The 121,896-nt window shown below is 41.3% G+C and overlaps 6 protein-coding genes across 8 annotated transcripts in view; 3 read left to right on the top strand and 3 right to left on the bottom strand.

Moving 5' to 3' along the window:
• Positions 1-2,727: 2,727 nt before the first annotated feature.
• Positions 2,728-30,058, bottom strand: vps37d (VPS37D subunit of ESCRT-I). 2 transcript variants are annotated; one of them, XM_017460621.3, is made up of 4 exons: positions 29,786-30,058; positions 17,253-17,424; positions 8,554-8,636; positions 2,728-3,649 (listed from the first exon to the last, which is right to left on the bottom strand). In XM_017460621.3, the coding sequence occupies exons 1-4, from the start codon at positions 29,906-29,908 to the stop codon at positions 3,140-3,142; spliced, it is 888 nt and encodes a 295-aa protein (XP_017316110.1). In that variant the 5' UTR covers positions 29,909-30,058; the 3' UTR covers positions 2,728-3,139. The 2 variants fall into 2 exon arrangements, with proteins under 2 accessions (XP_017316110.1, XP_017316111.1); XM_017460622.3 differs by lacking the exon at positions 29,786-30,058 and adding an exon at positions 21,706-22,413.
• Positions 30,059-33,895: 3,837 nt separating this feature from the next.
• Positions 33,896-42,040, top strand: nup88 (nucleoporin 88). The gene is made up of 17 exons (XM_017460715.3): positions 33,896-34,171; positions 34,505-34,674; positions 34,859-34,984; positions 35,246-35,332; positions 35,502-35,678; positions 35,848-36,028; positions 36,288-36,438; positions 36,952-37,050; positions 37,150-37,240; positions 37,557-37,661; positions 37,781-37,939; positions 38,119-38,244; positions 38,375-38,440; positions 38,715-38,795; positions 38,934-39,060; positions 39,571-39,689; positions 41,772-42,040. Exons 1-17 carry the CDS (start codon positions 33,935-33,937, stop codon positions 41,833-41,835), a joined length of 2,166 nt encoding a protein of 721 aa, XP_017316204.1. The 5' UTR covers positions 33,896-33,934; the 3' UTR covers positions 41,836-42,040.
• A 1,446-nt stretch (positions 42,041-43,486) lies between these two features.
• Positions 43,487-63,072, bottom strand: rabep1 (rabaptin, RAB GTPase binding effector protein 1). Its single transcript, XM_017460414.3, has 18 exons — positions 62,900-63,072; positions 59,062-59,190; positions 57,278-57,481; positions 56,149-56,309; positions 55,882-56,001; positions 55,594-55,729; positions 55,122-55,300; positions 54,882-54,992; positions 53,873-54,295; positions 53,071-53,175; positions 52,574-52,690; positions 52,276-52,374; positions 50,788-50,928; positions 50,248-50,437; positions 47,245-47,300; positions 47,041-47,139; positions 46,216-46,332; positions 43,487-45,959 (listed from the first exon to the last, which is right to left on the bottom strand). The coding sequence occupies exons 1-18, from the start codon at positions 62,943-62,945 to the stop codon at positions 45,858-45,860; spliced, it is 2,535 nt and encodes an 844-aa protein (XP_017315903.1). The 5' UTR covers positions 62,946-63,072; the 3' UTR covers positions 43,487-45,857.
• Positions 63,073-79,836: 16,764 nt separating this feature from the next.
• derl2 (derlin 2) lies at positions 79,837-82,941 on the bottom strand. Its single transcript, XM_017460742.3, has 7 exons — positions 82,772-82,941; positions 81,832-81,897; positions 81,673-81,746; positions 81,463-81,556; positions 81,027-81,222; positions 80,769-80,859; positions 79,837-80,370 (listed from the first exon to the last, which is right to left on the bottom strand). The coding sequence occupies exons 1-7, from the start codon at positions 82,862-82,864 to the stop codon at positions 80,265-80,267; spliced, it is 720 nt and encodes a 239-aa protein (XP_017316231.1). The 5' UTR covers positions 82,865-82,941; the 3' UTR covers positions 79,837-80,264.
• A 256-nt stretch (positions 82,942-83,197) lies between these two features.
• Positions 83,198-86,233, top strand: mis12 (MIS12 kinetochore complex component). The gene is made up of 2 exons (XM_017459411.3): positions 83,198-83,501; positions 85,064-86,233. Exons 1-2 carry the CDS (start codon positions 83,477-83,479, stop codon positions 85,696-85,698), a joined length of 660 nt encoding a protein of 219 aa, XP_017314900.1. The 5' UTR covers positions 83,198-83,476; the 3' UTR covers positions 85,699-86,233.
• A 16,530-nt stretch (positions 86,234-102,763) lies between these two features.
• mcama (melanoma cell adhesion molecule a) overlaps positions 102,764-121,896 on the top strand; it is a 45,376-nt gene continuing 26,243 nt past the window's right edge. For both annotated transcript variants that reach the window (XM_017460005.3, XM_017460007.3), the window contains exon 1: positions 102,764-102,960. In XM_017460005.3, the coding sequence (XP_017315494.1) occupies positions 102,900-102,960 (61 nt within the window). In that variant the 5' untranslated portion in view covers positions 102,764-102,899. The remainder of the gene's footprint in view (positions 102,961-121,896) is intronic.

The raw sequence follows: 121,896 nt of genomic DNA, 5'->3' as shown, positions 1-121,896 counted from the left end.
TGTTGGAGAAACTTAATAAATACTTCCTGACCAATCAGAGTTGAGAATTCAACAGTATTGTGGTATAATATATGTTCATTTACGCCCAGGTTAGTCTAGTGGCTTTGGATAACACGCATCAGCCAAATGAGTAAATGTAAATGTCTTTTCTATACAGCGGAAAAAGTACCGTATTGGAATACGCCAATGGATGTATTCTCAATGGCTAACTCATTAGCTTCACAACCTATACCTTAGAGCTACACTCCTTGGCCATTTTATCAGATACACCTACATTATAGATGCACTTTGTAGGTATACAGTTCCTCGCTGAAGCCCATCTGTTTTTCTCGCTCACTTTCAGTAACCAGTTCATCTAGGATCCAGAGCCTATCCGGAGAACGCCGGGTGCGAGGCAGGAATACGCCCTGGATGGACATCAGTCCATTGCAAGCCCATCTGTTTCTGTGTAGAATTAATCAGCACCCCTCCATCCATCAGTGGAACACCACTGACCAGATGTTATCTGGGTGAAGCATATATATAACCTTCAAATTTTATAGGAACCACCAGTACTCTCCCATAAACGTCAAAGAATGTCACATTGTAACCATTCAAGATGGCATTGCATTAAGTTTTCCTCACCTTTCTGTCCTCTCGCATCACTACAGCAGAAGGAACTTTGTTTCCATGAGCAACCTTTGTACCAGCAGAATGAAAGTTTCCTCTCTTTCAGTGCTGAGACATTTAAACAACAATGGACAAAACATTAATTATATCTCCGTAGGTACTGCTGGCTGTTGCTATAGCAGCAATGAAATGGAGTAACGCATGAAGAAGGAACTCATTTGCGAGGTCAGATCTTTAAATCCATGCATGTATTTTAAAGGTCATACTTTTGAATATCAACTGGTTTTTTTTAATCTCCTAGAGCTTCTCCCAAAATATAATATTCATCTCATATCACAGCAATTAGCCAATGATTCCAATTGTTTATTATTTACAGAGTGATCCGTTGTACTTTTTAAATGATTTCTGGAACATGCATGAATCAAGGGAGTTCCTGGTATCAATTGAGAAACCGCAAAGCCGGCTGTCCTGAAGACTTTCCCATGGCGAAAGTTAGCTTACAAATATATTACCTCAGGGTTTGTTACAACGCACTGACACTGGAGACTCCTTACAGAAAAAAATCACTATATCAATGACTAAAAGGTTTCTCTCTGTTACATAACACCACATGTTTAATCTGCTTATTATTCGGCTTCGAATTACGTCACTGCTATGAGTGCTGCTGTTATAGAAAGTTAACCGACACCTTCTGGCCAATCAGAATTGAGAATTTCACAGCACTGTGGTATAAGGCAAAAATATTCAATCACTTGTAGACTTCTTGATAGAAGATCTTCAGTATATTTAGCTTTCCTGAGCAGCAAAACCCCGCAGTACAACATTTAAAAAATACCGTGGCTCGATTCTATACACTATATGACCAAAAGTATGTGGACACCTGACCGTCACACTCACAGTTGGTCTCCACCTTTGCTGTTATAGCAGCCTCTACTCTCTTGGGAAGGCTTTCCACTTTTTTTTTGCTTTGTGCACAGGGGCATTGTCATGATGAAGCAAGTTCGGACCCTTTAGTTCCAGTGAAAGGAAATTGTAACGCTACAACATATAAAGAATTCTGCACAATTGTGTGCTTACGACTTTGTGACGACAGTTTAGGGACGGCTCGCAAATGGGTGTGATGGTCAGGTGTCCACATGCGTTTGGCGATACGGTGTGCTAATTTAACGCTGTAGGAAAAGCGAGAAAAATGAAATAGCTGGCACAAATACAGATATAGAAGTATATAAGTATTGACGATAAGTTATACAGGTATTGACAATTCCTGCGATACTTACGATACGATTTCGTATTAGCGTCTCGCCGATCCCTACTGTCCACAAAGCAATCTCCATCTACATATCGCCATGAAAAGTCGTTTTTATTTTTACGCGGCTATGAAATATACCGCGCCTGGAATTAAAACCAGTCTTTTTAGTCACAGCACACAAGCTGCATTTCAAGATGACGCATGGCGCTCCATTTTAAACAGGATTTCCATAAATAAATAGATTCTGCCTTCTTTGATATGACTTCCAGTCTGAATAATGTGGGAACACACTCGCGTTCGTTTTTTGTGTCTTGCCCCAATTTATTTGGAAAGCTGCAATCAATTTTGGTTAATGAATCTGTCTGTATCTCGTGAAACAGACCCACACTTCTGACAGCAGGAGCAAAATCACAAACACATTCTGCGACACAAGTCTTATGCGAAGCCCGGGACCAACAGTCTCAACCGAAGGGATAAATAATACAATCTTTTTAGAACTGGATTTTCAGTGAAGAGCCATCGACTTTTAGGAATACAGCTTGTAAACTTCTAAACTGTACCATTCCTTAGTGTGTATCTTTTACATGGTTGTGTGAATGTAGTGTACCTTTAAAAAAAAAATAAAAAAAAACATTCAAAAGGTAGACAATGGAACCTTAAGGGTCAGTCTTGTACCATGAATTAGCATTTAGAGTAACACTTTAACGTTTACATTGACATTACCATGTAAAAGATACATAGCAACAGAAGGTCCACAGCTGTGACAAGGAAAGCTACAGTTTAGTGCCTTTTTTTTTTCTTTTCTGAGAGTGCTGTGCATTGGTCAACAAACTATAAAGGACATAAATGGGCTTTGGGAAGCACTGAAATACTGGTTTATAATAAACATTATAATAGGACTTTATTGATCATTATCATCACCATAACAAGGCAATATCATTAGCCTGGCATTTCTCAGAACATCATTGGCATCAAACAAGTCCTTCCAGTCAGAAATCAGTGTCTTAACGACTCTCATTCCTTCACAAAAGCAGCAGCCATATCCCGACAAAAGGGACAGGAAGAAAACAAAACGACACAAACAGGCAACAATGACAGAGACGCCCTGGAGTTGTGTAATCCACTGGCTTGTTCACAACATAGACAAGACATTTTATGGCTTTCCAATCATCTCCCTTTTTTTTTAGGCGGATGAAAGCGACCTTTGTGTTGACCGATGAAAATGTTTACATTAACCCAAAGGTCTCAAGTCAGACATTAATGCTGCACAGTGTTTGGACGTTATCGATATGGAGGTTCATGCTGATGTGGACTGGGCCTATAGAGCTGCTGTAACCGCACCGGTCTGATCGGCCAGCCTGGTAACTGTCCTATCACTCTGAGGCCCACAGGTTGCCCAGGGCACGGATGAGGGGCACCGTGCCCTAAAGCCTGGCGCTGTCCTGGGCACGAGTCCAGAGGAGACAAGCTAGTGGGTGGAGCCGAGGACGTAGACAGGGGTACCAGGATGGCCGGCGTGAGGCCATAACGCACCTGGAAGATGCGTGCCGACCCGTGGGAGGTAATGCCGTTGGGCCGGAGCTCCTTTGACCCCTGATCCTTTTTCTTCTGCTCTTCCGCCTCCTCCTCATCCTCCTCCGAGCGCTTGGTCTGCTTCCTCCCCGGCCGGTTGAGCTCCTGGATCTTCTCAACCTGTGCCCGGCGGACGTGATACGTCTTCCTGAAGCTCTGGAAAGAGTCCAGGAAGCCCTCCAGCGGGACTTGGCCCTCCATGAATCTCTTCAGAAGCTCCTATGGAGGTCAAACAACAGCTATCAGAGAGCAGGAAGTCAGAGCGGATTCACAAGCATGCAGCATTTTTGACTCATCTTGTTCCAGACCAAGTCTCTTTTTTTTTGGTTATTTTGAGCACAATAATTCCAGTGTAATAAATAAATAAATAATAAAAATAAAAAAAACCAACCTGGGGAATTCACTGTTAACTCAAATATTCACAGGAAACACATTTCTCACTCATGTACTTGTTTCCTGTTTGTCAAAGGAAGAGTTCCTGAATGGGACTCAATACATTAACATGTCTGTACACATAAGTCAGTCGCGTGATCACGGCGTGTGATTAATTTAACATGATATTAACGTGTCTACAGGAGATTCTGTTCTAGAGAGCAGGTGGTAGGCCCTTATCCAACCCAATACGGGGTAATTAAATTATTGATGATAGCTGTGTCTTCCAGCTGCCTCTCGCTGATTTCCACCCTGTTAAACACAATATAGTCCGTGTCGAGGCACTGTTTTCCAATAGAATCTAGACAACTAGACCACTGCCTTTAAGACTAAAAAAAAGTCCTGGATAGAAACTATGGACTGAAAATGGAAGGGGTTTTTATTTATTTATTTTTACAGCGCTGTAAAATGTAATACGATGTAACTTAAAAACAAGAGACAACTTAAAAATAAGAATACTAATATGATGATATATCACGAGCGCAGGAATAAACGGCAAGCAAATAAATATCAAGCACTGAAATAAACATCTAATCAGAGTCTTGTAATCATCACATTAATTCTTAGTTATGCAGCAGCTTATAAAATAACACTTGATCCAGCACCTCCTGTTATTGTGCATTTAAAATATATATATATATATATATATATATATATATATATATATCTCGGAGATCTGAAAATATCTGTGCGCAAAACTTAATGAAGACACAAGGATATGGATCTGCTATTGTGATTTGTCCATCCATCCATTTTCTATGGCGCTTATCCTACAGGGTCGCGGGGAACCTGGAGCCTATCCCAGGGAGCATGGGGCACAAGGCGGGGTACACCCTGGATGGGGTGCCAAACCATCGCAGGGCGCAATCACACACACACACTCACACACCCATTCATACACTACGGACACTTTAGACATGCCAATCAGCCTACCATGCATGTGTTTGGACTGGGGGAGGAAACCGGAGTACCCGGAGGAAACCCCCGCAGCACGGGGAGAACATGCAAACTCCGCACACACAGGGCCACGGTGGGAATCGAACCCCCAACCCTGGAGGTGTGAGGCGAACGTACTAACCGCTAAACAACTGTGCATCCCTAATACATGCCTCTTCACTCAAACTCCACCCCATTTGTGCAACGATTACATCTAACTTCTGAATAGTGCTCAAGTCTGTAGTTACACACGAGGTCTGAATACTGAGCAATTTCCGTATCAAATCCTTACTAAGAACCCTTTACCATCCTCACTAAGAAAAAGGCAATGGGAAATTGTTTTCTTTGTATCTTTTTTTTTATTTCCTTGGGTCAATAACAACAACAATGTTGTTGTTTTTTAACAGACCCACAGTTTTTCTTTTTAGTATAGGCCAAACGTCACTTTATGGTAAAAGTATAAATACATTCACCAAATACTTTTAGAAAAAGTCAAATAAAACCAAGAGGCGGATGTCTGGAGTGCCTTTATTGTTGCTAACTTCCTGTAAGCTGAAAGGCAAACTGAAAGGGCACACTATTTCAAGACACCGCAAAAGTTAGTGAATGTTTTTAACATAACATTACCTAAACCGAGTCGTAGAGATGGCGCAATCAGGCTGAGTTAAGTCCAACACAATTGTTCAATCAGATCTAGCGACTCAAAATGTGCTCTACCGAACAGCTGAGAAGAACGTTAAAGCTCTGGATGACACAACTCTGAATATTTTCCCTGCTGAGCACGGAGTAATACCTGCCTTCAGGATTAACGAACTAATTAGCTTCTAGAAACTTCTCAGAAAATAACCAAATGTTATATAGTCAATATAACTTCATTTATGCTTTTGCGTCACTCAAGTTGTATATACACACTGCACAGCTTAGCGTGTCTCTTTTATAATACGAGCATGCTGCATCTCAGTCTGTCTGCTCCAGCAGGAAATCGATGGCTCTAATCCAGCAGGTAAATGGATAGGCCACGGGGACGTTTGCCTCCAACGAAATGCTGGCCGCTCATACCTGGCTGACAGCAACACCAGGCACAAGGTGACTATCCATTTAGCCCGGCCATCGATCAGAGCAGAGCAGCTTAATGACTCGAAGTCTCAGGGCTGTCAGTCAGGACTTGAGAGTGGGCTGAAAAGCAGGATGTTTATTTATGGCCCGTCGATCGATCCGGGTGCACACCGGCTGAGAAGCTGGCGAGATCTGACTGTAAGAGTATCATCTCCATATACTGAAGCCATATTGCGTTCAACAGATTTGAGCTCCTGTTAATCGGTTTGTGTCGCTTTCACGGCTCATGACGAGCAATTTTAACCCTCCTGTTATGTTGGCGGGGAAAGAAAGTTACATCCATTACGTTATGCGTTAAAATATCTCTTCTACAGTTTAAATATACAGACAAAAAAAAAAAAAAAAACAAACCCAGCAAAGAGCAGCTTAAAACTGTAAACTTTTATTACGGCTTGCACGAGACGAGCCATACGATGAAGCATTTTTGCATGTAAGTTCATGACTCGAAATGAGGGAAAAATTCAAAGAGAAAAGGAGAGATTAAGCAGTTTTTCCAGACATCTCAAATGTGAAAATGGGCCAAATTGTCCCACGACATAATAGCAGGGTTAAGCTAAGCTATAATGTCTTGTTGACTTGATACGGTCCTTTTCATTCGGTTTGGTGCCACACCAGCAGGAGGAATACAAGGGTCATTTTCATGCTGCTCAGCAAATGTGTACATTTTTATCCTGTCCATGACTCTATTATGGTTAACGTAATAGCATCAGGTTTATGGTAATTGGATAGCCGATGTTATCACTGGATTGCTTTATGTGCTTCGATCTGGAGGATTCCTAATGCGAGGAGATTAAATATTGAATATGGTGTGGATCTTTGGAGAGACAAGCAAACAGAATGTAAAAAATTAAGCATTTCTTATCGAATGTGTGCGTGTGCGCGTGTGTGTGCGTGCTCGGTACATTGAGCGAATACCACAGTGAAGGAAGACTGGCTGTTAGATATGGATAAAAATAGCATGTTTGATTATATTGTTACACGTCGCATTTGTGGCAACACAAACCGCCGAACCTGGCTTACTCATTAGGGATCTGAATCTATATCTGGATTTCTTTAAAGCTGCTTCGTTGACGACGTCTATTGTTAAAAGTGGCAGACAAATCAAATCGGACCTGATCGAACGTCAAACGTATTCATTTGACCAAAAAGACAAAAAAAAAAACCCCCAACATTAATAACCTCTTAAATATAAACACATACAGTATAATCGTGGCTCGTCAGAGGCAACGTGAAAATAACTAGAAGGCCGTGTTCATCGATTCTGTAACCATCTCAATTGACTAAAATTTTAATGACTGGTTTTTAAATCTCTGAACGGCGCGCCACCTTCATACCATCCCTGAATAATAAACTATGATCCAAATCGTGTCTCGAGATCGTCTAGTGCCAGCCGTCTCCACATTCCATATACAGTATGAAACTTTAAATAAGTAGTTTTGAAGCAGTCTTTTGTTTTAAAAGCACTACAGATCTGGAAAACGTTACCAATAAACGTTCATCGGGCTCCATCGCCGATTTAAAAAAAAAAAAAAAAAAACCCCAGCTAAAAACATGTTTTTTCACTTTAGCTTTTATTATCTGCCTTACTTTTACTGCCACATTACTTTTACGTTATCTGCGGCGTATCCGCTGTAGAGGCGCTCTTGCTTTATATCAATAATTTATCTAAATAAAGTAGTAGTAAAACACCCAGGTATTAATAGTGTTCTACATCTGACTGGAGTTCCTATTAAAATTGTGCCACTTAGTGAGATATTTAGGGCCAGATGTCACGTACGTGATGAGGTGCAGCGCTAAGCACGACTTATAAAACGCGCTCGCGCATCCGCATGCTAAATGGATTCTACTCGAGTTTACACCGGAATTACAGGTTAAGAGCTGCAAAATGGTGGAAACGGTCGAGCATTGAGCTGACCGACACCTTACTGTAGGACTAAACAGGAAGTTCACATTCAATAACGAAAGAGATGAATGTGTTCACGATGAACAAATGAACAGTCTGGAAGGCATTAATATGGCTGATCTTATTGTATGTAGATAACGAACAGGATACGTGTGAAAAGACTTTGTAGGAAAAGTGTGTAATGAGACTGGATTCCGTTCATCCTGCAGTCGAGTCCGATTCGGAAATTTGGAGAGAGGCCTGGTTAATGGGTCAGATTTCTTTGCAAGATTTGAGGGAAATGTATGGAGATGTTCGGAATTTGCAGTACGTGCTACAAACATGGGGACAGAAGCGGCCCAATGGACGAGCAGTATTAAAAGACATACTTCTTTTCACCAAAGTGCATGAACTGGATGGTTATATTCGTATGCCAATCTCATCCAATGGTTTTAACACGGAATGCAGCCTGATTACCACCTGGAAATGGAAACGGCTTTGTACACGAGGTTCATAATGTTTCTCTGCATGCTTTTCTGGGTCACCCTGAAAGCAGTAAACAATTTCTAACCAAGTTGTTTTTTTGTTTTTTTTTTCTCTCCGTTTCTCCCCCCCTCCATTTCCTCTCTGGTGTGTTTAGCATTGCATAAGCGGTACTGCAAGCAATGCAGCGAGTTGTGCTGCGAGAACACGGGTAGCACTGACCGTCATTACATGAAGAAGCTTGCAAAGTGCGTCAATAAGTAGTCTAGTTTACCTCAGATTGATCCTCGGCACGTGCCACCTCATCTTGTAGGAGATTCTGAGCCGTCTGTGGACCGCGCTTCTGGATGTGGGTCTCTGAAAGAGCACAAAACATTTCAGCTACCGTTACCACCGCGAGTTAAATTGACACCGAGAGGGTCGGCTATGACGGATTTTCCACATCGTGTTTGTTGCTATGAAAGAAATACAAGGCGGGAGCGTGAACACCAAACATTTCTTTAAAACTAGTCCTGATGGTTAGCTTTGCACAAACACAGTAGTGGGTTGCTGTGGGCTTGTGCTGTTTGCTGTGTGAGAGTGTCTTTGTAGGGGACAGAGGAAGCAATCACTTTCTGTTAGCTCATCTCTGCTAATAAGTACAGGGGGGGGGGGTCTTGTCCCATAGAGAGTGCTCTTGTGGGGTTGCTATAGCGACCAGCCAGTTTAACATGTCCGAGTCCTTTCGGGGGGGTGGGACGGGGAGGATGAGCAAAGACAGTATGCGCTAGTAGCTAAGGAGGGCAAGCGCAGGTCAGCACCATGACACCAACTGGCCTCCATTATGTTCCTTAATTCAAGCCAACTTGTTAGAAATGGAGTTTGGTCAGCAGTAATTTTACGGGTAATTTCACCCTTTCAGGTGCTACTGTGATTTTATTTCTGTCCAGATCAGCAGTTCCACCCCTCCGCCACTGGGAAAATTCCAGCTCAAAATATCCAACAACTCAAGGGTGGGCTGATCATTTTACTCTTGTGTGGATATGCGTCTGTGATTTTACAAGCAGATGTTGCCTCTTTTGTTGGGAAACTTTCCTTTGTGTGTGTGTGTGTGTGTGTGTGTGTGTGTCTGCTTTGTAGACATGTACTTATAGCAATTAACAAAACGACGTCGCTCTGGGGGAATCTCAAAAAACGTTATTTCTGGGGGTTGTGTTTATTTCATTTCTATACCGTCAGAAGCCAAAAGAAAAAGGACATGATACTGGGATATAAATGAGATATTTATATTTAAAGCCTCGTTTTAGGTCGCCAAAGTAGCATTTACTACATTGTACTGTATGTAAATTATATGATCGCATTAGAAACATTCTTTAAAAAAATTTAAAAAAAAAAAAAAAATTTTTTTTTTTTTTTTTTTTTAGACCTGTTAGAACTTGTGTTGATTCATAGCCACCTGAATACAGGAATTTTCCCCCTCACAATAGAAAGCATGCAAGCTTTTCATCAACCACGCAACCCTGAGAAAACAATACCTTTCAAATGGACTGACGTGTCATATTCGGCTTGGGAACACGCCGTGAAGATGGAAATTGTTGATGTGATGCACACAAGCACGGCAGGCTGGGAGATCTTTAAACATCTTGCGACATTTAAAGGTCTGATTCGCACGCGGCAGAATTCAACAAAACTAATTTGCCTTGCCAGAGTCGCCTCTACTGATAACATCGCCATCTTTCTCCTGCCTGTGTGTGCTCTGTTCTTCTTAAGCCGGTTTTACACAGTATGATTTTTTTCACCCTGATTTCACTGCCACAGAGAAAAATCGCACACCGTAGCTGTCAGGAACGAGGCACGTGTCGGACGCAAACCGAGAGTTCAGTAAAACACGATCCGAGGGCAAGGGACTGATCGGGGCAAAAACCTGACTCAAAGTGCATGAACAATACATGGTCATGGAATCATCACAAGAGCTGCGCTAGGAGAGCGAACTTGGTACAGAACGAATGAAAGTCCAGTTTGTTTAAAGGAAGCGAGTGATTGCAAACAGGGGGGTTGAGTTTCTTATTCGGGTGACTGCGGTCTGGGGTATTAATCACGTGACTGGCCGTGTGGTGGAGTTTGTATTTAATTAGGATGCTGGGAAATGAAGTTTGACGTAGTGGTTGTCTGTGGCGTTGAAGTCTGGGAACTGGAGTTCGTACAGTCTAAAACAGGCTTGGATCACTTTTCCACCTTGTGAAGCCGTAAAGGGAGTATGAATGGCTTGGCACTTGCATGACCCCGCTAGCCAGATGTAGGAGTAGTAATCGAAGGTGACAGGCAAAGCGAAACATTCACTTAGGGAGCAGCTGTAGGTGACCTACATTCTAGGGAGAACTCGCCTAGTTGGCCCCTCGGGACTCCGGCACTCCACATGGACGGAGGGTGTGTTGGGGGTGGGTACTTTACAGCCAATAAAACCTAGAGGCTTGTGGGAACCAGGAAAGCGAGAACTATAGTGCAAGGCTGTCACAATGGTGTCAACACTGTCCCCCTGATATCCTCCAAAATAAATAAACCCCACAAAAACAAAGCAACCGAGACTTGAAAATGAATACGGTCCCAATTTAATTAAAATGCATAGATGATTGACACAAAACTGACAATTTTTATTTTTTATTTTTTTTACAATCAGGATATGACCAAGAACCTATAGCTGTAAAAAGATTGCCGAAATGCTATGGAACGATTGGGACTAATGAGATTATAAAGGGGTCTGGAGGCATAAGAGGCTTCTGGAGGACTAAATTATAGGTTCCGAGCTCTATTCGCAGCAAATAAATGGTTCTTATGGTGCGCAAACAAAACCTTCAATAGGAGGCTGAGAAGAAGGAAAAACCACTGGTGAAAACCACCGTGAAGGATTTTTTCCCCCTTCTGATTCTTCTCCAATAGTTATCTTCTCTCTGAAAGCATCTTTTCTCTGAGATTTCATATTTTGGGACTTGCTTTATTTCTCCATACTAACCACATCGTTTTCAGTATTTGCTTTTATATGCTCCCAATGGTTGGGTCTTGTTTGAAACTAGCAGTAGCTCCAGTAGACTTAAAAATTACAAGCATGGCTCAAAAGAATGATCAATCTGAATACTTCACGGCAGTGGAGTCTGATTTTATCTGACTGCAGGCTTTCGTTTCAACTAAACGCGGCCGCACCTGATGGCCGAGATTTAAACAAGTGAAATCAGCTGTAGCTCCTGCTTGGCTAGGACGGAAAGCTGAAAAATCAGAACAGTACCTTTGGCATTAATAACGGACAGTCTCGCGTTAGATGTTCCACAAAGCAATAGTTTTTATAGATTTAAATAGATTTTTTTGCTAAGCTTCTATAAACAGGAAAATGGGTCTCTCTCGCTCTTTTTTTTTTTTTTTGCTCACATGTGCATAGACACACTCAACCCCACCGAAACATACACACTTCCTGTCAAAACACCAGAGCAGTGGGTGTTCTCTTGTGGTTTTTGAAGATAAATACCGCCAACTGTTTTGCTCAACAAAAAAAAAGAGGGGGGGGGGGGGGGGGGGGGGGGGGGGGTGACTTCAGGCACCAGTTTGGATGCTAAAATGAGCTCGACTGGCACAGACTCCTTGCTCACGCTCTTGTTTTCACTCACTTCCTGACGAAGGCATTGAGCCGACATCTGTAGCCGGGCAATTTCTCCAGCTCAGCCTCGTGAGAGCGTTACAGGAGCAGATTGAGTAAAGGCGACGCACACGAGGGCTCTTATACAGCGGCTGTTTGGGGTCAATTTCGGAAACGTTTCCTCTCATGCAAACACATGAATACATGCGAGCTCAAAGATAGAGACAGAATGAGGGGGGAAAAAAAAAGCCTCAAGGGCTACTTAAGGAGACACGTCTACTGCTTAGGACAGTGCACGTGTTAAGAGACACTTTTACAAACGTTTATCACTTTCGCAAATTTATTATCATTATTAATAATTTATTAGATAAGTGGCATGTTCACATGTTATCGGGCTTTTTGCCCATGGACAAAAACAGAAATGTTTACTATTCCGTACAATTGTGTCCTAGCCGATCCCTACCATGCAAGTCTCACCAACACTGAGAGCCTGAAGGCTTACACTTGGTTAATGTTTTACATAACACAATTGCAAACCTGACTAGTGCTTTTAGCTACAGAGGAGTTAGCTAAATGTTAGCTAGCTTGGTATTGACCTTTGGAACTAGTTCACACAAAATAATAACTTAATTTTACCTAACTCGGTTTACACAATATAACATCTTAATCGTAGCTAGCGTGATTGTGCCTAGTATTACTAGCAATTACTTAGCCTAGCTACTAAAGTCAAATAGCTACTGCTAGAAGAGTAACAGCTAAGCTCATTAGCTAAGTAGCTTACATAATGTTGTTAAATAAGTACTGTAACTGTTTTACACACGTGATAATGTTATTTTTTACTTTGCATATTATCAGCCCGTGTCTTGTTTTCATCAAAACCTACCATAAGCAACAATAGCATGCTTACTGAACGTGCCATAACGGCATATTGATTTAAACTTCACTTTGTTCTTTTTTTAATAATGTCTCAAATTAAATTTTTTTACGCTCAGTGTGTTTGAACTCGTGTGAACCCTCACCCAAGGCTAGCAATGATGAAATAATGGAAAGTATATTATTCCAGGGACTTGTGCAGTTGGGTAGATTTTCAAGGGATGAATTTCAAACGTCTGCGAGAGGCCTCATTCTCCTACTGAGAGACTAAGCCAAGGTGTGGGGTAGCTCAATAGCCCTAATCCAACTTTGATATCCACCCCGTCCTATTTAAAATACTTAGAGGCAAAAAGCAGGGGACTCAAATCCTGTTAAACATAAACTCTCCCACCAGTGAGAACTATAACACTCTCTCACAAAAAAAAAAAACACCCAACACTCTTTGGTTTCTAGTAGGGCCCAACCCATATGAAAATTCTCTCACCAATACCGCCCGCTACTAACAGTATAAAGCAATATTGTCCGCTACAGTCCTGTAACCGATAATATAGGCTAATAAAATTAAGTTGAATTTTATATTTAATGTTGTGCAAATATTAACTGAATATTAACACCATTACACTTAACGATAATGATTATGGATTAAAAAACATTTAAAAAAACAAACAAACTAGGTGATGTGCAGTGACATGCAGTTGACATACTGCTATGGTATACTGATTATTACTCATTGACCTATAACAATACACACCATTGTGTTTTATTCCTTAATTACTGTAACATGAGCAAGGATGTGCATTAGCTTTGCACTACACTTGTGTGACATTTTAAGAGAGGTTTTCACTCTACTGGCTTTTCCTGCACTATTATAATGTATGGTAAGCCAGCTACACAGTAGACATTAATGGTAATATAATAGCTATGGTAATGTTCGTTTGAACCCAGAGGAACAATATAATCTGACAGATTTCGTTTTCTACCTTGAGCGGTGTTATAACCTCTCTTTGAGTTTCCATTCTTCTTGCTGTAATGAATCTCAGCACAGATCACTAGCTATCAGATGATATAAGTTAGTGTATATTACGGCACAGTGGTTTCAGGATTCACACCAAATTGGGTTAATTTTGAAACAAGGCTATGGGTAATACGAAGCAAGTCTTCAGGTGGAATTTTTTGGGGGCTAGTTTAAAAGTAGTCTGTGGCCGCCAAGATCTTGTTTTATAGCAAATAATCAGAGTTATCTCTAATCAATTTCCACAAACATAGGCAAACAAAGGGAAAGTGTAAGTGCCGACACTGTATACACCATGTACATAACCATTTCTTTTGTAAGATATATTGCAAGGATTGGGAGACGGAAAGGGGGATTATGGAGTGGATAATGTCCGTACCAGGGGACGCACACCACGGCGCCTTGTTTCCAATGCAACGCCTGAGAAGAAAATACATCTTCCTGTTCCAATGCCTGAACATTTGTGGCTTGTTTCAGCGATTTTGGTGCAGTTTTTGCGATTTAATTGGGTTTAAAATGTTTGCTGAGACCTGGCAACCCTGATTGGGATTCATGAAGCCTTATTTGAATGTGAAAGAAGTAGAATGGCCAAACATGTAGGAAGTTCAACTGGACAATAATGAACTTATGTGCATGGCTTCGATATTTTCATGTCCTGGTCAATCGAGAACATCTGTACACAGTTACTGACGCCACCATCATCCTGCTTTTGTTGTAAATAGCATCACATCTGCCAGTAAGGTTATTCTAAGGGTTTTTTCTTTATTCTAAAGAAATCTTATAATCTCACAGATACTAAACAGTTAGTGAAGCCTTCATCTAGGCTATAGATTGCTACATTTGATTTACTAGAGCTTTCAAATAGAACTGATCCCTTTTTGACACTAGATGATGATTTACGTCTCCGCCTTGTCCTAAGCCCCCCCAAATCCCTCCACCTGTTCCCACCTCATTTCTTTATTTTACATGCTCCAGATGGGTATGTAGACCAGTCTTTCTACAAGCGGTCTTGCTAAAATGGTCAAAAACAAGCTTCCCCGTGTCCGACAGCGGCAGGCCAAGCTGCTATGTCACATTACAAAACTATGACAACTACCGCTGCTTTACAAGCAGAACAAATAGTCTAACGCATACCAAAGATGTCACTCTCCAGAGAAAAATGTAGGCCAAGAATGTGCTATTGGAAACATGTGGCATAGCAGCAGAACAATGTTGTTGGAGATTTTTGAGGAAGCTTATCTGTATGCCAGTAAAGGCATCAGCAGCAGAGTGACGGTACTACACCGAGAGAGAGAAAAAAACAACCCTGCAAAACATTTCGAACAGACCGTTAAAGATTCTAAGCCTGAAACTGAACTACTCTTCATAGGCGTTATTCCCTCTTGACACCTCTGATGTCTGAGCCTGGTTATGCAAAGCTCGGAGACATAAGACAAGGCTTTTCCCTTAGTCGTGCAGGGGAATGTAGTCCTTTTCAACGTGTATCTCTCGTTCGGTCACACTTTTCCTGTAGCCGTGGTGGAATGAGAATCAGATGTTCAGAGTTGGAGGAAGGATCTCTCTCCCACCCATCCTGCCCCAGGCTGCAGCTGGAGAAGCGGCTTCGCGTGTGCAACATGGTGACAGGAAGGTGAACATTCCACCCTTCTTCCATCACTGGCCAGCTGCTCCGAGGGGGAAAGAGAGGAACAGAGAAAGACTGTGTTGATAGAACAGCACTTCTTGTGCTATGAAGATGGCATTGGCGATATGGACTAGTGAACACTAAACCTGCACATTCAAGACCTTTGAGAATCTTGCAAATCTTGGGCTTTGTTCTTTGAACTGCACTGGAGGTAGTGGTCCAAACAAAGGCCCTTTCAAATGGATCTGGCTGGCCATTTGCGTCTGTAGAACGGCAGGGAGGGTCCTGGGAAAATGTCAACAAATAATTCATATTGGCTTTGTTGGGCTGAGAGTTGGAATGTAGACTCCCTCTACAAATGGAGATGGAAAGGGGTGTTTAAGGAAGGAGGGTGAGAGGTGTTTAAGGATCGTGGTGGGCTGTTGCCGAGGTAGCTCCCCAGGGCTTCTCATTCCTTAATGAGTATTAATGCAGCCAGGAGGAATATGAGTGCGTCCAACAGCTTTGAATCTTTCATAGGCTGGGAGTGTAAACAGACCAAGCCGACATAAGATAGGAAGGGAGAGACAGACAGAAAGAGAGGGAGTGGGAGATCTTCCTCTAAGGTCCCTGCAGGGCCGTTCTAATTACAGCCTTTTGTTTTCCAGCAAACACCAGTGCAGGCAAGCATGGGCAGTCATCCTGTTCAAACCCAGTGTCCAGACCATTGCGGTTTAGACTCGCTCACTGTTCTTGTTGGTTCTTTTTCGTTTAAACTGGCTCTTGTACTTTGCAATCGAGGTCACCTCGTCCACAGTTTACCATCAGATGTTCTCTAGTTTTCAGAAAATCTCCACAAGCTTCAACTTTTATTAGCTGATAATACCCAAGGGGTCATTACAGACCACAGAAAAATAATGGGGCGTGAGAACTAGACAAACTTAAAGTTTTAGCCAAGAGAGGAACAGTGAAGAGGAATATAATAATATTTCTCTTATTCTGGTTAGAATGATTGAGGAAAGAACAACAAATGCAAACTGCTCGCTTAATATTGTGTGGTTCAGTTAGGGCAATGAAACTTGAGCACTTTAAGTAGGCCTGCTTTAGTTAACAGCAGTTATTCCTGGCCCCTGTTGAAAGGAGGTGGGAAAGCCAGGTGGAGACCTGATGACCTCGGATCACCCTTTGGGACCGAATTACTCTGCCACACCCTGGATGGAGGGGTCGATAGGGTGGGCTGTTCTAGTGCTAAGGGATGTGTGGATGATCAGTTCAGGAAGAGGCCGGAATGCCAACAGTCGTCTGTTCACCTCATGAATAAGGTGGCACCAGACCATCGGGTCATGTTATTATGGAACAAGTTCACCTCGCAATGACGAAATATCACTAGCAGGTGCTGAGAGTGTCCAAATGCCGTTCTTAACACGGGCTTTTTATGGCCGAATGATAAAAATAACGGTGCACTAATGACAGCTTTCATTTGAAACGGTGTGCTGATCACATCTTCCATCAAGGATTTTCTGTCTTGGTGAAGACAGCACTGTGTACAGCGCTGCTCACTGGCTCATTATTAATTCACTTTGTTTTTTCCCCCTCTGGAACATGTCCTGAATGTGTGTGCGTATGGATAAAGCGCGTGGGCTTTAGTGTTTCTAACACAGCTCACTCCAATGAACAACACTGATGGTTAAAAAAAGCGTCACGCAAATATACTAACCATCCTAAAAATGAAGGACAGCTACTGAGGACCAGTGAACAATCAGGTCATGCTTTCATCTGTTGTTAGAACTCACCATGAGTGTACTTTAAGAGGTAGCAGAACAACACAACGGTTAAGTCTTGTGAACTGAGATCCTTGGCATATTCAGCGCGGTTACTCACCGAGTCGGCTTTGCTTTTCCCTGTAGGAAGCGGCCAGCTTTGCGAGTTCCTCGTACTTAGCAGCCAATTGAATTTTACCGTTCTGGAGCCGGGGCCGATGTGCAAGGCTTTCTTCTGCGAGACTTCGATTAATCACCAGCATGGCTTCCCTCTCCACCTGCAGCTCCTGAAACTGAACACAAATTTCCAATTAAACCACGAAAGCCAAGAACAGCAGGCGATTTCGTCCGTTTGTTAGGATTGGACAGGTAGAGCAAGTTTGAGGTCTTGAGACAAAGCCTAATCAAATTTTAAGGTGGGACCCAAAATTGCAAAGAAAACACAACGAGCAAACACTAGAAACTAGAAAAAGAGTGAACACAAAGGCAGGAAATAAGCCTTTGTATCTAATTGAAGGACCCATCACACAAACGCTTAACGAAACTCCATCCCAAAGCACATCATCTTACACACGGAAAAAATTCCGCCAGTCAACAATTTCATTCTTCCTGTTCTTGATTTACATCTCTGATCCACACCTGCACACACTGCGTTCCAACTTTCCCATGTCCAAGACTTTTTATTGTCCACCAGGACCCCAATAAACCAACAACAGTGCCTTGCAACAGTTCCTCACATGACACAGTGCTCAAGGTCTGACTACAGCAGAGAGGAAATGCTAGCACATAGAGCTCTTGGGGATTTTTTTAAATTTATATTTATGTGCATAAGCAGTGTGAGAGGAATCAAATCTGTGTATGGAGCCACAGATGGGTCATAGGGAGACAGTTCACACTATTCATGGTGAAGAAAGCTTGAAAATGAGTAGACAAGTCTTATTGTGACCGCAGACCACCCGTGAGCCTGTACAAGCCACAGGCCTTTTCATACCGGCGTGGTGATCCACCTTGCTGGGTATTGAGCTTGAATTCCAGGTCAAGGCTACAGCGCTGCTCGTGTTTCATAGGGACAGAGTGAATGCTTTAAAGGGTTTGGCATGGAACCATATAGCTGTAAACTTTGAGCTATAAACCTGGCACTAGCTTCAGTTGAGAGGGGTTTTGCTTAATTCCCTTTTCAGGCTTTTGATTTATTTTTATCTAGGAGGTTAAATTAATGGAACTCGGTGTTCCTTGTACAAGCAAGTGGAACGGCTGTAAAGAATCACCGAGAAATAGACAAAGCATCTTAGATGCCTCGTTCAAAAACAACAACAACAACAAAAAAACCTTTCGAAAGCCAATAATCCAACTCATTGCTGTGGGTGCAAATGAATGACTTCCAGATGAAAGACAATATTTAACTCACACAGGAAGAGCCAAGGCCTGAAGCTGTGGTGGAGACGATATTTAATGAACAACCGCCTCAGTCTGCCACGACTCACTCGCTGTAGATCTAATTATAAAACTCCTGTACACGATGTGTTGCTTAACAGTTCAGGACGTCATTTGGTAACTCTGCCCTCCATGACATTGCCCAAGACCACTAACTCCAGCCCTTTGGGGAACGGCAGAGACGAATCCAAACCTCCAAACCAACGTCCTAATGGAAAGCATTCGCAAAAAGTTCAGCCATCCCGAAAAACCACATTCTCTACGCTAAGCATAATTGCCCGTGCCAGAGTATGAGGTATGGGTCGTCCTGGAATTTTGTGGAATTTGTGTTTCTTTCCTCTAGTTTAAGCCAGAAATATTAAGATGAATCCAGGAGGTGGCCTTAACTACTAGTTTCATGTGTTTCAATATCGCAGAGCCTTACTGTACTTAGCAGAGCATATAAGAGGATTAATGTTGTATTTGCTCGATGAATAGGAGAATATTGCCTTTGTTGCTATTCCTCGGTATAACTTCAAACACCGCTCTGGTATCCCCACTAGATCCATTTCCATTTCACTCTCCATTTTTCCTAAGAGGGAAAAGTGAAACCGCCAAGAAGATTTTCTGCACGCTCACACAAACAAGCCATACTTGAGCTGCTTTAGGATGACCTAAAAGAGCATGGCTGATAATAAATAAATAAATTAATTGATTAAAAATCTCTCTTTTGGGGGTTATGTAAGGTCCCCCCCCCCCCCCCCCCCCCCCCCCAATTTTTATTTTTTTATCTCTCTCAGCAGGGCCATTTACTGCCTTTGTAAATTCCCTGCCTCATGGCACCGTCATCGTTGCAGCTAATCATCATTAGTATTCTACATTTCACCCCACACAACAGCACCTGTTTTTTTGTTGTTTTTTCCCCCCCAGACAAACTTAGTGCACTTAGGTAATCCTTTTGTAATTAACACAAATGCATGGCTTGGAATCAAACACAGACTCACATGGCTCTTTTCTCTATCCATGGGTCTTAACTGATTGAAAATGAAATGTTAAATTTCTACATAACAAATGGTGCCTCTAGGAGAAAAGCCACTGAGTGGAAATTGTGTGTGTGTGTGTGTGAGTGTGTGTGTGTGTGTGTGTGTCTGGAACAAGCTTTTCTAAGACAAAATAATTACAGCGGCAAACGTATAAGCATCACTGTGCTTGTTTACCACTGACAAATTCAAAAACACGAATCAACCGAGTCACCTTAGACAAAACAACCCTCGTGTTTGCATGTTTTGTTGTGACTGGTATCCCCGACACAAAGAATGTTTTCAAATGCTTTACACCAAAGCGCTGCTGAATGCTCAAAAGGTGTCGATTCATTTTCTGCGAACGACAGCTCGGACTTCTGGTTTAAAGGCATTGAAAACCGTGTGCTTTATCTAATACGTCGAAAACATTCTGTGAGGAGACGTTTTATTTAGACTCTTCGGAAGGAGTCTCCAGTAACAGTCCGAGATGAAACCGTGACACTTCTACCACAGGAAAGTCTTCAAGACTTTCCGGTTTCCTGATAACATGATAAGCTGCAATTCTTTTCTCTTTTTTTGGTCTTATTAAGGAAATTATTTAAGTGAGGCTGGTTAGGGAATGACTATTTACAGCTTTTATAATGTGATCGGAAATTAACTTGTTTCGCGGCGTTTCTGAAACATTAAACACGACTATAAATACATTTTTAAAATGTCGAAATTAAGACTGGCAAATGAACGTGCTATACGAGGAATAAAATAATAATAATAAAAAAAAAAAACACAACACTTCAGACCATGATGCTATCGGAAACAGTAACTCTGTGTGGCATCGCACCACCCTGTTGTTGATTATTATCCTATAACAGCATGTTCCAGCATGCTTTATTCCTTACTTGGATCTCAAGGCCTGTTCTACATTAGCGTGAGAAAAACCACCCCACAGTTCTGTATGCAAGCCCATCATGAGCAGTTATTATTCTCCGGTTCTTTGGTTTCACAGTCTAAATAAAAGCCAACCCTGCTCCCATGGAATCCCTCTAGGATTCTCCATCCATTTTAGAGACACCCATATTCTCCACCACTAAATAGCTGCATGAGCCGAGATGGATCATCTAAACATCTCGAGACCTTTTCGGCAATAGAGACGACAAAATGACGAATGGATTGGGTAATGAATCTGATTCCAGAAGAGAGAGAGAGAGAAAAAAAAAAGTTGGCTTCCACTGGACTTGAGCTATTGCGTGCTGTAAATCTGATCTGCCTTGAACGCTTCTATGTTTCCGATATCACGGCACGTCCATTACGATTGCCGAGAAATCATGATTCGTGCCAAATACTTAAGCTAATGAAAGCGGCTGGCTCACGATCATAGGTTCCAATGTATCTGATCGGCACAAAGTTGTTGATATAAGGCACATTTCTGAACGTTCTTAATTGTTGTGGTTTTTGCATGTGTATGGTTATGGATCTACATCTTAATTGTGCCACCCAAAATAAAGCTATCCAACACTTGAAGGATAGCACTTACGTCGCCAACACTACACTAATGAATATTCATTGGATTGGAAAGAAGGAGCATGTTTTTTTTAAGCTTGATTGTGTATGGTATAGCAGATGATGCATTCAGGTTTTAATTAGGTGCCATACTGGACTAATGAATATTCAGGGTTTTGCAGAGAATGATGAAAAAGTTTGTTTGTTTGTTTTTTTTTTTTTTAAAAAAGGGGGGCGTCCAAAGCCTTTGAATTCGTTTTAGGACATGCATGGTAATTGGTCCTGTTTACAGAGGAACGTTCTAGTACATTCTACGTCAAATACTGTTCAAAGGCATTCACTGATTTCAACTCTTTATATTTGCCTAAGGTATACATTCAAACGATTAAATCATTTTTTATTTCCTTTAAGCACAATTAATTCTCACCTACCAGACTGAACTCGTACCACAAGGGATTCTTTTACACCTTGTGTTTCGTAAAGGATGTGGTTTGACGCCATGCCATTACCAGGAAAAACATGCATACCGCTGCAAATGACTTACAAAGTCGTCTGTTAGTCTCTTACTTTCTATTACTTGCACGTACTTCCTGACCGTTTAATACGCCGGCCTACTGACTTTGCAGATGTGTCATAACTCACCCGGAGTCCATAATCGTCTGAGCTTCATCCGTTTTATTTCGATTATTTTTTACATTTTTTTTTGCCGTCTCTCGGCCCGTTTGAATCCGATCTCGGATAACGAGATCGCAGCGTCAACCACGACTGCTGAATTTCAGAGCCTTTGGAATCCCGAGCATTTGGCCCGTCTTCAGAAGACATCACTGGCTTAGACTTAACACTGTGTTTATTCTTCCACTGTTTCCTCTCTTGCTGTGATTCTGACAATCTCAGCACAGCACAGAGTGCAGTCTGAACAGCTCCCAGTCTTACCCTAAACAGGAATCAACATGGATTATCCATTTCCTCTAGCGCATGCCTTGATTCCTGTCTGCTCACTTCACGGATACAAAGTCTCAGGAGGCCGTGTGATTAAGATGATATATAGTCCATAAAATGAATATAGAGCTGTTTATCATGGAAGATCGGTCAAAGTTTTTTTTTTTTTTTTTTACTGTGTATCCGGTTTATTGGAAATGATTCACTTGGTCTAAAATCCTTTTTGTAGCCTTTCAGCAGCTGTGAGAAAAATGCAGTTGCATCCTTCAAACACTCCAAAGCCACGCTATTTGGGTATTAGAGCAAGCTACATAGACCAAACAGTCTGGAAACACACTTTGAAGTCATGCGCTTGGGTGGCAGTCAGATAATAAAGTCGAGGTCCTTTGCGTTGGATGGACGGGGGTGTTTTTCCAGTTTTATTGTGTCTGGGGATTTAAATGCATTGTTTAGTCTGATGTGCTTGACTTGAGGAACAAACTGACCTGACAAATCAGAAAGCATGCAAACTTGCCATAGCTTAAGTAGTCAAACCAATCCTTGGATTAAAATCCAGTTTCAAGGATTTACTTGGATTAAATTTTGGCTAAATGCTGAGTATCAGCTGTATTTGAAAGCAAACCGTTACTGACGGGCTATTTTTCCAGTAAACCTGTCTTACAGGTAACCATTCTAGGCTGTCTTACAGGAAACGATTCCATAGTATTCTAGGCTATTTTCCCAGAGGTTTGTTACATGAAGGCATCAGATAATTAAAGGAAAACTCCACCCTGAAATATGTGAAATGTAAAAATGACGTCTCAAACATACAGTAGAACAGTCAAGTTTTGCCGTCAGCTTCTAAGGACAAAAGAACAAGAACTTATTTCCTCACACACCGTTGTCCAGCAACCATATTAATACTAAATCTAATGTAGAAGTAGTTGAGAAATTTGTGCAAATACTGGATTCAACGTAAGGCTGCACAATTAATCGAATATCGATCTCGATTACGATTTTGACTGCCCACGATTACACGAACACGATCGACTGCGATACTGACGTTTAAAGTGCGTCCTCCGCTCATAGACAACTCCGCTGCAGATCAGATCAAAACTTACAGCCAGTCACCATAGAGCGACGCTCATAGGGATGGCGTCATTTTGTAACGCTAAGACCCGGGAAACGGGTTCTTAGCATTTTAGCACTCCGATTCCATCGTCCCAAAGTCAGTGGGTTTTTTTGAATGGGATTTTGGTTAAAACCCTGAAATACGGTGTGTGGTGAACACGAGCTGAAAATATTTTCATGGTTTATTCTACGACATGAAATACACCGCTAAAACCCCACTCGTGAGGTTGTTTTTTTTTCCAATTTATATAAAGTTTTTATGTGTATTGAAAAATTGTTAACATGTTGCTAAACGGGACTACAGACAATGTCGGGGACATTAACCGTCATCACGCTGAACACACCCAAAAAAAAACAAAAAAAAAACAATGTAGATGAATTTGATATTTTCATTTGGTCGATGGCGTTATTATTTTGACTTATCCTATAATTTGGGTACAATTTTATTTATATTTTGCTTCTACGAGATGATGCACTTTAAGGACCGGTCTAATTTGATGCAAAGATTTGTACATTAGCAGGAATGTAGCACGACATGGAGGTGAAAGCACCGGTCTGTTTATTTAAATGTGAAAGCGCAATAAAAATATGTCGTCCCTAAAAATCAATGGATCTCCATATCGATGAGAATAATCGTGATTGTCATTTTGGCCATAATCGTGCAGCCCAAATTCAACGTTCCAGAATGCGATGCAGCTATACGACACAGTCGCGCAGGAGAGTCTCGGCTTGGCTAGTTAGCCAAATCTATGAGACGACAAGCGTGATACCGTTGATGTATTTAAGCAGAGGTGCGAGAGCTGGACAGATGAAAGCGCTAAAGCGCTGCCGCGTCGGTCTCTTTACGTAGAGATGAACAGAGGGCTAAATGCCACTGGCACCACTATCAGCAGCTAATACGTGGGTATTGTGGGTAATGTAAGAAACCATTGAAAGAAATCAACTCAAGAATTAAATGACAAAAAAAAATCTTTTGTATGCCGTGAAAATTAATTATATAAAACAAATCAATATGCAAGTCGTCCAGGGTGCATTTTTGCTTTAAGGGCGATTTCACGGAGACCGAATCCCTCCGCCTGCTGCCCGCTTTCCGACTATATTTTGTTGTTCCGAACCAACGCACGTTCGTGTAACACTTTCATCATCACTCTGAGCACCAGAGGCAGCTGGTTACCATTGTCGCCTGGCAATGAGGTTTGTAGATAAAATGGAAAACTGTGTGTTCTGCTCCCTGGCAATGCGTTTTATGTTTTACAATCAAAATGTCACAAAGACAGCAAGAACGACAATGGCACATATTGCGTTGGAGTTCATGTTGGGAACTGAACTAGGACAGAATGTGAGCTGCAGGCGTATAAAAGTTTTAAAGAAGACAGCAGTGACAGCTGTACTGGGTACTTTACTCGTAACCATTTCAGGCCATCATTCATCGTTTGAGCTTTATGTCTTTCAGAGCACAAACTCCGAGTTACTTAGTTCAAAGTAAAAACAAACAAAAAAAAAACCGATTCAACTGCAGTTGAATGATTTATAGGATCCTTTTCTATATGTGCGTTAATATTTTTTATTCACCTAAATCTCTAGTTTTCTGTGATTGCACCATGATAACCCTTTGCCTGCCATCTTGGTGCAAATGGTGACTTTAAAACAGTTTAACGAAATATACAGCGGATTAGTCCAGACGGTTTTCATACAGACAGCAGTCTAGACAAATAAAACCCGATTGTTTTTATACTGTACTACTACTATAATATTTACACCTGCCCAAACACAATGCACCAGAGAGTAAACACACCAGGATTCAATTGAAACAGGCTAAAGCGCCCTAACCAAACTCAACTTCAAGGTCAAACAGACCTGGGTTTGTCCCACAAGATCTACTGTGAAATAAGACATTAAACACAAGGTTTTCTGTGTGCTGTTATAGGAAAGTGTGATGCGGAATGTGATGTGAAGATTGTTACACCCCAAAGTCGATTTTTTTTCTTCCAATAACAGAACGTCCCAAGTCGTTTATACCACAGGAACCGGCCTCTCGTTCTCTCAAAGTTAATAAAGCTGGGTTCACACTGTACGATTTTGGCCACGGTTTGGTCGTCCGAGACAAAGATTCCTATAATCCTAGGCCAAAATCTATCGTCTCTGATCGTTAGTTTGACGCGTTCCCAATAACGGCCGTCGCGATCACATTTTTCCTCCCATTAAATTCTGGCAGGTCCTGTAGCGAGTCTTCTTGCGTGCGTCCGTTATTCACGTCTTGACTGGCGTACCGTCTGACGTTAACGACAACTGAAATCCTACAGTGTGACACGGCTTACAGCGAAGATCATGTCTGACAAGCGACAGTCGCGAAAGACTATTAAAAAATAAATAAATAAATCGCACAGCGTGCACCCGGCTTAAGACTGAAAAAAAAAAAAAAAAATGCAGCTTGTCATGTCACGGAGAATCTGAACCCTCTAGCACATGAAGATGTGTCTGAAAAGTTCAAAAAAACGTGCCACAGATGTTACAGCTCGACCTCCCCTGAGTGTCCTTCCACACAGATAAATAAACGTCTAATGTATTAGAACGAGCGCGTTAATATAAACCCGTGATTCGCCTCACAGCCGGCACTACTAACCAAACTGCTGCTATAGAACATCACATCAACAGCTTTTTAACCAATCAGATTGGAGAACTCAACAGCGCTGTGGTATAAAGCATTATAAGTGATGAGAACTCGCTTCTGCACACGTCTGATTCCACTCGTCGGTTAAAATGATAGACTGCTTCAACCCACAACGAGACCTCACTCCGTAACTAAATCGAACAGGAAGGAAGAAGAAAAAAAAAACAAACAAAAAAAAAGATTGTGATTTCCTCAAGCGGAGTCTGTTTCAATAAACCCGGTGTCCCTGTGTCTGCACTTTTCTGGATTTATCAAGTCAAAATCCATCTGCTGTACGATTTATCAACACATTTCGACACCCCCTTGCTGAAAGCGCAGACACAGCAACACCTACTTTATTAAAAACCGAGAAAGTCTGGTCAAGGAAATGAACATGACCTGCAATATATTTTCGTCTGGAGCTCTGCTTATTACGGGGGGTGAAATATGACTTCCGATGGATTTAGGGTGAAGCGTCACATTAAACAAGGAACGGTATTTGTAACATGTCCGCATGAGCACGACTAGCTGACCTCACACTTTAAGCACACTTTAAGATCGCTCATAGACCTAACTGCCTATTATGTTCATCTTTCATCAGAGGACTTTCATTTCTTACAGTAGGTACAGTATGGAACGCATCTGACGCGGCTATGATATAAATGTGTGAGGTTATGAGACAATATATACCATATATGTGATTGTTTACAAAGGAAATTAGCAGTTTGTAGCATGTTCGTCTCCGATTGTACTTGTTTTTAATATATATATATATATATATATATATATATATATATATATATATATATATATATATATATATATATATTGCTAGCCAAATCAGCTTACTGTCTGCAGTAATGTTAGCTGATCAGGTGACGCTACAAGCTCCTTACACGGCTATAAATAAACACTTAATGGGAATTTTATGGGAAGTCATCGTAAGCCTTATGATCAGTCGCCTAAACCTGAACCGCTGTACCGCCACTTCCCACATAACTTCCGTAATAGCGCGATTAAGAGTGTGTTATTAACTATTGATGACATAGTATCATGTAACATCATTCAGAAATGAACAAGGAACCTAAATATCAAACCACAATACAGTATTTACCTCAGTAAAATGAAACGGTCTAACAAGAGTCAGTGCAGAAGAAGTGGAAGAATGGAGGAATGAGAAACTGGCAATACTGCGATTGTGATATATTAACCAGGACACGTTTCTGCACGAAAATGGTGATCCTGGTTACGGCCCTGCAGGTCAGAAATAATAAATATGTTACACACGACCACCGCGTTTGACTTGGAAACACAGGATATCCAGTACGGCGATTGAAATGAGACAAAATGAACAAAGAAAACGACACGGCTCTCCGTATTCCGACAAGAACAGCATCCATCTTGATTGGCGATATGCACCAGGAGCACCTGAAATCACGCCAAGTGTGAATTACAAGTCAAAGTCGTAAATGAGAGTTTTACTGGGGGGGGTGTTTGCCAAATTCTTCAGGACTCTGTGAAGATTATAAAGTGTACCCTTTATTTACTCCGGCGTAATGAGAAAACAAGCTCTCATTCATCTCCGCTGCTAAAAGCAGACAGACGGGAGCTTTGCATACTTGAATAGTGTTTCAAGACAACAATGCCAGGTAATGTACACGGTAAAGCGAAACCCACTCAGGCGAGGACTCTCATCCGTCTCACTGAGCCGTTACAGCAGTCCCCGAGCAGTTGCCCTTGGAGACCTTTGCGCGCTAATGAATTTAGGCGTCGCGACTCGGCTCGCGCGTCGTGCATCACTCGCCGACGATGAGGCTCGAGCGCCAGAGCAAGGCGTCACGTGACCCTGCACAGCCCCACGGCTGGTCGGCGGTGATAAACTTTCAGCAGTGCGGTCGGGGATGGGGCACGTTTACACACAGGAAACATTTTTAAAAGATAAAATGTTCCCTACGCTGTGAATATGCGCTCTGGCTGCAAAAAGATTGAGTGTTCAGAGACGCCAAAAAAAAAAAAAAAAAAGACTGCACGCACTTTGTTTTGAATGATGGGTTATCAGTGGTGCTGCGGAACGAATGGCCAGAACATAGCGTTACGGTGGGTTAGGAATCGCTCTATTATTAATATTATGTTATTATTTAAATCCACGCAGTGCTACGGTTCTGATTTAATCAGCTACATATGATTCTTCAAGGCATAGGCTTCTCGGAAACATATCGGTCAGCAACTGGAAAGGCAAGGCTTATTTCAAGGGTGACACCTGCCGACATGTTCCACCCAAGTGGACGACGGCCAATGCAAATACAAATTAGCAGCGCTCGAATCTCGCCTTCGCGTCAGGACATAATATGATTTGGATAGTGTAGATTTGTACATGAGAACTGTTTCTGTATCATAAAGACTTAAAGTCTTGTGCTCATGCCAGGACTCTTATTCACAACATGCACGAACTGAACATCTGTTCAATAAATTTAGTACTGTTTGACTTTATAGTATGTATGTTGTAGAAGAGTAATGATTTACAATCCCACTATCCAGTGTCGCCCAGAACATTCCGTGTTAAGGTTTCTCATGGAGGTTTTCTTGCCACGATCACCTCAGGCTTGCTCCTTATGCAGGTAGCAAACTAACGTCGGCCCAGCGTCTATTCTGGGTGGCTATGTTGGCCGTCCCTATATGTGGTTAAAGAGCACTTTTCAGAACAATTGGCAAGGTGGATTTAAAGGTGGCTGAGAGTCGGTTGCTCCTAGTGGCACAACGGGGAAAATGGCATTGGGTAAACAAACTCACCCAACAGCATTGCTGACATTTCCTCAGCGATGGGCCACCACTTGTGATTTAGATTTAAAGGTGGAAATCTGAAAATCTGCCACCACTGGTGGCCTAACAGAATGGCGGACATTCTCATGCTGAACAAAAACAATAGCAGCCATCACAGAAATTCTAATGGTTTTCACTACAAATACCATTACAATTCATCAGCTAACCATTAATGGTCTCCACTAGACATAACAAGCCACCAATAGAAGGCAACAAATTACCAGACGGACCATTACAGTTTCCATCCATCTTCTACCACTTACTCCTTTTGAGGGTCACGGGGAACCTGGAGTCTATCCCAGGGAGCATCGGGCACAAGGCGGGGTACACCCTGGACAGGGTGCCAATCCATTAGTTTCAAATTAAAACCAATACACTTCCCATTATAAGCATTATAATAATAGAAATACTGTGACGCTTTCTATTAGGGGTTTTCTTTTCAGCGAGATCGATCCATTTAGATATGGATCAAGCTGCTGTGTGATCGTCAAAATCAAAATCCATTGCCAAGGTATCCCTTTAAAACCTTTTCTGTTCCAAAGTCTAATACCACGCCATTAGACACTGATTAGTCATGTAGTCATAATATGAAATTGATGGTGGAGGTGATGAGAAGTGCCATGCCTTGGTGTCATGCCCATATGTCAAAACCAGCCAGCAGAGTTCATATACAGCTGGATGGAGCGCGTGCAACGTGATCACAACCTGATAATCCGTGAAAAGTCCCTGCGTGGAAATGCAACTCGGGTTCAAACTTTAAAACACGTGATTAGGCTGCGATGAATTCATTAATGCGGGGTTCATTCATGACGCAATCAATCCCCGAGGTGAGATCTAGACTATTAAAGCGCCTATCTGTTGAGCTGGGGGGATTGGGGGGGGCATTTTTGGAACTGCATTGAGGGGAGAAAGGGAAAAAAAATCCGCGCGCGCTTATTAGCGATGCCAACCACGCCGCAGAGAAAACGACACGACTGCGTCGTAAATCCGACCCCGGTGAGTGCGGGGGAATGCGGGTCTGGACGCCGGTACAGCGGAAATCTGGCCAAACATCTGCACGGTCAAAAAGAAGCATGCATGGTTAAAAAAAAAAAAAAGAAAGAAAGAAAGAAAAAGGGAGAGAGAGAGAGAGAGAGAGAGAAAAGGGCAGAGCGCGCGCACCAGTGCAGTTCACGTCGTAATTCCAAAGCAGAAATATCTCACCTTTTCACTGAGGCGCACGATCTTGTCCATTTTTGCTTCATCTTGAAGAAGCTCCCGTAGTTCACTCGTGCTGAGGACCCTGTACCCGTCCGGGCAAGAGTTCACTTCCCTCTTCTGGGACATTGTCGTCCCCGTTTAAAAAAAAAAAAAAAACGAATTAAACGACTCGGGTTTGCATTTCGCTCGTGCAAGGCGCCGAGTGTAACCGAGCCGAGCTGCGCGAGCAGGGAGCAGGAGGAGGAGGTCTCATCGGTATGAACGCACACCACTGTTTTGAGACAATGCAATAGGATATCACACGTTTGCACTTGTGGCGCAAGACTTTCCTTGGCCACAAGGGGGCGAACGACTTGTACGTGTCCAATGACTGCCACCTTATTTGAAACACCCCCTGTCCAGCACCTGCGCTGATTGGCCGGGTTTAGCCGGTACTTTGTAGGTGTAGAACTGAGTGAGTGTAGAATTGAGTGAGTGTAGATCACCTGTTGCTCTGCGCGGTTTGTCAGCCTCGTTCTACATCATCCGTCAAGGGAAAGGGCTCTCAGAGGGCTGTGAATGGACATGTTGTTATTTTGATCACGGATGTTGTGGTGTGTGTGTGTAGAAGTTTGCAGAAGTTGTTTTCAGTCCGTGTAAAACTGGAAAAGAGCACAATACTTCCCCAAAATACTTCATTGATCCGTGTACCTTTTGGTCATTCGGTTTTGTGTCAGGAACAGAAAAAAAAATATGCAGGCAGAACAAACAAACAAACAAAAAATTATCTATTTATTTTTAATTGTCAGGAACAACAGATACATATGTGTGTTGTGGCATGGCCTATGGGGTAAGACCCAGATAACTGGTGTCCATGTGTAGCCTGACAGCTTCTTGGTTCCTTGCGTTTGGTTTGTTATTTCGTTGCTGTTGTAGTTGCTGCTGCTGTTCTTGTTGCTGCTGCTGTTGTTTTTGTTGTTGCTGCTGTTGGTGTTGCTGTTGTTTTTGTTGTTCTTGTGGCTGCTAATGTTGCTGCTGCTGCTGTTGTTGCTGTTGCTGCTGTTGTTTTTGTTGTTGCTGCTGCTGCTGTTGGTGTTGCTGCTGCTGTTGGTGTTGCTGCTGCTGCTGTTGGTGTTGCTGCTGCTGTTGCTGCTGTTGGTGTTGCTGCTGTTGTTTTTGTTGTTGCTGCTGTTGCTGTTGTTTTTGTTGCTGCTGCTGCTGTTGTTGTTGCTGCTGCTGTTGTTTTTGTTGTTGCTGCTGCTGTTGTTTTTGTTGTTGCTGCTGCTGTTGTTGCTGCTGCTGTTGTTGCTGCTGCTGTTGTTTTTATTGTTGCTGCTGCTGTTGTTGCTGCTGCTGTTGTTTTTATTGTTGCTGCTGCTGTTGTTGCTGTTGTTTTTGTTGTTGCTCCTGTTGGTGTTGCTGCTGTTGTTGGTGTTGTGGTGTTGCTGTTGTTTTTGTTGTTGCTCCTGTTGGTGTTGCTGCTGTTGTTTTTGTTGTTGCTGCTGCTGTTGTTTTTGTTGTTGCTGCTGCTGTTGTTTTTATTGTTGCTGCTGCTGTTGTTGCTGTTGTTTTTGTTGTTGCTCCTGTTGGTGTTGCTGCTGTTGTTGGTGTTGTGGTGTTGCTGTTGTTTTTCTTGTTGTTCTTGTGGCTGCTAATGTTGATGCTGCTGCTGCTGTTGTTGTTGGTGGTGGTGTTGTTGCTGCTGTTCTTGTTGTTGTTGCTTTTTCATACTCGGATGAATATTTGTGGGAGTGTTACCTTTTTTCGTGAGAATCATTAATGTAAGATTTTGAAACCTCACATCGCCAACATGACACATCATGGATCAATGCTTAACACCGAGCACATTTTATGCATTGCCCTTCATTTTTTTTTTTTTTTGCCGCAAGGAGTTTTCTGTATATAATGTGGGTGAGGCCGAGCATGTAGAAAAGGCAACGGTGTGTCGGGCCATTCATACAGTGTGCCTTGCACTCAAACAGCACAATTTTGTGCCATAAACCATGATGAACCATTGATGAAGATGGCAAGAGGAACCCCCAGTGAGCCAACGAGATGGCAGGGTGTTATAAGATGTGATCTGCCCACATAATTTCTAATTAAATGACTAATGCACAAAGTGAACAGTTGAGGTTCATTGTTTCTTTATTTTCTGTATTCAGAATATAAAATATTCCGTTCCAGAATACAGAATATACCATTCTATAGTCCAGATATTAGAATATACCATTCAACAATAATTGACAGAATAATAATAATCAGTAGGCAAACACTTTGTCCTACTGATTATTATTATTCTGTCAATTATTGTTGAATGTATAAGGACCTTATACAGCTCCTTTGCAGGAAGACAGAATGATAATTCAATATAATTTATATTACAAATGTCAGTAATACATACACAGACCAAATATTTTTAATATTTTTAAATATTTAATTAATTAATTAATTAATTGATTTTTTTTACACTGCCAAGATTCTGTGTGGAGGTAGATCGACTCTCCTCTGTACAGGAATTGTCATAACTTTAAGGGGACAACGACAAAGTTTTAATGATCACATATTAAAAAAAAAAAAAAAGGAATGCATTATATGTTATATCTCTGTGGGCCTCCCAGCATCTGTATTTTGTACCAATGTCACAGCACAGGTGGTCTCTCCGTCTTCATCGTACAGTGCAAATTACTAATGATGTTTGGTCTAGCAAACAGAAACAACACCTGAAGACAATGATCACTTTCATCTGTGGCAGGATATGCTGTCGCAGGAGCGTTAATTAATACGATGTGACTGTACATGATTTCATTTCTTTACATTCTCAAACAGATACAACTAATATACAAAGATATAAGGAACATCTAGTAGGGGCACTACAACTAAGATTATAGTACACACCATATGCAGTAAAATAAAATAAGCATGCATAATACACAAGTGAAACATTGCCAATAAAGACTTGTTTTAAAATTCCTTTTTTAGACTGTGGCAATGTTTATTGTTTAAGGATAAATCACTTAAAGCAGTGGTTTTCAAAGTGGGGGCCGCTAGGGGGCGCCCGGGGGCCTCAACAATTTGGTGTGAAAAATAAATTCTCACTCTCAGACAACCGCACACACTCGCACACAATCAATTCCTAATGTAATGTAAAGATGTAAGAATTAATAAAAAAAAAAATAAAGGTGGATATATTCAGAAGTCTGTATTTTTAATGTGTTTTAAAGACATCTTGCAAAAGGGGGGCCTCGGTCAAATGTTAATGCCATTTGGGGGGCCTTGCCCTGGAAAAGTTTGTGAACCCCTAACTTAAAGCACTGGAAACTTAAAAAAAAAAAAAAAAAAGTCCTAAGTCACTCATCTACCCATCATCTACCTACCCATTCACATACTTACCCATCATCCACCTACCCATTCACATACTTACCCATCATCCACCTACCCATTCACATACTTACCCATCATCCACCTACCCATTCACATACTTACCCATCATCCACCTACCCATTCACATACCTTCCCATCATCTACCTACCTACACACTTACCCACCCATTCACTTACCAACCAATTATGTACCTACCCATCACCTACCTACCCATTCACTTACATACCCACCCATCTGCCTATATACCATGCTAAAAAAAACAATAGAAACCATCACATAAATTTGAATGGTTTCCACTACATCTACCATTACAAACCATCAGCTGTTAACCATTAAAACAATTACCATTATCAGTCCTTAATGGTATCTACTAGACATCACTTGCCACCAATTAAAGCCAACAAATTAGCACTAGAGACCCACAGGGAACATTACAGTTTCCATTAAAACCAATAGAATTCCTATTATAACCATTAAAACTATGACAAAATTCTATAAGGGTTTCTATTGTTTTGTTTTGTTTTTCTTTTTCAGCACGGTACCTACCTACACCCTCACACCTACCTACACCTTGATTTTACAGGAAACATTTGACATAATTTAAGGAAATGATTTGTTTCGGTTTATTTGTTTATTATATTCTATTGTATTATATTTACGACACCAACTAACAAACTAGCGATTCACTAAACAAATCCCAAACATCTCCGCACAAACATATTCCATTAATAAAACGGAGCCCGCCAGTTGCGTGACGTCATCATCCTGCGACGAAACACACACACGAAAATAATGGCGATGTTGGTTGGGGACCGCTGGAGGGATGAGCTCCCTAATCACGAAATATTCTGTAAACTGCAAGAGAGCCGGAATCTGGAGCCACAGGGGACGAGCAGGAGGATCGTTAAAAACCTTACGTTTTGCCTGAACGGAGATTTGTTTGTGTGGGACAATTTGGAAAGCGTGTTTTATACAACAAACCTCCGGCAGCTCAACTCCGAGCTTCCTTCACACACGGAGAAATACCAGGTTAGAAGTGTAGCGTGTTCACTAATTAGCCAGTGTGTTAAGAGATTACTATATATTTATATTTCTTCTTATACCTATTTATAGTTCTTCCAACCTGCAGAAAACGACAGCACAGTGTTTTACTATAGAAAGTTAGCTAGCTAGCTAGCTAGCTGTTATTTGGCTTGCAAATGACAGTCAGAATTGTTCCTGGTGTCAGTGACTGAGTTTAAATCCCATGAGTTAAAAAGCAAAACAAAACAAAGCATGTTTCCTCTCTGAGTGTTAGTCTCTTGTAGGTCTGACTGCTGCTGAGTGTGTGTCTAGTTTTTTTTTATCTGGTCCTGTCTACAGACTTTGATGTGCATCAACCCACCGCTGTTCGAAGTGTGTCAGGTGCTTCTCAGTCCCACTCAGTATCATGTGGCTCTCGTTGGTCAGCGTGGGGCGACAGTGCTGGAGTTACCCCAACGATGGGGCAAGAAGTCCGAATTCGAAGGTGGACGCCTCGAGATCAATTGCAAGTGAGTTGAGTAATGGTGCGCCACGCCGTATAATGTTCACAAGAGTTACCGCTGTGAAGATGAATGGTTCTAGGGAATGGGGGATGGGCGGTACCTGTACTCGTACCCGTACGTGTACTCGTACCCGTACCTGTACTCGTACCATTGTTTCTAATCTATTTCTAATAATCTTTTTTCTTCTCAGGACTATTCCTGTGGCTGAGCGCTTCTTCACCAGCTTGACCTCTGTGACCTTGCGCCAAGCTGCTTGGTACCCCAGTGAGACGGAGGAGCCCCACCTAGTGCTGCTCACCTCAGACAACACCATCAGGTACTCGCGAGAGCCGTGAGCACATGGGAACAGCATGAATAAAGAGATCTGTAATCGAAGAGTTCGTTGCTTCTGACCCGAAGGCTTAAAAGATATATATCACCTCGTTGGAACTTATTTATCTATTTATTTATTTACGTATTTATTTATTTTGTCCAATATGTATTCCAGAAAATTCCATTGATGTGACTTTGCTGTTAGAAATCAGAAAACGGTGCTAAAACAAAATAACCTATAAAAACCTGACGTTTGTGTCTGTAGGTTCTACAGTCTTAAAGAGCCTCAGACCCCAGCCCGAGTGCTTCCCGTGTCTCAGTCTGAGGAGGAGACCAGCATCCACCCAAGAGGGTAAACACGTTTTTTTTTTTTTTTCTACCGTGTAGTCACTTGCATTTTAATCGGAGCTGCTCTGAGATGAGAAGTCATGCACTGCGAATAAACCGGCAGTTGATTGAATCCCAGTATTAACGATACTTACTCTAACAAACCGTTTACTGGGTTGCTTCTCTCCTCTAAGGCGCTCGTACGCAGCCTCTCTGGGCGAGATTGCGGTGGCGTTCGACTTTGGGCCGTTAGTCAGCGCCCCTCGTCACCTCGCCGGTACGCGCCTGAAGGAACACCTGCTGGTTTACCCGTTATACATCCTCTATGGGAATGGGGAAACGTTTCTGAGTTACACGTCTCTCACCTACACGTAAGACCTCTTGTTTAGAAACGCAGAGCAGTTAATTATGTATATATTAATTACCCTCAATTTTAAGTAATATTCAGAACATTCTGAATGTTTTCAGTGTAATAGGTTGTGCAGGGTTTTCACTTTCATTGTTTTGCTATCTCTGTGTGTTTGTGTGTGTGTGTGTCAGTAATCTCGGGAAGCTCCTGGGTCCTCTACCCATGTACCCTGCTGCAGAAGATAATTACGGATACGACGCCTGCGCCGTGCTCTGTCTGCCCTGCGTGCCCAACATCCTGGTGATCGCAACTGAAGCAGGAATCCTCTATCACTGCGTCGTGTTGGAGGCGGAGGGGGAAGAAGACGGTGGAGTACGTACAAACAAACTTCCTTTAATAAAGTGTGCATATTTCGAATTACTTTAAAAGTCTGTATAGGTTCAGCAGTAGTACACTACACTCCGGTCCAAAATTATTACCACCCTTGGTTAAAGTGTTGGGTATTGGCTGATATTCTGATACTGGTATTGAATCAAAAATGAAAAAAAAAACAAAACAATAATTTTTTAATTAAAAAAATTTAATCTTCAGTGTTAATATGGTGTAATATTTGCTGCGTGTGTGTGTTCAGGCTGTAGAGAGGTGGTCGCGAGGTTCCGAGACGGTGCCATCGCTCTACGTATTTGAGTGCATAGAGCTGGAGCTCACTCTCAAACTGGCCGCCGGGGAAGAAGACGAGCCAGCGGATTCGGACTTCACCTGCCCGATCCGATTACATGGAGGTGGATAATGGATTTTACCGAAACCGATAACTAAGTCTGGCCGTCCATGCCGATAACCGATTAATCAACCCGATAGTTTTTAATATTGAAACCGAATGAAAACATAACACTCAAAGTAAAATATTGCTGAATTTTATTGCAAAAATAAACAGCACTGACTGTACTGTGAAAATGTACCGTAATATTTTTTCAATGAAATAAATATTAATATATATTAAAGTAAATAAACAGATATGCATCCAAAATGAACCAAAAAGTAGCATAACAAATAAAACTATAGACATTCAAAACGAATTAAAAAAACCCACTTCAAATAACACAACAAAATTTCTCAGCGATAGTTTTTATTTCGCCTCTAGAGGCCGCTCTCGTACTGTATAACGACAGCGGACTATGGTTGTGGATTTTGGCAAAACCGACCAATCAGTGGACCTCTACCAACAGCATACACTGTTCCTGCTCTGTATCAGTAGCTCCCCTTAATACATACAAATGTCTGTTTTTGTTTTTCAGACCCTCTTTGTCAGCACAGGTACCACTGTACACACGAGGCGGGCGTTCACAGTGTAGGACTCACGTGGTTCAACAAACTCCACAAGTTCCTGCAGTCGGGTGAGGACGCGCTGTAGCGGCGTCGCCTTAACGCTATGTCTTCGGATCTTGTGCTAGTCCAGCAAAAAATAAATAAAAATGATGTATGTGTATATGCAGATGAGGAGGATAAGGACAGCCTGCAGGAGCTGACAGCTGAGCAGCGCTGCATAGTCGAGCACATCCTCTGCACCAAACCCCTCGCAAGCAGGTAGATTTGAAAATCCAGAGTCATGCAATAATAGAAGAGCGAAAATCTACATCATAGTAGTAGAGCTGTGAGAATAGATTCAATTTGGAATTTAAAAAAAAAATAACAATATAAAAAAAAAAAAAAAAAAAAAAAAAAAAAAAAAAAAAGAAGGGTTTTTTTTTTTTTTTTTTTTTTTTTTTTTTTTTGGGATAAGTGACCCTAGTAATATCGTGTGAGATGATCTTAAATAATGAAGTCATTTCTTTTGATTCAAGATAAACAGTTAAGGTTGAGTTGACCATCATTTTGTTTGTGCGCTTGTGTGTGTACATAGTTTGCCAGCTCCAGTTCGTGGTTTCTGGATCGTGTCTGATCTGTCTCTGGGTGCCACCTTGATCTGCATCACCAGCACTTATGAGTGTCTCCTGCTTCCTTTGCTGTAAGTGACCCGTAACTCTGTCCTAGCTAAACGTCTCGTCGTTAAGCCACGAACCCACGGCAGGCGTTAACGTTGTTTTTTTTTTTGTTGTTTTTTTTTAACCCCTGTTCACCCTGCAGTAGTTCTATACGTCCTCCGTCTCCTCCTCTGCTGTGCTCGCGGGTGGGAGCGGAGGACACGTCTGTAAGCTCCCCGCTGCGTGGACTGGCTCACGACTCGTTCGAGCAGCACATCCGGAACATACTGGCACGCAGCTCCACCAATCCGCTCATGCTCAGGTAAGTTACACAAATCATAGAACTGTCACTCGAAGGCGCTGTTTGCAAATTGCTTCTAGAATAATCATGCCTTATAATAATCAACGATGCACGATATTTGTTAAATGAATTAATTGAATCTTAAGTTAATAATGGCTCCATTATTCTGTAAACATGACTGGTGTTTGTGTGTGTTTCAGGTCCGGGGATAAGGACTCCTCCCCTCCCACTCCAGAGTGTCTGCAGCTACTGAACAGAGCCACGCAGGTCTTTCGGGAGGAGTACATCCTCAAGCTGGACCTGGCCCGTGAGGAAATGCAGAAAAGGTTCACGTTTAAATCGATTTTATTTTGTCTAGAATAGACACTCCTTATTATTACTATTATTATTAGGCTTTATTAATTATGGTGCTATTACATCAATTGTGATCATTGTGGCTGCTTGTTTTACTCACAGAGTCAAACTGCTGACCAGCCAGAAGAACAAGCAGCTGGAGGACCTCACAATGTGCCGGGAGGACAGGTAGCCATCAACACTGCCTTGATTCAAAATGACTTGAATCAATATGCACCAAAACCACCTCAGTGTATCTGTTTAAGCTGCTTTATTTATATCTCATGCACTGGATCAGTAAAATACTGATTTCTTTTTTTCCCCTGCCCTCATCGTCCTCTGCTGTCATTAGCTGTAGAGTAAATCGACAAAAATGCCCCACTGCCTTTCCTCAGTCATTAGTTTTGTGGCTTCCAGCAGTAGTACACGGTGTTTTGCTCATTCTGTGGTTTGTATCGAACAGAAAGAGCCTGAGGGAGGCAGCAGAGCGCCTGGCCGACAAGTACGAGGACGCTAAATATCGGCAGGAAGCCATTATGAACAGGTAGGTGCATTGTTCAGACTTTTCCTGGAGATAATGCTGGGTGAAAAGTATTTTTGCTCGTTATAAACAGGACGTTCACGTCAATTCAACCAATTTCGGAAAAAAAAAGTGGTCACTCATTTGCGTGGGCGTATATAGGATGAAGAATGTGCTGGGCAGCCTGCGCAGTCAGCTTCCTGTGCTGTCCGACAGCGAGAAGGACATGAAGAAAGAGCTGCAGACCATCAACGACCAGCTGCGTCACCTCGACAACAGAATCACACAGGTCAGTTGCACTGGAAGGCACACGTTCTACTTCCTGTTGCTGCATCCTTGCACTCGAACAGTCACCCTAATTGCTGTGAAAGCCCCAAAATTTAGTTTGTCGACATCAGAAGTTGAATGGAGCGTCACGAAGACCAAGGATCTATCAAAACATGCCGAGTATAAAGGTCTGGAAAAGTGTCCGTCGGTATTTGGTTACTTTAGGTGCTGTCCTGAACGCTCGACTTCGTGGGTAGTGTTCTTACATAAGTAAGAATAGAACATGAGTAAGATGCTGTGGTCATGCTGGTCAGGGGATTTCCGTAACGTGTGGTAGTGTGCCTGTTTGGTCACGTGACCTCACAAGACAACGGCGGAGCAATATTAAGGCAAAATATTCACGTGCATGTCGGATATCTACATCATTCATTCACTAGAAGCAGTCTAGACAGTCTGAGCCGTCGTTTATTTATTTGCAAAGAGACCCAAAAATAATCATCTCGTCTCATCTCCTGACCTGACGATTTCTCAGGTGAACATGAAGAAGGACTACCAGAAGAAGCAGATGGATAAAGGCTCGTCTTCGGCCCGAGCCACTATAACCTTAAACGCCCACCAGAGGAAGTGTGTTCAGGGCGTCTTAAAGGAACAGTGAGTCAACACATACACAGAGCTTCAAATACTTCCACCATCAGCCTTCGCTCTGTATATTTTAGGGCTGCCAGCTATTAAAAAAAAAAAAAGAAATCATGTCAAATATTACAAATGACACTGTACTGCTACACTGTGTTCATCACATAAACCACGAGGTGAAAAATAATCACAGGGACCTGCGGCATCATTGTCTCAACTCCCCTTCTTTCATACTTACTGATTTACCTACTGACTGCCCGACATACTGATTCACTTACTTACTTACTGACCCAAATACTGACTCCTTTACTTACTTACTGACCCTGACTGACTCATTTAATTACTGACCGACATACTGACTTACTTACTGACCCAAATACTGACTCGTTTACTTACTTACTGACAAAGACTGACTCATTTAATTACTGACCGACATGCTGACTTGTTTACTTACTTACTGACCCAAATACTGACTTGTTTACTTACTTACTGACAAAGACTGACTCATTTAATTACTGACCGACATGCTGACTTGTTTACTTACTTACTGACCCAAATACTGACTTGTTTACTTACTTACTGACAAAGACTGACTCATTTAATTACTGACCGACATGCTGACTTGTTTACTTACTTACTGACCCAAATACTGACTTGTTTACTTACTTACTGACAAAGACTGACTCATTTAATTACTGACCGACATGCTGACTTGTTTACTTACTTACTGACCCAAATACTGACTTGTTTACTTACTTACTGACAAAGACTGACTCATTTAATTACTGACCGACATGCTGACTTGTTTACTTACTTACTGACCCAAATACTGACTCGTTTACTTACTTACTGACAAAGACTGACTCATTTAATTACTGACCGACATGCTGACTTGTTTACTTACTTACTGACCCAAATACTGACTTGTTTACTTACTTACTGACCCAAATACTGACTCGTTTACTTACTTACTGACCGACATACTGATTCGTTTGTTTACTTATTGACAAAGACTGACTCGTTTAATTACTGACCGACATACTGACTCATTTACTTACTTACTGACAAAGACTGACTCGTTTAATTACTGACCGACATACTGACTCGTTTACTTACTTACTGACAAAGACTGACTCGTTTAATTACTGACCGACATACTGACTCGTTTACTTTCTTACTGACAAAGACTGACTCGTTTACTTACTGACCGACATACTGACTCGTTTACTTACTTACTGACAAAGACTGACTCGTTTACTTACTGACCGACAAAGACTGACTCGTTTACTTACTTACTGACCGGCATATTGACTCGTTTACATACTTACTGACCGGCATACGGACTCGTTTACATACTTACTGACCGGCATATTGACTCGTTTACATACTTACTGACCGGCATACGGACTCGTTTACATACTTACTGACCGGCATATTGACTCGTTTACTGACATTGACTTTGTCAAAACTGTTTAGTCTTTCATTCGCCCTGACATACTGATTTTTTTTTTTTTTAACTTACTGACTTGCATACCTACTGCCATACTCATTTACTGACTGACTTAATTACAGGCTTACTGACTGTATGTACTTACTGCCTTACATACTTACTCTCAGTAATATATATATATATATATATATATATATATATATATATATATATATATATATATATATATATATATTTTTTTTTTTACTGCTGCTATTTACCTCCATTTGACATGCCAGGTAGAATGTTATTAAAATCCTCTGCCTGAAAACAAGTTAAATCCCAAATCACTTTCTCTTCACTATAATCGATCACTACATAACAATCAATCAGCCACAGAAAAAGAGGGACTCTGGAAACGCCTGCTAAATGTTAATTTAATAAATGAATTTTGGTGGTGGTGGTGGGAGGGAGGGGGGGGGGGGGGTGAGAGGTATGCTGTAAATTAAATGTATTCATTCAGAACCCTCTTTCTACAGCAAGTGACATGGTCATTTAATCAATTCAAAACATTTAACTTGCATTAATCAATTAAAAACCAAAGAATCTAACTGACGCTAGTACTGAAACTTCAAGTCAAGTGCTTGTTTGTCCTTTCATTTCCCTCGTAGGAGTGAACACATCGCTGACATGATGAAGCAGATCAAAGACATCAAGAACCATTTCAGCTTCTGAAGAGCAGCCCGAGAAGCGAGAGCCGTCCACGTCTCACGCACCACATTGTTTTCAGCTCACAGTGCTGGGATTCCTTTGCAGCTTGTCCGATGACGATGAGGACGAAAGATAAGCTGACGCCTTTGTATACGGTAGCTTTACTAGGTTATGTCTACAAGTGTAACAATCCATTGGTGGAAATAAAAGGTTTTTGTACATTTAACAAGGCTTGGTTATTTGTGAGCGCACCGCAGCACTGTTGATCTTGATTCTGATTGGTCAGAAGGTGTTGATTTTTAAAACCTTGGACGCCAGTTCTGGCAGTAAGGCAAATATGTTTTCGTTTTTTTTATATTAACACCTAACACAGGGACTTGGATATATTAGCTATGATAGACGCTCCATACAAACTGTTTAACACATTCGGAAGGAGTCTCCAGTGTCAGTGTTTTGTAACACTGACACTTCAAGAGAGAGAACTTTGCATTTCCTCTGCGACGTGATTTTATTTTTGCATTTTTATTTTATTCCTCACACAGATGATATTTGGTCTAGAAGTAATATGTAGAGTATACGACTTGTTCTGCCAGAGACGGCCAGCGCTATTAATGTTGCTAAGAAACAGGGATATTTAAAGCTTGTGGTCTTCTTTTATGGCACGGAAGCTATTTTTTTGATCATCTGTGGCATTATATCTCACGAAAGAGCCACCACATCCTGCTGTGTGCACAAATGGAGTATCATTGAGTGACAGAATGAGCAGTAGGTTTCGTGGGAGGAAGTGGCTGCATTGTTTGGTGCGTTCTTATTTATTTCAAAGATTCTTTATTCTACTTTCAGACACATTTATACATTTAACTGTGTATATATAGTTGTGCCCTATTACAAACGGTGCAAACATTCAGTGATGCTCAAGAGCCAGGGGGGTGTAAACTTTTTGAACAGGATGAACGGTGTAAATTTTGTTTAAAGGTCTTTTTGTTTTTCATTTAGTACTGCCCTTCAGACGCTAAATGAGATCGTACTTTGCCTTCTGGGAGACATGGAACTAACCATTTACACCGATCATGCTGTTCAAAAGTTTACACCCCCCTGGCTCTTAATGTATGGTGTTGAGCGTCAGTGAATGTTTGCACCTTATGCAATAGTCGTGTACGAGTCCCTTGGTTGTCCTCAGTGTGAAAAGATGGATCTCAACATCATATAGCCGAACATATGCAGAAGATGCTGGAAAAGTAAAGAATGTGCAGGACCTGGAGGATTTTTCTGAAGAACAGTGGGCAGTTTAACTGCTCAGGATAGACAATGGACTCATGAACAGCTCTCACAAAACAAACACAGTCGGTGATCATCCAGGTAACGACACACAGTATTAAAAATCAAGGGTATGTACATTATTATTGTGCCTTGTGGACTACATGTAAACATCTGTTATGTGAAATCACTTCTTCGGGACAGTACTAAATAAATAAACATGGGATTTTTATGATCTGTCTTATTTTTGTTAACAGTATTAGGATTGAGCAGATTCTGCAAGGGGTATGCAAACTTTTGGGGACAACTGTATACATCACAAATGTTGCGGGTGAGTGTGTGTGGTGTTGTGGTTGTTGAGGTCAGATCAACTGTGATGTATGAACCAAGTCGAATCATCCAAAGGTCAACCCCTCCGTTGTGCTTTAAGTCGAGTTTGGTTTATTAGATATGTACAGAGATATGTACACAGTACAGTTTATAAATCTTCCATGCGAACAGAACGTTAATGATGTCGTTAAACTACGGATTTCCACAAAGCAAGTAGAACCATAAAATCATACCGGATTAAAGGAACATGAACTCGTCACTCGGTTTAATCCACACACGATATTATTGTCGTTTAGAGCTTTGTGAATATTTAAAAAAAAAAAAAGTTAGAAAGTTCATCGTGTCTCGGTGTGATGTTCCTATCGGATAGAATTAAACGGGGAAGCAGCAGAAATCCACAACTGTAGCCTGTGTGTGTGTGTTGAGTGTTAGATGGACAGGATGGATATGAATTAAAAAGGCAAAGAGGACACGTCAGTTTAAAAAAAAAAAAAAAATTCTTCAAGCCATGAAATGCTGCTCAGATTTAACCAGCAGCGTTTGCATCTGAATGAGAGAGAGAGAAAGAAAAAAGGAAGCCGCATTTCATCAGCTAGTAATAATGAAAATGTGTGTGTGTCACGCCAGAGAGACGCGTTGCCACACCAACACGAGGAACGTCATTTCGACATGGCGATCTCAATCACGGCGGTGCTTCTAGTGAAAAATAAATCGTCATAATTTGTACGAACTATACATGTAATGTTATTACCACATGATCTGGTTTAGAAAAGTGAGTCACATGCAGGAGTGGACAAATCGCCTGATGATGATGATGATGATGACGTGTCTGGACTTTTTTTTTTCTTTGGTTGTTAACCAAAAACCACTTGGTATTTGGTATGAATCCATCCATCCATCTTCTATACCGCTTAATCCTTTTCAGGGTTGCGGGGAAACCTGGAGCCTATCCCAGGGTGCCAATCCGTCGCAGGGCATACTCACACTCCCATTCATACACTACGGACACTTTGGACACGCCAATCAGCCTACCGTGCATGTCTTCGGACTGGGGGAGGAAACCGGAGTACCCGGAGGAAACCCCCGCAGCACGGGGAGAACATACAAACTCCGCACACACAGGGCCACGGCGGGAATCGAACCCCCGACCCTGGAGGTGTGAGGCAAACGTGCTAACCGCTAAGCCAATCAAAATCAATTAATCAAAATTGATTCTTCCCCTCGACGCTGTAGCTACAGCACAGTACTCTTTCCGAATTTCACCACCTGCTGCACTACACGCACGGGATGTTACGACTCGGATTAAATGGCTGCACGGATGATTTCATTTACATACATAACTAGCAAAATAGCCTGGGATATGGTGTTACATTACGTTATCTATTCTTTTTTTTTTTTTTTTTAATGCTTTTAAGGACTGTTAGGTTTCCAAGCCTTAAAACATGCGATTTGTCCACCCCTGAGTAGACCAATCCAGAATCCAGAACTAATTCAGGTGTTTAAGAAGCAGCCAGACTAATATTCTCATTAAAAAAAAAAAAAAAATCGCTTGCGTTCAGTTCAGAAATTGTGACACAAATCCCAACGGTTTCCCTATAGTAGGAATGACGAACACGGTACTCGCCTCACCGAGCTTCAGGACATAGCAGCGGCTACAGACTTAGTGTCCTCTCATCAGCCATCTCCGAAAGCGTGTCGTGATGCGGCGGCGGAAAAAAAATATCGCCAGGTCCGGGGATAGAAAACGGGACGTCTATAAACGGCATCAGACCCACTGAAGTCGAAGGTCCTCGATTTGCCTGGTAAGTGTTTGAACTCGAAGAAAAGGGACCCAAAAAAAAAAAAAAAAAAACGACATGGGGAGGAATACTGACACAGCACGGGTTATAACTATGAAATGAGTCACGGACGCAGGAAAAACGGCTGGAAGCCACACGTACGGCCAAATTAACTTAACGCAATATACATATATTCTGTATACACACACGTATGTACAAATACTACTAGCAGATCCTTCATAAAGTCTCCGTCTTTTAGGCTCAGCAGATGGTGTAGAAGTCGGAAAGTAGGCCAGGAACAGAGTGAAGCATGAACTGGGGGGAAAATGACAGAGACGTTTCACATTTAGTCACATGCTCGAAGAGCTGTAGTAATGATGTCGTAGTGTTCTCCGACCTCTCGTGTGTCAGAGCCTTCTTTTCTTTCTTTTTCTTTTTTTTTTTTCTTTAGAGGTACACTGAAGTGTTTTTAAAAAGCCCAGGCCACCTCACGCCAGTGTCCCGCCCCTCAGCAAGGGACACGCAATGAGGTGTTGGGGGATCTGAGAAACATAGGGACGAAATTGTGTGTTCGTGTGTGTGTGTGTGTGTGAGAAGACAGGGAAAGAAAGAAGGATGCTGGATGATGAAGAAGAAGAAGAAGAAGAAGAAGAAGAAGAAGTAGTAGTAGAAGAGGGAGTATCATGTCTCAGGAAGCTGGCTGATGTCTGTCAGGTTGGTGTCATTGAGGATGGCACGGATTCGCTCTACAGAGTCCGCCTGCCGGATTCGCTCCAACTGGACCTGAGAGAAAAGGAGGACGGGCTTAAATGAGACCCGAGATTGCATAAAAGTAAGCAATGGGTATGAAATCAAACCCAGGAGTTGATCGTTTTCCAATAACAGCACAACGTACGCCAGTAATGCGTTACAGTAATGCTGATAAAAATACAATTCACAAGACTTTCAAAATGGCTGCCTACTTTATAATGAACGCGCCCAGGATGCTAAATCCCCCGATTAGGTTTATTCTGGTGCGCGAGACTAACATGATATTTACCTGCAGAGTCTGTGAAAGCTTGACAAAGTCTCTCTGGACCTGCTCGCTGACATCCAGCTCTGTCTGTAGTCTCTGTGCTCTGTCCTTCTCGTCGAACACTTGACTCTCCAGGGCGGTCTGTAAAAACCCGAACGCACACCCAGTTGGACAGAAGTCAGTTGTAACAGGCGTCAGAGCTAGCTCCTTTCACTGGAGGGTTTTATGTGGGTTTTGAACCCCGTCAGCAATTGGTTTCGATATCGCACAGTTCCAGGGAGTCAGATTTATTTGACTCGGCTCACCGATTCAATCCCCCCCCCCCCCCCCCCGCGGATTTCTTTTCGTCAGTCCCAACAGTGTCGTCTGTGGATGAAATGCGACTTCTAATGGTTCATTCGACGACCTTTCTGGAAAAATTTGTCCAGTTTAGAGAAATAACCGCCAACGTGCTGTTCGGGAGCCAAAAGACTCGACTCTCAGTATTGAGCCGAACCAAACGATCTGACTCGTTAAAAAGAGCCGAAGTTCCCAATGGTATTTTGGCGAATCGGCTCGTCGCAAGAGCTTCTGGATCTGGGAAGTTTTAATCTGATTGGCTATATATATATTTACACTTTACACACTGGTTTCCAACATGAAAGACAACTTTTGGACACAGTGAGACTTTCGGCACATAAAAGTGATTCATAGTCGGCAAATGTACATTCAAACGTAACACTGAAGAATAAAGACTAGAAGGGGCGAGTTAGACTCGGCCACGTTAGCAATTTTCACCAAAAGGGAGCGGAATAATGGTGGACATTTCATGAGCGAATCCTTCTTGTTGTTCTAGTCACGTGATCGCACCTTGCTGGAGAGTGTGTCTTTGAGCTGTTCCTCCAAGCTGCTTTTCAGACCCTGGACACTCTGTAATGCCTGGCTCTTCTCCGCCAAGCTGCTCTCTAGCTGTTCACAACAGAACAGGACACGTTCAGCCAAATTCAAAAACACCTCCAATCCATTATTCAGTTATCATTCGGGATGTTCCAGCTAGTTCGGAGGGTCCTTTACCTGCTCTTTTTCAGCCTTGACTCGCTCCAACTCTGTCTTCAGGCTGGAGAAAGACGCTGGAAGATGAGACGGAAGTCAGAATTAAACGCTGTATACTGTATAATCGGTATGTAGCACTAGACTCAATATTGTGATTAAAATGTCCCGTTAGCAAGACAAAGCATAATCTAGAGCGAGAACACTAGAACATTAGTGCTGGTTAGATATCAGAGCATCACACAGGGACAAGTACATTTTACCACAGTGCTGCTGAATGGTCGGAAGACGCACATGGTGCTGGATGCAAGGCTTATGGTTTTTATATTAACGCGCTTGTTCTAATACGTTATCCTTGCTTATACGACGACTTTTATTTTTACAATAATCTAATAATAATAATAATAAACAAAAACATGTTTGTTATTATTAACAAAGGAAAAAAGTATAATTGTTGACATGGTGACGCTTGCTATTAGGAGACGTTTATTTAACATTTTTGGCAGGAGACTCCAGAGTCGGTGTTTTGTAAAACATTGCGCTTTTTGTTTAATTGACTTAAAGAGACAGGAGAGCTCGACCGATAGTGGATTTTACCGATGCCGATAAATCGGCCGATAGTTTTTAAAACTGATACTGAATGAAAACATAACACTCAAAGTAAAATACTGCTGAACTTTATTACACAAATAAACAGTACTATGAACATGTACTGTAGTTGAAAAGCCATAATTAATTAAAAAACACTTCAAATAACACGGCAAAATTGGGTCAGCGATGGTTTTTATTTCGCCTCTAGAGGCCGCTCTCGTACTGTATAACGACGGCAGACCCTTCTCGGCCGCTCCCGCAACGGACGCAACCGGGAAAACCTATCGGTGTGGATTTTTTCAACCAGGAAAACCTATCGGTGTGGATTTATGCAAATAACCGATAGTTCCGGCAAAACCGCTCAATCGGTCGACCTCTAAGAGAAAGAATAAGAGGGATGTTATAAGAGGAATAAAACATCAGGATGTGCCGATATTAAAAAAATAATCGATGGTCGTCGATTATTTTCCTATAACAGCGGCACACGCTCTTGTGTTTTCTTCCCTGCTTGTCAAACCGCTCGTACGAAAGGTTGCAACGTATTTAAACACGTCTTTGCTTCCGTCATTCCCAATCACAAGCCATAAGTTCAGCTCCATCCTTCTACAAGCTGTTAGCGCACCATAACCTCGTCTGCTGATGTTTACGACATGGAAACAAACGTGACGTAATCAGACAAGACTACCACACACAAGGGCATGCTACACAAGGGTCTGCTATCAACACACAGACACACGGCTACTTCTAGACGTCTGTGTAAGCGGTGCGGTCACTCCAGAACACAGTGTGCTCAGATGAGATTAATGTGATGCGTTACGTTATGTACTGTGAGCGTTAAAATGGAATTAGTACGACCAGTGGAGACAGACAGCCTAGACACATGTACCTACAGTCAGCCAGTGAATCATACCTTCCAGGATGTCTGAACACATGTCCCCAATGGAGGGAGAGGAAGAGGGAGAGGGAGAAGGAGAAGGGGGTGGGGAGGGAAAACAAAGATTTGAATCAGAGCAGATGAGAGGAACTGGGTCTTCCCTTTTGTTTTGGCGTTAAGCAATAAAGTAATTCCTTAACCAGCTCAGATTTGAGCGCAACCTCAATCAAATACCTAGTACTTGCTCCTTGTTCTGAAGGACAAGAAGAACAAAAACCAAAACGAAACAAAAAGAAAAAGGAACTACTGCCAAGTCATTTCGCTCAAAAAGAACTGATATTCTACAACACTCCACACCGCTAGGGGGAGCCGAATCGGTTTAATGTGAACACAGGAGCTATGAAAGAGAAATAAACGTGGAATAGCAATAGAGTGCTGCAAAAACCGAGTCATAAAAACCCGGAAACGAGTTAACATTTCAGCACTTCCGGTTCCGTGGTCCCGAAGTCGAAGGGTTTTTGGTTAAACACCTGGAATAAGGTCTGTGGTTAACACAAGCTCGAGATGTTTTCACGTTATATTCTACGACGTAAAATACGTCAGGAATACTCCACTCGCGGTTATGTTAAGCTTTTACGCGTCTTGAAAACGGCAGTTGATAACATGGTTAAACGGGACTACGGAGGTCGTCGGGGACATTGAACGTCAACACGTTGGATCAATGGTTAAAGGCTCTGGGTTATTGATCAGAAGGTCAGGGGTTCAAGCCCCGGCACTGCCAAGCTACCACTGTTGGGCCCTTGGGCAAGTCCCTTAACCCTCAATTGCTCAGTTGTAATAAATGATATAAATGTAATAAGAGCGTCTTCCAAATACCGTAAATGTATAAATGTAATCACGCCGGACAGGAAAAACTCATCTACTACGGCCTCGTCGTGTTTATACTCGCGCGCTTGCAAACTATTCCAACTCAAACATTCCAAACTGTAGATGCAATAATTTATAGTATTTTCCCCATTGTAGCTTATTTATTTATTTATTTGAAATCGCGGAAACATTTGGCTCGGGATCGTGACGTTTGGAAACATGCAGCGGCTTCGCGTCTCGTAGGCGTTAGCCTTCCGCTCTCGGGTTTGTAGCGATCGTTCGATAAGGGGGAGCTAGCTGGTGCGCAAACTGGAAAACAGTAAACAAATGGAACGGTCTAGAATTCGTTGACGCTTAAATTTCTAAAGATTTAAATAAAACGACTCCTAGGTGGTGGAACAGTCCTGATTTTCCCATCCAGAAAATGACAACCATCTCATGATCAGGAATCAACCCTCTAGGCGCAACCAGCTCCTTGAGAACTCCTTTGAAGCGTACGCAACCTCATTCTCTAAAAAAATAAAATAAAATACAAAATATAATTAAAACAGCTCAATGAATTTGAACACTCCCTTCATTCCTAACGTGCTACGTTCCAATCATTTGGATGGGTTTTTTTTTTTTTTCTTCCCTTCCTTGATTCGGTTTTTCTTCTACTCCAACACACACGTCTTTTATACGGCTCAGAGGCTCACCGATCTCCTCCTTGCAGCCCTCGATCTCCAGCTGTAGTGTGTCCTCTAGGTTCTCTTTGAGGCACTGCTCCGCCTGGATCTGCTCCTTCAGGAACAAGATCTCGGCCTTCAGCTTCTCTTCCAGGTGCTCGGATGCCGTGCGCGCCGAGACGATGTCCTCGCGGTACTGCAGCACCAGAGACTGGAGCTCCTAAGGGGCGAATATGGGTTTAAAGATCCTTTACTATCCGAATCCATGGTTTATGAGACCAAAAATATGCTACAATTAACTACGACAGTAAAACGTTCACATGGATATGTACACCAAATTATTATTATTATTATTATTATTATTATTATTATTATTATTTTTACATTGCCTCAACACTTCAATTCGATATTTTTGAAATCGGCACGGTTGTGTTATACAGACATCACAGACATCCGTTCGGAATACAGAAGGACATCGTCCATTTATCCACAACTAGTACTGGACAGCTTCAAGATCCATAAAACATTTCAATCAGGAGTCGTGTTTTTAAATGAGGATCTCGGCAGTACCTGGGTGGTTGTGGGCATCTGGAAGTTCTCCTCCTGCTGCAGCGTCAGGTGAAGTCTGTGTTTGCCCTGAAGACTCTCGTTGTCTCTCTGTAGCCTGCTCAGCTCCTCAGCCACCTGTTCCCGGGACTTCAGCAACACAGCCTAGAGAAACACACACACACACACACAATCAGCTTACATGGCATATTCAGGGTGCTTTAATACACACACGAAAACAGGCTGGAGCACCTTTTGTTTGGTTTTCGTGCTTGCCTCCAACTTGTGACCTGATTGGTCCAGAGAGCCTGATGTCATGCAGTGTTTTGGGGTTTTGTGTTTTGGAAAAATTACATTTTTTTCAACTTTGAACGCTCTGTCATGACCAAAAAAAAAAAAAAAAAAACTTAAGCATTGTACCACTGTCACCCCGTCCTGGATATCCGTCTCCAAATGTTACCCTGAGCGATCTGAAGGAATGCACGACTAATTAAATGAAGCAGCGCTGTAGGCGTCGGCGCTCCACCCAGCCGCATCGCATGGGTTCAAATTCCAGCAAGCTGAACAAAACGACTTTTTTTTTTTAACCTTAAAAAAGCGTCGACTGTTAACTAGGCGCAAAGATATTTTAATGGTGGTGTCGCCGGCATTCGAAAGGCTAACGTATCATCTAACGTTTCGTCTGCGTGCCCCTCTCTTTCTGAAGAGCGCAGGGGTTACACGATACGTTCACACACGTGCTCATAATTCCAGAAGTGTTTACCTTAGACACACACAAAAAGAAAGTAAAAGGTGCGGCTGAAACGCGGACGAATGGCGTGAACGCTCCCGAGTGCAATAAAACACGACGTTTGTTACAGAGAATATAAAATCTCCAGGAAAGTACAGAAAAGTTTGAAGAAGTCCCAGGAAAAGGAAATCACCTGCTTAGTACAACACCAACAGAGCAAGAGGCTAAAAAAGCTGAAGGTTTAACGAGCGTCCGCGGTTCTGAATAATTTGGCGGGGGTAAGATCGTAACAAACTACGATCTAACTGGTGATCTAACTAAAGGTTCACTGTGTAAGTTCTGGATCCTTTCGTGTCAGAAAATATTCTGTTTCCACTGGCCACCAGTTCAGTGGTTCAAAGTAACCAGAAGACTTGTACAGTAAGTATGTGGGTATCGTGGGGGCGGAGCTAGCGGCACTGTCTGTTCCTGATTGGTTACACTTAACACCAAACTTCATACCGAAATGTCTACTATCAATAAGATACTAATAGCCTGGAGATGTAATTATTCTACTGCTATTGATGTGTCCACTCCTGCTGATGATGATGAAGATGATGAAGATGAAGATGAATGGATGGATGGCTGCAGTCACTTTTATTGTCCTCACTGTCAAATTTTTGGAAAATAAACTAAAACCTCCTGTTAGTTCCTATTTGGGTGAAATATCAGCGTATAGCCCTTCAGTGATCTTGTGTTTGTGTGTGTGTGTGTGTGTGTGTGTGTGTGTGTAGTGACCGTACCATCTGTTCCTGGGTGTTCCTCTTGGCCTGGCTGAAGGCTTGCTGGAGCGCGCTCAGCGTCGTCTCCGACTCCTGGACTTTCTGCATAAGCGCCGAGACCTGTTGGACACGGGCGTCATCCGTCTGACTAAAACGGCACGGTGTCTATTCCAGTTCCACTCGTGCGTGTACGATTTTGAAAAAAAAAATTTTTAATCACTGCTAAACGACGACAAAGTGGAACGCTTTCGTCTCGTCGCTGCGAGGCCACGCTCGTCCGGACTCGAGGCGCACGGTGACGCTAAAAAATGTTTCCTACCTTAGTGTTGGTTTCTTCATGGCCCTGCTTCACAGCGTCTTCCAACTCCTGCTTCTCGTTCATCGTCCTCTCCAGATGATCGTTGGCCTGCCGGAGCATGGCCTGCAGCTTCTTCACCTGAACGGGCCAAAGGTGAACAGAGTGAGGCTCATCATTTATGTGTACACAATACTATATTGGCTATCTATCACATCCATGGAGCTTTTTAATTCTTGAACTTTCCACCAGCAAAACATACTAGAATCAACTGGACATATATATATATATTAGATAGAGATATAGATAGAGTACTTGAGCTTTATAATTATAACTTTTACTATTGAGGTTAATAACTATAAGAACTCAAAAGTAACTCACATGTCCACCACTGTAACAAAATGGCTACTGGCTATGCTTCAAACACACTCGCACCTAGGCGCAATTTAGAGTAGCGCCAGAAGTGGTTCGGGAGGAAACTGGAGGAACTCAAGCGCATAAAAGAGAAGCACGAGTCTGACCTGATCTCGTGTCTCTGCCTCCTGCCCCTGCATGACTTGAAGCTGCTTCTCATAATTGGAGCACATGTCACAACGCCGGCCCAACTTCCTCCCCGCGTTCTTCAACTGCTCGCCAGATCAACACACACACACACACACATTACAAAGTGTCTTATCATTTTCAGATAATATTGTTCCATAATATTTCCAAATGGAAATAAAGTACCATATATAATTAAAGGACATGTATCTGCGCCTTAATTTTGGGTATGAGGTACGGTGGATAGAATGTGAAAGTCCCCTGATAGAGGAACACAGAAAAATCGAAAGCACTTTTGACTCGTCATGTGACTTGTAAACCACAGTTCAGATGACAATTTTTAATTTTAAAAAAAAAATCATTTAACAGGCCGCCTCTGTCTGCCTATTAAACCTTTATTTTCGTGTGGTCCTCAGTTAGGAGTCTTCCACACAGTCACATGGCTGAAATTGGATTGAAATCAAAAAGTTGGTACAGAATTTTTTGAGAAATACTTCACAAGAAAGAAAACAAGGAATAAATAAATAAATAAATAAATACACACAATCCACTCTCTATATCTATATTTAATTTGTTATTAATTATAATGTATTACCTAACATTTTTAAATAAATATTACCGAATATGCTTCACGTTGTTAGCTCTCCAACGTTCATTCATGTTCAAAGGCCACCACTATGTGAGCGTGACCTCTTCGCTCCAACTGCATTTCAATCGCACTTCAATCAAATACTATTCGCACAGCCTTTTTTTTTTTTCCTTCGGTTATTTTGATCCTCCTACCTCCTGCTGAAGAAGGTTCCACTCCAAGTCGCTGACCAATCGGTAGCCGGCTGGAGGCAGGTACGTGGCGTCGAGTCGCTGAGAGATGCTCGAGAGCAGCGATGCCGTCTCCTCTTGCTCGGGCGTCATGGCCTTGATGGCCTTCTCCTGGTCCTTGGTGAGGAGGAAAGGCAGGGAGCCGATAGAAGGCGCGACGGAGGGGTTGTACTCGGCCCCGACCAGCGGGCCGAACTCCGACTCGTCCAGGTTGCTGGCTGATTTGGCTTTGTGGTTGAGTCCTTGGGGTTGCAAGGCGTTTCCGGACGAGCCCAGGCTGTCTGTGGACTGGACGCGGCGGAGGCCGTCTCTACAGGGATCGCAGGAGTCCGGCCCGTCCTCGTCCAGCGAGTGTAAAGAGCTGTGGATGCTGTGGTTCAGGTGGGACTGACGTGAAAAGGCGCAGAAGACACAATTTAGGAGAACGGCTTCCATTCAGGACCGTGTGTTTGTATAGACGGCGTTAGCCGACAATAAAATGAGGACGTTTAACAAAGCAGGGCCCGGTTCCATATGCAAGATTTACAACTCGTCATAATTCGTAATAAACCGCCGATATCGACTGAGGACCGGATACGTCCGGCCAGATTGAGGGGAGCTGCATCGAGACTCAAAACTACGACCGGCGAGTCAACGACTGACTATTTAAAAACGGTAAGAAAAGTGTTTGTTTTGTTCTTCTTCCTGCTCACAGTGTCGCAATACACGCGCGGTTTAGTTTAGTGTGGTTATACTAGATCGGAGTCCGGAAATCAAAACGTTTCAATATAAAATGCCTCTAAATGTGCAAATCCGATCTTGTTTACCTTAAAACTAGCCTCATCCTAAGCGAGTTCGAGCTTACGAACTTGTCGTCTTGGTAACAAGCCCGGCAAAAGCGCCTGATATCGGACCTTTCAAACAGTCGACGCTCGATACGAAGTACGGCCCTTGACTTTGTCGTACTATGCTTTTAATACTGTGGTTTTGGTACCTCCTCTATGGAAATACCGAGGAAAGAGTCCTCTGCGCCCTCCGTGTGGTCTGCGCCATCGTCCTCGCCGGCTTCCTGGGCCTGACTAAGCCGCTCCTTCTCGTCCTCCTCCTGAAAGAAGAAAAAACATATACATCAGCGTGAGAATTCGATTTGCGTCCGAAGCGAAAATAAATAGAGGACACTATTATAACGCATCATAAACAGGTCTAATGTTTGACAAAGCGGAACGTCTTGTACCTGGTCCCTCCTTTTCATCTCCTCCACCTGGCGCAGCTGTTCAGAGCTCAGCACGCTCTCTATGCGTTGCATGTCTCGCATCAGCAGCCGCTGCGACTCCAGGAACTGATCGTTGGCGCGCTGCCAAGTGTGCTTCAACTGGTTGTGCTGCTGCCGCTCGAGTTCCAACATGTGACACACTGCATGGACACACACACATTTTATATTTTATACCTGATGTCCATCTAGCGGTGTTTTAAATGACGTCTATGACGTAAAGTACACGTCTTTGACAGTGTTTCTGGTCGTCTGTGAACGTTAGGACGTGAAGTTTGGATCGTTGTTAAGACCCCAAGCCATTTGGCACCGTTTAAAGAAATGCAAATGATTCTAAGCACAAGTTTATTATTAGAACTGGTGCAGCTGTTTGACTTTGACTAAAGGAAACACACACAGTGAGACCTTGAATCAGCGCTGCACACTAAACGCGCACCTTCGTGGAGCTCTTTCCGAAGTTTCTCTGCGTCCTCCTGGAGGACAGATTTCTGGGTATTGAGGACAGCGACGTACATCTCCAAATCGGTCCGGCACGACTTCTCGGCCTCGAGAACGTGGTTGAGCTCCTTCACCTGTGCAACAATAACGTACAGATATTCCGAGTGTCACACTTTTACAAGCTGTACTTATTTCCCTACAGTTTCTCAGGAAACTAAATAGAAAGGTCAAATCAGGCATTTCTAATAATTAGAAGCAGTCTGACTCTCGCTTCCTCATAGCCGACCTTAGCCGCCTCGAGTTCCTTAACCCGCTCCTCTGCGCTCGTCAGCTTGGCCTTGAGAGCAGCGATTTCATGCTCCATCGGCATCACTACAGAGCGAAGCTTCTCAGCATCCTCTTGGGCCTGGGGGAAAACCGGTTTCCGCTCAGTCACTGTTTGTTTTTCCGCTGTTCCGAGAAAACATGACTACTGTGCACCAAAATTACACCAGATTCTTCTCGAGCAAAATTAGCCTCACGGTTTCAGGAAATATTAGTGATTTTCACTGACCTTCTTCATCTCGTTCTCCAGGTTCTCCTCCTCCTGGCCTTCAGACAGGCGGCGCCGCAGTTCGGCCAGCTCTCTCTCGACCCCTTCGCGATACTGCGCCCACTGCGCTCGCTCCTGCTCCAGTCGTTGGTGGAATTGCACCTCGTACTCCCGCAACGTGTCTGAACACGGGTCAGATACAGCATAGATATCGTTCAGGACGGTATTTAAATCAGGAACCGCTCGGATGTAGCGGGGGGATTTTTAGTAGCCTGAGTTCCAGACCGTGTTTATTGTGTTATAACTTCTGCATTAGCCCAAGCGTAACATGGTTAACATTGTCGGTGTAACTGTAGACGTGCACCTGCTCCAAGCATAATACGTGACAAAGAACTCACACGCTTGAATTTATTTTTAAAAAAAAACAAGAAGTTGTCACGGCAACGAAAACATTCACGCTGAAGTGACGACTACAGAGGCACCAACATTGCCTAGCAAAAACCTAGCAGTCTGGTCCATGTCCATCGTACACTGCACTTAATAATAATAATAATAATAATAATAATAATAATAATAAAACAATACCATGTCTGCCCAAGGAACGCAAAATAGCTCAATACATAATAAATAAAGCTAATTATGAAGTAGGCCAGTGACATACTCAAAGAAATATGAAATGGCGACTCGGAGGACATTTTAACCTGCACCTTTGCAAGAACGAGGTCTGAGAATTCACCACAAAGCTCGCAGAGCGAATGTGAACGTATCCGCAAATGCGCTTTCCACGTTCCGTGTCCTAAATTAACCTTTCCAGCAATCAGAGTTTATCGGTGCATAGTCTGAGGTCTATTTCAGCTGGTTCCTGTATCGCTTTAACAACAGCTGAGTAATCGTAAACACGACTAAACTGTAGGAGTTGCCACCTCCGTAACGGAGATGTGTTAGAAGCACTTTCCCTCGAAAATCTTTAAAGCTGTAGTTTCTCAAGCTGAAAGAGTCACCAAATTCCAAACACAGCTTAGGAAATAACACAATACCTTAGGAAAAACCACATTTAAAAAAACATTTCAGGGCTCTGATGAGATTTTCCGTCTCCTTAGCTCGACGTGGGCTAAACCAGAACCGCTCGTGGATTTCAGCGCACGCTTACCTTTCATGATGGCCTGTAAGGACGCCACTTCCTCCTGCCACTGCTGCTTGACCTGGTCGATGGCCTCCTGCTTGGTGCTCTCCGAGACGGTGGCCACGGCTTTGATGTTCTCCATCTCGGCTGTAGCCTTGGCCAGCTGGGTCTGCAGGTGGTTCAGCTCTGCCTGGGCGCTCTCCAGAGATGCCGCCTGACGCTTCAGCTCCACTGAGAGGTACACCGAGGAAGCAAAAAAAAAACAAAAAAAAAACAAAACACCAGAGCGTTGAGTTTTCATCATCTTCCAGAACCGTACGAGAATACTAGCTGTCCATTCAACAAAAAACAGTGGGCTGTAGACCGCAAGGAGTTTGAGAGTTTTAACAAGAGGTTCATCTAATGGGAATTTATGGGCTATCATTTTATCATTTGAGGCTTTTGTATTTGACTGGCAGCTCATTTCAAGCAGGTGTCCCACCAGTTTCTACACCAGATACCAGCTAATCAGCGCAAACGTGGCAGAGCAGTTCAGACACAGATTTCTTTCCGAACTACCTCGCTTGACCATATCCACTATGAAGGCGTGTGTGGATGTAAGCGTAAACGTTTCAGGTGCTTGTTTAAGGTGCAGTGGTGAAAAGTAACAGTTACACCACTATTAGTGTTTCCATCCATTTGGTTTTAATGCAAGCCTACACGCACAGACAAGAAAAAATATCGCAAAGGTTTTCACAATTCGCTCTGGCGGTTCATTTGAATTTTTGGATTTGAAACATTTGAAAGATCGGCATCCTGGCCTGCAGGAAATAACCCTTCCAGCGTCGACAGCGTATTGATTTGCATATCCGAGATTAACCGTGACACTTAAGCTAAAATGTGTCATGGAAAAAAAAAGGGGAAGCCCACTCTTTGTGTCATGGCGTTATGAACAGGTAATGGAGAGAGATAAGAGTGTCAGGTATCTTATTGGTCAAGACTAGGAGATTAGGATTGGAAGGTTGTGAGTTTGAAGCCCAGGAGCACCACAGAACCAGCATTCAGCTGGTAAATAACAAGACATTTAAGACTGCAAGATTGTATCTTGCCATCAACCGGGTCAAATTCTCTCTTTTAAGTAGCCACAAACCTTTGGCACGTTACAGTATTTAATGGAACCATCAAGTGAATTTAGATGGCAGGCAGCCCACGCCTTTTGAACGAGAGTAAATGTTAAAGTGGGCTTTCAGGAGAATGTCACTGCACTCAAAACATAACGTGTGAATCTGTCCGAGTGCTATGTTTGAAGGCAAACATCATCTCTAATGTGCACTGGACCATTAGGACATCCATCCACTTCATTTTTGCAAAAATGTGGCTGAGGTGGAAAAGTCAGTCTAGCGAGGATGATGAGGTAGAAAGAGAGCGATGGATTTTTTTTTTTTTTTAAAGGTGAATTCTAACACGGGAATTGCGCTTACCCGAATATGAATTTTTAATCGGTATCGTTTGTGTTCGCAGCTGTTACACGGATGGATTGAGTTTTCCATTAAATGGACCATTGCTTTACTGCCTGGCGTCTCTTAGCTCTTAGTAATCCAGTTATGAACAGGTAATGGAGAGAGATAGAGTGTCTGGTATCTTATTGGTTAAGACTATGACATTAGGATTGGAAGGTAGTGAGTTTGAAGCCCAGGAACACCAGTGACCCGGGATTCAGCTAAATAACAAGACATTTAAGACTGCAAGGTTGTATCTTGCCATCGACTGGATCACATTCTCTCTTTTAAGTAGCCGCAAACTTTTGGCATGTAACAGTATTTGATGCTCACCTTCTTTAGACAAATAGAGCTCCTTGAACTTGGCACGCTTCTGGTTGAACTCAATCTCCAGCTGCTGTTTGCGCTTGAGGAACTCGGCCCGCTCCTGCTCCAGATCCTCGATACGCTGCTGGAGAAGCCCTGCCACAGCAGTAGAACACTGTTTACCATTGGGGTCAATCGGCACAATAACAGTGTGCTAACTCAAATTCTCCACATTTTGTTTATTGTGAGCGAGATAGATCGTTTCCATGTACAGCCTTCAGTGAAAATCCCATCACACATGTGACTGTGGGGTACATTTGTTGATGTACTCTTGAAAATGGTGGTCTGGGGCTTGCTCCAATTGAACCCTGGTGCTATGTTAAGTCGGTACTGTGAGCAGAGTAATGTGACTGGTTCAACTCGTCATTTTACTACCAAAAGTAAAATATACTATATGGCCAAAAGTTTGTGAACACCTTACGATTACACCGATATGTGCTTTCCAGATTTATTCTCCTCTTTGTTGTTATAATAACTTCCATTCTTCTGGGGAAGGCTTTCCACGACATTTTGGAATGGAGCTGTATGGATTTGTGCTCATTCAGCCACAAGAGCATTAGTGATGTCCGGCAAGGAGGCCTGGCGTTCCGGTTCATCCCAAAGGTGTTCAGTGGGGTGGAGGGGTGTTCAGGCCACTCAAGTCCTTTCACTCCGACCTTGGCAAATTATGTCTTCATAGACCTCACATTGTGCACCGGGACATTGTCACGCTTTAACAGGTCCGGGCTCGACTTCTTCGTTCCAGTGAAGAGGAAATTATAATGCTACAGCATACAAAGACACCCTGTACAAATTTATGGCAAAAGTCTGGGGGAAGTCCCACATATAGTTGTGATGGTCAGGTGTCCACAAACCTTTAATCATACAGTGTAACTGAGCAACTGTTCAGAAGGAATTCTTTAACATGTTTATGAGCCCCTCTCTCAAATGAACCCAGAACTGGTCCTGGGTGTGGAATCAAATATTTGGGCAGAGTGTGAAAATGTACGTTTACAGAGAAATATTCAGGATCATCACGTGCGACCCAAAGCCCCAAAATACATTGCAGGAAAAGATGTAGGAATCTGAAGGGGTCCATCAGATGTATATCCTCAGCTGGGTAATGTTTTTTTTTTTAAATCCCCCCTTGGCTCCCCATGAAAAAATAATATTAAATATATATATTTGATGCACATCATACTGTACCACAGGCAACCGTTACATCATTCGGTGCTCCATTTTGGATCGAGCAGGCCGCTTTTTTTGGACACTGTTGTGTTTGCAAGATAAAAATAGCCCCCATTTTGTAAGGCGGCATGAGATTATAAAAGAAGTGATAAAATGCTAAGAATGTGCACGCCTACATCAAACCGAGCAGTGTACCCATTACGGTTAACACCTCTGCAACACACTTCAGATAAGTTATATCATTAAATCACTGTCCGAAAGCAGGTTTGTCAGTCTATTCAAGACTACTTAACAACTTGTGACATAGGAAACCACATCAGTTTGAAGAACACCCAAGGGTGGTCAGCGGCTTCCATCTCTTCAAGTTCCCAAATCGACGCTGCATGCTGACGCCTTTCCTTCTGAAACAAGGCGTCAGAGTGCCAGCCTGTTTGGGCAGGGCTCTACAGTGCGAGCATTTCAGTCTCATTTGTGACCGAAAATGACTGTGTGAAAAGACGTTTAGGCGCACCGGTGTAGTTGTAGTCGCGAATAGTTGTATAAACACAACTACCCGAATGCATCTACACCTACGTTACAACAGTTACGGTTCGCACTACGATTGGCTGCTTTCCAAGCCTTCGGTCAACCGTGCATGCGAGATAAAGTTGTGTGCGACGATGGCAGCGTTTTAAGGCCTGTTCACACCGGTACGTTTTTCGCAGCGTTTTCGTTTTCACACCCAGGCGTTAAACGCGGGCGACGCGCCGAATGAAAGTACACCCCCGGTACACGAGGTGGCGCCGCACAACTTTCCGTTTCTGACACCCGCTCATCACTGAGAAGAAGAAGAAGAGAGCCGGTATTTACGTCTTTGCAAAAAGCAGTTCACACACGTTTTGTGAACTAGCTAAATGACATTAATACATAATCTCTGTAAGCACCAGCACTCACTACAGCAATTCTGATCGAACATGTTCTAACGAAATGTAAGGTCCTTGGTTTTTTTGGCCACTGCAATAAATACTTATTTAAAGCTAAATCCTTGAAGTTCTCATTTTAAACAATATACTCTTTTTAAATAAGTAATGATTCGAATGCATTCAAAGTCACAGCAATAGCATTCACATACCTATGGGAAGACTTGGATTTTTTTTTTTTTTTGGGAGGGGGGGTGGGTATAAGGCAACTATTGTTGTGCCCAAAAATGTTAATGTTTCTGCAGACTGATGAAGTGCTGACAATGAATAGGCTTTTTTGTGGTCAATGTGAGCTTACAACGACTCAATAATGGGGCACTTAGATATTTTAGAGGTCAAGAATACTTTATATATATATATATAAGATATAAATATGCCAGGTGCAAAATAAATACAATGGACTGTCAATCAGTGGATTATCATCTGCAGGGAAGAGACAAATAAAGAAACGATGCTATTTCTTGTAGAAAAGTGTGATCTAGTGTAGGATTATGTAGAATATATGCTTGCATTTCAGTGTCGTCAAAAAAATAGCCAAAGCATCATAAATGAGTCATGAAGTTCTCATCTGCTATTCATTCATTAAAGTTACATGCAATTATACACACATATATATATATCTATATATTATATATAATATTCCTTGCCACAACAACTCCCACTCATCAATGTTCTTGTAGTCGCGGTGGCACTGATCATTAAGTTCTCGGCGTTCAGACACCAAAGACACCAGTAGCTCAACATTCATCTTGCTACTTGCTTGCATCTTCTCCTTTGGCTTCTTTTTCGTCGGCGGCAAGACAGTTTTGTACTTGAGCAGCATGAAGTCGTACTTTTACGTAACTTCGGCGGCTCCGGGCACGTCAACAAAAGTGCAAATCTTATTGGTTTGGCCAGTTGGTCAGAAACGAACCTATCGATGTTAAAACACAAAATTGATGCTTTGACGCCATGCGTTTTACGCCTGGGTGTGAACACTCCAATTGACAACCAGAAAAAAAAAAATGTTTAATGCTCACTGCTCTGCACTCTCAGCCATATATCTATAAATAAATACAAATAAATAAAAAGAAAGAATGTGTGTAAATGTCATGAGCCACTCCTTTAATGGGTTTCATATGATGCACAGTGTGACAACCAAGCACGTGCACCAGTGTGTTATCAGTAAAGACTCAGGGTCAGGATCATTTGAGCTTATGAGCTCCACGAAACAGACCAACGTACAGGACATGTGCAATCCCTAAAATGCACCCACATCCTGTGGTTTCATCTGAAATCCATCAAGCTGACACAGTGATCAGGGGTTTATCAGTGTGCACAGACCTTGCATCACCAGGTCTCTGCATGGAATCGATGCTGTCAAAGTTCACCAGCAGACTGACAGCTCGCCTTCGCGCCTGCAAGTGCTAGCATGCCGGCTAATGCTCGGAAGCTCAGATGTAAACAGACTAATGACATATTTTAACATGCTCCTACTGCTGCAAAAGGCAACAACAACAACAACAACACTTTGATGACACAGAATTGAGGCTGAAATTCTATCCGATAAGCGCGAGCGCGTCACCGGCTTACTGCGCGCCGCCGAGTCCGGGGACGCGCACAGGCCTGCAGGCCTACATGGAGGGATTCAACCGAAAAGAAGCCGCAAACTAGAACATTTAGCGTCCCACGGGTCTTACCATCGTGCTCGGGCGGGCGGGCGGCTCCCGAGGCCTCTTCGGCCATGGCTTCTCCGGGGCAGACTTTTAAACGCCGGCTCGAAGAAACAAAACTAGGGAGTGCCAAACAAAACAAGCGACCATAGACTAGGCAACGTCATTGTAGACTCGAGGCGTACTGCGCATGCGCATGCGCGAGGCTAATGGGAGGAGATGGGTCATGTTACTGTTGTTGTATTTTTGTTTTTAAATCTTTGCATTTTTCTCTCGAAAACTGTTCAGCTTCAGTATTTACGTTCACTGAATCCAGAACTACATTCTATACACTAACAGTTTATTCTATCCAGTTTATCAAGTAAACCTACCATTACGGTGCACTTTGGAGGTATACAAAAGACTTACCGTCATGTCAGCTGGGCCCTTGAGTAAGGCCCTTAACCCTCTCTGCTCCAGGGGTACTGCATCATGGCTGACTCCAGCCTCATAATAACCTGGGGTATTTCACTGTCCTGTAATGTATATGCGATAAATAAAGGCGTCTTTATATTAGATCTCAGAACAGCATTGATACTAATGTTGGGGTGGCATGTTAGTGAGCGCTGCGGTGGTGGGAGTGTATCAGGCACTGCAGCATTACTAGGCTTTTCAAACACCTCATTGTGCATCAAGTAAGGATTAAAATACAGTAGAGTCTGCTGTTATAAGAAAATGATCAGTGACAAGGTAGTGTGATGCAGCCTGGCGTGAAGTGGATTCACCGTTACTACTACAATGTAGATTATTTTCCAATAACAGCACATTTTGAAGTGCTTTATTCATCTTATATTGGTTACGTTTTTATATTTATTAACCCTTTCCTCCCGCGGCTCTGTGTGTGCGGAGTTTGCATGTTCTCCCCGTGCTGAGGGGGTTTCCTCCGGGTACTCCTGTTTCCTCCTCCAGTCCAAAGACATGCATGGTAGGCTGATTGGCGTGTCTAAAGTGTCCGTAGTGTATGAATGTGTGTGTGAGTGTGTGCCCTGCGAGGCACTGGCACCCTGTCCAGGGTGTACCCTGCCTTGTGCCCGATGCTGCCTGGGATAGACTCCAGGTTCCCCACGACCCTGAAAAGGAGTAAGCGGTTGAAGATGGATGGATGGATGGATGGATGGATAACCCTTTCCTGCATACATCCATAAACCCGACAGTCAATTTAAGGTTGATATTTTAGAAAAATCAAAAATCAGAGCAATGCTGGAATTTAACATAATTCATTATCCTGATTTCTGGACTATTTGGACATTCTCAGTTCTCAATTCTAAACAAAATCCCGAATGAAAAGTAAAAGAAATTATTTTTGTGCCAGATTCCAATGAATGCCTTAGCTTTTAAAACTGGTTCTTTGTTTTTTAAAAGATTTTTTTTTTTAAGGAAAAAGACATGATCTAGATATATTTTAAAATAATTGATGCATTAAAGGGTTAATGAGTTACACACTGTAGTACTTTTAACCATTTGTACAGTCATGATTTCTTCTGGTTTTGTGTATATCTCATACTAAATTGTTTCAGAAATGAAAACAAAATCTAAGCTAAAAAAAACCAAAGGCAAGCTGAGTAAACACAAAATACAGCTTTTACATGATAATGTTATTTATTGAAGCACAAAAAGTTATCCAATACCAACCGGGCCTGTGTGAAATTGTATTTGCTCCCATAGTTAATAATTCCCTAAATCTATGAAACTGCATTCATAATGGGGTTCAGCTGGACTAGATGTAACCAGGCCTGATTACTGCAAACCTGAAGTTGGTTAAAAGGTCTTACGGAGTAACACACTATGCCAAAGTTAAAAGAAATTCCAGAAATGATGAAGGTGATTGGAATACATCAGTCTGGGAAGGGTTACAATGCTATTTCAAAGGCTCTGGGACTCCAAAGAACCACAGCAAGAGCCGTTATCTCTAAATGGAAAAACTCTGCACAGTAGTGAACCTTCCCAGAAGTGGCCGATCTTCCAAAATTCCTCCAAGCGCACAGCAACGACTCATCCAGCAGGTCACAAAAGACCCAAGGACAACATCGAAGGACCTACAGGACTTTCTTACATCAGTAAAGGTCACTGTTCATGACTCCACTATCAGAAAGACACTGGGCAAAAATGGCATCCGTGGAAGAGTGCTGAGGTGAAAACCACTGCTAACGCAGAAGAACATTAAGGCTCGTCTGAATTTTGCCAAAACATACATTGATGATCCTCAAACCTTTTGGGAGAATGTCCTGTGGATTAATGAGTCAAAAGTGGAACTGTTTGGAAGACAGGGGTCCCGTTACATCTGCCGTAAACCAAACACAGAATTCAACAAAAAGAACATCATGCCTACAGTCCAGCATGGTGGTGGAAGTGTGATGCTGTGGGGATGCTTTGCTGCTTTAGGACCTGGGCAACTTGCAATAATTGAGGGAAACGTGAATTCTGCTCTCTACCAGAAAATCCTAAAGGAGAATGTCCGGTCTTCAGTCCGTAAACTCAAGTGCAATTGGATTATGCAACAAGACAATGATCCAATAAGTCCTAGTCCTAGAAGTAAGTGAAAGACTGATCTCCAGTTATCAGAAGTGTTTGGTTACAGTTAGGATAATGCCGCTAAAGCTGGCACACTAGTTTTCCAAATTGGTGATAGGCATTGGATAATTATTTTTTCTGCTTAAAAAAAAGAATAAATAAAAACTGTATTGTGTGTTTACTCAGGTTGAATTTGTTTTATATTGTATTTCGTTTGAAGATATAAAACTATTTAGCATGAGATATACACAAAAAAAACAGAAGGCAAATACAAGGGCAAATACTTTTTCACAGCACTGAAGTTACATTCAATGTTGTTTAATACTTGCAAAGGCAAGTTAGTTCCTGTTATCACTTATAACATTACCAGCCTCCTTCCTCCCTCTCTCTCTCTCTCTCTCTCTCTCTCGAAGTTACCAAGACAAAGAAAAACAAACTAACTACATAAATAAATAAATAAATAAATAAATAAAGGTTTGTTTGTTTTTTATTACACAACATATTTTTAATCTGTTTATTATTAGTTTTAGATAATGGATGTTCTCTATACAAGTCCCGTGTGTAAGTTCTTAGAAACAAGAATGTATCACAACGAGTACATTAAACATAAACTTGTGATTTCGAATTCTATTCTCAAATCCGGTTAGAGAAGGCTAATTAAATCTGACCAATCAGACTTCAACAATGCTGTGGTATATGTTAAAAAAAAAAAAGCAAGCCTGAGGTCAGACACAGACATAAGCTACAGACACATACTGTGCATCATAAAGATAATAGTCCACACTACTGTACGTGAAATGGTCAGCGTGTATATACTGCTCCATTTTCAATTTTCCTGATTATAAAAATCAAAAATCAGTTGCAGGTAGGCATCTAATCAGTTTTAGTAGTAAGGGATTTTATATATTATTGTATATTAAGTACTACTATTACGCCTTGCAATAGAACATCTAATGACTCTTTCATTCTCATTATTATTATCATTATTTATTTATTTATTTATTTATTTATTTATTTGATTTCATAGACACACACTTCACTTCGCAATCCTACTACTGAAATATCTTCCAAGTAACACACCAGTCAGTTGTTGTGGGAGGGATGATGGGTGTTCGGGAAGATCAACAGGAAGCTTCTTTTTTTTTTTTTTTGAGAACTTAAGTCACTGTTGTCACACACTCTTCAATCAGCCGCTCTATCTCAGTCGTTTAAATGGTCATGGAGATTTATGATCCAAGAAGATAAAGGTAACTGATGTAAAATATATTCCTTACAATAGTACTTTTGCTAAACACACAGGCCTAGTTTTTTATTGTTGTTGTTTTGTTTGGTTTTTTTCTTTTTTCTGGTGTAGTTTTATACCCTCATTACACACTTAGTAAAAAGAAGAAGGGCTTGTGCGTTAGTTAACGGTTCGTAGCTTCCCAAAAGTGTTCTACTGGGAAGGTAAAGGGTTAAACCTTTCAAATATTCTTCAGAGGGACAGAAGAACCCTTAAAGTTTGTTTGTAATAGTGTAGCCATGTACAATGCAGTAGATTGCAGTAAACTGTATTCTAATGTCGCAATTAAAATGGAAACCTGAACGAGTTATAGATTTATATTCAATACTAGGTCTTTAAAAAGAGCATAAAACGTTCTAATCAAAAGTTACCATCTTTTTCTCTTGTTGTTTAAATCGTCTTAAATGTAATCTTGAAACTGCTTTTATTATTTACTTCATCCACTCTCAGGTTCTGCAGAGCAACCTTTTTTAGTTCAATCTATTTCTGTTAAGAAGGACTGTTTCAAATAAGTTCATTCAAATAATCATACGATGAAAATAACTTCTTTTCCCTGCTGTGTTGGACAGGATGTTGTGTGTTATGGATAAAGTATGACACGGCGTTTTTGGGGGGCTTAGAAGCAAAGATAAAGTGGCGAGATTTAAGCCTCTCTACGTCTACTGGGGCTGTATGAAACGCTTCAACTTTAAAGACAGAGAAGCTATTTAGAAAAGACGAGTATGATGGTTTTCCTCTCAGGAAACATCAGCTCGGTTGAGCCTCAGCAAAGCGTGTGCTTATGTGGTCAGCCGCAGAAAGAGGAACTAATACAAACTGATATGACAACCTTAACAGGCATACGTACTATATATACACACCACATAATAGCTGACTGCATTTGAAAGATTGCAGTAATGATAGTCATTGTGTGTTGCACTGTTTGAGCCTAAACACCATCGAAGATACATTGTCGATTTTTGTGTGTGTGTGTGTGTGTGTGTGTCTGTGTGTGTCTTTTTTTTATCACCAGGATGGAATTTCAGAAATTTCTCTTGCTAATAATAGGAGGTGTCTTTGCATCAAGCTTGGTGATAGTCATTCTATTCATCATCATCAACATGTGCATAGGAAGGAAAGGTAAATGCGAGAGTGTTGTTATTTAACAAAAAAAAAAGTATAATCTGTGATATAGAGATGTAAATAGAGATATGTTTTAACATTTATGGAAGGAGTTTCCTCGGGCATGGTGGCTTAGTTGCTAGCACGTTTTCCGCCACCCCCGTGTCGACACAGAGTTCGCATGTTCTCATCGTGCTTTGGGAGTTTCCTCCGAGTACTCTGGTTTTTCCCCCCAGTCCAAAGACATGCACTTTAGGCTGACTGGCATTTCCAAATTGTCTGAATGGACGCGTGTGTGTATGTGTACGATTGTGCCCTGTGATGGGTTGGCACCCTGTCCAGGGTGTCCCCCAACTGGGATGGACTACAGGTTGCCCCGCAACCCTGTGTAGGATACGCGGTAGAGAAAATGGATCAGTAAGTTTGGGTTGTTTTTCAAATGAATAAAATAAATGAATAATTGTCCATTTGCCGCGGTATAAGAGGAAAATGCTTGCTGTTATAGGAAAATAATCACACCTCAACATCATTTATTTTTCTAATGTTTTCCTATAACAGCATTTATAATTGCTTTGTACAATCTCTATATTAATGAAAATTGTATGTTCTGCTTAAAAGATAAAACACATTTCAGTCTGGAGAATTAATTGATCAAATGTGACTTATTAAATTAATAATAATTCTTTTCATGGATATTAAACAATTGCAAACAAAACACAGGTTTATCACATTTTTTTTTTAGCTTTGTTAAATATAGGTGTGTAACAATTATTGGCACCATTTTAGTGAATACTTTGTGCTGCCTCCCTTTGACAAGATATCAGCTCTGAGTCTTCTCCTATAATGCCTGATGAGGTTGGAGAATACATGGCGAGGGATCTGAGACCGTTCCTCCATACAGAACCTCTCCAGATCCTTCACATTTCGAGGTCCACGCTGGTGGACTCTCCTGTTCAGTTCACCCCACAGGTTTTCTATGGGGTTCAGGTCAGGAGACTGGGATGGTCATGGCAGAACCTTGATTTTGTGGTCAGTAAACCATTTTTGTGTTGATTTTGATGTATGTTTTGGATCATTGTCCTGCTGGAAGATCCAAGCACGACCCATTTTAACCTTTCTGGCAGAGGCAGTCATGTTTTCATTTAATATCTGTTGATATTTGATAGAGTCCATGATGCCATGTATTCGAACAGAATGTCCAGGTCCTTCACAGTGTGTTGAGACGATACAGACACACGTCCAATTCCAGGTTGATTCGTAACATTTCCAGTTGACTGGAACTTCTTAATTATTGCCCTGATGGTGGAAATGGACATTTTCAACGCTTGTGCTATTTCCTTATAGCCATTTCCCATTTTGTGAAGCTCAACAACCTTTTGCCGCACATCACAGCTATATTCCTTGGTCTAACCCATTGTTATGAATGACTAAAGGAATTTGGGAAGGTAGTGTTACCTCATATTTATACTCTTATGAAACAGGAAGTCATGGTTAAACAATTCTCTGTTCCTAGTCACCCAGGTGTACTTAAAAAAAATTTTTTTTTTTAAATAAAAAAAAAGGTAAGATATCAATGGGGAATATACTTCAAATATATATTTTTCTCATATGAATTAATAGGGGTGCCAATAATGTTGCACACCTAAATGTAACTTTTTTTTTTTAATAAACCTGTGTTGTGTTTGAAATGCTTTGATATCCATGAGAGCAGGGTATTTCTGTGATTTTTTTTTTTTTAACGAAAGATCAAAAGGTTAAACAATAAAGACAATTTTTCACAGCCTTCCTTGCTCATATTTACCAAGGTTGTGTCTCATTCTGTCACAACGGAGGCGGATGCAACTGTAGTTTAAGCCGTTTTAATATACGAAGTTCAGCAAACAAATCCAGCACGTAAGGCAAGTTCAGAGTCAAGGCAGGCAAAAGAGTCAGGCGGTCAGCAAACAGGATATCATAGAGAAATCACAATACAAAAACTAGAATAGAAAAACTTTGCAGGGATGCAGTGACAGAATGAGGCTATATATAGGTGCACAGTAATGAGCGTGAACTTGAGAACAGGTGCAGACAGTCATGTGACAAGGTCAGGTGAGATGCGGTGGCTAATATAGTGTGTAGATAAATATCTATATAATCTACAAACCCCTGTTAAAATAAGATCAATCAGATCAGATCATTTCACACCTTTAATGTGAAATTGCAACATGTACAAATCAACTGAAAAACAATCAGAAATTTGTATAGGGAGAAAAAAAAAAAAGAAGAAAAAACGTACAATAACCCGAGTTGCACAAGTGTGCACACCCCTAAACTAATACTTTGTTGGCGCACCTTTTGATTTTATTACACCACTCATCTTTATATCAGCGTGGCACGTCTGGACTTTCCCCATTCTTTCATCCAAAAACATTCTAGAGGCGTCAAATAGTGAAGGCATCTCCTGTGCACAGCCCGCTTCAGGTCACCCCACAGATTTGTAGTTGGATTCAGGTCTGGGTTCTGGCTAGGTCATTCAAAAACATTGATCATCTTTTGGTTAAGCCGTTCCTTTGTTAATTTGGATGTATGCTTTGGGTCAAGTGGTCAGGGGGTATTTCTTGTCATGTTCAGTTTTTTTTTGCACTAGGTTCTACACTAAAATTGACTGGTATTTGTAGCTATTCATGATTCCCTCCACTTCGATAAAAGCTCCAGTTCTGGCTGAAGTAAAGCAGCCCTAAAGCATGATGCTGCCACCACCATGCTTCACCATGGGCATAGTGTTCTTTTGGTGATGTGCTTTTTTTTTTATTTGCACCAAACATACCTTTTGGATTATTATGCCTCTTGGAATTGTTCTAATCAGACCATAACATATTTTGCCACATAGTTTGGGGTGATTTAGTTGGGCTTGGATGTTTTCTGTGAGAAAAGGCTTCCACCTTACCCTATAGCCCAGACATGTGATGAATACAAGAGATTGTTGTCACATACAAAGAGTAATCAGTATTTTTTTTTTTATCTTGTCCTTTTGTAAATTTTGGATGGACGTCCTGTTCCATGTACATCCAATGACGGTGTTCCATGGTACATCTAATGTTTTGGAAATTCTTTTATACACCTCTCCTGATTGATTCCTTTAGACAGTGAGACCCTGTACAGGTTTTATCAGTTCTTTACACACCATGGCTGTGTGTCAAATGAAACCAAGACGTTGTCAAGAAAATCCTACAGAAACAGCTGATCTTTATTTGGGGTTAATCAGAATAACTTCATCGATGAGAACTGCGTGACAATTATTTTACAACATGAGCTTGAATGTGATCGGTTTATTCTGAACACAGCCACATCTACAGTTATAAAAGTGTTTGCACACATATACAACCAGGGTATTGTGACTTTTTTTTTTTTTTTTTCTTTTTTCCTATTTGCACCTAAATAGTTTTTACCTGATTGTTCTTCACTTCATTTTTATACATTGTAATTTCCACCTGATTTATCTTTTTCATCACAAAAAAAAACAACAAAATATTTTAACGGGGGTATGTAGACTTTTTATACCCACTGTATGTATCAGAGATCTGACACGACTTGATTGTTGTTTTCCTCTTTCAGTTGCAAAGTATGCTGCAACATCTCAAAATGACGCTCAGTCAAGTTTTCAAATGTAAGTACAAATCTGTATGTTGTCGAGTATGCTGTAAACCTTACGAACTACCTCGATACTCTTAAAAAGTGATGAAGATACGTAAGATCTACGACATATTTCCATTGCAGGGCCAGCACTTTTAAGCATAATGGTCAGGAAGATGTGAGACCTCCACTTCCTCCAAGAAGCCAATTTGACACAGAGTCCAGTAAGGATTAGCATCTTGTTTATTTATTTATTTATTTATTTTTGTTTATTTTATTTTGTTCAGTTAAGTTGCATTGAGGGCAAGAAATCTTTTACAGTAACAAAATACACAACTAAAACATACAAGACTGTGACTAAGAGACTAACGCTGCTTAGGGACTAACACATGCTTTAGCTAACCTTTAAACATGAAAAGTTATCATTTTTTTATTATTAATTATTATGCAGTTCTTTTTTTGGGGGAGAGAAAATGTCAAGTTGCCGAAGGAACTTCTGAGTTCCACAGTGGGCACAGGCTCACCGGAACTAGGCAGCTGAAGGGAAAACATCACCTGGTCTTTTTCCAATCTTCAGCTGTCCGGTTTCGTTGAATCTGTGATAGCCTCACATTCCTGTTTTACCTGACAGAAGTGGAACCCGATGTGGTCTTCTGCTGTTGTAGCCCATCCTCCTCAATGTTCGACATGTGCATTCTGGGATGCTTTTCAGCTCACCGAGACTGTGAAGAGTGATTATTTGAGGATCCTGTTAACTCGAACCGGTGTAAACTCTAGCAACTGTCGTGTGTGAAAATCCCAGGAGATCAGCAGTTTATGAACTACTCAAAGCAGCCCATTTGGTACCAACATCCAAGTCACAGAGCTCACAATTTTTCTTCATTCTGATGTTTGATGTGACCATGTGAAGCTCTGGACCTGTATCTGCATGGTTGTATGCAATGGGCTGCGACCACGTGGCTAATTGGATAATTGCATTAATGATCATGGGTACTGGTATTCCTATTAAAGTGGTCAGCCTACCAAGACGAAGGTCGTACTCACCCTAAAAAAGGGAGGAGAAGGGGAAGAAAAACATAAGTAATAAATAAATAAATAAATATATGATGAGCAAATTTCACTTCATTATTTTTGCACTGGATCTCCACAGCTTACACGTAATGGTTAGGGTTATGAGGAGGTTTATGACCGACATGTGAAGGATCTCGTTTTTTGGTTTAAAAAAAAAAAAATCTGAAGGATTTGGTTTACTTAAAAGTTGATCAGTCACATGTAAAAAAAAAAAAAAAATACTAAAAAGATACTTCTGTATATTTGCATTTGAGTAAATCGAACATATGTTTCCGTCGTTCCTGTCGCTAACAGATAGAGCTTTCTTTACTACCCTGTTTTAGTATCACTTCTTTTTTTTAATGTTCCTTTTTGTTCATTCTGTCATTCCTGTGTTCCTCATGCATGGTTCTTAGACTGCATTTGAAAACAAAACCAATATATAAAGTAGAGATTAAATAATATTCGTTAGTATTCCGTATTCAGAGATAATAATGATGAAAAATTGTCCAATGCTGTGTTATTTGCCAGTGACCAACAGTTATGAGGAGGTGGCTGAAAACCCTATGGTAGAAGATGAAACTTCCTCTTTACAGAAACCTGTTATCAGCAATCCTCCCGAGACCCGCATCAACTTTCAGGACAACAACAGTGTCTCAGAGAGTTACGATGATGTGGACAGACCTCAGAGTGGTGAGATTGAATGACATTTGCAAAATGATCTTTGGGTTGTTGTTGTTGTTGTTGTTGTTGTTTTTTAATCCAACAAGTACCTTGCTCTTATCTTCTGCTTAAATGGTGTTTTTCAAATGCAACCAGAAGTGTGCATCAATTATATCATGCCTAGCCACTTGCAGTACAAGGGAAGGAGGGTCTCTGTGACGCTCTTGTCTTCAGTAGCAAGCGTAAAGGAATGCCCCAGTCTCTACCATATCTGTGCAGCATATCTGTGATTACTACAGCCAAGGATTTTGATATTTTTCCCTGTACTGAGAAAACCTAAACAGAAAACCTGTTTCCTCGCAACTCACTTCTAACATAATTCCAAGGGCAGTTGTTGAGCACTGCAATAAACATTTCAAACAAATTCAACACCACAACCAATGCAATCTCAGAACAGAGGACCTAGGATGAGACAGACCATATGAGAATCATTACCAAACATGGAGTTGTACAGTGTAATGTAGTTCCAGTTACTTCGACATTCCCAAAGGTTGTGTGGTATCCATGTGTGATCAGGCTACACTGTTAATGCACAAGCACAAACTTGTGAATCTTCTAATAAATAATACAGATGTTGAGCTTCATTTATATCTTTGGCTGAGGAATTCATAAAAACCCCTGCTGAAAAAAACAAACAAAACAATAGAACTCACCAAAGAAATTCTAATGGTTTCCACTACAAATACCAGCACAGAAATTATAATGGTTTCCACGACAAATACCATTACAATCCATCAGCTGTTAACCATTAAAATCATTACCATTACTGGTCCTTAATGGTGTCCACTAAACAAAACATGCCACCAATAGAAGGTGACAGATGACCAGTATAGACCCACAGGCACCATTACAGTTTCCATTAAAACCAATATAATTCCCATTATAACCATTAAAACTTCTATACAGGTTTCTATTGGGGGGTTTTTCAGCAGGGACTTTCTACAATAGTGTGTGTTTTAAAAATGTGTTCAACCCCGGCCCTTCGACTTTGACTATTCTGAAGTTTTAAGCGAACAGGTTTTGTGTCAAAATTATTTTCTGTGATAAACCCACATACGCTAAAGTTTGGAGAGAAATTAGGGTTTAAAAAGCTGGAGTATTCCTTCAATATTCTTGTCTTTATATAATTAAAGAAACAAACTATAAAAGAACATGATTTTGCTGACCCCCAGTCCACTGATAGGATATTCAGGGAGTCCTTTACCTCCCCGAAGGAAATTTAAAAAGTCTGCAGCTTAGCTTGGTGAATCTGAGTTCCGCACTTTTTTTGGCCACACACACACACACACACACACACACACACACACACACACACACACACACACACAAGGTTAAAACTTTCATTTTATGACATTTCCTCATACACTCAGTTCCCTTCCTGAAATTAATGATGGATTATTGATGGTTAAGGTTTTAGGTCTATACTGCCCCCTTCTGTCGATTTTAATGTGTTCATTTTTAGAGCCGAACCACACTCAAGTAACAAGTAACTCAAGTAAAACCCTTCAAAAGAGTTATTTTTTTAAGAAAACAATCAGACGGATTAGGATGAAGGACAAAATGGCGGCGTCAAGTAAACGCACAAAACATTCTATTTAGTAATCGCAAGTGGCAGCATAAAATTGCAGAATAAAACAGTCCCGAATCAAATAATCTTTAATATAGGATGTATGTTTTGATCTCGACTTCTTTTAACAACGCTTGGCTCGTTTATTCAGATTTGTTTGCGTGTGTAACTTTGCAAAATCGTGCTAAGTAAGATACAGCTGCTAAATCAAAATGGCGGAAGTGCAGTGACCTTCCTTTATTGTATTGTATTGTATTGTATTGTATTGTATTGTATTGTATTTATTTATTTTTGAGCTTGGGCCACTTCGTTTGTTCATCATTAACTTGTTATATACTGGGTTCAGCTTTCCATTTTCCATTTTCAGTGTGAAAGGTATAGCATTCAGATAGGAGTAGAGAATTATCATGATTACAAAGCTCAGCTCTACACTAAGCGACTCAGGTTTTCAGTTTATTTCACCATAGGTAGCGGCAGTCAGTTTTTTCTCCTGCTCAGAGTGCTCAAGGTGGACGCAGCATACCTCCTTAATACACTACATGGCCAAAAGCTTGTGGACACCTGACCATCACATCCATATGCAACCCTTCCCTTGAAAAGTTGCTACAAAGTTGGGAGCACACAATTGTACAGGATGTCTTGTTGCATTACACTTTGCCTCCACCGGGACTAAGAGGCCCAACCCTTTTCCGGCATGAAGTCCTCCAATGTCCTGCACAGAGCCCTGACCTCAACCCCACTGAACACCTTCGGGATGAAGTGGAACTTCTCATCCAACGTCGCCTGACCTCAGTAATGCTCTTGTTGCTAATGAGCACAACTCCACACAGCCATGCTCCAAAATCAAGTAGAAAGCCTTCCCAGAAGAGTGGAAGTTATTATAACAGTGAAGGTGGACTAAATCTCGAAGGGGATGTTCAAAAAACACATATTGGTGTGATGGCCAGATATCCACAAACTTTTGCCCATATAGTGTACATACCTAGAGTAGATGTTCTTTATCATGACAAATGGAGGTTGAAAATTATGGAGAAGATTCAGTGCCATAGTGAAAAGCAAGCACAACGGCGAGAACACTTGTAATGCGATACACAAATGGTTATCCCAATTGGAAAATACCACTTTCAGGCCCTTCTCCTGGAGTACGGTTTAGCTCGGGCAGTGATTGCATTTCAGTATGGCACGAATGCAACAGACTGATAAAAGTGAAACACAATGCAACACCGCTGACACAGATTCATTGTTTAATTATTAAAATGCAATCCCTTGCTGATTGTTTTTCATTAAAGAGATCAGACGACTCAAGAGAAATGGAATAAAGGTTTTGCTTTTCAGCATAGTATGGTTTTTTTTCAGCATGTCACTAATGGAAAAACAATACGGTTTTTCATTGGTGTGACTGCATTTTGTTCATACGTGGACTCTTCACCGTAGAAAATAGACTTCATTTGATAACGGGTGATCTGATCTGAGTTCGTGTTTATTCACACGCTTTTCTTTTTTTCGCAGAGCGATACAGCTACGAAGACGTCTCATCGTTGCCAGATTACCTGGACCTGGATCCACCTCCGCTCCAGGAGGTGTCAGACACTGGGTCAGAAAACTACGACGATGTGGATAAGCTCCACTCCGACAATGAGGACTATGATGATGTGGCATAAAAGACTAATCTTTCCGCACGTTCATAAGGAAAAGACAACAGAGAATTCCAAGAAGTACAAAACTTCTTCCAGAGGTTCTGCACCGAACTTTGGACCTCCTTCCAACTTAGCACTTTGTTTCATGAGGATGTTGATGTCTCTTTTGCAAAGAGATATGTAGTGTAATTTTATATATTCTTTTTTTTTTTCTTTTTCTAGAACCTACTAGACTTTTGTAGTTTTCCAAGTATTTCCCAGAGATGTGCTTAGGTTAATTTTATATATATATATATATATATATATATATATATATATATATATATATATATATATATATATAATATATTAAATCACTATTTTATGTTTTAAATACCACACACAGCACAGTATCTGCTGTCTAGATAATGTGAATATAAACTAAACCAGTGCACTGGATGTGAATATCATGTGAATATCTCAGACTTTTTTTTTCTTTTGGAGAAATCCCTGATCAAAGATTCTGAATCATTTAACAATACTACTATTTCCTTCATGCAAACTGCAAATCCTAGCTGACAAAAGTGTAATTGTTCAGAATTTTTTATTTAGAATAATTATATATAGAAGGTTGTAAACATCTAATCAGCTGCTTGTCACAGATGTCATATACAAATATCAGCCATAACATTAAAACCACTGACAGGTGAAGTGAACAACATCGATTATCTCGTTACAATGGCTCTTGTGAAGGGGTGGGATTTATTAGGCAGCTAGTGAACAGTCAGTTCTCAAAGTTGTTGTGTTGGAAGCAGGGAAAATGGGCAAGCGTAAGGATCTGAGTGACTTTGACAAGGGCCAGATTGTGATGGTTAGATGACTGGATCAGAGCATCTCCAAAATGGCAGGTCTTGTCGGGTGTTCCCAGTATGCAGTGGTTAGTACCTACCAAAAGTGGTCCAAGGAAGGATAACCGGTGAACCGATGACGGGGTCATGGGTGCCCTAAGCTCACTGATGCACGTGGGGTGTGAAGGCTAGACCGTCTGGTCGGATTCCAGTTTGACAGATTGCTGGTAAAGTTAATGCTGGCTATGGTAGAACGGTGTCAGAACACACAGTGCATTGCAGCTTGCTACGTATGGGGCTGCGTAGCCATAGACTGGTCAGAGTGCCCATGCTGACCCCTGTCCACCGCTGAAAGCACCTACAATGGGCAGGTGGGCATCAGAACTGGACCATGGAGCAATAGAAGAAGGTGGCCTGGTCTGATGAATCACGTTTTCTTTCACATCATGTCAACAGCCAGGTGTGTGTGCGTCGCTTAGCTGGCGAAGAGATGGCACCAGGATTCACTATGGGAAGAAGGCAAGCTAACAGAGGACGTATGGTGCTCTGGGAAATGTTCTGCAGGGATACCTTGGGTCCTGGCATTCATGTGGATGTAGGAGACCAAGTACACCCCTTCATGGCAAAATTCCCTTCATATTCCCTAATGGCAGTGGCCTCTTTCAGCAAGATAACACAAGGGGGACCTACACAATATTAGGCAGGAGGCTGTAATGTTATAGCTGATCAGTGCAATCTACTTCTTTTCTACACAGCTTGCATTTACTTTCCTGCACAACTCCCCCAGTGGCAACCAAGTCCACCACTCACTATCTGCCTGTAAGTTAATGCTGCGTTTGTTTCAATCATGTAACATGGAAACGTATTTAAAAGGCTTTTTTTTTTTTTTTTTAAAGAAAAATTTCTGGATTTCCCTCCCCAGTGTAGCGCAGTATAAGCTCCATACTCACACGTCACATGGCTTTGGTGAGAATAAATTTAACCTGGCGTTCTCGTGTTCTTTGCTGTGTGAACAAGTTTGTGTCATGAAAAAATATACTCGTCATTGCAGTCAGACCATAATTTAGTTTATTTGCTCCAAATACCATATGTTCATGTGCTGTTTAATTAGAAGTGACCTAAAATGTTTTTGTACACCTAGTTAGCAGTATGTTGCCTAATGAACAGGACATTCAATGACGAGACAACATCATGAAACAAAGGCTCACATGAACCGCTTGCTATAATTAGTACGTTTTTGTTGTTGGTAAGTTAACCAATTCAAGTTATTTTTATGAATAAGAAAGGTTACGACAATAGCTAACTGTAAAGTTCTAGGAAATGTTAATCAGTTTTATAATATATATAATATTTAACTTGGGCATAGCCTGTAGCTTTCATGTTTAAGTGGAAAAATGACAATGTTAGCAAGCAGGTACAGTGCCTTGCATACCACTATTAAATCCAAGATTTGAAAAATGTAGGACAAGTGAGGCCCTAAAAGAGGAGTAAGGAGGGTGTTAGTCAGAGAACCGGGCAAAAGGCCAAAGGGTGACTCTGAAGGAACTTGGGAGATCGACAGCTCAGATGGGAGAAGCTGTTCGCAGGACTACCATAAGCTGGAGACTCCACAAATCTTGGACATTATAGTAGCGTGGTGAGACTTATTAAATCCTGGTTGGAGTTTGCCAAAAGATTTTTTGGAGACTCAGCAAACATGTGGGAAAACGTTCTCCGGTCTGATCAGACCAAACCAGAACCAAAATAAATAAATAAAAATACATTGGCCTTAGCATAGAGAGTTAGGTTTGGTGGAAACCCAATACTGCTCATCACCCTGAGAAACACTATCTGCACAGTGGTGGTAGAATCACGTTGATCGTTACCCGTTGATGCTTCACCTGTTCTTTGAATGAAAACTAGTTCTGAAATTCTGAAACTATAAAAACTTTTTTTTTTTTTTTTAATACCAGATATTATTAGCTCTACTTACAATGAGAAAATTAAGAGAGAAAAAAAAAACCCCAACATGCTCTAGTCCTCTATTTAAAATGATACAAAAATTAAGTCTTTCAAGTATGTATGAAAACCCTGTAAACATATCAGTGACTCACACATGGGGAAAAAAAACCCACTTTGAACCTTTCAACCATCATGATTCCATTTAAATTATTACAACCCTCCAATACTTTGTTAATATAAAAAATGTACAGCTGGATGGAAATACAGATGTTCACCCGTAGCACCACTGAATTTGTTTTGTCAAGGTAATTTATGAAAAACGTGATTCTGTTGATAGTTTCAGCCGCATAATGTGACCTCTCGCTGCAGGCAGCCAATCAGAGCGAGCCAGCGTGATGATTACTCTGGTCTAGAAAAGAACTGAAACTGCAGTTTCACTGTGTAATGAACCACCTGCTGCTATTTAAACAACCTTTTATTGACTTTATTCATATGTATGAGGCCAAATACATAACAATATGAATCTTGTTTGTAAACTAATCTTTCCTAATTATTATTATTATTATTAATTTGAATTATTTGATTGCAGTATTGTTCACCCCTATTTTTTTTTTTTTTTAAACAAAGATCAGAAGATTCTTGACATCCAGACAGAAAGAACATTCAACCAACAGTTAAAGATAACTGCATGTGTCATATACATTTATTTTTGTAAAAAAAAAAAAAAGAAAGAAAGAAAGAAAGAAAGAAGTAAAATTACAATTGCTCTGGCTTCAGTCAATCCAGCATTATTTTGTTTGCAGTAGCTCCACATTAGTGATCACTGTTGCACGACACGACGGAAAAAAAACAAAAACAAAAGAAAACAAACAAACTGCAAGAGCAACAGTGCTGAAACTTCCAGTTCGGTCTCAACCCCACACACGCAGTCCGAGTGTCAGTCTGGGTCTTACAAGCAGCTTGGAGGGGGAACAAAAAGTACCCGCACGCACACTGCAGGCCTCGCTCAGGACGAGCGGACCGAGTCCCAGTCTTTTCTTACAGCACAAGAGAATATGAGAAGGAGTCCATGGATGTGTGCTCGGAGCGGTGGCGCTGAAGTTTAACCCCCTAGACGCTGGCCCTCGCCCCAGGGAAACCCTCCTGGGCGATCCTCTGGGAGGGGGTTGTAGTTGGGATCTTCCTCTGGTGTGTCAAACAGCATTTTACTGCGGAAAGAATAAGAGTCAGAGATGCATAACCTATATCCCATTATACGACAGAACTGATGCATTCTCGATTCTGACTGGTCAGAGGGTGTTTATTTCTTTATTTATTTTAATACTAGCAGCTCTGACAGGAGTTCCATCTGCAAGTCAGATAACAGTATTACATTAATGCACTGGTTCTAATGTGTTATCGTTTCTATGGCGACAACTTACACGGGGACTCCGCATAAACAGAATTCCCATACATGCGCAATCGTTGATATTTTTGCGTAGAGCTGTACGCGAATGGAAGGAGTCTCCAGTGTCAGCATTTTGTAACAGTTAAGAGGTATGACGCATCGTTCGTTCATATTTAAAACACATGTCATATAAGAGGAATAAAACGCTCGGGAACGCACAGAAAAGAAGGAGTTCTTAGCCATCTGCTTCCACCGGGTTGGTTGGGAAATACATCCTCCAGGAAGAAATACACATGCCCGACTGCAATGCCTGCACAGAAGAAGAATAAAAAAGGCATATCGGAAACAATCGCTAATTCCTACTCCTCATATCGAGGCATAACCAGAGGTGGATATTATTTGAGCGCTACCAGTACAAACAAGTCTACATTAACAACACTAATAAGTCTGAAGTAGTGGCCTAATTTGAATATGTACCTAAAAGGTCTACGATGATGGAGTTGCCCAGGAGCAGGGAGAATCCCATGAGGACCCACGGCAGGAAAGGGGCTTGGAAGTTGAGCAGGCCGAAGAAGTTCATTCGCACGTTGGGGTTCCGTCTGCTCCACACGTACACGAGCATGATAGTGAACGCCTGGCCCAGGAACACAAGACTCACAAACATGCCAAATATCTACATGCGCATTAAGGGTGGGAAAAACGAATCCGGGGCAACCTAGAGCTTCGGAAATGATTCCGGCTTCGCTCTTTCATGGCACAGAAAAATACTGTTTCAGAATAAAACACTCCACGACATGCTGTTATAGGGAAAATTATCAATGATCAATCCAAAGTGGAGTTAATCTGAAGCTTTTCCTTTCTCTATAACAGCACGTCCCAAAGTGGAATTTGCCAAAACTAATGTCAAGGATACGGTCATGAGTAGACCGCCAAACAGGAACATGAAGACAAAGTCAGCGGTTCTGCCCCGGAACGAGCCCTCCTCCAGCATTCGACAGTAGCGGTATCTGTAGCGATCAGGTTAAGGCCCTTTTTTTTTTTTTTTTTTGCGAATGAGAAACTGACAGCGTTCCTCCGGCGTACACGTTCCCAGTCGCAAGCGTGATCGCGCCATGAAGGATACAAAAAGATCATGTTGAACAAGAAGTTGAAGCCGACGGGGCCGAAGAACAGAAAGTTGGTCACGAGCCGCCATACCTGCAAAGGACGGCGTGTCTCACGTTATTTAACGTTGACTTCTGAAAGCGTGAAACGGAGTACTGACGAAGCGCGACGCACTCACCTGGTATTGCTTTAATATCAAATCAGGGTTGAAGTACAGCTGGAAAGGCGTAATGAGCTCTAATTGCTGTGGGGAGGAAATGTGTGTGAGAGAGAGAGAGAGAGAGAGAGAGAGAGAGAGAGATGCATGTTAAACATAACCAACATACTGATTTAGATAACTAAACATCAACGTGAGGAAATTCCGGCTCTTTGTATTAGGCAACTCAACATAACAACTAACTTGTGTCGTGATGTTCTACAATGTTTAACGTATCTGTAAATGGATTAAAAAAGTATTTTCTCCCTTGTGGATTAAAGAAAAGTCGTTCTTTAATTTATTGAAACTTTCGCTGGGGTACAAGAGCAATAAAACACTTTCAGGGTGGAAACAGTAACACTATATCGCACCACACCACCCTGTCATTGATTATTTTTCTAGAACAGCGTGTCCTGAAGTGGGTTATTCCTTATTCATCACCTTGTGTGAAAGTGATTCTATATGCAATCATCTGGAATAGATAAACCCCGCTGTCGTCAGTGAACTATTCATGTTAAGCAATTTTTCTTTTAAACATTAAAGAAACACCAGGATGATGCAGTAACATCTGTTCTGACATCTGTACTGTAACACAAGTTACAGTGGATGATCGAGCTGACTTGTACTGAGAGGCAGGTGAACTTTTTCACTCTCGACCCTAATGTCATCAGGGCATCACGGCTCATAACGCGCTGGAAATCAATCGCTTTGTTACAAACTCACTTCCTTTCCACGGGTCTACAGCTGTCATATAACCAGCTCACACACGCCGCCATGTCTGTGATCAAGTTAAAACTCCCAGCTGTTAGCAAACCGCTAACTAGCTAGCTAGCAAACTAGCCAACTCTTCGAAAACGTCACTCACTACTCCCTAACCGTCCCTGAATGTTAAAATATGACATGATTTATAAATTTTACTTACAACAGCCGCTGTAGTGAGCACACAGGCCGTTGTGTACGTCCTTGTAACCACTGGGATCTGTAAATATTCCTGCTGGAATGTCTGGTAAGCCATTTTTACTATATATTTATTTTTTTTTTTTGGCTTGACGACTGTTACACTTCCGGTATCTCTTGACACGTCGTTACATAGAGAAACAAATAAAGAGGGCGGAGTTTGAGATATACATCTCTTATTGGCTACTGAGAGATACCTCAGGGGCACGCGCAGCAATGTGATTGGTCGCTCAGCGGAGCTTCCGATTGCTCGGAAACGTTTTCGGCTATATCTCAAACAGCTCGCTAGTTTCTATATATGTTGCCTACAAAAAAAGGGGTGGAATAAGGTGTGATACACCCTATGTAGTGCCCTAAACAATCAAATTGGATGCATTTGGGATTCAATCAGTCTCCCGCTGCCTTGTGTTTAAACGTTTAAGTGTCACTTTCTGATTCGTCCGGGTTACTGAAGTGTGACATTTTCATGGTGCTGGTGTTCTGATCTAGTGGAAATCGTTGGGTTTTTTTTTTGTATTTTCATGGCGCGTACATATATTTATAAATTGTTTCGAAGCTAGTCGAGAAACAGGAAATGAATACATCCTGACCACTAGAGGGCAGAGCACTGACGTCACTGCGTCATCTTCAAAGCCGCGAAGAAAAACCATTTGGCGCGCGGGCTTTGGAAATGGCGGAGGACCGAGAAACAAACAGTGAGAGACTTTAATATGTTTTTAATTTTCCCCCCCCCTTTCTTTCTTAATCTGTTTGTCCATTAGGAAGTTCTCAATCTTCTGTATAGTCACGTTTTAAAGCGCTTTTTGCGCGCGTGCTTGTTTGTGGTGTGATTAGAAGTATTAAACAAACAAAACGGTATGCAATGTGTTTTATATGTAATATATTTCAAATTTAATAACTTTTCATATTTTATTTCACCTTAAAGCCAAGCACCACAAAATAGGATGCTTATAATTTTCCTTTACACATTTCAAAATGCGATTTTTTAAACCCATATAACAGTAATTTCCTGTAATATAATTCAATATGCAAATAAAATATTAGAATATTAAATGCGCCGATTTGCATATCACAAACCAATCTTTGAGTAAATGTGTTTCTAACGTTTTAGATATATTGTGATAACACTCAGTGGTCAGATTTTCACAACGAATTTAAGAAATTTGTCTTGTACTATATTCATATGGTGTGTGTGTGTTTGTGTGTGTTATTTTATTTATTTATTTTTTTAATCACTAGAATGACGTGTGTATTTTTGTATAGTTTGATAGATTAAAAGTCATTTAAATGGAAATGGGTCATTGACAGAAAAGACTGTTGTGTAAACAGTTTGTCTTCTGGCTCGAAACATCATCTAACAAGATGTCAGAATTTGAGCTATAATATAACGTTATGTGTCAGGAAATAGGTTTTCCAATAATTTGTTTTTGTGTTGAGAGATTTAAAAAATTTCTGTTGGTCACCTTCCTGAAAAATAAAACGATGACTTTTATGCTAGCTGTAGCTAAAGGCAAACATGTAAAAGTATATACCAATAAGTAACAGATTTCCAAAGAAAAATCAATGCCCTGAATTTGTTAAATCCCATATGATGCGTTGACCAATTAAGCTGCAAGATTTGTGAAAACTAGCATGTTTAAAAATCCTTGATGAGGATAGTTAAGTGAAACCAAGTAGAAGTTTTATTTTCCTGTCCAGTTTCCAAACAACTGATTATATTTGTAATGTTTGCAAAACAAGTTAGTTCTTGTCATCACTTCGATCGTAGCAGTCTTATGATTATGACCGTAGTTCCCCCACCAGCCAGTCTTATTTTTCCTTGTCTCTTGAAGTTAATTGGGTGTTTTTAAAAATGCAGTTCATCACGTTAGTGAGAGATTGGAAAGTCCTCCATCAGACATGTTGAGTAAATGTTTCTCACAGAACATTTCACCGTATTATCCATTAGATGTTTTTCCTTTGTTAAACATGTTTATTATAGCTTAAGGCTCAGGTTATGGAGCGTGTCCTCCGTATACTTCCTTTTGAATCGGCTGAATTAGCAATAAAATGTTGGTACAACCCAAACCTGTGATTGCGTTACAGTGTGCACTGATAAATTCCTGTCTCTTTCATGTCATGTGAAATGGCTAGAAATGTTCATTTCTATGTCTGTTGATTTTTAAAAAATATATTTAAAAAAAACAAAACAAAAAAAAAAACAAATCATTGTTTACTGATGTAGATGTGATCTAACGAGTCGGCATATGTTTCGCAGTGGGATCCGTGTCCTCGGATTCCCTCAAGCTGTACGAGGCGCAGTTCTTCGGCTTCACCCCTCAGACCTGCATGATGAGGATGAACAGCGCCTTCCAGGACTGTCTGTACGAGATGCTCGTAGTCGTCGAGTCAGTGTTTGTCCGAAAACTGTCCCAGGGCAAAGATCCGCCCGAAGAGCTTCGCGTAAAGACTCGAGAGTGCACGCAGAAACTGCTGCAGTTCCTGCAGGAACGCTTCAGGAAGCTGTCGGCTCGCATGGAGGCTCTGCTGGTGAGCAGTGTACTTTCAGTGCCCGAAAACGTCCTTCTGCCCGAAGACGAGTCTCACCGGAAAAACCCGGAGAGCAACGAAGAGCTTTTAAAGCTGGAGGCTTCGACCGCAGAGCTGCAAAAGTCTTACGAGGCAGAGATGTGTGCGAAACGAGCTCTCCTGGCCGAGCTCGCGGAGCAGAAGGAAACGCAGGAGCAACTGGACGAGGTGCTGCAGTGGATCGACGAACTGCGTTTATCCTGGCGGAAGGAGGGAATGGGAAATATCCGAGACAGCTTCCAGAATATGATTGAGACTGTGAACCAACTGCAGGGTGAGATGGAGACGATCAGGAAGAAGAGCAAATCCTTAGGTGAAGTGTGATACCTCTTTTCTCCTGTGCCTTCTTCAATGACACTTTCAGTTGCATACCAGTGGTAATTGGCTGTGCAAAACGGTCCATCCACAAGGGGGCAGCAGCGCGCAGTCCGATTATGCCATCTTGTCAAAACGTCCAATGTGTTCTTCTCAGCGAAGGCGTCAGGCTTGTAAGCCTGGCATTCCTTCTTTGACAAATGAAATGCAGTCCCCCAAAATCCCCACCTTTTTCAACCAAATCCACTGTCTATACTACTCTAAGGCCAGATTCATGTGGATTCTCTCCTTTTATCTTCAGTGCAATGAGATCAAACTGAATTTCCTATAATCCCAAACCTCTGTGCTTTCCTCCTTCTTCACAGCAGGAGGCCTGTAGACCCAAACAAGGGGCAGTTCCATGATGGTAGACACTGTTATTCAGTGATTTATTTTTGTTGTTGTTAATAACTGGCACTTTAGCTCTGAGCAAAATCTAAATTTCATAAATAAATTCCCATGTTTGTCATGTTGTAAACACAATAAAAGTTCATGTTCGTTTTTACCAGTGTTTTTGAATTGAAAAAAATAAGCGGTTTTATTTATTTATTTTAATTTGGTGTGATTCTTGTATATAAAACTCCTGACCAATTATGACATTGGAATTGGATCAGCGAGATACACATTAAAGAGTCTCCTTATACGAAATTTATACGAACTCCGGCGTTCTCATATAATATGAATGTTTTTCTGAAATAAATGTATTCTCTCGAATGCCACACTTCTTTTGTACATGTTCATACCAGCGATTTACAGGTTAAATTTGCTCACACACCGTTTGATTAAATGAAGCTCGGGAAGTATCGATAAATACAAGAAGAAATTTAAAGCCAGTATGTTTTTACACCAAGGCCAGGAAAAAATCGAAATAAATAATACTGCTGACTGAAAGAGTACGACGGAGATGAACGGCTTTGTTGTAGGCAGAGCCGAGGGAAAGACGGGATGGGCGCAGTAAGGGGTCGTGTGGAGCGAACGACACAACCCCGAGTTAGCAGCCTGGATGAATTTTTACCTCTTTCATCTCTCTCATTAAGACCTAAGCCGGAACAGCAGGAGTCTGCTCGCTACCAGTTTAGCAGGATGGAGGTGAATCAGATCAGGAAGCCTGCCAAACCCACACACACTTATGGAGCGTGTCGCAAATGCTAATGTTTGCTATGGGTTCTTAAAAGGTCGTTAATTGATGTTGGGGAAAAAACTAAGAAATAAGAAAAGCGTTCTTGAGAATGACCTGGATGCCTTGTGTTCTTGCACGCATACCTTTCAGTGCTTTATCGTGATCAGGGCCGAGGTTGGATTTGGAGCCTATCCTGGGAATACCGGTTGTGAGGTGAGAATACACCCTGGATGTGATGGCAGTCCTTCGCAAGGCAGCATGCATGTACAAATTCACACACTCATTCACACCTAGGGGCAATTGCTCATAGCCAGTCCAATGCTTTAAAAAATGGTAGCGCCAAAGCACCCCGTTTCAGTGGTGGCTCAATGGTTCAGGAATCGGGTTACTGATCATAAGGGGTGGGGGTTAAAGCCCTCAGGCGTCCACCATTGGGGTCCTTAACCCCACCTGCTACCCACCAGCACCATATCATTCTGACCCTATGCTCTGACTCCAGCTTCCTAACAAGCTGGGAAATGTGAACAGGATAATTTCACTGTACTGTAATGTATTTGTGATGAATCAAGGCTGCTAAGGGCATGTTTTTAGGAGGTGGAAGGAAACCTGAGGTATCCCAAGCAGATAAGTGGGGAAAATGCAAAACTTCATACAGATAGTAACCCGAGCTCAGGATCAGACCGGAGACCCTGGAGCTGTAAGATGCCAATGCAACCCACTGCATTCAGGATGATTGTTAAAAATGCCTAAAAAGCCATAATATAAAATACTAACTAGACATATACTGTGGCCTTTACTGCAAAACTGTGAACTGGAAACACCTCACCTGAACACATTATTGGGTATGCTAATAAAGAGTCCTTATCTTCTACATCAACTACTAAGTCTCACTAGAGGTTATGATGAAAGGGTTGCGCTTGAGCTTAAAATTTGAGTTTAATTGGCATCAGGCGCATTACTGCGGTCTTGCAAGCATATGAAATTTCCCCTAGGCCGGCATGACCTTAGACAGCAAGCCATGAATGCAATATTAAAATGAAAAAGCACTAACATTATGCTGAGGTCATGTATTGAAGTGGTCTACATCTTGGAGGTTATGGCTACATGCCACTATTATGCATGAAATTCAGAGTATCGTAGAGGCGCCCAAGAGAAATAGATTCGTAGTGATGCTTCTGGAAATCATTTGCGTTAAGTATTTTCCCAAACCAAACGCTGGGGTTGATAAATAAAATATGATGTGACTTGAAATCCACCCGCTCTGTCTGCGAAAGACCATCTGAGAGTGTAAGACATTAGTTCAAAGCCTTCAGGCATTTTTTATTCTCTGTGCTGGAGCTATAGCATTAGAGATTGGTATTCCACTCATTTATCACTGAAAGTTGCAGTTTCCTTCTGTGAATCAAATATGGGAAGTTCAGAATGTCACACGGCATTCATAAATAGGACACGTACAATCAATACATCATTTTTAAAGCGTCGTGCTGCTAATCTATAGCAGCACCTTGTAGCCAGACTTGTCAATTATGCATATTGATTTTTATTTATTTATTTTATTTGAAGTCAGGTCAGGATTAACTTGTTGATCGTGATGCAGATTTGTCCTGCTGAAACGTTCAGTTCAAATTACAAGTCTTCCAACTGAATTCCCTTTCCCTCCACTTTTTTATTTTTTTTCTTTCTCACAGACTTTACCTATTGGTGAACAGCTGTGCAGCCTTGAGAGCACAGAACAAGGATGCAAGTATATTTGTTTTATCTTTGTTTTTTTTTGTTTTTTTTATGTTATCGATTTTGAGTGAGATGTCAACCTGTTCAATTGCCTGAGCTAAATTCACGTTTCCTTTTCACTAATTAGACCCCACATGGTGACTTGCTGGAGATCCTTTTTTTTTTTTTTTTTTTTTGCCGTTTGCCAAGTCAGAGGCCTTTGTTCAATAGCACTTGCTCAAGCTGTGAGTTTTGATTGACCTGCACGACCCCTTTTCTATCACATGCTGCAAGATGTAACCGGGAAAGAAAGCAAGGTGGAGGAGCAAGAGCAAGGTGGATCTGAAAGAACCTTAGGGAACCATGTGAGTCAGTGCTTACTTTATGATTTGATATGAATTACCATCTGAACCAAGTTGTGTGTCAAAAGGTGTACCCATGCAACTCTAGGGTCCCCAGTTGACCCTATGAAAAACTGCCTGAGAAAAACAGAGTTTTGTATATTCTCCCTGTATCTGTTTGAGTTTCCTTCGGGTTCCCCGGTTTCCTTCCATGCTGTTATTGGAAACATGGATTGGCTATGCTAAACTGCCTCTAGGTGTGAACGAGTGTGGGACTGTGCATGGGTGGTAGCCTGCCATGGACTGGCATCCCATCAAGGATATATTCCTCTTGTGTCCTGTATTAAAGGGATAGGCTGTGGATGGACTTGACGTCCCATCCAGGGTGTATTCCCGCCTTACATCCAGTGTTCCTTGGATAGGCTCTGGATACTCTTGACTAGGATGAAGTGTGTACTGAGGTTGAACGAATGAATGTTTGACCAATAGCTTTCCTTCAAGGCATTAATAATAATAATAAAAAAGGCAAAGACAGCAATGTGAGACTGTTGGTTTGTCCATTGGTTTGGTAACATTTTAATTGCAGTTTTTTAAAAATCCATTTACTGTATAATTCACGTGTACATACCACACACACCGAGAAATTCCTTGGGAAATTCCTTGAGTCCTTGAAATGTACTTTCCCCTTAAACAGTCCGACCATTTCCATCACCAAGTTGACAATTGTTATTCGGAAACATTCCAGGCACTCAAAGCAGTTTTATTAATGTAAATCACGGAATGCAGATGAGACGATATGAACATTCGTGCTATGTGCCCATCCCCTGGTCCTTTAAACCTAGGCAAGAAGAAATCTTTGGGGGAGGGGACATAAAGCTTGGCATGGCGTTGGTGGACAGCTGGTGACAGACTGTTTGTTCTTCTTTGGGAAAGAAGCCCAGCACAACCAGGAGGAGGTCACCTTCTCTTTAGCCAAAGCTTTTGGAGAACCTCTGATTTCTTTGTGTGCCGACGGCAGTGGGTTAGAAATAGAAGCCGCTTGGCATTGACATTTTACCGTTTTTGGAAAAGCGTTATATTCATTTAGATCCAGGTTTGATTATATGTGTATACCATCAGAGTGTAGATCAAATAGCACTAGCACGTATGGGGAACAGCAGATAAAGAGGATATCTGATAAATATAATTACTATGAAAATATAATATTGCTGCTACTTGTCATCAGCATATTAATCTGATCTTAATTCAACAGAAATGCAAAAACATAGAAAACACCAAAGAATATCGTCTTCTCTAGTAAAAGCTAATAGAACTCATACCAGTTACAGTCATTTTTGCCAGAACAAAAGGCATAATTGGAGGTCACAAAATGGTGACCCTGCTATAACCCTGATATCATGATAGTTATGATGATGATACAGTAGAGATACGTGGTATATCTACTGTGAACTTTAGTAGTGTTTCAAAGAGTTGTATCGTCTGAAAATGAACCAAATAAAAAAAAATCCCAGACTGTGGGATCTATTCTTAAATGACTGAATCATTTAACGAATGAATCATGTTATGAATGCTTTTCAGCTGCCCATGGGCCTCTGTGCCATGTTGCCTGGTCAGGGAATTTTATACAATGGATGTCTGGGTTTTGGCCCAGTTTATAGGTTTGGGTGTCAGTTCATTTACTGCATTTGATGTACTGTATGAAAAGCTGTTATCATCATAGGCAAGCTCCATGGAAAGATCTTGTAAAAGGATACACAGTTGGCAAGTAATGTTGCCAAAGTGAGGCAGTATACAACCTAAGCTGAACCTTTAAGGAATTATAATGTTAAGGATTAAGGGTGTTCATCAAGTATTCACAGCACTGAGATTATAACTCATGACCTTTTTGATATATATTCTTAAAGGAAATTAATCTGTACTGTAGCACATGATGTAGTATGTTTATACAAAAAAAATACATATATTAGGGTGCCTGGCTAGCTCAGTCTGTAGAGCATGAGAGCTTTAATCTCAGGATTGTGGGTTTGAGCCCCATGCTGGGCACCAAAACCCAGCCACTGGGATTACACAAACTAGTGCTCTCTCAGCGCCGGTCCCAAGCCCGGATAAAACGGAAGGGCATGTCAAGAAGGGCATCCGGTGTAACACCTGTGCCAAATCAAATATGCAGGCTCATAAACCGGATTTCCATAATGGAGGCGGATGATCCACTGATGACCCCTAACAGGAGCAGCCAAAAGATGATCTTGAGGTATGTATATTGAGGTTTCTCTGTAATGTGACAAGCATTTTTTTTTTTTGTCTTATTATCTTCAAGAAAGAGATCGAAAAAACAGATAGACTGTTTATGTTTGCTATAGCATAAGTGATAGAAACTAACTTGTTTAGTGGATGTTCCACAACATTAAATGTAACTATGAATGGATAAAAGGTACAGTGCCATTCTTTAACCAATCAAAATTGTTATATGTAATTGCTGTGGTATATGAGGAATAGAATATGTCAGAATACAATGTTAAAGGAAAAGAATCAACTTTGGGGAGTCTGTTCTTCACAACACATGTTTGTGGAAGTGTATCATGGCACGAGCAAAGGAGATTTCTGGGGACCTGTGAAAAAAGTTGTTGGTGCTCATCAGGCTGGAAAAAAGGTTACAAAACAATCTCTAAAGAGTTTGGACTCCGCCAATCCACAAGCAGACAGATTGTGTACAAATGAAGGAAATTCAAGACCTTTGTTACCCTCCCCGGGAGTTTTTGACCAACAGAGATCACTCACAAGAACAAGACGTGTAATAGTCTGTGAGGTCACAAGGAAACACAGGGGGAATTCTAAGCAACTAAAGGCCTCTCTCACCTTGGTTAATGTTCATGAATCCACCACCAGGAAAACCCTGAACAACAATGGTGTGCATGGTAGGGTTGCAAGGAGAAAGTTACTGCTTTCCAAAAAGAACATTCTGCTGTTTGCTAACGATCACATGGACAAGTCAGAAGGTAATTGGAAAATGTTTTGTGGATGGATGAGAAGAAAATAGAACTTTTTAGTTTAAATGAGAAGGGTTATGTTTGGAGAAAGGAAAGCATTCCAGCATAAGAACCTTATCCCATCTTTGAAACTTGCTGGTGGTGGTATCATGGTTTGGGCCTGTTTTGCTGCATCTGGCCAGGACTGCCATCATTGATGGAACAATGAATTCTGAATGATACCAGCGAACTCTAAAGGAAAACGTCAGGACATCTGTCTGTGAACTGAATCTCAAGAGGAAGTGGGTCATGCAGCAAGACAGCGACCCTAAACACACGTCGTTCTACCAAAGAACGGTTAAAGAGGAAGAATAAAGTTAATGTTTGGGAATGGCCAAATCAAAGTCCTGACCTTAATCCAATAGAAATGTTGTGGAAGGACCTGAAGCAAGCAGTTCATGTGAGGAAACACACCAACATCCCAGAGTTGAAGCTGTTCTGTACTGAGGAACAGGATAAAATTCCTCCAAGCCGATGTGCAGGACTGATAAACGGTTACCGGGAAACATTTGGTTGCACTTATTGCTGCACAAGGGGGTCACACCAGATACTGAAAGCAATGTTTCACATACTTTTGCCACTCACAGATATGTAATATTGGATAATTTTCCTCAATAAATAAAATTACCAAGTACAATATTTTTGTCTCATTTGATTATTTGGGTTCTCTTTGTCTACTTTGAGAACGTGTGTGGAAAATCTGATGACGTTTTAGGTCATATTTATGCAGAAATATAGACAATTCTAAAGGGTTCACAAACTTTCAAGCACCACTGTACACAATGACCATGAATGTACATCGCTTTGAAAATCATTTCTAGAAAATATCTTTTTTTAAAATCTTTTGGCTTCCACTTCTGTCGTTTTCATCCTCTATAAGCACACCTCTACCCTTCCTCAACAATAAAGCAGCTGTCACTAGCAGCGACCTCTTTCTCCACTCATCACTCACCGTGGATAGTCCAGACCCACGTCCCACTGCCCAAGTAGACCCCTACTTGTGAGGTAACAAAGGCCCTTTAGTGGCAGCGCTGTTGGTGCTGTTCTGAGTAAAAGGGTACATTAAACTACAAGGAGGAAGACGGGGCCCTTCACAAAATGTCTGCTCTAAAAGGTTTCTTACCTTTGTGTAAGCACTTAACTAGAATGAAAGAAATTAGTAATGAATGGTGGAAAGCAAGAGAGATTTTTATTGTCCAGGGGCTGTTTCTGATTTGAAATGGTCTCCTAACTATTACTGTTTAATTCTAGGTTAGTTTGTTAAAAAAAAAAAAATTCAAACAAAATTTTGGTTATGCTACTCAGCTAAGGTAATTGTAAGTTAATTGAAATGCACACTAAGGAAAAATCCAAGAAGGCCTCAGGTGACACACACTTTTTGTATAATTAACTTTTTCTTTTTTTTAGATTTACTTTGCACTTTGGCAATTCCGGGTTTTCAACACTTCAAGGGATATGGTATTACATTTAATCACACAGATCTGCTGACTTTAAAATGAAAAATTTATTCCAGAGCCTTTTTTTTTTTTTTTAATGTTTGGGTCTGGCTTATGACAAAGAAACCCATCTGAATTGTATAGATTGATGATCTTAATTAATTTGACATGGTACGCATGGAAGAAGTATCCAAACACGACACTGTGTGAATACAAAATAAAATCTAATACTATATATATATATATATATATATATATATATATATATATATATATATATATATATATATATATATATATATATATATATATATATTCCAGTCAGATATAAGAAGACAAGATTATAGAAATGACATAATTATCCTCATCAGTACCAGGAGGACATGTTGACAAATGAAACATAGATTCAATAGAGTGAATACGTACATAATAAATCGCCCCTGTCGTTTTTTCACCACAGTGGTTGTTAGCACCGATATTGCATGAATGTAATGGTCATGGTTCAAAACATACCCGTCATTTTGATTTATGCTAGTGAATCAAATGGAAAAAAAGGGAGAACTGTCAGTGCTGCAATGCCTCAGGGGACGACGCCATCTGTGGTGCTGAACCGCTGAATTTTGGGTCTAATGATCCTATCCATTTCAAGAAATGTGCTACCAAGATGTGCTTCAGGCTTGTGGTAATTGTTGGATCTGCATCACACATAGACATGCACCCGAGTCGGACATATTTGATAAACAGCTGGTTAACTAATAGTTAATGGCGTAACACGACAGATATGATAACGTTTATATTCGTGCTAATGTTCGATGTATCATATAGCATTTATTGTCATTATTGTTTACATCCTTTTAAAGGGAAATTCCACCCTGGAACCAAGTAAATATGTTCATACTGAGATATTTCTGATGATTTTGGTGCTGGTTGTTTGCCAGGAGGAAATTTTTCATGCTAGCACAGATCCAATGGCATTTAATTGGAGAAAGAATTGCAACCATCGCAGACATCGAGGGTAATGGTCCGATTTCCTTGTTCGCTCCTAAAACAGCAAGAGCTTCTTTTCTCACTCACCGTTTTCCAGGCAAAGTGCTACAGCAGGATTTAGCCGTCGCTTCATTCAGTGATACAGCAACACTTTAAACCTTTAGTCTGTCCAGCTCTCTCACCTCCTCGTCTGTAGACTAAATATATATATAGTCTGTATCACTGATTGTTAATATAGCTGAGCCAGTTATTACTTGCTTCCTATATTTCCCCATAATTAAGAACCCACTTTTTGTCCAAAAATAGCACTAAAAGATACTTTCCTCTAGGAGCCAAATTTTTGTTGGCAGGTGAAAAACAGGGTAGTTGAATAACGATCGATACACGAATGCTCCAAGCTTGTTGATGGCATTCAAATGCAAATTGTTTCCCATTAAGAATATACCTAGAGGGGCCCAAAAAGAAATTGCCTTCCAGGAGGCCTGTTAATGCCCTTATTTCATCACCTGCCCAATTTAAATTCTCAAAATCAACTAGAAAGAAATGTCAAGTCAAGTCAAAAGCTATGTGTATGCTATGTAAATATCAAAGAATCCTTATCTTTATACGTGTGAGGACCACAGCATGCTTTTTGCTAATGCATGTCTCGTATCGTGTTAATAATCTAAAAACCCTTCGACCGTAACACTGTTCATTTGTGATTTATCTCACTGCCGAGCTTTCCCGAAGGCACCTCTAATGCCCGAAGCTACCTTTTATGTGATTATGTCCCCCCCCTCACAAAATGTCATTTCTGACTTAGCCAAAGCGCTTATCAAATCAGCGCACAGGCCAAATTTGTAGTTGCCTGGCTGCGCCTTGATCACGTGACGTGCTTATATCCGTCTCCTGGTGGTAAGAATCATTGTGTCACCATTACCCGTGGGTCACGTCTCTCTAAAGGCAAAGCCAAATTGTACTCGCTAGTTCTCAATTATACAAAATTGGTTATGCGTGTTATTGTTGAACGTTTTCATCTGATTGGTCAGAATACATTAGCGTTTCTATAGCAACAAATTACACAGGGACTTGAATGGTTGTCGGGCCACATAATCTAATCTAACACCAATAATAACCAGAATATATACATATATATATATATATATATATATATATATATATATATATATATATATGGCATATGTGTGTGTTATTTAAGAAAGAAGAAAGTATAATCATTGCTATGATGAAGTTCTCTGTATGGAGACGTTTATGGAAGGAATCTGAAGATAGTCTTCAGGACTGAGGACTTACACTTTACAGCTGCTACAATGTAAGTGATAACAGAAACTAACTTGTTTCGCAAATGTTCCACAACATAAAACGGATAAAAGTGTGACCTTTCTTTCATTAATCGGTTAAAAACCGTAATCATTGGCAAATTGCTGTGGTATAAGAGGAATAAAACACATTGGGCAGTGCTGTTATAGGAAAATAATTAATGTTGTGGTGGTAATAGTAACTCCGCTTCACAGCACCACATTAAAAATAATGACTCTTTATTAGATTTATTATAATAACAGTATATAATAATAATAATAATAATAATAATAATAATAATAATAATAATAATGAGATGAGATGATTGTCCTCTTCCACACACAATTAGCTTTTTAGATTTTGCCTGATTTATGGAAACCTTTATTCTTCTTTCTCTTCTGGATCAGACCTCTATTGACAGCTGCTCTCGCCCACTCTTTCTTTCTTTTGCTACCCTGCTCTGTCCCATCCCCACCCTGGAGCAGCTGCTCCCCCTGCGCTCTGTCCGCCATGTGAAACTGGCATCAACTGTCTGCAAAGTCGGCCTGCTGTTTTCTGACAAAACAACGCCTGCCCGCTGCACACACTCGTCCCGGCACTTAACGTTCCACATGCCGCCCTTAACCCTCCCAGCAATGCCATTCTGTATCGCACTGTATGTTTAGCATTAAAACAAAAGCTTGGAAATAAAAATGGCGCTCGAATTGAAATTGGTGTTCAACCTGCATTGCATCATTTTGTAACAGTGCAACATACACTGTGAAAATTATATCACTTATGTGTGATTATTTTTTTAGCTAGTCATATAAAATATATAAGGAAATACATATAAAGACAACGGAGATCTTTTTTTTTTCTTTCCATTTTTGCACTCTTTAAAGTCAGAGTAGGAATTTATTATGAATACCATTTTTGTGCCGAACAACTAGGCTATTTGATTGACTTTCATAACCAACTTCTGAATCTCCCACCAAGTCATCCATCTGCACTCTGCAGTCTTACTTTGGCCTACTAAAGACCTACTGTGCAGAATCGAATTGCCTTAGGGTCCATGTACAGCTTACTGTGAGCACAGCTGTAGCTCGCCATCTTAAATATCACCCTTTTTCGCTTGCTGATTTCGGGGTCTTGCACACAATTCATTCAATTTGAGCAAGGCACTGGGAGGTGGATGCAATTCTCCAGCATCCTGCAGCGTTTCTTTGACACGCCCTGTCCCCAAAACAGCTGAGCTATAATTGCTTTCTTCGCTCACTGCTCAGAAGGCACTCCAGGGATAATTCTGCTGAGTTGGACACTCTTGACTCATGAGAATGTTGGAAGCCACATGTCTGGGGCCATGAAGAAGCCCACAGTCTGACCCAGGAGTACTGGGCAATTTGTTTTATTCCATAATGTGTTAAGGCAAGAGCACTACAGGGCACTGGAGAACATGTATACGCAGTTGTGGATCTTTAACTACAATCTATGAATTGTTATAACCAACTATAACATATAAGTTGTTAAAGATGTTAAAGAAGATTTCCTTTCATTTCCTCTACAATTTTTGAAAAAAGGTTCAATCTAGACCACGTAAATCCAGGCTTACACTGTCATTGCGGACAAAAATTGGTCATCGTAAAAGAATTCATTGATTGTGAGTGGAGATCGAGTGGATCTTCATCATATAATCTGACACGGAGGACATACGTCTTCACACATTCTGCTATAGATTTTATTGGGCTCATCTTGTACAGTATGACAAATAATAATCATTAAAAAAAACTGATGAAATCACCTGGTATAAAATTTGTTTGTCCCTCTGGGGGAACCTTTAAAGGTTCTTTGTAGAAGCCTACCGCAAGTAAAACCCCTTTAGGAAGTCAAGAACTCCCAACTATCCATGTAGAATTAAAGAAGAGCAGTGTATGATAATAATTATGATGATTATGATTATTTATTTGTCTTCTTAACCTTTGAAAACGGTGTGCAAACGTTTAAACTCAATTGCATGGCTACTATAAGAATTTATCCAGGCACGTTTTTTTTTTTTTTTCATTTACAATTATACACCTCCTTTTGTTGCACAGCTGAACATAAAGACGTGGCATGGATCCCACCCAGATACTTGTTTAACCATTTTCCACCTTAACATGTGACTATTATGAGATGTCAAGACCTCATTAAATGGCGAGTCTCATTTTATGGACGTGAATCTGCCCCTTGTTTGAATAATGATTAAAAACGTGCCATGATCTTGCCTGAATGCTTCATATTGCTGCCCAAGTGGCCACCTGGGTCCCTCAAAAAAAAAAAACCCTTCAGCATTGCTAACAAATCCCTTCCTTCATCCAATCCATCCATCCAAACATCAGCACCAGTGGGATCTTTGCACCCAACCAATCAGATGTCAGTTTGGTGTTCTCAAGTGATTCATTAGCTAATTTTTGGCACCCCAATGACTGAAGGTCACTTGAAATGTCTGAGTGCCCTAAGGGAAAGATGTCCACACCTCCTCAGAGACCACCCTTCTCCTAGCGCAAACAATTCCCATTCAGCCATTGTGGTGTCCCTGGCCAATCACTGTAGATAATGGCCCTTACGTTGTCAATGAGGAATCCAGAGGACAATGGACTGGAAAATGACACCCAAGAGAGAGCAAATTTCAGCCTTCGTGCTGGTCGTGGATGGAGAGAAGACATAACAATGTCACCAGCAGCAAAAAAAAAAGAAAAGAAAAGATAAAAACAGATTCTGCTGTGATCGATGAAGTTTTATGCGGGTTTTTTATGAGTGCTGGCGAACCAGCTACCATTTGTGTCTGGATGATGCCTTTGGTGAAGTTTTCTTTTGTGGAGAATTAGTTCACACACGTCAAGGCTGTTGTCCTGTCTTGTAGACGTTTACAAAGTAATTAAGTCATCATCCTGTGTTAGTAGGGGAAGCAAAATATGTAAGGCGTTCCTTGAATGACTGAGTGGATAAAGCTGTTTTTTTGTGTGAAAAAGAACCTGACAATAAGTCAGATTTTCCCCCCACATGTTGTCTGTGTCCAAAGCATGTTGTGACAAGAGCACAGTCTATTCATAAAACATCAAATTAATCATTACATCCGTACCAAAACCCTTTCAGCGTTGTTCTTTTTTTTTTGGTTGAACTCTCACATTTCAGCTTAACATTCGCTTTGGTGAGTCTGGTGAGTCTGACACCCCTGTTGTGACACACATTGCTCCTTGGTCTGTGAAACAAGAGCAGGCTGAAGGACTTTCTGACTTGCTGTGGGCTACAAGGAAGAAAATAACCGAAGTAATCACGTTACAGCTTCACTCAGTGGATTATAGAACATGTACTATCATTAGATAATCAAAGTAAATGTGCACTGCGCTAATAATATTATGGCCCTACCTTACCCTTTTTGATGATCGCAGGGTCGAAGCAAAATCTGGGTCTAATTTGTTCTACAGTAGTGATTTGGGGGATTTGTTTTTCTATGCTCAAGCTGGAGGGTGAGAATGTTCTCCTGAGTTGCTTTTTTTGTTCGAGGGTTCAGGTAGTGCTGCGTTTTTGGCAAGATGGATAACAGAGACAAGAACCAGCTAGAAACATGGGAACAACTGAGGGGGGAAAAAAAAGAGCATATTTTTGACTTTGAGTCATGAGTGTAAGAATAGAAGTGAATATGGCTAGCCTACAGCAATGGTATAAGGTGACCAGACGCAGGTGGGATCTAAGGTGGCTTTGGGCAAGAAGACTGTCTTTGTGAGGAAAAAGAACACACACACACAAACACACATATACGCACTTACCGTACCAATACCATGAGATCATATCATCGGGGGTCTTAGTCAACAACCATTGATGCTCTTCCAGCTGAGCCTGGCTGGGTTTAGATCTAAATACTGATAACCGGATAGATCTGGCACAGAAAAGAAAGCAGTGTAGCTCAGATGCACCTTAGTTCACTCCTTTAGGATTTGTCTTTGTGTGTTTACCTTTTTTCAATGCGAGACATGCTGACAACTGGGAGATGGTAAAAGAGAAATAGATAACTGACAATGTGTAGAAATGAAATTATATGCCCTATTTAATAAGTGTATATGATTTGTTTTAAATAGAAAATGCTGTAAAGCCCTAAGACCTTATTTAGCTTAGCTTGATGTTAGCAATTTTGAAACTTATGCTACCGTGATTATGCTAATGATGATCAGAACACATTTCACTGAGGTAACAGAACTCCTCTTCATGTTGGGCCATATCACACCACAATGTTAATAATTACTTTCCCCTATACCACAGGACTGTTGAGTTTTCAATTAATTTTCTATGACTGCATGGCTCAGAGAGTAGTTTAGGCTGTAATCCAAATGTAAGGAACTTGTTTTAATACATTCTCATTTGTACAGTCACACTCCATTCCCTTGTCTGGGGGAACACTCCATATAAACAGAGTTGGAATTGTTGATATAGTGTCGTTTTCTGTGAGAAGATGTTTAGCATCAGTTTTGGCACTAAACAGTCCGAGTAAAGGTGTTCCTCTGTGGGAAAGGCTTCACGACAGAGGAACTTTATGGAATTTTATGGTTTCTCACTTACATGAATTGTTTTGGCTTATTAACTTCAAGATAGAAACATAGAAAGACTGGTGACTGAATGACTGTATAGCTGCTGTAATGTAAGTGATAACACGAACTAGTGAATGTTGTGGAGGTTCCACATTAATAAATATAATGGTAAATGGATCAAAAGTACTTTCAATAATACAAACATATAATTGCTGTCAAATTGCTATAAAGTGAATGGAATAAAATAAAATGGGATGTGCTGTTATTGGAAAATAATCAACCATGTAGTTGTTTATTTATTTATTTTTTATAACATGCCATGTCATGTTCTATCCTGGATATTAAATATTAAATACATGCTGTAATGTAAAATAAAGTGCTACCTGTGTGTATTTGGAATTGCCTCAGGTAAAGCCAGTTTACAAAACTCTTATGTGTATGGACTATCGGCACCCTGACCTCTAGGGGGGCTATTGTTAGTTGTTAATGGTGTTTACTTTGTAAATCCTTATTGTTTTCACCTCCTATCAACCCTGTCTCCTGTGCTTGCCCTGACCAAACACTACAATGAGACACGCAGATGACCAAATAAGATACAGGAAGAGACAGAGGACAAGTATAAGTGCGTTTGCATAATGAGAAGACAGAGAGATGGGAAGACAGACACAGTGAAGATGTGAAAATGTAACAGGATTTTAAAAAATTGGAGTGGAAACAAGCAGGTTACTACAGAGGGTTTTGCTTCTCTTTTCATCAGAGCAGATGTACTCGGGGGTCTGAAGTCAACTTCAAAGCCTGGCTCCTTTTATATTCTCTCTGGAGATATACAGTTTCCCTCATCTGCCTCCCTATGCTTACCAACCTTAAGGGTTCACAAGAGGAGCCTTTCTCATTGTGACCTGACTTCAGAAGCACTGTCAGTACCTTGCTCTAATTTCCTCATTGGTGTGTTAGTTAAGGGGCTGCGTTAACTGCAGGTGGACAAACGCAGCGGAAGTGCTGACAGATGGAGGGAACATCTTGGGTGCCTAATGCACTGTGTTCATCTGGTGCATTTTATGGTTGGCAAAGCGACTCAAAGGCTTAAAATATGCTTCAGAGTGAAATTGATTAAAAACACATTGCAAGTGTATAGTAGCAAGACGGCGGCGAAATTGCACGCTGTACTTTACCACCAAAAAAGTGGTTATTGGTTAGTCGTACTCTTAGGAATGCTGTGAAATGTATTGAAGCACACACTGTAAGTGAAAATTAACAAACAAACAAATATGTAATGAAGTAAACCAAGCTGAGTGAGTTTCCCTCCTTTTTGGCTGTAGGACAATGTGTCTCAGTGTTGGTTTAGGAACAGGGGAGTGATGTATGGTGTGAGGGCTGGCTGGACAGCTGGAGTGACCCCCCTCAACCCAACTCTCTCTCTCTCTCTCTCTCTCTCTCTCTCTCTCTCTCTCACAAACACACACACACACACACACACACACACACACACACACACACACACACACACACACACACATATCCACAGCCCCGCAGCTGTTTGCAAAGGTGACAGTGGAGTGGGGAAAAAACAGCAGGGGTTGCAAACAACCTGCGAGCTGAGGCAGTTGTTTGGTCAATCTCCAGTTCTGTTTCATTCTCAAGAACAACACGTTCTATGAAAACACACAACTTTTCAGTGTCTGCGCTCTCACTAATTTCCTATCAGCTGTGAGAAAATAATAAACACTTCAGGAGGTCTTGTAGTCATGTTATACAAGTGTAAATACATCAGTCTCTCCAAGACTGAGGACATTTAATAAGCCCCTCCACATAACTTAAATTGTAATGCATATTGGAAAATTTCACAATTTTTACGCAACAACTATTTGCAACAACAACCAAAAAACGTTGAATGTAAATGCATGATTTTCTCCATGTCTGTATAGGTTTCCTCCAGGTTCTCTGGTTTCCACCCACCTCCCAGAAACGTGCTGGTAGGTAAATGTGTGTGCATGGTGCTATCCCACCCAGATGGAGAAATTAGGGTCCACATACAGCAAACGGTTTCGGATCTACCGCCACCCTGACGAAGATAAAGCACTTACTTAAGTTGAACGAATTACTAAATAATATTCGTTTGCTGATTAGAAGCTGGAGACATATTGTTAGATGATAGAGTAAGATTTCCTTGAACAATTTTACTGAAAGATGAACGATCATAATACCGTAATATAGTACACGCTTGAGAAAGAAAAGAGAGAGGAAGAAAGAGCTGGCTCTTATAGTATTGGTGAGCAATTTATCTGATTGACTGGAAAGAATTAGTACTGGGGTGGCCATCAGGGTGGCAAGGTTTACCTCACCCTGTACCACCCTTATAACCACGCCCATGTTTTATTTATTTATTTTTTTTTGGTCTGGAAATATTTTGAGCTGGAAAGACAAAAAAAAGAGAAAATACTCATTTTTCTTCTTACTTTTCACGCAAGCGGTGTATAATAAGCACAAAATTATAGCCAAGAGAGCATTTTTGTGCAACTGGAGCCCTCCCTCTCTCGGCTCTCTCTCTCTCTCTCTCTCTCTCTCTCTCACACACACACACACAGGCACACACACACTGCCTCACACACTCACAGCCCAGAGTACACTGCACAGTCGCGTGCTCAGATTGGAAAGCGTGCACACTTTGTTTTTTTCTTCTCTCCAAAGTGCTGGTTAACTGAAGGGAGAAAATGGTGCCAAAGAGCTCGGTTTTACTCCTCACCCTGTTTATATGTTACTTCACTCAGGAAGGTAAGTGTGGTTGTTTTGTTTTTGTGCTGTTTCCCCCCCCTCTGTGTGTGTATGCGTGTTTATTTATTGTGAGGAAAACTTTGCCAGAACAGACCGCGCGCGTTTCAACAGGGATGCGCGAGAGCCTCCTGAGGGAGTGACACTGCATCTCGTCGCGCGCGTGTGTTTTTTTTTTTTTTTTTTTTTAATTTAGATTTTACCTGAGGTAAAAATCAAAATGCTTAAACTTTTTAAAAACTCGTCGTTTTTAACCGCTCATTAAGTTTATCGGGGGTTATTTTTGTTGGTCTTTTTCGCTTCTGACTCTTAACTGGAAGAAAACACGTTTCCAAGTTAATGTCATGTTGTTGTCTTGCTTTTTAAACACAAAACAAAAACAACAACAAAAATAAGACAACATTAAAGCTGAATTTTGACAGAGATTGACTGGAGGGTTATCCAAACGAGACTAAAACGCTGTTTTTTATTAGCCCAGCATGTTACTGAGTTATTGGGTGCATTGATGTGGCAAATGTGTTGGCACAGTTTTTATTGTTTTTCAGCCTGGGCTGAAATTATATTGCAGTTTTGTGGTCTCAGATACCTCAGACTGCTTATACTTGAAAGATTTGGTCAAAATCTTCGTTATACATTTTAAATTAACTAATTATGTGTAGTATGCTATATTAGTACTGTACTGTAACTCATGGCAAAGCATTTTGTATTGGTATTAAAGCTCTATTCAGATGGGATTGGTTCTACATGGGGGAGTGGTATATCTCTGGGATTTTTGTCCTGTCCTGTGAATGATTAATTAATTTATTTATTTTTAAAAAAAGAAAAGATTTTTACAGAATATGCATTCATACATACACCTGGGAAGATTCAAATATCCCATATGAATGCTGGTAAAGATTCCGTTATATATCCTGTTGGTTAGGAGAAGAGGTTTTGCACTTTTTCTCTAGAATAAAGAGTCTCCAGGAAGTGAAGCGGTCTCTTCTCTCGTCTCCTGCCCAACCCAAAATGAAATCAAGTTTCGAGTTTCAAATTTAGAACAATAAAACAAAAAGGACATTCCTCAGATAAGGAATGCGACGTCTCCAGACACTCTATTGTGTAGACGCTTCCATCGCTCTGATTAACACAGTCAGCACTTGTCAATATCATAATTACGGCAGACATCCTCTGACAACGTTATTTAACAGACATATGCCTGGAAGGTTTGTACTTAATCCAACCTCAAATATAATTCACACTTTTAGGGCTGAGCAATATAACAGTGTATTAGTATCGTGATATATAAAAACCATGATACTGTATCATCAGGTGTCAGTCTTAGTAATATCTATCTATCTATCTATTCTACTTATAATACTTACCAGTCATTTCTTTTTCCATGACTTGGCCAGCCTTTGTTTTATTGTGTAAACTAAAAGTACCGTTGTGTATAGATTGTTTGGCATGTTTATATTGTACAGATTTACACAGATACAGGGTTTCCACTGAAGTCATGGCTAATATGGGACTGTTTTACATAATTACTGTACATTGGACGAAGGATAAGTGCACATTACACTTTACGGTGCTCATCTATTCATTTGGCTGTTGGTTTTATCCAAAGCCACTTAGAATTGAGGCAAAATACAGTCAAAGCTGGGCAGTTGTGCATTGGGGCAACTTATTTTTGATCAATTATTTCTGACTGTTAATTTTGCAACTCAACCAGCACTGTCCTGAGGGCACAAGATTAGAGTACAGAGACAAAACAAGACTCCTAATCCAAGTTCCACTTCTCTTCATCCTCTATCTCACCATTTTACTCAGCGGACCCCTCCCAGAGTCTTGCCCTACCCACTTCTCTTTCTTTCTCTCTCTCTCTTTCTCTCTCTCACTCTCTCTCCCCCTTCTTACCCCTCTCACACCCCTCCTTTCCATACTGGATGTTCCCTAACACTGATCTCTCCGTAGGCATTTAACAAGTTCCTGTTATTCCCTTCTGGTCATCTTGGATTAATTAGACCCCCCCCCTTTCCCCTCCCTCCTTCAAGCTGAAACCCCTCATATGCAGGACAGTCGTCTGTTTTGTGATTATTGAGCGGACCGTCATGAAGTCCAGCCCCCTAGGTAGGGGGTCTTTATGACGAAGAGGGTCACCTTGCACACTTTGCCAGCGAGGGCTGTTTTTCATTCACAAGTTGACAGAGACACTGTCATCCTTGTAAATGATATCAGACAGTGCATCATAACAGGGTTTCTTAATTGGGTTGGGACTGGAGACTGAATTATGTCTCTGGCAAGGCTTTTCATGAGGGACGGGGAAAAAAATGTGCAGAACCTAACGGTTGAATTAGTCTTCTTCTTCTTTTTTTTTTTTTTAAATCAAAACCTGACACCTGTCCAATATAAATGTATCTGACTTCAGTTCCATTTTAATTGTTGTAAGGGGTTGCAGTGAAAGCAGCAGGATGGAGTTAAATACTGACTGCCTTATCTGAGGACAGTGTGGGCAAAAGGGTCTCTCAGTCCATATCAGGGAGCAACCATGGATGAAATTGGATAATTAATAGGTGTACATTAAAACGAATGGGGAAAAATACAGTCTTCTGCTAACATAAGACTCTTTTTTTTATTATCCCTGGTTTCTGACTCCACTCTTCTTGATAGTGCAATCCAGTATTTTATTTGACTTTGAGAATAAATCTGAAAATAAAAACGCACGGTTATTGCAAAAACGTGTACGCTTGACTGAAGTGAATGAATTTGCTGTACCACACATGATCTGCATGCGTCTTTAGCAGCAAAAGACATCATATTTGCCAGGCAGTCGCTTATATTTGAAGCAGCAACACAAGTCTTCATCTCAAACATGGTGAAAAATTGCCAGACACAGAGCTTTTGCTGGTTTCACAGCTATTACTGGCAGGGGATGAGAAACATGTGGGTGCGGGAGAGGAGCCAGGAGTGCAATGTAAAATTGAAATGTGAATTCAGATCCGAGGATTCATTACAGTCATACATGGTGATATATCAGAAGTCTATCAGCACACTATGCCTTGAATAGGAGCATGGCCAGAGGATGATGGAGACTTATTCCTTGAATAAATGATGATGATAGAGAGGGTGTGTTCTAGGGTATTTTCACAATGCCTCCCCCCCCAACCCCCCCCATCTGGAAAATGTGCTTAAAAGTTGTGAAACCTTTGGTTGGCAACATATCAGTTCAGACTTCTGTTTCCTGTGCATGGAGATGCTCCACAGTCAGACCTCCTGCTTTCTCATTTATTCAATACGTTTACATGGACAACAATGTTCCGATATTAACCCGATTAAGACGATACTCTGATTAAGAAACTAGCATGTAAACAGCGATTATTGATTACCTTAATCCGACTAAAGTCATAATCCTAAATGGAATTAAGACATGTGGTGTATTCCTGTTTTAGTCGCATTATCAACGTGTATTACAGACATGTACACACCTTAATCACACTATTAACGTCACCGTAAATATGCGGTTTGGGACGCAGCCCACGGCTTCAAGCAGTCATCTATCTGCACGTATAGCACGACAAATAATTAACTGCACTTAAAGCTTTCGTAAAATGAAACACCCAAAACTATATACGGTACCATAACGGTACCATACGGTATATACGGTACCATAATTCTGGAAGGAACATCGGACAGCGTGGCGTGGGGACGTAATGACGTGTGCCGTTAGTCCATCTACGTTCTATAACACGTAAAACGGGAGCATGAAAGGAATATTCTAAAAGCGACTCATGTAAACACCTTAATCAGAATATTGTCTTATTCAGATTAAGGTCAATAATTAGATTATGTCTGTCCATGTAAACATAGTCATAGAGACACCAACCATGTGGCTGTATCCACAACCTTCTGTTCAGTTCCCGATGTGGTCCCGCAGTCTTGGTAAGGTTAAAAGGTCTTCTGTTCTTTATTGTATTATTGTTGGAGCACGTTTGAAAATTTTTGCCCGAACAGATAACGGAGCTAGAGGTGTCTGCAGAAGGAATGCCATTTTCAGACACTCTTGTTTACTCCCGATACTTTTGCCTCATAATTTGTTTATGTTGTTCATTTGTCAACTTCAGAATCGCATAACATAAGTATTAAAAAATTCCAGACCGATTACTGCATTAGCCACTTTTGCATCCAACATTGAAAAGAGACTTCTATAAGCATGTGTGTTTAGAGAGCTCTAGAATTCAGAGGATGACATAGGGTTGGATCAGATGACTCACTTATCTACAGTGATGTTGATCACAGTGTAGAGGAGAAGAATATGTTGCCATATGCCATCTGATTGGAGTCAGGACGACGCTGTAAAGACACAACACAAAGGTTTGTTGATGTTTTTTTCTCTCACATGGCATTTAGAAGTAGACAGGTTACATCCTCGGGTGTGTCCTGTTAAGTTATGAGTTCATTGGCGATTCAACTGGTACAGTATTCTAACTAAATATCATGTAAAGTGAGGGTCCACACTCTCTAAAAACGTACCAAACTGTCCTTTTCATAGTTGTTCCGGTGGTATCATCAAGGGAATCAATCTTTTGTTCCTTTATTGTGTGTACCTTTATTGTTAAGGTGCATGTGGTATACGTTTAAGGTCTAATTTTGCACCTTTAAAATGATTTAAAAAGTAACAGATGTAAACTTGGTGGAACCATCCCAACAACAAGGACAAGTACAGTTTGGTACCTTTATTTTTGAGAGTATGTTCAGTATTATGTAAAGTGTTGCTTTTATTATTGGTTTATCTGTGAATTCTATGGTTTTTGTATAGTAAAAGTTACAGCTCCACTAAGTGTTACTTGTACAACTCAATTACAACTTAATTACAACTATTGACCAAATGGTTCATGAATGTGGTTTAGTGGTTGGCATGTTTGCCTCACACCTCTGGGCTTGGGGGTTCGAATACCACCTCTGCCCTGTGTGCACCACCTCTGCCCTGAGAACTTGCATGTTCTCCCCGTGCTTCAGGAGTTTCCTCCAGGTACTCCAATTTCCTCCCCCAGTCCAAAGACATGTGTTGTAGGCTGATTGGCATTTACAAATTGTCCATAGTGTGAATGGTGTTGCAATTATGCCCTGTGATGGCCTGTCCAGGGTGTCCCCAACCTTGGGCATCGAGTCCCCTGGGATAGGCTCCAGGCTCCCCCATGACCCTGTGTAGGATAAGCGGTACAGAAAATGGATGAGTTCATAGATAAAAGCTGTAATAATTATGACAGTGAAAATATACTATGTAAAGAGTGGCCTCTTTATTGGATTCAGCAATGTTTTTATACTGCATTAAATGTTAACCTTGATGTTGTAGTCTTGAGTTTCAGTTCTTGGCTCCAGGTCTTGGACAGGCAGCTGTGCAGGGGGGGGGGTTTCCTCGTGCCAGTGCAGACTTTGCAGCTGTGTCGCTTTGTCCACATCATATTTCTGCATTAAACTAAATGACAGCCATATTTAAGTAAAACCAGGTCTAATGGAGGCCATGTTCTGTCATACACAAGACCTTTTGTTCACTTGAATCTGACTTGTGTGCATTTCCATTATGGTATAACTTCAGAATTTCTCTGTTATATAGTATGACCAATTGACTTGTGCCAGCTGGGCATTACCTGACTTTCAAAATTTCAGAATCGCAGTTCTGTTTAGACTACTATTATGATCTGTTATAATCACTTGGGAGCTTTGTGGACAAACTACACGATTTTTCTGTTTCTGCACTAGCCTATTTTGTATGGAAAAAAGAGAAATAAAAGAAAGTGTGGAGTAAAATTGACAGGGAAGACATGGGCAGCAAGGATTGTATGTTCTGCAAAGAGCGCTGGAGGAATAATGCGAAGAAAGGTATATATATATACATTTTTGAGAAGTGTATATATATATATATATATATATATATATATATATATATATATACTGTGCACCACCAGGAATCATGTTCTGCATTTGGGTATGACATGCTAAATAATTTATTATAGAAGCAATACTATTGTGCTTCCATTTTGTCTGTTCCCACACAAATCAATGGATGATCGACTGGATTCAGAGATCTGCTGCGCATGACAGCAGATTTGATTTCATTTGAGTTGACAGATATTTGATTTCCTCTCGGAGTCTCATTGGCTCTCTCACCACTGCTCTTGATACTAGTTACAGAGGGACTCACACTACAGAGACAATCAAACATGATTGGAGCCTTGGCAACCACAGTGCACAACAAAAAAGTGCACAACATTGGCCCATAATGTGCGGCCAGGTGTGAAAAGACCTACTGTTGAATGAAATGTGACGTACATATATTCAAATTTTACTGAATAATGTTTATAATGACACTTTGTTGTTATTATTATTATTATTAGCCATTATTATTAGCCATTATTATATCCTTTGATCATAAATACCATTCAGAAGACAGTATGTGCTCTACTCAGGCCCAGTCAGCCATGCCAGCCCTCATTCAGCAGGCTGTTTGATCACGTCCCGAGCCCAAGGCTTGCTGTGCCCAGCCCTCTAAGCCTTGATGAGGCGAGACAGCGACTAGACGGCAGCCATGCTTCCCGTTCCTTCAAATCAACCGCTTCAGAGCGCAGCCAAGACAAAAGGACTGGGATTCCTGAGCCGAGCGCCACCATGGCTCTTTTGAAAGAGCATAATGAAGGGACGATGATGCTAGGAGCTCCTTTCTGAGGGACTGGTAGGTTTGGAAGAGGGTTGAGATCTTTATCTGCACAAGCTCGGTCTTATCAGGCCTGCTTAATCGAACACTAAGGAAAAAAGTTCCTCGCTGTTGAGATCATTCCAGAGGCACAACAATCAGTTAGCATTTTCTCAGGAAGACAGGAAAGTACGATGTGAGTCAATCCTTGTCGGGACAGGATCTAGCTTAGCTTAGTAGAAAAACTTGGATGCGTTTCCTTTGGCTGTGGATTTGGTAGACAGGGTAATTTTCTGATTCAAATTATGGACTGGGATGCGTGTTGGAATTAACGTTGGCTACGGATATGCAGCGTGGGTTGCGTCTCTTTGAAAAGTCTTTGGATATGACCATTGTTGAGCAAAAACTCACCACAACAGTTGACGGAACCACAGTTCCAGCTCATTTCGGGTTAAAGAGGACAACAGAGAGGTTTCAGCCAAATGTTGGATCAAGGTTCAGCGATTGCTTGTTTATTAAAGTCAGCCGTGGAGACTAACCGCGGTAATTGGGCATTAGAGCACAAGGGGGTGAAGAATTCGCCGTGGACGCACGCCAGTTCGCTCTTTCACTGTATAATTGAAACAGAACAGAGAAAACATGAGCTACATTCTCTCATAGCCTCCCCTTTGAACCTCTGAAAGGTGTGAAAGGGAAATGAAATTGGATTTATAACACCGGAACATCCTGTGTTTATTATTTCCTCGCTGGACGTCTCGGACTAATCCAATATTGGAAATTAGAATTCATAGTTGAGTAGTTATATTGCTATTCAAGGTGCAGAATGGACGACTTTATTTCCGCCATACAAAGATGTTAGGCGGCGAATTTGAATGAAAAGGAAAAGCCAAACATAGCGATAAAAGGCTTTAATTAGCAGGTTATGTCCCTAGTGATGCTTTTAGCTATATCTCGTTATTATTTGCCACGGTTCTAATCAGCTTAGCTCTTTTTTTTTTTTTTATTTATTTTTTTTTTTTTAATATGCAGTATTAAATGGCCAATCAGTTTTTGAAGGCTCCATCTGGACCATGTTGTCATGTCTGTCTCTGGCAGGAGGCTGATCTGGGATCTGGCAGAAATCCCAGAGTTGTCTGGGGATTTTTTTTTTTTTTTTAAATCACCCCCAGTGTAGTCTACTCCAGTACCCCCATCCCCCTATAAATCTTCAATACCATCTTTGCTGTTGCCCGTACTTTCTTTCTTCCTTCTTAACAGCTGCACACACCTGGTGTCTGAGCTGCTCCAGTCACATGTAGGTGGTTTTGATTCTGTGCGAGTGGGTGTAGGAGAACATCCCTCAGGTTACAGAAATCATACACGCCTACGTTTTCATCACCCGAGTCCCCATCCTCCAGAGTTTCACAGTTCTCACTCACTCGCTTGTGCCCGAACACCCCCCCCCACCACCAGCACCCCCACCACCCCACAGATTTCCACTCAGCACATGGCAGGGAGCTCGTCCTGCCACTCTGAGGGGGCACGAAGCTTTGAGCCCTTTGTGTAAATAAAAATGTAAAAAAAATATATATATATATATATGATATATTTCTACTTCTCTTTATTGTAACCAGAGTATAGTCACCGATGCTCAATAATTCATACAACTTTTATGCTAATCTTTAAGATTTGAGCGACTATTCCAGTTACACTAACCACAGAGCCCTCTGAAGTGTGTCGACGTGCACACATGCGACCGCGCACACGTCTCATTATGCCTTTGAAACGCATGGGATGGATTTCAGTGGTTTTTGAAATTCAATGCACAATGCATGACATACTCAAGGAACCCTGTCTCCATTTTAAGTGGTCTTTTGCAACAAAGAATCTGTCAACATGTGACTTTTAGGTCCCTCTCTAGTCACCTCAGGCAACAATAGTGCAGAACATGACCTCTCATATGGTCCCTCTCCCTTTGTCCTCTCAGATGGTCTAATCCTGTGACCTGCTCCTTTCACCCTGTCTCGACTTACTTACCGCAGCTATGATTTCTTCCCCTGTGAAGACGTGTTCCAAAAACAGAACGTAAATATGCCTCTCAATGGTGGACAAATCATAAATCTATTATCTAACTCTCAGGCCAAGTAAAAGCTCGAGTGTAAGTGCGTTACGTTTGAACGTGCACACCAAATGAAAACATTGGTTTTGTGAACGTCAATATGAAGTAGGTTTTTTTTTTTTTGTCTTGTTGAACCTACTTGTCCCACAGGCAACTACAAATAAAAAACGAATCCCTTGGACATGAAATTTGCTTCTCCAGGGCACCCGGTCTACCGATTTGTCCAACCCTGCCTCTAAATCGATCTTTCTAAATCTTTAAAAACGCACAATCCATGTTCTCCAACACTTTTGATTCTTTTACTCCAGAGACTTGAGAGAGAGTTTATACAGTCGAGTTAATATTGGACAGGCACTTGTTGCCTCTCTGCAAAACCGGCCTCTCAAATAAACACAGCATTTGCTTTCTCTAAAATGTCAAATTACTAAATGTCATCCCCAACCACATAAACAGGCTGCCCTTCTCTCTTTGGTGCTTATCATGTTTGAGGTTGGCCTTTAGAAGAGTGCGGCCTGAAAGCCAGAGCAAGCCTTCACAAGTTCAAAGTGTGTGGCTACTTAGTATGCATGTTGCCGCTCATCCTAAAAGAAAAAAGGAAAAAAAACATGGCATGGTTTCCTACCAACAGGGAAAGTCCTAATCTGATGTTGGACCAGATTCCACTGCCATCATCATGGCAATCAATCATCTAAACATTTAAATGTGATTAGCTTCCATTGAATACAAGGTATAAACATTTGTAGCTGGACACGTTTGTCTGAAGTAACGTACTGGTCATGCTGATCTCGTGAGATGAATTTGAATGTTCGGTTTCAGTCGATTGAGGACCTACCCGGATAGACAAATTATAAAGTGATTAGCTAGCCCACTGGGCAATGGAAAATAAGCAAGTACTTGAATCCCTGCGTGTGACAACTTTATGCAGTCTTTATCCTCTCCTAGAAATGTCTCTGGTGATGAAGCACCTTGATCAAGAAGACTTTGGCTGATGTTTTCAATGAATGAACTTGAGAGATAGCAACGTGACGTTCCCGAAATGTTCAGTTAACTTAAAACTATTAGCTGGGAAGGTTCTATGTTGAAGCCTGTAACTGAGAGTTCCCCTTTCAGAGAGAGTTTTGAAGCAAAGAACCTTTGCGAGAACCTTTTTTTCTTGGAGCGTAACGTACATTTAAAGCGTTTTGGATATTCACAGCTAAAACCGAGATTTTATTCGTTATAAGTAACATTAGCATTTGGTGTTTTCATGGTGGGCGTTTTAGTTTTCCTTGTAAGAGAACCCACAACAAACCTCTAGCAGCCCTCATCGGCACTTCGGCACGGTGCCAACATCCTGCCACCACCATCCGTCTCTCCACTCCCTCACAGGCTCCCTGTAGATCTCATAATCAAGCACAATGAGCTTGTAATGGCGCATCCAGAACGTAAAGATGAGGTTACATATGCCCATGCATATTCATGTGTGTTATCCTCACAGACCACCGACTGCTGTTGCAGGAATTCGCTCCCTTTGTTCTTTAGCTCAACCACTGACAACTGAATAATTACGTCTGGAACGATGGTTTGTTTAGCACAGCTTTCCAAGTCAACAACAAAAAAAAAATAAAGCATATTTGTTTTGCTAGGACTTTTTCTGCTATCATCATTTTTTTTTTTTATTGTCATTTCAACCATATACAGTTGGTACAGTACACAGTGAAATGTTCCTCTAGGACCATAAAACAGCACACTAACCACATGAGACGACACCGAACTAAATAAGATCTACGAACATTCTACACGAAGTGCACGTGCGGACGTGTGCTAAAAACACAGGACAGTACGGTAACTACTAAAACAGGACAATAGAAATGTGGACGTGTCTGATATGACAGGTAGTACAGAAGATAGGTGCCAAGGAGTAGCAGTATCATTTAAAAATGGTATCAACCTACCTAGATACTACTAATGTGTAATGTCTGTAGGGATACCCAAACTAGCCAGTCTAAACCTTTGTGTAGGGACACGTACAGCCAGAGGAAAAACCCAGCTTTTCTTACAGTCTTGGGTGTGTACAATCAGTAGCCAAGCCACGAATAGAAAAAAAAAAACAACAAGCCCAAACTGTGCTGCCTGGTGGCTAGTGCAGATATAAACATATACTTGTGTGTTACAAAGCATTCAATAATTATGGAAAAAACTTTCCAATCGTCAGCTGTCCAATTTTAGTTTGAGTCACAACTTGTGCTTGCTGTAGCCTCAGATTCCTGTTCTTGGCTGATAGGAGTGCAACCCAGTTATGGTCTTCTGCTGTTGTAGCCCATCCACCTCAAGGTTCGACATGTTCTGAGATACTTTTCTGCTCACCACGGTTGTACAGAGTGGTTAATTGAATTACCGTTGTATTTCCTGTGAGCTCGAACCAATCGCCTCTGGCCTCTCTTATCAACAAGGCGTTTCTGCCTTGCTGCAGACTTGCCGCTCACTGCTTGTTTTTGGTTTTTCACAGCGTCCTGTATTATAGAGACTGCCGTGCGTGACAATCCAGTCGTATTTTAGTCATTTTTACGGACAGTGCGTTCCCATGTCTGAAAGATTATGCAATTGTTTGCGTACCACAAAATGAAAAGCAGATATAACAATATGCACTAGCTCTTTTCTTTCATCTCCCACCGAAACCAAACCGTACAATTTACTGGTTGAAACTCAGGACAAATAAAACACTGCCAATGTTTAAAAGACCTTGTTGGGGGTTTTAGGTAAGCTGTTATGCTCCTGGTTCAGTTACAGCCTACACACATGTTATGTCATGTTCCCTTTTATTGATCAAGTCCATCTTGCACAGCTACAAGCCCTATAACAAAAGCTTATAGTAAAGGAGAAAAGCATCCTTTTATAGTACGTAAGTATTTAGTACACATGGGACTTTATGGTGCGGTGACCATGTGAAGACAGTCAGCTCATCATATCCTAGTTACTAGAGACGTTCTCCAGAAAACGCATCTTGTCTGAATAGTGCTGAACAAATTTGCATAATAATGAGTCTTTATTGATCACGTATACATGACAGCACAGTGAAATTATTTTCTTCGCATACCCCAGCATATTACAAAGCTGGGGAGAGGGTTATGGGCCTTGCTCAAGGGCCCAACAGTAGCAGCTTGACCCCTGACCTGCCGATCAGTAACCCAGAGCCTTAACCGCCAAGCCACGACTGCCCCCGTGATAAAACCCGAGACCAAAATGGGCCAAACCACAAAACAGCTGCTACAAGTTTTGTTCACACCATTGGCAACATCAAGACCTTCACCATCGGTGCGACTGGTCACTTCTCAACATTTCTCAATAGAGTGTCTTCGTATGATTTCTATTTGGACCGTAAAATATTCATCGACTCTGTGTCCTATCACTGCCTTCTAAGCCAAGTAACCAAATACATTATAATCAGGACATTTTCCATTGCGTCGTACTGAAAATCATACCTCTAACAAAAACAATGCGATTGGGTTTCTAGTCTTTTTATCGGTCTGTTTTATTTAATATGTAATGGCTTATGTGATGTTTAACCCACGCTGTTGGATGCTGCCGGGTCGGTAGATCTGCGGGGCATCGAAACGAAACGAACGCTAATGTGAGTTGGTGGTCCTGAATAATGATGCTGTAGCACCGTAGCAAAGTGCCTTTAGGCGTGATCGTTAACCCTCGATTGCTGTTTCTGATTCAGAGAGAATCCACAGAGAGCCAGTCCTCTAGGGACGTCTTACAAAAGCAACGTTGTTTGGAACAAATCTTCTTGTAAATCACAAGGCTGTTGAAATGAGCGTTAAATGCAGCTCTATTTGTTTTAATAAAGGGAATGACTGACAAGTAGATATCGCACCTGCCCATGAAGGAGAGCGTTGTGGTATTTTCATTTCTAGGGCTGGAGAAGTGATGGAATTACTTCAGCTGTCTTTTCTAGAAGGAGTAGTTTGGTGCTATTTAAAATGTTACAGTCCTCACCCACTTTGGAAACACTACACATTTTGTGTATTTTATTATATTTATGAAATGGAAAGCGTTCCATCCATTAAGTCTTTGTTTGAAAGTTAACAGTTCATTGTGCTCTTAAAAACACATAAATCTGCAATTCTTCTTTTATATGGTGTGCTTTCTTTACCCTTACATTTTCCGCACTGTAAAAACCAAGTAAAATCTAACGACCACGGCTCTCATTGTCTGGCTCAAAGTGGGCGGGATTTATATTTGATTCTATAGAGCGCAGCTCTTTTCGAAGCCGTTCTGCGGAACACAGCTTAGAGGCAAATCTGGCTTGGTTTCAGTGATTAAAATAAAAAATTGTAGCCGTGTAGTTTTTATTTATTCGAAAGCTATTTTTGAAAACTGTTCGGACCTCTGTTAGCGTTCTGAGTGAAAGGGCGCACGTCTGAGAACAGTCAATCACTGGGAAGTTAAGAGCTCTTCACAGCGTGTGAAAATTCCAGGCTTTAGGCTGAAGAGAGATTTTAATGGGCCAGAAAGTTAGTTCAATCTCACTTTAGGGTGAATAAAAGAACCGTTTTAGCATATCCTGTGGCTCGCAAATTACACAGATACACAGACCCTCTTGTTTTACTGGACTGAGACTTTCTCGGTGGTTGTTTTATTTATACCTTTTATCTTCAGCGGTTAACCCCTGGCCCCGAAGGTGTTAACTTACCGAGACACCCTCACAGGGCTTCCAGCTGTCCCCGGCGGCCGAAATTTACAGCATGGTGCTTGAAAGTTGCCATAAGAGGATGGAATGTTGCTTGTCTCAGACAAACATGGGTTCATGGGTGTTAGGTCTGGGACTGGATGAATCCGACTCTCAAAGTGTTATTGTTATGTAGTTTTATTTGGTTTTAGGGAGGAAAGGGTGTGTGAGGATGACAGCAAAATGTAAGCACAATAATATTTAAGAAATTACCGGGATCATTAATCCCCCCCCCCCCCCCCCCTTTCTACCTTGCCAGGGCATGGTATAAAAGTAACTAGCCTACTTTTTTTTACACTATACCTCCAGTTCTCTTTGCAGAACAGACAATATTTCCTCCAGCTTGTTGTTTTCATACAAAATAGCAGCAAAGTCGCCTGATGGACAGCTCCCACATTCATTTTTTCCGAGCGGGCATCTAATTTTCTTGACGTGGAGCTCAGGCTGACTTTATGGGGATCTGAACAGGTGAAAGATTGCGTAATGTGTAGCCTCGTCTATGAGCGATCGTGCAGCATGCACACTGAAAGCCCGAGTAGAGTGCATTCTCTTTTAATCGCCTAGTGTTCGACTTCAACCAACAATGCTAAACACAAATCTTCTTTAGCAGGCGTCCAGACACCAGTATCCATTATGGCTACCTTTTTTTGTTTTGTTTTGTTTTGTTATGAGGACAGATACAGCCTCATGGTCATTTCCGTGTGAATCGGCCCATTTGCATCTCCTATTCTTCCTCGGTCTATGAAGGCCCATCATTTTTCACAACACAATCTAAGAGGGTCATAACCTCTGTGGATGTCAGGCTGGATCTTCCCATTAAGCATGGCCATAAACTTCATTTATATGCAAATGTTCATTAAAATAAAGACTGGAGCGACAGAAAGTCTGAGTTCTACAGCCGTTACTAGATTTCACATGCTTGAATTCACTTCAGATATTTAAATGCTAATCATTGGTCATTGCTCATTCGTAAGAAGTTCTCATCGAGATGTTGTTGATTTTTTCTTTCTTTCCTGGATATATATCCGTGACTTTAACACGTGAGCCATACTTCCTCTAAGTCAGTTACGGGAGCTGACTGCGTCTATATTTCTTCTTTCGCGGCTCCTTTGATGGTTTCCCAGAGCAACTTTACGCGTCCCGCAGAGCGCATAAACCGACCCATTCATGATAAAAATGTCAACACAGATGGCACGGACTTACAGACGGCGTACTGTGATAAAGTCCTCCCAGCTGCGTTTCTTGAGATTTAGCATTAAGTCATGCACGTCCTGCTCAATCATTCATCAAAGCTGCATTTGAGGCTTGGAGATAGAAGGCGATCGTTGTCCGAATCATCTTTTCTAGACCGAATGTTGTCTAGTCATTGTTTTATTAAAAAGGGTGCAGATTGAATCCTGGGTTTTTCCCCCCAAATGAATTAGATTGCGTCCTACGTGACCTTTTTCGGATCGAATCATTCCCTCTGACTAACCTGTATTCACCAAACTTGTGAGGTAAATCCTTTAGTCTGATATAAGGCTATCGCAATCTTAGTCTTGCCTGAGAGCCATGGCATTCTCATAAAAAAGGTTTAACCTGATAATGCAGATGGAGTGCCTGAAAACCTTTATAAATAAATAACTCTAACAAGCTGTGAAAACTCCAGCTAATATCGGATTATGCCACATTATTGACATTATTGATCACTCTCCATGACAGACCAGATTATGAGCTGTGAATTATGTATGTTTCCAGAACTGCCACAGTTAGATACCACTAATTCCTCTTCCTTCGGGGGGGTCACCTGCAAGTACACACCCCATTCCGTCCATTTAGCCGAGGTGCTAGCGTGCTAGTATATGTTGTCTTCTGTTCAGCCTACAAAGTCCATTTAGCATGTACCTTAACGTGCCATCTAGCACCCGAAAGTGTAGTGCTACTAAAGAGTTTCTTCTCCACAAAAGGTTCCTCAAAGAACCCATTTGGAAAGCTAGAATCATTAAGCATCCAAAGTTCTCGAGGGAACCCTTTTTTCATAGTTTACTTTACTTTAGATTCCAACAGTTCAGTAGGTTGTTTTCTGGAAGTTCAAAAGTTAAAACGCACCACCGGGATCTGTTTTTATCCATCATTGTATCAAAAACAATGAATTTTTCACTGAATTGAAACTGGCATATAAAGTATACATGCTGTAAAACCGGGACGAATCCCTGATTTGTCATATCGACGCTGGAATTGCGGTCCAATTAAACTACCCATGACACCACGCGGGCTACAAACATGGCCACCAAGGACTCCGAATCCCATCACGCATGTTGCGACGCACCTGATTGCCAATCACAGACGCCTGGACTCACTCACACTCAGCAGTATTTAAGGACTCTCAGGCTGCGTCCGAATATCCCTACTACCCTACTATTCAGTAGGCGAAAAGCAGTACGCCAAAGGAGTAGTATGTCCTAATTCTCAGTATTCATCAAACAGTAGGCGAGAAATACTCAGGTGACCTACTGCTTCCTCCGAGATTCTGCAGTACGGAAGCAGTGGACATTGCACTGTCCCATAGAATCAAAAATGCCGTCGGTCACATGACGATGCCAATATTGTCCAAGTCCAAAACTCAAAAACTCTTCCATCAGGAACTGTGTTGTTTTGTAAAATATACTTTATTCCAATGCTAACACATACGCAGATTTCCTCAGGGTTCTTAACTTTCAAAAGATTCCTACTTTTGAGTCCTTTCTGGAAAGGCGACCCTTTGAGTGAACCTTTACGGGTTTCCCCAGAGGGACAATCTGAAAAATCCTTCTTTCTTTTTTTTTTTTTGTAAACATGTACTGTAACTTGTTGCCATCTGTTAACATTGGATATTGAGTGAAGGAATGAACTATTATTGTAGTTTGCCACAATCATGTTCATTTTTGATGAATGATGAAATAAAACCGATTCTGGAACCTGCCGTAGCTGCTTCCTGTTTTTAAAAAAAAAAAGTCAACAGGCCCAGTGGGCGGTTGACTCAGCTACAGCACAGCGTGTCAGCTCCACCCCCAACTGACCAGCATCTGCTCATGCAGCTGACGGCGGGAACTGTGATTTCGACAGGAGATAATGCAACAAACCGCGTACATTAAAGATATCAGGTGGTTAATTAGGAAGAAAAGCAAGCACGGGGTCTTACGGTGAAGTCCGATCACTGCCGTAAGATGTCTACTAATGAGTCAAGATGACTGGACTTGTGATGTGGTCACCATTGATGTAAGTGGCTTCATCAAGACTTTATCAAGTCCCGTTGCTGTGATTTCCTCGAATAAAAGAGTTTAGCTGGACCTGAAGGGTCTGATTAGGAGTTCTGTCCAAATTAGAGAGGGTTCCATGTAGAACCCTATTAGATAGGTAAGAATACTTAACTATCTAAAAAAAAAAAAAAAAAAAAAAAAAAAACACTCTTGAGGAGAAAATGCTAAAATGTAGTTTAAAACAAAATTCTTTACAAAATTTTAACTTTTAAAAATATTTTGTCACGACATTGCGAAATAGGATTTTGTCCACTTTAGAGCAAAGGGGTTTGGGAAAGTTTGTGGGCCGATTTTCCAAAAAGATCTGGATAGAGATTTGAGAATTGGTTCCCAGTAGGAACTGTTCTTTCAGTTCATGTCAATTTTAATAGCCTTGTTTCATTCTTCTTCTATTTTTTTTTTTTACATTTAAAAATTTTTTTTTTACTATTATTTACTTCCTTAGCAATGAATCATTAAGTAGATCCACTGTAAGTTTTTTTCAAATATCCAGAGGCAACACATGTCAAGAGGAAGCGGAAATTCGCTTTAATTGCAGGCTTGATCAAAGAGCACGTATCTCCCTCTTTTTAATGCAGCATTGACATTAATGGTGTTGACAATAAATCAAACCTCATTGAACCAGAAGTAGGAGTATCTAATGACATTCAGATTGCTGAAGTTTTGCCCGAGGAGAGGAAACAAACAAAAAAAAAAGTTTTCAGTGGATCCCCAAACAAACAGAATTCTGGATTGGGGCCAGAATTCCCACAGCGGGGTGGTGGGAGCAGTGCATGGTGGGATTGATGGAGGATAAACAAACTGGCAAGACTTCACAGGGAGACTGTTTCAAGCGCCTACTAGATTTGACCTACCAGCCAAGAAAGACTGATGATCAGATCTGTCCATGGTGTCTTCCTACTGGCGTCTCTGTAAAACAGACATCACTTGACAGTAAAATTCACTGGAATCCAAAGCAGGGATGGTAATTATGCGATCTAAACGACATGAACTGGATCTTAATTAGAGCTTAATCAAAAATCTGGAACCTAGGCCAGATGTCAACGAGATGATTAACCAAGAGGAACGAAACGTGGTGGAATGTAAACCATTGGCGTCCCACACGTCGATAATAACAGCTGATACCGATAGTGTACAAATTCTATTGTATGGCTTTCAGACTTACCCAAAGGGATTTGCTGTCAGTCCTCGATGAAGACTAATGAAATGTTTTCCTTTAGGGTTGCCTTGGCTGAAAGATCAAGGAGATCCTTGGTCTTTATCTTTGAACTCCATGTTTCAAAGAGATACTTAAAGATTAAGGGCCTCTCCTCGCTCGCCGCATTATTAGACGCCGCTAAAAGATCACTTGTGCGTCAGAGCGTGTAGATCAGATCGTCCAGAATGACGGTAAATTGTAGTTATTGAGGGGAAAATCGATTTCAGTCTCGTCAGTCGACGCAAAGAGAGACACTACACGTGTTAACGCGATTAAAAAAAGAAATGTACATTAAGTCTTGCCGTCATTTCTCCTTTGCTGTTCTCTCTCTGTTTTTATTCCAGATTTATTCTCCGTAATGAAAACTTATTGTCTCAGAGTTTTACATCAAGCATTTTTCATACACCTAGCACCTTTTAAGTAATGTACACATGGTGAAAACATCAAATTAAGGAGGAAGTATGGCCAGAATAACCATTCTGGGTACATCCAGAAACCGAAATCAAACAAACCATGCTGCCTTGCAGTTTACGTAGCTTTAAACGCCTGCTGGAGCTTTCCCAGCATGCACCTCGTTCAGTCCTCATTCGGTTTCTCTCATACCAGTGCTGTGACAGAGGTCATAGAAAGGAAAGGAAACCTCAGATTTTGGTTTGAGCGAGATCAAAATACCAGGCAAGGGGCGAGGCTTGCGCTTGTCACTCACAGCGTGTGAGGTCCCCCCCAATAAACAAGGGCTTCCCATGACCTGTTGCTTTCTCAGCAGCCCAGGCTAACCTCACAAATCATTAGAGAAATTTCTCTAGGAACAGGTGTGAATGCGGGGGGGCGGGTAAGTCAGCTTCTCCATCTGCGTCTGTCCTTTATGCGGCAATCTGAGAGGCAGATAAGACTCGACCTTTGGTTCCTGACTTGCCAAGCTCTATCGTCTTCAGCACATGGTGATCCATGAGAGATCTGTTGCTTCCACTGGGAAGTGTA

Source organism: Ictalurus punctatus, chromosome 28 (assembly GCF_001660625.3).
Source record: "Ictalurus punctatus breed USDA103 chromosome 28, Coco_2.0, whole genome shotgun sequence".
NCBI classification, from domain to species: Eukaryota; Metazoa; Chordata; class Actinopteri; order Siluriformes; family Ictaluridae; genus Ictalurus; species Ictalurus punctatus.
This window is presented reverse-complemented; position numbering and strand designations above follow the sequence as displayed.

Bases quoted from the DNA above. Each gene is read 5' to 3' on its own strand.
- rabep1 (XM_017460414.3), bottom strand. From the start codon at position 62,945: ATGGCCGAAGAGGCCTCGGGAGCCGCCCGCCCGCCCGAGCACGATG. The intron at 50,929-52,275 runs GTACGGTCACTA...GTGTTTCTCTAG, and splicing joins GGAACACCCAGGAACAGATG to GCTGTGTTGCTGAAGTCCCG. The intron at 50,438-50,787 runs GTACTGCCGAGA...TTCGCCCCTTAG, and splicing joins AGATGCCCACAACCACCCAG to GAGCTCCAGTCTCTGGTGCT.
- nup88 (XM_017460715.3), top strand. From the start codon at position 33,935: ATGGCGATGTTGGTTGGGGACCGCTGGAGGGATGAGCTCCCTAATCAC. The intron at 37,940-38,118 runs GTAAGTTACACA...TGTGTGTTTCAG, and splicing joins ACCAATCCGCTCATGCTCAG to GTCCGGGGATAAGGACTCCT. The intron at 39,061-39,570 runs GTCAGTTGCACT...ACGATTTCTCAG, and splicing joins TCGACAACAGAATCACACAG to GTGAACATGAAGAAGGACTA.
- vps37d (XM_017460621.3), bottom strand. From the start codon at position 29,908: ATGTCCCAGAAGAGGGAAGTGAACTCTTGCCCGGACGGGTACAGGGTC. The intron at 8,637-17,252 runs GTGAGTAACCGC...GTGCTCTTTCAG, and splicing joins GGAAAAGCAAAGCCGACTCG to AGACCCACATCCAGAAGCGC. The intron at 3,650-8,553 runs GTAAACTAGACT...TGACCTCCATAG, and splicing joins GTGCCGAGGATCAATCTGAG to GAGCTTCTGAAGAGATTCAT.
- mis12 (XM_017459411.3), top strand. From the start codon at position 83,477: ATGGCGGAGGACCGAGAAACAAACA. The intron at 83,502-85,063 runs GTGAGAGACTTT...TATGTTTCGCAG, and splicing joins GGAGGACCGAGAAACAAACA to TGGGATCCGTGTCCTCGGAT.
- derl2 (XM_017460742.3), bottom strand. From the start codon at position 82,864: ATGGCTTACCAGACATTCCAGCAGGAATATTTACAGATCCCAGTGGTT. The intron at 81,898-82,771 runs GTAAGTAAAATT...TCCTCCCCACAG, and splicing joins TGCTCACTACAGCGGCTGTT to CAATTAGAGCTCATTACGCC. The intron at 81,557-81,672 runs GTATCCTTCATG...TGATCGCTACAG, and splicing joins TTGTTCAACATGATCTTTTT to ATACCGCTACTGTCGAATGC.